Source organism: Miniopterus natalensis, chromosome 2, assembly GCF_054644295.1.
Source record: "Miniopterus natalensis isolate mMinNat1 chromosome 2, mMinNat1.hap1, whole genome shotgun sequence".
In the NCBI taxonomy this organism is placed as follows: domain Eukaryota; kingdom Metazoa; phylum Chordata; class Mammalia; order Chiroptera; family Miniopteridae; genus Miniopterus; species Miniopterus natalensis.
In genome coordinates this window covers 186,758,124-186,880,019 of record NC_142082.1, presented here as the reverse complement: position 1 = coordinate 186,880,019, position 121,896 = coordinate 186,758,124, and the positions used below count along the sequence as shown (strand labels likewise).

At 58.1% G+C, this 121,896-nt stretch overlaps 6 protein-coding genes across 12 annotated transcripts; 3 read left to right on the top strand and 3 right to left on the bottom strand.

Moving 5' to 3' along the window:
* Positions 1-207: 207 nt before the first annotated feature.
* TRABD (TraB domain containing) lies at positions 208-4,698 on the bottom strand. Of its 2 annotated transcripts, none has more exons than XM_016211698.2 (9): positions 4,395-4,698; positions 3,982-4,099; positions 3,494-3,660; positions 3,063-3,203; positions 2,434-2,544; positions 2,209-2,348; positions 1,764-1,936; positions 1,578-1,689; positions 208-1,455 (listed from the first exon to the last, which is right to left on the bottom strand). In XM_016211698.2, exons 1-9 carry the CDS (start codon positions 4,425-4,427, stop codon positions 1,278-1,280), a joined length of 1,173 nt encoding a protein of 390 aa, XP_016067184.1. In that variant the 5' UTR covers positions 4,428-4,698; the 3' UTR covers positions 208-1,277. The 2 variants fall into 2 exon arrangements, with proteins under 2 accessions (XP_016067184.1, XP_016067185.1); XM_016211699.2 differs by having other exon boundaries at positions 4,021-4,099.
* Positions 4,699-13,654: 8,956 nt separating this feature from the next.
* Positions 13,655-19,797, bottom strand: PANX2 (pannexin 2). Its single transcript, XM_087814042.1, has 3 exons — positions 19,572-19,797; positions 14,691-16,139; positions 13,655-14,198 (listed from the first exon to the last, which is right to left on the bottom strand). Exons 1-3 carry the CDS (start codon positions 19,795-19,797, stop codon positions 13,855-13,857), a joined length of 2,019 nt encoding a protein of 672 aa, XP_087670168.1. The 3' UTR covers positions 13,655-13,854.
* Positions 19,798-24,768: 4,971 nt separating this feature from the next.
* On the bottom strand, positions 24,769-55,243 carry MOV10L1 (Mov10 like RNA helicase 1). 2 transcript variants are annotated; one of them, XM_087814040.1, is made up of 26 exons: positions 55,147-55,243; positions 54,113-54,297; positions 52,067-52,229; positions 47,981-48,093; positions 47,426-47,613; positions 46,207-46,347; positions 45,772-45,995; positions 45,339-45,471; positions 44,251-44,445; positions 42,677-42,791; positions 40,724-40,901; positions 40,460-40,530; positions 38,884-38,975; positions 35,366-35,424; positions 34,796-34,893; positions 33,041-33,149; positions 32,426-32,604; positions 31,767-31,913; positions 31,220-31,341; positions 30,881-30,980; positions 30,287-30,451; positions 29,436-29,609; positions 26,794-26,943; positions 26,112-26,219; positions 24,979-25,116; positions 24,769-24,864 (listed from the first exon to the last, which is right to left on the bottom strand). In XM_087814040.1, the coding sequence occupies exons 1-26, from the start codon at positions 55,241-55,243 to the stop codon at positions 24,769-24,771; spliced, it is 3,540 nt and encodes a 1,179-aa protein (XP_087670166.1). The 2 variants fall into 2 exon arrangements, with proteins under 2 accessions (XP_087670166.1, XP_087670167.1); XM_087814041.1 differs by having other exon boundaries at positions 45,339-45,450.
* Positions 55,244-60,208: 4,965 nt separating this feature from the next.
* MLC1 (modulator of VRAC current 1) lies at positions 60,209-74,577 on the top strand. 5 transcript variants are annotated; one of them, XM_016211671.2, is made up of 12 exons: positions 60,209-60,273; positions 60,877-61,057; positions 62,357-62,446; positions 63,725-63,778; positions 64,201-64,302; positions 66,355-66,453; positions 66,831-66,899; positions 67,232-67,348; positions 67,984-68,040; positions 68,541-68,663; positions 73,066-73,194; positions 74,503-74,577. In XM_016211671.2, exons 1-12 carry the CDS (start codon positions 60,209-60,211, stop codon positions 74,575-74,577), a joined length of 1,161 nt encoding a protein of 386 aa, XP_016067157.2. The 5 variants fall into 5 exon arrangements, with proteins under 5 accessions (XP_016067157.2, XP_087670162.1, XP_087670163.1 ...); XM_087814036.1 differs by lacking the exons at positions 60,209-60,273; positions 62,357-62,446 and having other exon boundaries at positions 60,881-61,057; XM_087814037.1 differs by lacking the exons at positions 60,209-60,273; positions 64,201-64,302 and having other exon boundaries at positions 60,881-61,057.
* Positions 74,578-78,275: 3,698 nt separating this feature from the next.
* Positions 78,276-106,557, top strand: TTLL8 (tubulin tyrosine ligase like 8). Its single transcript, XM_016211658.2, has 13 exons — positions 78,276-78,342; positions 79,898-79,989; positions 82,137-82,269; positions 82,689-82,762; positions 84,416-84,544; positions 85,658-85,772; positions 87,188-87,316; positions 88,650-88,833; positions 94,356-94,504; positions 96,603-96,843; positions 100,496-100,931; positions 101,368-101,592; positions 106,390-106,557. Exons 1-13 carry the CDS (start codon positions 78,276-78,278, stop codon positions 106,555-106,557), a joined length of 2,142 nt encoding a protein of 713 aa, XP_016067144.2.
* A 1,642-nt stretch (positions 106,558-108,199) lies between these two features.
* On the top strand, positions 108,200-118,835 carry IL17REL (interleukin 17 receptor E like). Its single transcript, XM_087813814.1, is given in 18 exon segments — positions 108,200-108,301; positions 111,460-111,487; positions 113,796-113,945; positions 114,113-114,222; positions 114,491-114,605; positions 114,850-114,894; positions 115,126-115,265; positions 115,468-115,539; positions 115,621-115,675; positions 116,157-116,320; positions 116,391-116,435; positions 116,720-116,777; positions 116,921-117,084; positions 117,281-117,355; positions 117,562-117,619; positions 118,573-118,601; positions 118,603-118,651; positions 118,654-118,835. Coding segments are annotated over 18 exon segments (1,641 nt in total).
* Positions 118,836-121,896: the final 3,061 nt, after the last annotated feature.

Sequence of the window (121,896 nt, the reverse complement as noted above, 5' to 3'; positions counted from 1 at the left end):
TGCCCTCACTGGCCTGGGGTTCACACTTGGGATGGGCTGGTTCCAGGATCCCAGGCCCTGTATCCTCTGAGGTGGTGGCAGTTCCACCTCAGTACCAGCATTCTGCCCCCCAGCCCAGGCCCCTGCTGCCCCACTCCACTGTGGCCCAGGGGAGCACCCCCTCCCTGGTCACTTAGTCCCATTTCACACATTTTACAAAACAGGAGCTTCAAAAATTAGCTTTTATTTCAGGAACATGTACACACGCATGTGAACAACAGGAAGGACACGGCCCAGCCCAGGGTTCCAGCCTAGCTCTTGGCGTGGGTTTCACCTGATTTGGTTAGACACCAAGTCAACACAATCACGTGGCCCAGATACGGGCTTCATGGAGCCACGTCGGGGACAGACCAGGTTGATTGACTACACACACGAGTAACGACCGAGGCGGAAATGCCGGGCGGGGCCAGCCCGACCGGGAGCCTCTGCCTGCACCACCCGAGGTGGGTGCACGGGAGGGTGGTGGGTGCCTGCTGGCACATGTGCAAACTGGTGAGCCCTGGCGGACATGCACCATCTGTCCACAGAGGTTGGGAAACCACGGCCCCCACCAGACACACAGGAACCAGGTCCAACCCCTCAGCCCTGACATGTCACCCCTGGCACCGTGGGCTGGAGGCAGCTGAAGGGGGCAGCGGGAGGGCGCATCCTGCCCCACGGCCAAGGCTGACCTCCCCGCATGCTCCCGTCTCAGGACCAAGACCCCTATGTCCCAACCAGATTTAAGGCTAGTATTTCCTGACATTTGCTTCAGTTTAAGTTAAAATTACCTGAGTAAAAAATTTCACAAATTTAAAAAAGCCCAAAACACACAATCTCTGTAGGCCGAGCGTTCAGGGCCACCAAGTTTGGCCAACCCGGGCTCCTGAGGGGACGTTCCTGCGACCAGCACCCATCAAAGGCACAGTGAGGGAGGGGCTGGCCGGCAGGGGCCCACATGCCCCACTGCTTGGGGGCTGAGGGCCAGGGTGCATCTCAGCTCCTCCCCTGACCCTTGTCCTGATGCCCATGAACCCCATGAATGGCCCCTGGTGGGGGCGGGGCTGGGAAGCCTGAGCTCAGAGTAGTTAAATAATTCTTTATTTGGGTGGGTCGGGGGAGGGCAGGCAAGGCTGGGCCTGGGTCCCCATGGGGGTGGTGCCCAGGAGCTCCTCAGGGGGCCGACCCTGCGCCCTCAGCTGGTACGGGGGAACAGCTGCATGCGGCCCCCTCAGCTGTGGTGGCTCCCTTGGTCCTTCCTACTGGTCCGGCCGGGCGGAAGACGCTCTCTGCAGGCAGTACTGGGTGGCAGGGAGCGACAGGACCAGGGTGGCGGTGCGGCGCCCCATCCAGTACAGGCCGTAGCCCAGCAGGCCCAAGAAAGCGACCTTCACGGCCAGCCGGGACACTCGGCTGGAGATGGATGGTGGGGGGACGCTGGCGGAGGGAGGGCAGGCTGGGCCTGGTGCCGGACGTGTGCACCCAGCCCCAGCCCAGGCCCTGCTGTGTTCCCCTCCAACCCCCAGCCTAGCTCGGTGCTCGGGGTGGACGGCACTCACGTCATGATCTCCTGGATGTTGAGGTCAGTGGTCCAGTTCTTCTCAATGCCGGGGACATGGCCCATGCCCACGACGCCCACCACCACAGAGGGGACACATTTCCTGGGCTCAGCTGTGGGGGGAGCAACCCGTCAGCACCTGCGTCAGTGACGGGTTTCAGGGAACCCCCACTGGGCCTGTTCTCACCATCAGAGGAGCGAGGCAGCTCAAGGCGCCGGGCGGCCTGCCGCAGCATGTAGGTCAGGTAGATGTCCCGCTCCGAGACGATGGTGCGGTGCAGGTCCGGGAACTCACCGATCATCTCCGCCATCATCTGCTCCAGCAGGTCCTTCTGCTTGCACCGCTCAACATCGTCCTTGCTGGAGGCAGAGGGCGTGTTGCCAGCCCCAGGACAGGGCCACCAGCAGGGGGCGGCAGGTGCTGCTCACCCGGGGCAGGGACCAGACACCCTCTTGTTTGGGTCATGGCGGAAGGGAGGGCTGGGAGGGCCCGTGAGGCTCAACCCAAGGACAAGAGGGACGTGTGCTCTGTGGGGTTCAGCCACGTGTGGGCTGGCACCCTGCAGACCCCCCCAGGCTTCTGGGCATCACTCCTGGGCTGGAACTGCAGCGGGAGACCGAGGGAGCCCTACCTGATGGGGTCCGACAGGAAGCACAGGCCCCAGGCCAGCTTGACCTTCTGCCAGAAGGACAGGGCGGCGACGGCCCTCCTGAAGGTGACTGGGATGGGCCGGTCACCCAGGTGGAACTTGCAGAAGGGGACCTTGCTGGCCTGGGGCAGAGGCCAAGGCTGGTTGGGGAAGCCCAGACCCCAGGGTGCCCCGAGCCCCAAGCCCTCCCGGCTGAGCCAGGCCCACCTCCTTGAAGGCCTCCCTGAACTCGCCGCCGGGCGCCATGCCCAGCTGCTCGGTGATGTGGGCTGACACCTTCAGCAGCAGCATCTGCATCAGTCCTGACATGACCCCGTTCTGTGGGAGAGGCCGAGCCAGCTGTGAGCCAGGGCCCAGGTGGGCCCAGGGCCAGCTCATGTCAGGGCTGTAGTGTGGACGGCCTGCCCAGCTTCTGCACTGGACACTCCTTCCCCTCCAGACCAGCATCCTCTGCCTGTGGTCGGTGCAGTGGACTCGGGCCCTGGGCCCGGGGACCACGTGTGGGGGACATGCTGAGGGTACTGCTCCGGGCTGGCAGGTAGGACAGATGGCAGAGACCACCCCTTCCCGTAACGATCAGCAAACCTGGCCCTCGAGTCACCTTTGAAACCCGGCCCTCTTACTCCTTTGAAACCTGGTGAGAGCCTCTCCCCTGCCACATGCCAGGGTGGAGGGTCCTTAACAGAGCCTCAGGTGGGCTGGGCACCTCTGCACTAGCTGGACAGCCAGGTCTACCTTGGGTCCCATGACCAGGGGGCCTCAGGCTCACAGGCAGGATTGGCAGCACAGCTGACTGAAGGTGGCCCAGCGGCAGCCCAGCCCACGGCCACACGCACCTGCCTCACCGCCTGCTGCAGTTTCTCCAGGCTGATCTCCTTGGCCTCCCGCAGCAGCGTGCGCTCGTCCATCTTCAGCATGGACACGCGGTACTGGCACAGCTCCACCACCACCACGTCCGGCTGCACCGCCCGGATTGTCTGCAAGGAAATATGTCACCCTGGGCCCTGCTCCCTGGGACCCTGCGAGGACACCCGTCACCCTGGGCCGCTCCCTGTGCCCTGCGAGTAGAGCCCCCAGGCAATCCAGTGGGACTCAATGACTGCGGGAACAGCTCAGGTTAAAAAGCAACTAAAGAAAGTTCTGGAACAGGCTGCCCATCCTGGGGGAGCAGGTAGGGAGACCAGGGGAGGCGAAACAGGAGCCCCGAGCAGCCCTGGTGTCGGGAGGTGTGGCCCTTCTGGGCTCCAACCACCGCGACAGCTGTCACCTTCACGACGTCCCTCTTGCTGTCATCGCTGAAGTGGGCCGTGCCCACCACGTACACCCTGCTGCCGTCCTCGGCCTCCAACTCCGTCACCGTGCGTGGCAGCTGGGGCCGTTCTCGCCGCCTCTTCAGCTTCATCTCCAGAAGCAGGTTGAAGGCGTCCACGTCGGCTGCAAGGACACAAGGCCCAGCTTGGGGTGAGCCACCAGGGTGCGGGTGGGGCTGCACTGCATGGTGGGACCCAGATGTGCACGGGGGCACCGTCTGCAGGGGGAGGGCCTCTGGCTGCGCACGCTGAGTCACCGGTCCTCCCTCACAGCAGGCAGCTGACCAGACCCCATCCTAAGGGGAGCACCCAGGGCAGCTCTGAGGCACGGCTCTGCACCCCGAGGGGAACAGCTGCAGCTCTGCTCATCCCACTTGTGCTCAAAAGGCCCCCCCAATGCCCCAGGGCAGCCAGGGTCCGTCACCAGAAGTTTGGGGCTGCCCACCCCTGCTGCCCAGCACCGAGTGATCTTGGGGACACGAACACAGGTTCTGGGGTTCTCCGGACGGCACCCGGGGCACCATCTCCGAAGCGCCTGAGGTCACAGTGGGTTCTGCGTTGGCCTGTGGAGGGAAGGGGCGTGTCTGAGCCAGGGTGCCCACCTCCTCGGGGGCTGCCTCAGCCCTGTATGTCCACTTTACCCGAGGCCCACTCGCCCCAGGACCAGAAGGCTCTGCGTGACGATCGCTCTGCAGGCAGCCACCCGGGAGCACCCCATGAAGCTCTTCTATGCCAAGAGCAGCTGAGCGACCTAAGGCCACCCTGAGGGGAGCATCCTTGGGGACCCTCCCTCCACTGAGAGGCTGCGGGGCCCTGAGCCCGAGGCTGCGCAGGAGGCAGCCCGCCCGGCGGCCCTACCTCCTGAGGCGGCTGCTCCTCTTCCTCCTCCATGGCTGCGCCGAGGCTCTGGCACTGACGGGAGCCTGCAGACACAGGTGCACGTCCTCACCTGGAGCCGGGCTGTGCCCGGGGCCCCGTCAGGGGGCTCAGTCTCTGCTGGTCGTCTTGAATGACCCCTGGGTAGGACTGAAGCCTCCCTGCCTGACGTCACCAGCCACCAGGGTGCCAGGGCTGGGTGGGGCAGGTGGGAGACGCCACCATGAGCACCAGGCCAACCCTGCAGCGTGGGTCGTGGCCAGTGAGCCTGGGACTTGCTACCCCCGCCTCCTTTTGACCCAGCAGGGACGTGGGCGGCCGGGTGGACCAGGTTCCTCTCTGACTTTGGAACAAAACACACTTCACAGAACTCCTTAAAAGGAGAAACCCAGTGGACGGAGTGAATCTGCATCACGTTAGTGCTGGACCCTGGGGGCTGTCTCGGGCATCTGTGGACAGAGCCGTGGCTACTGTCCACGCTGAGTCAGCGCGGGCGACACAGTGCAACATGGTCAGTCACCTGCACACAGATGTCAGCACAGACTTGGGAGGCCCACGGGCCGGCCCCTTCCACGGGAACCCTGGTGAGGGGTGAAGGAGCAGCACATGACATGTGACCACGCGACTGTCCCATCACTGCGCCTCCCCGAGGCCACCGAGAGCCCCACCAGTGCCCGACGGAGCCAGGGTTCTGCCGCCCCAGGACAGGCGGCCAGCACGCAGACCCAGGAAGGCATGGCGGGAACGCCAAATAGAACCACAAGGGCCCCACAGAACCTGGACAAGTGACTGGCGTCACAGAGGACTGTTACTTGGTTGTAGTTGTGGCGTGGAGTCGTGGTCTGACAAACATGGCCTTACACAGACAGACACGATCTCTGGCCCTGACTCAGCAGCAGCCGGGGGACACGCAGGATGGACCCCACAGGGGCTTCAGTACGTGCCAAGGGTTCACTTCAGGTTCATGTTTTTCTAAATTTTATTTACTGATTTAAGAGAGAAGGGAAAGGAGAGAGAGAAACATGGGTTTTTCCACTCACGCACTCGTTGGTTGACTCTTATATGTGCCCTGACTAGAGATCAAACCCTCAACCTTGGTGTATCAGGAAGATGCTCTAACCAATGGAGGCCCCTCCCCCAGGGCTCAGGTTCTCTATTCCTGCACTTTTCAAAACTTTCATGACAAGAAGGAAAAACAAATAATAGAATGAGCGCGATGCAACGTCAGACCCTGTCCCCAACCTCACTGGTGACCCGGCCCCCACGGCGCCTCTGAACTTCCGCTTTCCCTCCTGGGGCCGGGAGGAGCCATTGGGGCAGCTGGTACAGAGCAGGGCTGCCTCCTGGGGTAACCGCAAGGTCTGCTGTCCACGACACTCAGACGGGCCTGAGCTGACCAAGAAGGGGGCGGCCCATCCCGAGGATGAAGGGTCAGGCAGGGGAACCACAGGCTTAGGGCCAAAGGGAGCTCCGGGCTCCCAGCAGCAGGGCAGCCAGCGAGGAAGGTGGCAGTCGGGCCCCGCGGAACAGGAAGGGGAGCCCAGCCAGGGCCTCCCGCCGGGTGTCCCCTGTCCAGGAAGTAGCAGCAGCTTGGCTGGCACCTGGTCAAGGGCAGTGGCTCACCTGGGCCTCACCCCTCCCAGCACCTCCTTCCAGCGTCACAGAGTAAAGCTCTCCCCTGATGCAAGGCACCAACCGGAACAGAAACAGGAAGCTGTGCCTGAGCCAGGGGCCCAGAGAGCACAGCTCGGGGCCTCCACCTCTTGCTCCTGGGCTGGCCCAGAAGGCAAAGCTGGACAGAGTCGTCCTCGACACACTTTACAGAGAAAAGCAGACAGGTCTTACCTCCAAGCAGCACAAGCACTACAACAACGTAGGAAAACACCGTGCTGACAGCATCGAACAGGAGGCCACCACGGTGCCTGAGCCTTCCCTCCCGAGCCTTTGGTGGCCACAGGGCTGGGCCGGCCTCTGCCCTCACCTTCCCTGCACTCAGCTTGGCCAGACCCACCCTCTGACACCCAGGAGGAAACCAGTGCCCATGGGGGCCAGGCAGGCAAGCCAGCCCATCTGGCCACAGAGAAGTCGTGAGCCCTGTGATGGCGGGGCAGCTACTCCCCAGAGGCCGGGTCAGCAGGAAGGAGGCCCCTCCACCACTGCATCCCTGATCCCCTCATCCCGAGAAGCATCTCCCTGATGTTAGCATGTCAGGTAACACCTTCTAATATCTTGTCTGGTTCCCTCATCTTTGGCAAGGCCTTGGCGATATCTACGCAGGAGGGGACTGAGGTGGGTCATTAACCCTCCCCCCCTTTCCCTGCTCACCGTTAACATTTTCAGATATTTATGGCTGGAGCCTCTCCCAGCTGCCCGGAGGGAGCAAAGGGCCTAGCCCCACAGACTGATGGGCCCAGCCTCCGTCTCCCCACACCCGCAGGCGGCTGCTGGGGGAGCATCTGCGTCCTTCCCAGTTTCCTGCCACAAAATCTCTGGACTGACAGGTCCCACCAGACACTGGCTGACACTCTCAAGGGGGCATAAATGTGCCCCCTCCCAAACCCAGGCTCCAGATCCCAGCCCCCCACAAGCCATCAGAGCTCCAGGTGGCCAGCAGGGCCCAGCACACAGCAGGAGGAGCTTCTGACGGAGCCCAGCCTGGGGTGCCGGGCATCACTGTTAGAAGGGTGGCTCCTGAGCAAGGCTGCCCACAGCAAGTCCGTCTGGCAAACAGGCCAGCTGGTTTGCTACCTGCCGGCAACTGTGCTTCGGGCGATGGCCACGGGGTTGGCCAGACCTCAGACCAGCCTCTTAGCACTACGTGGCCTTGGGCAGGAAGCTTGTACCTGCTAGGACTCCTGCCTCCAGAGCCATGAGAGTAGCCACCCAGCAGCCCCCCAGCCACACACAATAGGGTCTCTCTAGGCTGCAAAACGCATGCCGCACACAGATGCCACTTTGGCCCATGAACTCTGGACCCCTCTGAGCTTCCCTCTGCTGGGGAAACAGGAGCTCTCCGAGGCCTGTCCCCGTCTGCGGGGGACAGCACCGGTATCTGGCTTTGGAAACCATAACACTTCACACAGATGACAGCAGCAGAATCACCCACACGCTTCTGGGAAAACAAACTCCAAACTGTGGGAATTCCCGACAGCCTGGGAGGACCTGTCTTGCCAAGTACGCTGGGGAGGGAGCTGGCTCAAAAGGCAGAAGAGCCCCACTTGTTAGGGATCCACCTGGGGTGTGTAGCCCTGGGACACAAATCGGAGCAACACGTTAAGTTGTCCCACGCGGAATGAAGTTACTGTGTTACAGGACACAAGCTGAGGACATCAGAGCTCACGGTGTGCGTGGCAGGCCCTAGGTTCCCACCGGTCCAGCCCAGGCAGCTCTCCCTTCTCCCGGATCCCACTGCTATGGACTGAATTCTGTGTCCCCAAGTTCATGTGTTGAAGCTCTAACCCCAACATGGTGTTAGGAGGTGGGGCCTCTGGAAGGTGACCAGGTTCACATGAGGTCAGGACGGTGGGGCCCATCATGGGATTAGTGCCCAAGAGAAGGGACCCCAGGAGCTGGCCACGTGAGGACACGGCGAGAAGGCAGCTGGGAAGAGGGTCCTGACCAGCTACCAGAGCAGCGGGCACCCTGACCGTACACTTCCAGCCTCCAGAACTGGGAGGAAAGTTTGTTTAGACTGCCCCATCCATGGTATTTCACTATGGCCCCAGGCTGAAAAAGACTCGGGTCCTCTCACCCTTTCCCCTCTGAAAACCGGGAATCCAGAAGCTGCCTCCCGGACGCCAGCCTGGCTTCCCAGTCCAGCCAGCACCAAATGCAGCCTCCCGAGCAACCCACTGGGGTCCCAAACCCACCCACCAGCCTAAAGGAATGCGGGCTGGGAGGCAGCAGGGTGCGGCCCAAGGCCCTGCCCTCTGCTCCCACTTCCCAGGCCTGGGCACCCTTGGCCACTGGAGACCCCGGGGCCTGGCAGGACCTGCTTCGGGGAGGCGTGGCCAAGTCTGGGGTCACCGTGGACGGCGCGCCGGCGGAGCCCGGGCTGGCGGCCTGGACGGCCCCTGGTCCAGCACCCTGGCTGAGCCTCCGGAGCCCGCCCAGCGCGGTGCCCGCCCCGGCCGGCGCTGGGGGCGCTGCGGGGAGCCGCCCCCCCCCCCCCCCCCCGCCCCGCTGGGCGCCGCGGCCTCGGGGACACGGCGCCGCGTCCCCCGCCAGCTGCCGGTGGCGCGGGGCCAGCCTCCCCCGGGTGGCGGCACAGGGGGCGCAGCGGCGGCAAAGGCCGGGCCCCGGGAGCCGGGCCTGTGTCCCCAGGGGACCCCGAAGCCGGGGGGTCCCGCTGGCAACCCGCCGCCGGTCCCTAAGAGCCCGGCCCGGCCCGGAGTCAGCGGGGGCTCCCCGCGAGCCGGGGGGCGCCGCCGCCCCTTCCCGGGGCTGGTTCCCACGGGGCGCAGCCGCCAACTTGGTGGCGCCTAAGTTACAGCCGACGCGGGGCGCCCAGGCGCGCGGGGAGCGGGCTGTCACCGGGTCCCCGGGCTCCGCCGCCATATGGCAGCCCCGCTGCGCCGCCCGCGCGAGGCCGCCGCCGGAGGGGCCGGGCCCGCGAGACCCCGGCCGGCGCCCGCCCCGCCCCGCCCCGCCCCGCCCCGCCCGCGCCCCGCCGCCCGCCCCGCGCCCCCGCCCGGGCCCGCGCTGCGTACCGAGGCGGCGGGCTCCTCAGCCGGCGTCCATGCGGCTCGTCGCCCCACCGGACGGGGCGGGCCGGGCTGCGGGGCGGGGGGGCGGCCGGACGGGCCGGCGGGGCCCGCGCGCGGCATGCCGGGAAGCGCAGTTCCGCGAGCCTCCTGCTCGCCCGGACTACACTTCCCAGGGGGCCGCGCGCGCGCGGACTACAATCCCCAGAGGGCCGCGCGCGAGAGAAAAAGAAGAAGAAGAAAAAAAAAAAGCATCGCTCGGTCCCGGAGACTCGGGTCCTGGGACGCAGGCGGCGGCCCCGGGGCGGCGAGTTCGAGTCCCGCGCCCGCCGCCGGGCGGGCGGCCTCGCGGCGCGCTGCGTCCTCCGGGCAGCTCCCAGTCCGTAAGCGGCGGGTGCTGTTCGCACGGCGTCCGCAGGCGGCTCTGCGCCCAACCGCACAGAGGAGCGGCCGCCCCGGGGCCGGAGGCGAAGCGCGCGGAGCTCGGGCTGCGCGGCGCGCGGGGCTGGACCGGCGCCCTCGGGGCGCGCTGCCCGCTGCGGGGAGGGGGCGCCGGGGCCGCGCGCGGCCATCCCTCGGCCTGGCGGCTGGGTCCCGGGACCCCAACCCTCGGAGGGGCCTCGGGACAGCGGACCTGGCGGGCTGGAGCCCTCGCCCGCTGCCGGCGGGGGAGCCCAGCCCCTCCCCAGGGCACGAGCTGGCGCGGCCACCCCTGTTGGGCTTAGCGGGCGGCGGCCAGCGGCCTGGGGGGGGGATGGCAGGGGCGGGAGTGGGCATGGGAGGGGGATGCCCAGTGACCCCGGCCACCCCCACCGCCCAGCCCTGCCCCTCCCGTGGAAGGGGACGGGCGCCCTGCCCGGCCCTGTACAGATGGTGGGTGTGGTGGTGGCTTCCTGCCCGCCGACCCCCAGCCCCAGACAGCTCCCCCGAAGCTCACGCCCACCGCCTGGACACTGCGCTGCCCACGTGCCCTCTGACTCCGATCTGGGCCAGCCCTGGACCAGGACTCCAGGCTGCAGAAAGCTGCAGTGACCTTGGGCTGGGGCGCTGGTCATTGAGAGGCGCTCTCTTTAGGAAAGGGAGGGGGCAGAGGCTCTCTGCTTCTGTCCCTAGGACAGGCTGCTCTGGGGCCACTGGCATGACCGTCCCCGCAGGCTTTCCTCCCCTCAGCCTGGAGTAGAAGATGCCCTGCCAGGCCTGGGAGGGAGAGGACAGTCCAGCCCACCAGCAGTCTGAGCTGGGTGCTGGTCTTCCCCTCCGGTTCCAGGAAGACAGCGCAGGTTTCTGAGCTGCCCTGGCACTGGTGCCTTGGAGGGGTCACAGGTTCCCACATCTGAGTCTGAGGGTGACCCCCGTGCTCTGGACGGTGTGAGAGATAATCTCTCCAGGCCAGCAGGCTGGGCTATCTGCCTGCCAGGCTGCCACTGCCTCCCTGGTCCAGCTTCCTGGTTCCCCAGGGGCCTGGCTGCCCTCAGGGCTGCCGCTGGTCTTGGCAAAGACAGGCACTCTGGTCCATGCCCTCTGACGGTTTTCAATGTTGACTCCCTTTGTACAAGCACAGATTGTTTCTGCCCTCCTGACCACCTTGGCCACCTTCACACAGGAGAGCAGTGGTGTTTACCAGGTGGTGCGCCACAGTCCACTCCGGGGAACTTGCCCAGGGTCTGGAGCAAGTCAAGAGGCCCACCCATGCTGGGCTGGTGTGGTGAGCAGAGGCCCAGCTGTGGAATGGGCTGCGAGGTTTTTCCCCAAGCCTCTCCTCTTCGGAAAGACAGACAGTATCCCCCACTCACCCCTCGGGGGGCTAGAGGAGAAGTGAGAAGACAGAGCAGGAGGGCTTCAGAGGACACTAGAACCCGCTGATGCCTTCCTGCACTGGCGGGGAAAAGGGAGCCTTCCCCACCCCCACCCTCCCACCCCCAGTGAGATGCTTGCTTCTGCAAGACACTGACTCAGCAAAGGTCAGCTCACACCAAGGGCACTGCGTGTACTCAAAGGGACATGCCTCTTCTGGACGGGATTTGGCCTGACGTGGCCCAGGGGACAGGTGGGTGGCAGCCTGGCAGAGTGATCCCACTGAAGAGGAGATCCCAGGGAGTCGGCGAAATGTATCCCCAAGCCCTGCCTGAATCCATGCGTGTGTGAATGTTTTGTAGCCAGCAGCATTTGTGTGCTCACTGGCAGGAGACATGTAGGAGATGACCGTGCAGGGCCCAGCTGGGCTCCATGTGCAAAGGGGTGGGGATGGAGAGGGCCAGGAAAGCCAAGCTTGACTCCAGTCCCACTCAAGAAGGCAAATGCTGCCACCAGAGGCCTGTGTGACTTGTTCCCTGCGCGGGTCACCTGGACCTCCATCATCTTGATGGAGCCAGGTGCCAGTGTGGGACCACAAGAGGGGAGGGGCTCATCCCACCCTGCAGGACTGGGCCAGCCTGCTCAAGTCCTGTGGGCACATGGACATGTGATGTTGAGTGCCCACCTGATGGGCAGCAGGCTGCATGGCCTGGGATGCTGGGGCAAGGAGAGTGTCCTGGCTCATGTGGGGGTGAGTGCTTTCTGGGGACAGGTGTCTTCATCAGGCCTTTCATTTTCTGATGTTCTGGCATCCGGAGTCTTGCTGACTGGGAGAGACTGCCCCTCCCAGGCCAGCCAGTTCCTAGACAACGAACAACTTCAGATGCAAACCGGCCAGTCTAGAGCCCACCCCGCTCCTCCTCTGGGGCTTCTACTTAGGGGGCCAGCCCCTACCTGCCCTCATCACCCAGGGCCAGCTACCTGACAACCAGGGGCAGCCCCTGTGCCCGGAGCCCTGACATTACTCGCACAGCCTGTCCTCAGCCTGCTCCCTGCCCTGTTCCTCCCTGAGACCACAGTGAGGGCTCCTGCGCCTGCTGTCCCTGTTCCCTGTGCCTCCTGTGTGGCCCCCGTGGCACGGCCCCTCCTCTTGAGGACTTTGAGCACAAACTGTTGTTTCAATGGCCAGCGTCTCCTGACCTGCGGGCCTCACCACACCTGAACAACAGTAAAACCTACATTTCAAACACATGGTGGGATGCAGCCCCTGCCTGTGTCCCTGTACAATCAGCCATCTGACTCCTGGGACAGTCAGCCTGCCCAGCTCACGGTTGCTGGGGGTGGGTGCGGAACGGTTTCCAGGCAAGGCAGTCAGGTCTGCCCACGGCAGGCTCTCTGCAGAGACCTCCCTGTGATTCCAGGCCTCCATCTGCCTGTTCTCCCCCCAAGCAGGCCTCTGGCCCCACTGCCTCAGCTACCTGCCTACACAAAGCATCCCTTCAGATCCTGAGGATCACTTTCCGGGGCCTGCAAGGCGTGTGGTTCTGTGGTATGTCCACAGGACCAGCTTTATCCCCACCCGAGTCCTGGGCCTGGTGATGAAGACCAGCACCTCCAGACCACGTGAAGGATGCCTCCTCCGGGAAGCCTTCCTGGGTTCTGTCCCCCCAACCCCCCAAGCATCTGACAGAGGAGATGGCTTCCTCTGGGCCCATGTTTTGCCTCTGCTGAGCCTGTGAGCCCTTCAGGGCTCACCTGATCCCTCGCAGCCCAGAGTGCACACGTTAGCCAGAGGCTCTGATGTGCCAACCACAAGGGACAGCCACGAACTTCTGCCTTGCTGTGGGCCAGCAGCACCCCCAAGGGCGACCTGGAGGGCAGTAAGGCGCCTCCAGTGGCCTGTGATGATGGCGGGTCAGGGATGGACATGCAGTTGGGAGGAGGCGCCCGGACACAGAAGGCCTTGGCCAGAGCACAGGCCCGCGGCAGGGTGGACCACGCGGGACACAGGCGGTATCAGAATAATATTTATTGATATGCTCAGTGCTACCTTGTTAATACTGTCACGTTGTTGCCGTGGCTGAGGTAATAGGGACAGACCCGCCTTGCTGGCCCCGGGCTCCCACCGGGAAGCGGCGTGGGCCCTGGGCCGGGGGCTGTGGCCCGGGTGGGGACGTCGTTATTGCGTTGGACTCCTTCCTTCCCTCACGCGCCGGCGCCACACCTGGTCTCACATGTGCACGCTCACCCGGGCCCGCTCACACGCTCGCTTACACACTGGTGCCCACTCACACATGCTCGCACGCTCACGCACGTATCTACTAGCACACGGGCGCCCTCCCCCTCTGGCCACATGCACTCACACACACACCCTTTGTTTTAAATGCACCCTAAGTCTCCTGATAGGAAAGACACTCGCTAGTTACAGTAACCATGGTAAAGCACAGGTAGTCGGGGTACAAGGAGAAAGTGCATGTTGACCTCTGACCCCAGGGCTCCCAGTCCCTGCCAGGGCAAGCCGTGAGCACGGCCCCTTGGGGGCACCCAGGCCCGTGGTGCCACTATCCCCAGCTTCCTTCCACGCCTCAGACCCTGGCTGTCCCCTCACAGACCATCCCCTCACGGCCAGCATCCTGGGCCCAAGACAAAATTAACTAAAAAAATAAACTTCATCTCACAGCCGAGCGCCTGATGCAGGGGAGGGGGGTGGCTCTTGGCCTTTCAGGCCGAGGCTCCACTGGGGTGATGGCCAGCCCCTGGCCCAGCCAGCACCCCGGCAATGCCATGGAGGGGGAGGGACAGGTGCTGAGCCCCAAGGCATGCGGATGGGAGGCCGGGTTGGGCAGTGCTGGGCGAAGCAGAGGCCGCGTCCCTGTGGGGCTGGGGTCATCGGTGTACCCTGGTCATGCAGAGGGGCCTGTGGTGGTCCTGGAAGCCCTGTCCCCTCAGAACTCCACAGTACTCACTACTGTCCTCGGCTCGTCGAAGGTGGCAATGAGGATCTGCTGGGGCGGGGGGATGGTGATGAGGCTCCCCACGTCTGGGGGTGCTCGGGGTCCCCCGTCCTCCTCCTCCCGGGCCTCATACAGCGTGCTGATGTGCAGCAGCGGGTGGGTGGCGTTGCGGCTCAGGATGGTGAGGGGGTCAGCCTTGCCCAGGCCGGCTGGTGATATGGGGACCGTGGCGGGGGCTGCGGGGGGCGAGCAGACGTGAAACGGGCCGCCGGAGGGAAGCGCAGCCCGGGCCGGCTCTGCTGGGAACATGATTTCCTTCTCAGGGAGCGGAGAGTCTGCAAACAGCCAAGGACACAGGCACGTCACACCCTGCAGGTCCATCTGTCTACTACTGCTGGCCGTTCCCCATCCCCACCGCGGGCCAGCGGGGGGCTCGCGGCTCTGAACCGTCCTGGGAAGGGCGGCTCATCCCTCCCTCGGCCTCCTCAGCCAGGCAGGGGCTGGGCCAGACCCTCTGCACACAGCAGCCCCCAGGGGCGGCAGCACCCACCTCCTGCACCTGCTCAAGGGCCTGAGCAACCTTCCTGTCTTGTCTCCTCCAGCCCTCAGACCCAGGCCTCACCCCGTCCGGTCCACCTCACCGGGCCCTCCAGGGCCCTCCGTGCCCGCACTCGCCCCTGCAGCGAGCCACCTGCGCCCACCCCGCTGCCCCCCAGCAGATCCCCCCCTTAACCTTTCAAAGGGTGCCCAGGCGCCGGGTCTGGGGAGTTGGGTGAGAGGGTCCCCCCTTTCCTGGAAGCCCACGCAGGCCCCGCCCGGCCGCCTACCTTTGGTGGGTGCTGCCGCCAGGCCCAGCCCGCACTCCTCGGCCTGCGACAGGAAGCCCCCTTCCTGGCTGCGGGAGGCGGGCAGGGCGGCGGGCGCGGCCTCGGGCTTGGCCTTCTTGGCGCCCAGGATGTAGGGGTGCACGTCCAGGGAGAAGTGGCGGGCCTGCTTCTTGTCGGGGCCGGGCGCGGGCCCCGCGTCGCCGCCGCCCTTGTAGTGGTGCGCGGCCCTGGCGCCCGCGTCCAGCAGCGGCGCGATCAGCGTGTCGGTGGCCGTCTTGCGGCGCACGGGCTTGGGCTTGTCGGCCTTGCTGTTCTCCACGCGCATGATGGCCAGCTGCTCCTTGAAGGGCTGCGGCAGCGGGTTGCTGGTGGGAATCCACTTCATCTTCTTGCGGGCCCGCTTGACCACGGGCGGCTCGGCGGCGCCGTCGGGCGCGGCGGGGTCGGCGCTGGGGTCCACGGTCTGCACGCCCGCGTGGCGCACGGTGGGCGTGGCGTCGTGGTTGGACTGCGCGAGCGCGGCCAGCAGCTGGCGCACCACGTTGTCGTACATGAGGTCGCTCTCGTTGGTGATGAAGTCCAGCCGGTTGAGCGACTTGATGTGGTCGCGGTTCTCGTTGCAGAACATGGCGAGGATGTTGATGTCGCAGAACTGCGAGCCGCGCCACTGCCGGCGCGTCTTGATGCCCACCTTGTGCAGCTTGTCGAAGATGAAGTTGCTCTTGCGGAAGATGAAGAGGTGGATGAGGTTGACCAGGATGATGAGGTTCATGGCGCAGAGCAGCACGATGTCCACGCCGGCCACGAGGCGCTGCAGCTGGACGGACGGCAGCTTGCAGCTCACGCGCACGGCCGCGCCGCCGCCGCCCGCCGGCCCGTCGGGGGACGCGCCCAGGGCGCACGTGAACTCGTTCTGCTTCTGGGTGGCGTAGTAGGTGCACAGGTAGGAGATGGGCGCCACGCTGAGCAGCAGGATGAGCAGGTGCCGCGCCAGGTACAGCTTGGCCAGGAAGTTGCTGCGGCCGCGGCGCTCCAGGTACTTCTCGAACAGGTTCTGCTCGGGGCTCTTGTCCTTCTCCGCGTTCTCGATGATCTCGCGCTTCTCGCGCTCCGTGATGCCCGGGCCCTTGGACTGGATCTGCTTCTCGATCTTGGGCGCGCGGCCCTCGGCCGCCCGGTGGTAGCAGTTGTCGATCTCCTGCAGCAAGAAGTTGAGCTCGGAGGTGAGGCGGGTGGAGGCCAGGAACTCCCAGCCCAGCGCGGGCACGTACATGATGGCCGCGAAAGCCAGCAGCGAGTAGGGCAGCAGCTTGTGCTCAAACAGCGACGGCCACAGGCTGGCGTCCACGCCGGGCAGCGCGTCCCGCAGCTCCGTCCAGCAGTAGCCGCGGGCGTACAGCGCCTGGTCGCGGGTGAAGTTGTGTGGGGTGTAGCAGTAAATGGGTTCCTCTGGGGGCAGAGAGGAGACGGGCTGGGGCGCCAGACCCCTCCCCCGCCGCGCCCCGACCCCCTCCCCCTCCCCCTCCCGCGCGTGCGCCTGCGCAGAGGCTGCTGTTCCGTAAACAGACTCCCCTCCCCCGTCTACGCCCCAGCCCTGTGGTGGGGTCGCACCGTGGGCACCCCCCCCAGAGAGCAGTGGGCTGCCCCGCGGGTGAGGGTGACAGCTGTGCCCACCTGCAACTGGGAGACGAGCCTGCACTGCCAACACCAGGCCCTCCTCCCAGCGCCATAAGGTCTCCGTGCACAAGGGGAAACTGAGTCCCAGAGAGGAGCAGGACAGGCCACCCCCCTTCAGCCAGGGTCCCTCTTCCAGCGGCACAGCCGGACCAGCCCCAGGCCTTGCACTGACCCAGGTGCCCCTGGCTGTCCCGAGAGAGGACACGGTGACCCATGGGACCTCAGCGTCCTGGGTACTCCTGGAAACTCCACGGCTGAGGGCCAGGGCCAGGGGCAGCCCCACGGAAAAGTCCGGTCGGAGGAGAGCCGGGCACTGCAGATGCAGCTTCAGGAGGAACCAGTCTGTGCCCCCTCTAAGCAGCTGTCCAGACACTGCTGCTCTGAATGCGCCCAGCCCCCAGGATCCCCCAAGTCGGGGTTCCAGCCTGCACCTCCCCGAGTGCCCTTCCACAGGTGGAGCTGAGCTGCTCCACGCTACCTGTGGAGTCCTGCCAGCAGCGCCTGCCCCTCCTGGCCCCCCAACTCTATGGAGCCTACCCCAGCCACCCCCAGACCTCGCTCATGGCCCCCACCTCCCCCTCTCAGCCCCCTCACCCCAGGGGAGGTCCAGACCCTTCCCACATCCCATAGCCCTTACAGGCCTCTGAATGGGGTACTGCAGTGGCTCCCCAGAACCTATGACTAGATTACACTACAGACTCTGCCAGGTGGATTAGGTTAAGGCTCTCAAGTGGGCAATGGGCCTGGATTATCGGGTGGGCCCGGTGTGATCACAGGAGTCCTTGCAAAAGGGAGGCGGAAGGGTCAGTCAGAGAGGTGTAAGGAAGGTGACAGGCTGGGCAAGGGCCAGAAACCAAGGGGCGCGGGTGCCTCTGGGAGCAGGAATATTCTCCCCAGAGCCTCCAGAAGGAACGTGGCTCTGTTGACACCTTGGTTTTAGTCACTTCAGACTTCTGAGCTGCAGGACCCTGAGACAGTAAGTTGGAGTTATTTTCAGACACTAAGTTTGTGCTTGTAGGTGGTGGCTGGCCGAGCCCCACCAAGACCCTTCCCTCAAGCTCCCAGGGTGGCCTGAACAAACATGCTCCCAGGATGCTGGGGCCCACATGGGAGGGAGGGAGGGAGGGAGGGAGGAAAAGAAGGAGGGGGAGACCCTCAGAACTGGCTGGGTGGGGGCCTCACTTCTCACAGGCCCACCCTGGAGATGAGGGGAGAGGGTGTCCCACAGACAGAGGACCTGCAACTCCTGGTCCTCAGGGGGCAAATGCTTTCCTCCTGTCCTTTCTGAAAAACCAAGCATAGGACTGAGCTGGGACAAGTGGCCTTGAGGATACCTGCCTGACCGTGGTTAGAGAGGTGCACTGCGTTACGCTGATTATTTGGCTGCTTTAGGAGATGTTGGTCCCCTGTTCCAGGCCCACATAATATACAAGGACCCTGGTAACCCTCCAACTCTGGCCTCTCCCCTGTCATAGCCACACACCCTTCTGACCCCTCTATGCGCCGATGAGCGGTCCATGTGGTGGAGGGAGCATTCACAGCAGCGCTGGCCAAGAGCAATGGGGTTCTTCTTTTGTCCACTGCCCTTCAAGGCTGAGGACGCAAGGCTGTGGTGTCCAGGGAGATTCCTAGCTTGGAGGCCAGCAGTGCCTGGTCAGCCCCTCCCCACACCGGCAGCGGGCCCAGATGGGCGCGCACACAACTCCGTGTGCAAATACAGGTGGGTGTCAAGGGGCAGGCCTGCCTGGACTAGGATACACTCCGGAAGACCCCAGCAGCCCAGGCTGGCTGGCATGAAGGGGCGCTAAGGCCCTACTTGGCTGAGCTGGACTCAGCCCCATCCTGGGAGGTGAGCCGAGGGGGACTAACTAAGTCCTGAGCCTGCCCCATGTGCATCTGTACTGCGCTCCCCAAAAGATGTTCAAGTCTCAGCCAGTGGTATCTGTGAACATGGCCCCATTTGGAAACAGGGTTTCTGCAGATGTGATAAAGTTAAGACAAGGTCATTCTGGAGTCGGACCCAACCCAGGGACTGGTGTCTTCCTAAGACAGGGAAGTTTGGATACAGATGCTCAGAGAGAAGGTGCCCAGGAGAAGGTGGAAGCAGAAACTGGGGGATCCAGCCTCAGTGAAGCCAAGGACTGTGGGGCCACCAGAGCGGGAGAGAGGCAGGAGGGCCCCTCAGCTGGAGTCTCCGAGAGCTCAGCCCTTGATTTCTGAGCCCCGACTGTGAGAGAAAGTTCTATGGTTTTGAGCACCAAGTTTGTGCTCATTTGTCCAGCAGCCCCAGGAACCAAATACATCTGTGCCCACCCTGAGTGACACTCCATGGGTGGGTAGCACCCACACCTGACTAGGCTGACCCAGCACCTGTGCACATGTCCTGACTCCAGGAGTGTCTGGGCATTGGTGTGCCCCTCGCCCTGGGGTGGGATTAGGCACCCTGGACAATGGGTGTCCCCAGGCCACAGAGGCCCTGAAAGGGGAGACCTTTGGGAAGGAATGAATGCAGAGTGAGAGAATGCTGCCAATGTCACTCGGGGAACAGAGCCCCATGTCCCTCCTCCTGGAGGAACCCCCAAGCCCTTCTGCCAGGGACTGGCACTTCTAACCCTCAAACATAGCGGATGCACTGGGGAGGGTCCTCTCATGGTACCTGGGCCTTGAGACCCTTGCCAGCCAGGCCCTGGGGGTGCATTTCCGGCCTCCAGCCGCCGGCCCATCTCGGGGAAGCCTCATCCCGCGGCTGACCAGGACCGGCCTGGGGGACCCTCACCAGTCAGGCCCCACGCCGCGCCCAGCAGCCGGCTCTGCTGTCCTCCCATCCATCACCTGTAACGTTTCCTGGCCCTCACCTGGCCACTCCTCCTTCCCTCAGACCCTGCCCACTCCCCTCGTGGTCTTCCCTTCCCACATCAGACCCCGGGCTCGTCTACGCCCGGACGGCCAGCCAGGTCCAGGACGGGGTCCACCCCGCGTTCCAGGCGAGGGCATGGACGGTAAAGAGGCTCCATGGCGCAGAGGGATCAGGGGGCGGCCCGAGAGCCCGACGACACGTGCGAGGATGGGTGGCGCTAAAGAGCTGCGGGGAGACCCCCGGGTGCTGCGAACCCAGCCAGGCCCGGCGGGCGGCGGGGTGGCCGGACAGCTCCGCACCTGCGGCCGCGCCCTCCCGCCCGCGCCCGCGCCCCGCGCCGGCCTCACCTGCGAAGTTCTTGGTGAAGACCAGGGTGACCAGCAGGATGGGCACGAGCACGGTGCCGATGGTGACCACGCGGTCGAACGGCAGCTCGAGCTTGAGCTGCAGCAGCAGCGCGGCCAGCGCGCCCGCCTTGTCGTCCTGCGCGCCCGGCAGGATCAGCTCGCGCAGCTTCTCGCCGGCCAGCAGCGCCGTCGCCATGTCCGCGGGCTGCTCCAGGAGGTGGTGCATGGGGGGCGGCCGCGGGGCGGGGCGCGGGGCGCGCGGGGCGCGGGGCGCCGGGCGGGGGAGGGGCGCGGGGGGCGCGCGGGCGCGGGGGGAGGGGCGGGGGGCAGCAGGGGGGCGCGCGGCGGGCGGCGGGCGGGGGGCGCTGTGCCGCCGCCCCCGCGGGCAGGGGTCGGGCGCCGGGCGCCGCCGCCCCCGCGGGCAGGGGTCGGGCGCCGGGCGCCGCCGCCCCCGCTGGGCTGCAGCCCGGCAGGCCTGGCGCGTCCTCGGCGGGGGCGGCGGTGTCCGAGGCTGGGGCCGCGGCCCCGCTCCCGCCGCGGGGAGGGGGCTGTTTACCGGCGGCGGCTCGCGGCGTGGCTCCGCCCCCGCCCCCCCGCGCCACGCAGGATGCGGCGCCGCGATGACTGTGCAGAAAACGTTTAAATGCAACGGGATGAATTAACGAGGACGGGCTTCTCCTCGCTGCGGACCGGGCGCCGCGGGCGAGGCCGAGCGGGCGGCTGTCCTGGGGGCGGGGGGCTGGGGCTGGACCCGCCGCATCCCCGCCCGGGGCTCCCGGCCCAGCGGAGACGGGGTTCCTCGTCCTGGGTCCTGCAGTGTCGCCGCTTCACCTCCCGAAGCCGGGCCGCCCCTGTGGGTGCCGAGCCCCGCGCCCTCTGCAGCGGCGCGGACACGGCGGGCGCTGGGCGCCCCTCCCCAGCGCGGGGGTCTTCCCTCGGCCGCCACCGGTGCCCGCCACGCACGACAGGGTCCCCACATCACCTGCCGCGCGGCCGCCTGCTGTCCCGCCCTGACCTCCTGCGGCCGCCCTCCTGCCCCGCGCTCCCGCCCTGGGGCCCGCGCCAGCCCCCGCGGTGGGCGCAGGGTCCGGGCGCTTCTGGCCCCGGCTCCCCGCCGCCTTCCTGCCCTTCGCCCCCCCACCCGCCACCCGCGCCACCCATTCCCGCCGTCGCCCTCGGAGCAGCGCGCGTGGGTTGGGTCTCCGGCGCCCGCAGGACCCGCGACTCCCCGCGGCGGGGGCGCGCGTGCAGGCGGCGGGGCTCGGCTGCGCTCAGGTCGCCGCAGGCGTCTGAGCCCCCGGCCAGCGGGTGGCAGGGCGGCCTGTGCGGGGCCAGCACTTCAGACCTGTATCCTACGTGTTTTTCTAAATTAAATTTATTGGGGTGACGCTGGTTAACAGGACCATGCAGGTTTCAGGCGCACATTTCTGTGGCACCGCATTAGGTCGTTAAGGGTCTAAGTGCTTCTAAGATTCTGTTTCTCAATCACGCCCACCCCTGGCTGCCACCCCGTTTCACTTGTCCATAGTTACTGCAGACACCCCAGATAGCCAGACACCCCCACACGACCAGACACCCCAGGTAGCCAGACACCCCCAGATAGCCAGACACCCCCAGATAGCCAGACACCCCAGATAGCCAGACACCCCCACACGACCAGACACCCCAGGTAGCCAGACACCCCCAGATAGCCAGACACCCTCAGATAGCCAGACACCCCCCAGACAACCTACACCCCCCCCAGACAACCCAGACACCCCCAGGTAATCTGCCCCCAGGTAACCCAGCACAGACATCCTTAAGGCCACTGGAACCCCCCCCAGTGGTGCTGCTGGGGGTGCTTCCTGGTCACTTTCCAGAAGGGCTGGGCCACACTCCCTCCATGAAAAAGAGGTTCTGTCCCCGTAACTGTCCCCGCTGTCTGCAGGGTCCCTGCTCTGGTGTCTGCTGCTCCGAGGTTGGAGTGTGCCCACCTCCCTGGTTCTCGGACCGTCCCTTTGTCAGTCAGCTGTCAACTCCCCCCGAGCCCTCTGCCTGTCGGGCGTATCTATGGGGTCTGAGTAGAACTCCTTAATTTTGATGTAGTCATAAACCATTTTTCTCAAATATTTTTTTTATTGACTTTGAGAGAAAGGGAAAGGGAGAGAGAAACATCGATGTGAGAGTGAAACATCCATCAGTTGCCACCTCTAGCTGGCCACTGGGGATCACGCCCGCAACCCTGGCGTGTGCCCTCACCAGGTACCAAGCTGGTGAGCTTTCAGTGCAGGGGATGATGCCCAACCCACTGAGCCACACCAGCCAGGGCCTGGCCTCCCCCCTCCCCTCCCCTCTCCCCTCCTCCCTTCCCCCCCCAATGTTTGTAGTCTTGGGTTTTCTGTACGAGGTGATGGGCACCCCAGCGTCCCTCTCTGAGAGGAACAGTGCCTTTCACGCTCATTTCTCGGGGGCCTCACAGTTGGATGGTGGCCTCCAACTTCTTTCGTCTCTTGAGCTGAACGGGTTCAGTTTATGTAACTGGTGATGGGGCATTTCAGGGGATCACTGCACCAGATCCAGCCCTCGCCAGCCCCACGGGTAACTCACTTCCTGAGCCGGTCGCGGTCCCCATCAGCAGGAGCCCTTGGTGGAGGGAGGGGTGCAGCTCCACTCTCCTGAAAGCCGGCTGGCTTCCCAGCCCCGAGCTAAGGGCACCTCCTCCCCTAGGCCACCAGGGGTCCTCACCGCCCCGCAGGGCTCTGTCCCTTTGCCAGGCCTCTCGGTAATCACGGCTTTGCCAGGTTCCGAACACCTGCCTCACCAGTTCTTCCTCTTCAGCTGTGACTTAGCACCCGTGACCTTTATTTTTTATTTACTAATTTGAGAGAGATCAACTTGTTGTTCCACTTATACATTCATTGGTCAACTCTTGTATGTGCCCTGACGGGGGACCGGACCCACAACCTTGGTGTATCCGGACGATGCTCTGACCAACTGAGCTGCCCGGCCAGGGCCGTGACCTTTACTCTTCCACACACGTTTCGGAAGGACCTGGTCACGTTTCTGAAACACGTCCAGCGGGAATGCTGAGGCTGCCTTGACCGAACGCTGACTTGGGGAAAGCTGGGGTGTGCGGTGGTCATAGGGCAGCCCTCTGTTTACTTAGACCCTTTATACCCTGTGCAGGGGTGAAAACTCTCTGTGGATCCTTAGGCTATGTCCTGGGTGCGGTTTCCTGTGCTGCACTGCGGTCGGCTGTCCTGGAGGAACACTGCTGACCTCCACGCGGCCTCAGAGTGCTCACCTGGGCACTGGCAGGTGCGGGGCTGCCCCTGGGACACACCGAGCAGTCAGCACACACTGGGGGGCTGAGTGTCTGTGGTGCCACACGCTCCAGGAAACGCCAGCAGGTGGTGTCCCCCCACCAAATGGGAGAAGCAACAGAGCTCGGTGTGGGGGGTGCGAGGTCCCGGGCAGAGCTGGGGCCTGGATCCTGAATCCTGCAGCTTTGCCACCACCAGGGGGCAGCCACCCTGAATGCTGTCCTCACTCCCAGAGCAGGCAGGCTGGGCACGGGGTGGGCACCAGGGCACAGTGGTGGGCACCAGGGCACAGTGGTGAGCAGAGGTCCTTGACACCTGCACAGGGGCTCGCATCCCGTGGAGCCCCTGGAGCCCAGCCCTCCCTCCGTGTCCCCTCCCCAGGCCCCTGGCGTGGCAACAGAGCAGTGGACGGCCGGCTGGTGAAGCTGTGGGGGGAGGGGCCCACCGCCAACTGGGCGTCCTGCAGGGGACAGCTCTGTGCTGTCCTCCATTCTCAACCCCACACCTGTAGTAGGATGTGGTTTGGGGGACACTCCAGGGGAGGAGCCGCCAAGGTTTCCAGCTGTGGGGGCCACTAGCTGGGTCCTCTCCAACTGGACGAGGCTGTGTCGCATTTTGGTGGCATTTCAGCTGTGTGGCGATGAGCCGCCTCGGACAGCGATGAAGGGAAGTTTCAAGTAACCGAGTTTCACGGGATCTCCAAGCACAAAAGTCAGCCCTGTGCAGGCCACACCCCTGGGCAGCTTGGCCTCCCAGACTCTGGTCTCTGAGGTCATCAGAGCAACCCCCCCATCAATCAGTCTCCAGTAGCTCTGACGGCTGCCCAGCTGCACCGAGTCCCCTACAGAAGGGCCCCACCTGGTCTCCCACCACCCCAGACACACCTCTGGATCACCGCTGAGGTACCTCCCATCCTGGGACACCTGTCCACCGTGATGCCAGCCCAACACATCACTGCCTGCGGGACCCCAACTGCTGCCAACCTGCCATTGGTGGTGAGGGTCTTGCGGAGGTGTGCCTGTCTCCGTCCTCACTCAATGCCTGGGGGCTCTGCCTGGGCCTCTTCCTGGAGGAGGCGGCCACATGCCCTCAGCACAAGTGACGACAGGGACCCTGAGCAAGGCCTTAGTGCCCGAGCACTGGGAACGCTCCCCTCTCAATGCAGTGCTCCCAGGGTGCTCTCTGCAGGTCTTGAGGGCGACACTGTGTTTTGGGTGTTTCCATAGTTCAGACAACAGTGACTTCTGCTTCCCAGGCGGGGACCGTGCTGCCTACGTGGAGTCTGACCCCTGGAAGGAAGCCACGCGAGCCATGTCCATGGCAGGTGCCTGTTCTACTCCAAGGAGAGTGGGTACAGACCAGGTCAGATCCCCAAACGAGGTCTCCCCAGTCCCTGGGCTCCTGCTCTGCTGGGCAGGGTGGCTGTACACCTCTAGCCACAGCTGCTGGTGGGAGGAGAGGGGCCAGTGCACCGGGCTCCCCGCAGGGCCCAGGCTCAGGACCACTGAGGAGGGCTGGACAGGTGCCCTCTTCATGGTGTCGTTTTTACCAGGGGAACGTTTGTCTATGGGAGCTGTGCAGGGAGGGGTGACACCAACTGTCATCACTGCAGGACTGGACAGAATGGCCGAGGCAGCCCAGGAACAGGACCAAGGCCCAGGGCTCACTTTTTTTTTTTAATATGTTTTTATTGATTTGAGAGAAAGAGAGAGAGGGAGATAGAAACATTGATGACAGAGATGCTGATTAACATCAACATTAATCGGCTGCCTCCTGCACACCCCCTGCTGGGGAAGCAGCCTGCAACCTGGGCATGTGCCCTGACTGGGAATCGAACCGGTGACCTCCTAGTACAGGACGACAATCCCGTGAGCTACGCCTGCCCGGCCGGGAGATCACTCCTGCAGGTGCCGCAGCTCGGGCGGCAGGTCGCACCCTGTGTACACACCGTTTGTGATGCTGTATTCCAGCAAAGCACCGAAGCAGGGGTCCTGTGGGGACACCAGGAGCCAGGCCTCAGAGCTGGGCAGGGTGGACAGCCACCCGGCCACTGCAGCCCAGGCCCTCCCTCCTCGGTGACTCTGGCCCACGGGGTGGCAGCTCACTCTGACCAAGACGTAGGGGTTGCCCAGCACAATCAGCAAGGCCTTGGGTCTGGTGATGGCGACGTTAAATCTTTTTGAGTTGGACAAGAAACCCAAAAAATATCTATCATCCTCAAACCGATCTTCATTTGACCGAACCTAAAACACAACGTAAAGAAACATGACACTTCAGACCAGCCAGCGTGGCTCAGCGGCTGAGCATCAATCTGGGATCCAGGAGATTGAGGTTCGGTTCCCAGTCAGGGCACATGCCTGCGTTTCTGGCTGGAGATCCAGTAGGGGGCGTGCAGGAGGCAGCTGGTCATTGACTCTCTCTCATTGGTGTTTCTCTCTCTCTCCCCCTCTCCCTTCCTCTCTTTGAAATCAGTAAAGACATTTAAAAAAACAAAAACAAAAAAGAAACATAGCACTTCAAGTGTTTCTGGCACAAACTCTCTCAACATATAAAAGCTTTTAGAAATACAAATCATCAGTAGGACCTCATTTTTGGTTAAAAAAAAGCAGGCGGTGGGGGTGGCGGAGGAGCCTCACTGCCCTCTGTCTGCACAACAGGGGGCCCATCACTGTGGTGCACTGGGTGCAGGGTGTGGGGTGACTCAAGGTAATGGGTGATTCAGGGTGTGGAGTGATTCAGGGCGTGGGGTGATTCAGGGCGTTGGGGTGACTCAGGGTGATGGAGTGACTCACAGTGTTTGTTGGGGTAACTCAGGATTTGAGGTGATTCTCTTTTTCTTCCTGAATGAATTTCCTAAGGCACCTACCAGGAGCCCCACTGAGCATGAGGATGAGAGTGGAGTCCTGAGAGTTACTCGTGGTCTCTCAGGGTGGCTGTCTGGAGGCCACCGGGCTGCGTGCGGGTGGGGCACCTGACCCCGTCCATGCTGTGCCTCCGTCACCTCTCCTCGGACCTGTCCCTACTGCCCCAGCGCACGCACCCCTCCCTCCTGGTCCCGTCTCTGCACTGTCTTCTCATCTTGGGTTGTGTGAGGACAGCTCCCCGCAGTTACGAGACCAGGCCGGGCGCTGGCCCATCTCCACCTGCACCTGGGTTGTTTCTACCTGAATGTGCCACAAGCCCCCTAGAGCTCGGGGGACCCCAGACACTGCTGTCCCACAGGAAGCGGGACACCTACAGTTGAGATGATGATAACCAAGTGCTCCTGTCCTTGGAACTCCTCCACCGAGCCGACCTTGATGTCCATCAGATCCACGTTCCTCAGCAGAACCTTTATTTTCTCCACCTTTGAAGCAGATGAAGGTCAAAGTTTTACAGACCTGACCGTCTCCTCACACCGCGCAGCCTGAGGGAGTGTGGGCCACGTGCAGCGCTGCTCTCAGTTCCCAGGCATGTCCCACCCGCCCAAGTTGACTGGACCTGAATCCTGGTTTCAGAGCTAAACAGGAATTTTGGCAGGACATGAATGGCCAGTAAACACACAAAAAGATTCTCAAATCCCTGACAACTCCAGGGGAACCTGCCTCCCCCTCCCTCAGTCAGGGTGGCTACTGGGTGTGGGCGCGACGGTGTCTGCAGATGTGGGATGGAGATGACGGGGTGGCCAGCACAGGAGCACATGGAGGACGTGCCTCAGCAAGGGCACAGTGAGCACACAGGAGGTGACATCTTCATGCCAGGGACAGAGGAACAAACCGAGGCGGGGCTCACCCCACGTGCCCGGGCTCCCAGCCCCAGGACCCTGGGGTACAGAGGGCCAGTGGGAGTCCCACGGAGATGCCACGTGATGAGCTTGTTTCCCACTTCCTTGGTGGCCTCTGTGCACAAGGAAGTACAAAGCTCGCTGGCCCAGGGCGCACCTGCTTGCGGTAGGGTGTGATCACGCCGATGTCCTGCGCCGGCACCTGGCTGGAAAGGCTCCTGGCCAGGAGGCAGCTGTAGCGCATGACCTGGACAGCTTCGGCCGGGTTGAACCATGATGGGCTTCTCCCCTCACGCGCTTCGCTGCCCTGTGATGGTTGGGAGACAAGAGAAGCAGGTCGTCACAAGGCCTTGTTTACCAGCAAACGCTCGCTAGGGGCCCAGGAACAGGGAGCAGAGCAGGTGCAGAGAAGGGGCAGGGATGGCACAGGTGTGGCTGAGGAACTGGCACAACTGCAATGGGAGCCAGGAGCACGAGGGTGGGAGGAGTGTCATGTGGGGACAGGGACACACAAGAGGCGCATGTGCGGGGAGGGAACAGAGCCCGGAAACAAGCGGGAGCAGAACGCATGCCCCAGGTGGCAGCGGGCAGCTGTGATCAGGCAGGAGGCCCCTTGGGCTGGGCCGGACCCTTCGCTTTGGCTGCCCCCCTCCCCATGGAAGCAGGTGCCCTCTTTCCATCCAACCTGCAGAGAAGATACTCGGATGATCACGAGCACACGACCATCACTGTGCATCAGGAAATGCAAACCCTAACCGCCTCACACTGGCCAGGAAGGCCACGATGGAAGACACAGACCTGAGTGCTGGGGGGGAGGTGGGGAAACCGCATCCTGTGCGTGAGGCCAGAGCGTGAGGTGGTGCAGCTGCCGCGGGGAACTGTGTGCAGGCCCCTCAGGACAGTACGAAAAGAATTACCATGCGAGCCAGACGTTTGCCTCTTGGTATTTACCCAAGAGAACTGAACAAGGGACCCAGACGAGCACATGCCCCAGGCCTGCAGGGCATCTGCGGTGACGGGGGTGGACACACGTGGCCGGTCCACACAACAGCATCACTCAGCCTTAGAAAGGAGACTCACGGGCGACCACTCTGCTCAGTGACGCAGGCACAGAGGACAAGTCCCGAGAGGTCCCACTTCTCCGAGGCCCCCGGAGGGCTCAGAGCCACAGACACAGAAGCCACGCCAGGGGCTGCAGACGGGCAGGGGAGTGTTCAATGGGAGTTTCCATTGGGGAAGATGGCAAGTTCTAGAGACTGTTAGACAGAAACAATGTATTCAACACCATGAACTGTGCACTGAACTGGCTAACGCAGTAAATCCAGTAAATCCTACGTGGTGTGTGTTTTACCACAACTAAAGACGTCACACCAGGCAGAGCAGTCAGAACGCGGCAGCTTTTGGGGCGTCTTCACTGTGGTGCTTTCTCCCCTGGATTTGCAATGAAAGGCTCAGTCACTAGGAGAGAGACCAGTCAGTGCACATCAGCCTCACAACCAGGCACGAGGGAAGATGGAGGGACAGCCCAGGGATGGGAGGTTCGACTGACATATCTCATTAAAACCACTCTCAAACTGGAGTAAATACAGAAACCAGCTGCTTCTAAGAAATGTGTCCTAAATGGGTGATAAAGGCCTAAAAACAGGGGGAGAAGGGATTTAAAGTAAAACACGGCACAGTGCAGGACACTACACACTGAGGAAGACAAACCGTCACTGTGTACACAGCACAGCACAGCACAGCAGCAAGTACAGGAAGCAAGACCTGGAGGCGTGATGAGAACGGGCGAGAAAGCGAGGACAGCGACGCTAGTGGGAAGGCCGAGCCGACGCGGGAGAGCCAAGTATCAGACTCCACAGATAAGTTTTAAAAATGAATGTGGAACTTACATCCCTTGGTAGAGAATGAGTTACTTGTATGTCCTTGGAACATTTACCAAAATGGAGACCTATCTGGACACAGGCTTTATTATCGTCACTTTTTAACCCTCGCCCGAGGGTCTTTTTTCCATTGCTATTCAGAGAGTGGGGGGGAGAGAGAAACATCCATGTGAGAGACACCGACTGGTTGCCTTCCAGCTGGGGATCAAGCCTGCAACCGAGCTCTGTGCCCTTGGCCGGAATCGAACCTGGGACCCTTCAGTCTGAGGGCTGACGCGCTCACCACTGAGCCACACTGGCCAGGGCCTGGCCACAGGTGTCTAAAGGCTGAGTGGCTACAGGCCACAGTTCATCGTCAGAACCTAATAAAGTCAGGGATAAAGAGAGGCAACCCAGACACTCTCAGCCACTTGGAAGTTAAGAAAAATATGTCTTTACAACCCCTGGATCAAAAGGGGAAATAGAGCCACAGCGTCTAGTGAGCCATGAGAGACGTCGTCCTCAGCGGACACCGTGGGGCGGAGCTTCCCCAAGGACCTGCCTCACCTGTGAGGACGAGGAGAGGGCCTGAGTCCACCTCACGGGGAATGAAAACAGACAGTAAGTAAAGGCAGTTAAGTTGGTAATAAGTTAGCACAATGGACCCTTAAGCTGGTTAATGACACAGAAACCTGTTGGGAGAAAACAGAACTCAGCGCACAGCGGGTTCCCAGGCAGACCAGAGTCGGCACATCCTAGGCTCTGCCGGGGCCGAGCCGGCCATGGAGCCGAAGCAGCCAGAGGAGCACCTGCAGGCCCTTCGGGTTGCGGTGCCGCACCTCTGACCCAGGGGGCCCGTCGCAGTCACCGAGGCCGTTCGCCTGAGCTGAGCTACCTCCTGTTTGCCTCCAGCCAGCGACAGGATGCGACCGCAACTCACCCTCACGCCGTGGAAGATGAGCGGGAAGCCCTTCTTGGGCAGCTTCTCCCAGCCCAGCAAGGAGGCCACCACCTTGGGGTCCGCACAGACCTCGAGCTCCGTGTGGTAGAACAGCCTGGAGGGCAGGGCCAGCAGGGCCGCGTGGGACCTGTAGTTCTTCACGAGCTTTGTCACCTGCAGGACGAGCAGCACAGGTGAGGGCCACAGTTAGCAGTGCCCTAGTCCAAGGGGAGGGTGAGGCGGTCCCTCAACCCAGGCCTCCCATCTGCCTCCAGAGCAGGAAGAGATCTTGGTACCTCAGGGGAATTTTGAATAAAGGGTCCATTTTATTGGAGGAGGTGACCCTCAGGAAAACAAGAGCAGGAGGGACAATTCCGGGGGGTAGGGGGTGCTCTGCCCGCAGGGCTCACTGCAGCTCTGGGCCCTGTCAGCCACCCCGGCTGCGTGCAGGCCCGGGGCTCAGAGACAGCAGAAGGCAGACACTCCCCTCCCAGGAGAGGAGGCCAAGTTCACAGGTGGTTTCATCACGGGGCAGTTTCATGACGCCCGATGACCCCTCTGGAGGAGGTCCTCTGCCCGAAGCCCCGCCCCCACGTCCTCCCTACTCCGGGGGGCGGTGATCTGCCTGGTCATGGCCACGCTCATCTGTCCCACGGTCATGTGCAGCTGCCTGCGCTGTGGGGACGCGCCCGGCTCGCCTTCACCAGGGCCCCACTGACCCTGGGCTCCAGCTCCAGCACTAGGGCCTAAAGTGCAGACTCCCAAGTGGTCTGGGGTTGGCTGGGAACCCAGTCTGCACTTGACCATCCTATGGTCCCCTCGGGGGCTGCACAGAGTGGGGCTGAGCTCACCAGCAAGGGGTTGTAGGCACCACAAGCGCCAAAAGCATCTTCATCTCTCAGGTACACGGGCCGGGACATCAGTCTTTCCAACATGGACACGTTCAGCCCGTAGGCCATGGCCAGTCTGGACTTGATGACGGGCCCAAGCTGCATGGGGTCTCCCGCAAGGACAATCTGCGACACCAACAGGGACCCTCTGTGTAGGGAGACAGTCCACACGCAGCATCGGCCACAGCTGAGTGTGGGGAGGGGCGGCTGGAGTGCAGCCCCCAGGCCTGGACTTGAGGCCATGTCCCCGTTGGACTAGGCATGACCCCATCTGTCTCTGTGGCCTCCACACCTGGGAAGGAGGTGGGAGCTGGAGTGTGAGGGGAGGGGTGAAGCAGTTCAAAATGACCCCAGTCACTATCTCAGGCCAGTGCTCAACCTAGGACAGAGGGACTGGGGGTGGCAGAGTGGGAGCTCCTGGGCCGCTAGTCTTATACCCACAGCAGGTCTCAGTGGCTGTGGGAGGGGGAGAGGGAGGCAGCCCTTTCCTCCAGAGCCACTGTGGGAAACCAGGGTGACAATGACACAGGGTGACAGGCACAGCATGGGCCTCACCTGGCCACTGACATCTGAAACCAGCCCCAGAGGAATGAGGCACTCCGGCTCACTGGCCTGTCCAGCTTCATCCACAAACACGTGTGTGAAGTGTCCGACTCTAGAGCCAAAGATGTACATGGTCACTTCTGTCAGTGTCCCTGGGGGCTTGGTGGGAGGCACCCCGCAGCCTGTCAGGAATCTGAGTGAAGTCACAGCACCACCAGGCTCTGTGCCCAACAGGCCCCTTTGTTTAAGACTTAAGAGGGAAACAGGTGAGGGGACCAAACGGTGGGGAGGGGATGCCAGGGCCTCTGTGGTCCAGGCTGGGATGGCCACCCGCCTACCCGCGGCACTCACCGCACTCCGATCTGGTAGAAGAGCCCGGCACTGCTGCAGGTGCTGATGATTATGCGGAAGCGGGAGGCCCTCCAGATGTCCTCCCCATCTTTGCAGTATGTCTTTATGGCCTCGATGATCGTCTAGGGGGTTTGTTCTCACGTTACTGTCTTTAAATTGGACATAATCACAAAGCTGGAAGGGACCCTAAAAGGTAACTCTGTTCTGTTCCACTCCTCAGTGCTAAGGAACAAGTTGGTTGTTTTCCTGAAGTATTTATATATTTATACTTTCTCATTAATCTAGTCCGTTTTATGGATTCTGGAACCACGAATATAACGTGACTGTGCAACTCCTTCCCCGAAACAAGGTTACTCATTTCCTAGATTCGGTCTCTGCTCAATTAACACTTCATCCTACAAGTGAACAAGCCAAACCTACACCAGGACCAGGAGGGACCAGAGGGCCCACAGAAGGGAGGGGCAGCAGGAGCAGGCCCGGGGGGCTGCTCAGGAACAGGTTAGGCACCGGCCAGCGCCCCTGTGCTGTCAGAGACAGGGACACTCACCTCCTCGAACCTGCAGGTGGCGTTCACGCGGACCATGGTGCCTGGCCGCAGCAGGCGGCTCTCATGCAGTCGCAGGCACACAAGGTCGGCTGCGCTGTTGGAGGGCGCACACACCAAAATCCGACTGTCCGGCAGGGCATGGTACACCTTCATCAGGGCACAGGGGACACGGGGGACAGTCAGCCTCGGGTCCAGTGTGGAGCAGTGACACCCACAGGCCATGAGAGCAGGTGATGGGCTCTGCACCCAGGACCCAAACCCGCCTGCCCACAGTAGGGCTCCACACAGGTTTGCTCATCTGAAGCGCGAGTGATACGGAACTACTATGCGCACAGACATCCACAAACTTAACGGTGACACAAATGGGGATGGCAGACGCCTGCAGAGCAGCTGCAGCTGTGTGAAGGGGGTGCCTTCTCTGCAGCACTACTCTGCGATGAGGCCAAGGGTTCACTATGCTGAAAACCAAGAGGTTCCCTTCTAAACCCGAAAAAAGGTTTTGCCTGACACAGTCCCCTAAACAACACAAAACAGACTCAGCTAAATAGGAGGAACTAGAACTTCTAAGCTCTGGTTCTAGGGTGTAAACACGCAGAACTCCTGATGCCAGGCACACATCACAGAGCTAAGTGCTCAGTAACCGCACTGCCTGCCGTCACCTGTAGCACAGCCTCTATTATGGTCACTGTCTTCCCCGTTCCAGGAGGTCCGAAGAGGACATATGGGAGGGGCCGGCAGTCGCCACTCAGAATCCTCCTCACAGCCAGCTGCTGGTTCTCATTGAGCAGCGGGTTGAAGAATTCCTTCTCTCTGGCCTCCGGGGTCTGCAGCTCCTCTCCTGGTTGAAGGGGGGAAACAGGGTCAGGCAGACATCGAACAATTTGGCAGCTGGGCTACAAACGCCTCAGCGCCTCAGCACTGGCGCTACGAGGCCACAGGACAACCAGCCAGTGGGGGGCTCCCACAGTGACAGGGGGACCGAGGCGCTGCCTCTCCCACCCCGAGCCAGCTGAGTAGCTGGGAAAGTCGACAGTCTGGGCAAACACTGGACAAACGTTCGCTGCCTCCCACCCTCACGGGAGCGTCACCCGAGACGCTCCAGACCCTGCCTTACGACGGCTGGCAAGAGCGGCCACGACCTCAAGTCTTCAGTCATGACGAGAGCACTCATTCATCTTCCCGGTCACACAACTGTCATGACCACAATCAACCCTGACAGTGAGTTTCTCGAGGGCCTAGTTCCCAGATGCAGTCATAGCTCCCACCATACACACCCAGGTGACTTGTCCTTGTAGCAAAGGCCGCCAGCCCTCGTGGGTCCTGGGCACCTGCCTGGCTTGTCTTGGTGGCAGGCTCAGGTTGGTCCTTTATAGCTTCCCTATTCTAGAAATAATCATGCAAAAAAAAGGCTTACAGAAAGCTGTGTTTGCATGGGCTCAGTTTAGACAGAACGTATCCTGAACAGCTCCCCGCACAACCGCAGGTCACACCTCTTTAAAAAAAGACAATACAGAATACCTGGTAAAAAGCTGCTACGCTTTTTTTGAGTTACCTTTTACACAAAAAACATAAACTTGTGATGGTGGCTCCAAAACAAAGGGTTTCACTTGGACTCAGTGAGTCTGCGCCTCCTGCTGAGCCTGCTCAGGGCGAGGGCCAGCCAGAGAGGCTGAAGGCAAGGCTAGCAGCCACAGGTCCCTGGGGACCCCCAGTAGGACCCTCTCCTCAGTGCAGGATGCCCTTGAAAGCCCAGGTGACAGCTCCTGAGTCTCGGCCCTTCCAGGTAAGCAAGTGCCGGAGCTGCTCTGTCAACTGCGCTTGTGTCTGAGGTTCCACCTGCTGGACTGTGGGACACAGGGTCCCCTCTGCTCTCCAGTGTTCTGTCCCTCAGATGCCAGCACTGCTGAGTCCTCAAGTGAAAACAAGGGGGGGCCTCTGCAGACCCCAAAAGTGCTCTTACCCTGTGACCTCCACCCACCTCTCCCTCTCCCTCTCCCGGGCTGGCAGCCTCTTTGAAGGTTGTGGACTGGCCACCATGGGGTCGACCTTGCTTGCTCCCTCTCAGGATTTGTGCCCTGTGAAATCTGATGCTTAGCGTCGGAAACCCGTTTTGTGTACTTTGTTTGGAAGGTCAACCAGTCCCTGTGAGTCCACCTTGCTCGACGTGCACAGTGCCCTCAGTTTACCTGCAACCCGGGCAATCCATAAAAGGACAGTGCTCTGCACTTAAAGTTTGCACACTGAGACCTGGCCCCTGCAGAGTGTGAGCACTTGAGCAGCAGCAGCACCACAGACCCTCTGAGACCAGGTGGGGGGTGGGGGTGGGGCAGGTGAGGACAGTGCGTCTGTGTCCTGTGAACAAAGATCCACTTGACACATAGCAGGGATCTGAGTGAAGATCCCTGCTGGCCTCTTACAGAGTTCCCTCTGGTGGTGCAGGCATTCAAAAACCATTACTTCTGCATTTCTCAAGATGAGGCTCAACATGGTAAAAGGGTTTCTAAATACTAGATACAACTTAAGAATCTGCATTTTTTGTAAGTTTAAAACATGCTCACACAGCTAAACTGCACCAGCGCAGGCTTGAAGGATCCACGCCCACTGTGTGGTGGAGGGTTTCTCTGTCACTGGGCACACGACGCAGAACAAAACCACTCCTAGTTTGGTATTGAAAACACATGGAGAGCCTCGGATGGAGCTTGGCATGGGATGGGCACTACCTCACTACTTATGGAGACTAGATTGTTCAAGTAAAAAATAAGCTATTTTCACGACTTATACAATACAGATGTTGACCACTTACAGGGTGCAAATCCTCAGTTTTCTAAGCACAAATCATCACACAAATGGCCTGTCTGAAGGTACACGAACCACATACACGCTGTTAAAACAGAGCCACTAGCTTGCACTCCGTCGCATGGTATTCCAGCTTTATCCTGACTGTGGTCTGGTCACAGGTGACCCCATACCCAATGCCCAGCCAACCTGGGCACCCATGCAGACTCTCAGACACGCTGTGAGGCACGCACCTTGGCGGGCGGCTGCTCATCGTGCTTGGTGTCTTGTGCACAGTTCCAACTGCCTGTCACTTGGGGAGACTGTAGGATGATTTCTTCTGGAAACAACACTTTTAAAACAAGAAGGGGTAACAGGGTAGATGCTGCTGAAAAGCATGAAAAAGATGAGTAAAAGCAACCTGAATGTTTGCAGCAGCCCTGAGTAACCCATGTCTGTGGGCCCTCTCCCCTCAGTCCTATGGGCCATGAACTGAGTCAGCCACAGCCATGCCCAGGCCATGCCCAGCCCAGCTCGAGCTCTGGAACAAAAGCCGTGATCTGCCTACTTGTAGGTGCAAAAGGAATTCTGTTAAGAGGGGAAAGCAGAGAGCAATGGCTTTACTTTCAGTAATTTAAGGGTGCTATTTTTACACAGTTGAATATTAAGAAAATAGGGAAACTTCCCAATAGAAAGAAAAACACTGAACATCACAGAGTTCTACTTTTAATAGGTGATTGAGGAGACTGTGTTTATGCAAATTTTACAGGAAGCTCATAAAAACACTCTGGGAGGTGTACCACCATCACCCACAGCCATAGTACCTTTCACTCCTAAGTGGCTGACCTGTTCCAGTGCAAAGTGGCACCTCCTGCTCGTGGTCCTGTGGAGAGAGGACAACATCAAACAGCGAACACTGAGTTTAGAAACATTAAGGCCAGGATGGGTCATGGAGTCTGATACATGACATGAGTCAATATGCTAATGCAGCCTTTACAAAACACTACTGAAGAGACAGGCCTGGTCCCCAAGGTCCTCACAGGCGCCTGTGGCCAGGAGTCTGGGGGACAGAGGGTGGTGTCATGATCTGTTTCACAGAAAAATCCCAGTGTCACAGGTACCAGGACAGCAGAGACGCCTTTCTTTCCAGGAATGTTTAATGTATAAAGTGGACGAGTAGAAAAAAGTAAGAACACAGTGTATGTAGTGTTAGGGGAACATTAACACCACTGTATCAACCAGAAAGTGATTCCAATAATGAAGAACCACTCCCTTGAATTCCCCTGAAAACAACTGTTAAAAAACACTGAGGCACATTAAAAATTTCAGTTTACTTGAGCAAAAACTGATCTGCACAGGGCAGCATCAAATCCTGCAGAGGAAAGCGCTTTAAGGACCAGCACAGAATGAGCTGTTACAGGCAGAGGGAGGGGACAGGGCGCTGTCCTGGGCAGGAAGCAGGGGTTACACAAGGTCGCCTCCTTCAGGGAACACTACGAGCTGCCCACCGGGCAGATGCCCGCACAGTGCTGACCCAGATCCCTGGCTGACCGGGAAACCCCATCTCTGGAGGAGCCAACACTGTAATTAAGTTAGGTCTTGGTCTGGTGACGTGGGGCTCAGTACAGTGGCTCCATTGGGGGCCTGTTGTCTTGTTTTTCTACACAACAGAAAGAATAAAAAATGAAAAATAAAAACTCCACCTTCAATGAAACAAGATGCCCCATACTCCAAAGCACAGGTGAAGAAGGGTGTGCAACGAAGTGTCTGGCCTCGAGCCAGCAGAGGCCCAAGAGCCTGGTCAAGCCTCTCAGAGCCTGGGACATACCACACTCCTGCCAAGTTCACACCTGGGCACCTGGAGGACCCGCCACAGTGCAAAATCCTGGAAGGGGTGTGTGAAACAGGAAGAAACGCAGTGCATGGCTGGATGCCGCACCTGAGGGTCCTGGCACAAGCCTCCGGGCGGCCCCTCTGTCCCTTCAACGAAATCTTCAATGAGTGGCCTGGGATACAATAAACTCCAGGGTGAGAAAGACCAGAAAAGAGCCCTCCTAGGACTTAGAAAACCGACCCCAAGAAAGACAAAAAACTCAAAGCAGATGAACTACAAAGGAGCTGAGAGATGACCTGGTTTGTTCCTCCCAAGGAGAGCCGCTCACGCACCCGTGTAAGGGTGATCCATGCTGCCTGACCTCTTCTGGAAAAAAAGGGGAGCCTCCAAAAACAGGGCCAAGCCAACGGGTAATCCATCAACCTGCAGATCAGCCCTTACCTCCAACAGCCTGAAAAACACCAGAGGAAGAATTCACCAACATAAAAACACACCACGTTTCTCATTCTGGGCACAAGGAAGGTTTCATATGAAGTTATCCAGCTGAAATGCTTCAACTTATCAATAGGCTGGAGAAAAAATAACATCTCCAGAAATGCCAGAAAGACAGTGAATGTAACAGCTTAAAACAGAGACTGCCAGAGAATTCCTTAATGACTAAATCTAAGGACACCAAGAACCAAGTGCTAAAATACTAGCAGTACCTGCATTCAAATTCGTACAAGACAAAGACACCAAGAGGTGTGAAACCACGAGACCAGATGAAAGAGCAGGAGTGGGAAAGAAGGACATCACAGGGAATAGAAAGGAGAGAGCAAGGGGCAGTCTCGGGGGAGCACAGGAGAGACTCCATTCTCCCCATGTCTCACATCACCACACCCAGGTGTGAGCACGTCCACAGCTTCACCGAGACAGCTGAAACCCGGGAACCTAGATGTCCAGCAGCAGAGGAGGGGAAGCATCCCTCAGAGGGTAGTGCCTAAGAGATAGGAAGAAAGGCCTCGAGTCAAGGACCATGTCCACCTGGGAAGCAGAAGAGCAGATGGAGCCCAAAGCAAGCAGAAGACAGAAATTATACAGATCAGAGCAAAAACCAGCGAAACAAACACGCTGAAGACCAATGAGCCAAAAGTCAATCCTCTGATTAGGTCAGTAAAACTGACAAACCTCCAGCCAGACTAACGAGGAGGAAGAGAAGACACAAACCACCAGTATCAGAAAAGAGAGGTGTCACGAGTTCAGAGACTACAAATATGAAAGGAAATGAGAAAATGTTATGAATAATTCTGTGCAAATAGATAGACGACTTAGATGAAATGCACAGATTCCTTAAAAGGCATGTATGGCCAGTGCTCGCCCTACAAGAGACTGAGGACCCGAATGGTGCTTTATCGATGTTAGAACCTGATCCGTAGTCAGAGAGCTTCCCACAGAGAACACTCCAGACCCAGAGGCTTCACAGGCCAACCTGCCCGGTCCACACAAACTGTCCCCAAAGACGGAACAGGAGCTGACACTTGCCCACTCACTGTGAGGCCAGCATCACCTTGATGCCCAAATCAGAAAAACATAACTCAAGAAACTACAGGGCAATATACCTCAGGAACACAGATACAAAAGTTAATAAAATTTTAGCAAATCTAACAATATGTGCAAGACAATTACATCATAGTACGGGGGATTTACTCTAATCACATAATTGACCATCTTAATAGACTAACAGAAAAACCACACGATCATCTCAACAGAGACAGGAAAAGCATGGAAAGAATCCCATGTCCAGTGCTGCCTAAAAACTCTAAGCAAACTAGGGATCCAGCTCCTCCAACGGACAGAGGGGCCCTGACAGCTCACTGTCTGCCACTGGGAACAGACAGGGACGCCACTCATCACCCATTTCCCACTGTTCTCCAAGCTCCAGCCCTGCAAATTAGTTTCTACCCAACCTCGCATCATTTTGTAAAAATTAACCCTAAATAGATCATAGGCCTAAATGTAAAACTTAGAGCCGAGGGATTTTGGAAGACGATACGGAGAAAGTCTTTGTGATCTTGCGTGAGGCAGGTTTAAGAGTGTCACTAATGGCATGAGACACGGAAGAAAAGGCTGATAAACCGAAGCTCTTAAAATTAAAAACTTCCGCTCTTCAAAAGGCATTAAAAGCAACAAAAACACAAGCCACAATGAAAGAAAATATTTGCAAAAAACACACCCGACAAAGGACTAGTTATACGAACTCAGCAGGCACCTGCAGGAAGCGGGTGATGAGAACTCACGTGCAGGACACCAGGACGCACGCGCAGGACGCCGAGACGTGCGCGCGCACACACGTACATGCACATGCACACGCAGGACGCCGAGACGCACGCACACGCACGCACAGGCCGCGGAGCAGCCCGGCGGGAGCAGGCAGCGGAGCCCCGGCCGCCCTCCGGCAACACAGGTTCGGGCGCACCGGGGGCGCACCTGCAGGAGGCAGCCCCTCGGCGGGCGCGCCGGCGGCGTTACCTGTTGTAGGTAAACTCCACATCCATAGGCTCGAAGTTATACGCTTGTTCAAATTCCGGGTTCAGCTTCAGCGTCACATCTTCTTCGAGAATCTGCAGAGGAAACAAACATCGTAGTTCCCACACTTCAGACCTGACTCCCTGGGACCGTCGTCTTTGTCTGTGGCGCGGACGCTCAGCCACCCATCTGGGCGGACCAGCCATCAAAAGGGTGAATTTCTCAGCAGTTGGGAGGTGCCCGCCCCGCGCACGCTCCCCGCTCCCGCTCCCGCGTCTGCACAGGGCGACGCCAGGCCGTCCTGGGACCACCCCCTGTGGGCCGAGGAACTGGATATTCTGGGCCCCTCTAGCCAAAGTGAGATCCTGCGGAAAACAAGTCTGGGACCAGCGCGGAGGAAAGGCGTTTCCGAGGAAGCGCGGGGACAGCGGGAGGACGCTCGACTGGGGTGCTGGCCGGATCCGGGCAGTGGATCTGAGAGGCCCTAGAGGGAGGCAGGCCCTGCGCAGGCCCAGGGTCCCGGGCTGAGAGGAGGAAAGTGGATGTGTGATCAGAGATGGCCAAGACACGGGAGCACGTCCCCCAGAGGGAGGCCAGCACGGCCAGCAACGGATTCAGGCCCCAGGACATCACGTACTAGCACCGCCACTTAGGGAAACACAAAACACCAGATAGGAAATTAAAAACGGGAAGACAAAGTAAGTGAGCCTCAGACCATACAGACGACAGGGCAGCTTTAATGAAGCAAGCAAACCACTCGGAAACAAAGACCACGCTTCTGGAGATAAGCAGCAGGAAGGAGGGAATGCGAGTCGCTCCCCTCTCAGAAATGAGCCTGCAGCCGGACACGCTCACATCCCACAGGCCTTCGGAAGTGACCTTCCACACCGTGGCTCCCTCACATGCCACCTGCTCATCTCACTCAACACTGTCTCCAGTGGGGAACTGCCCACTGCCTAGCACACCTGCACCTTCCTCACACCTGGGGACGTGCGCTCTGTGTCTTTTAGGGAAAGGTCACATGCCGAGCTGAGCTGGGTGACAATGCAGCCCGTATTTAGGTGCAGAATGCAGCAAACGGAATCAAGGTGCAGTGTGGCCTCTCCTGGGAACCCCTGACTCTCAAGTCCTCACAGCTGGACCCCTGCAGCCAGGCCTGGCTGTTTTCAGTTTCCTACCCTGGGTGGCTTGTGGGCTCGTCTTGCCCATCACTGATGTCCATGCCCTGCCCAGAGTGGGAGCAGTGGGACCTGTTGAAGGACCCCAGAGCGTCTGGCATACTGACACCTCTTCATGGCAGCATCAGAGCTGGCACCCACTTGGTGTCTTTGCTCTGAGGCTCTTTCTTCCAGAATAGACTGAGAATGCCCCAATCTGTCCAGATGTAAACGCCCTGACTTGCATGCATCTGTGTAAGGTGGTTGAAAGTGATAGGGTTTCTATAGATAACACATTCCCTTTATACATCAGACTATCAGACTTACATAGTCACTTTATCCTCAAATTTTCCAAAACATGGTCACTGCCCAGGGAGACCCCAGCCATCAGGAAGTCCCCCTCCTGCCCAGGGGCCTCTCACCTTCACCACGTAGCCAATGTACTCGACAACATGTCCGTTGTACTCCTGCGTTTTCAAAACCAGTTTATCACCTGGTGAGAAACACATGACCCCGTGTGAACCATGGCAACACAGCACATACCAACTGCTTAAACATACGTCAGAATGACAGGGACAGGTCCTGGGCTGCTGGCCACGTTTTAAGTGACCCAAACCAAGAAAATGAGCCAGGGTGACACAGTGTCCCCAGTTAAAGTCACTCCTCCCCAAATGGTCCACACACACCTGCATACAGAGAAGGCCGGCTCTCGGCCAATCCAGGGACCTCCAGCACCAGGAACTCCCCACTTCTTTTCAAGGTGACCCCGCTCATGTTATACTCTTTCAGCTCCATTTCCGCATGAACCTCCTCCAGCCAGAGCAGTGTTGAAAACTTCTCCTTGTAGTTGGACATGTTCAAAAGCTGGAAAACCACCAGCGAGTCAGTGGGAGCACAGGAACAGGTGGACACATCACATCCAGGAGACAGCAGCTCTGGGGTGTGGCCAAGTCCAAGCTGCTCACACACAACAGGGGAAATGATGGCTGCAAGCAGTGACCACAGGCTGTGCAGGACAGTGCCCTGAGATCGGGGGGCCATCTCCATGAGCCCCACAGCTGCCCCATGGCGACCTGGACAGTTTGCAGACCCTGGCACGAGGACAGAGCCTGGGAGCCATGTGGCCTGGGTGGTGAAGAGGTGGAGCTGGGGGTCCGGGAAGGCCGAGGGGAGTGCTCAGTGTGGGAGCAACCTCATCAGGGTGGGAAGGCAGTGCTGGCTCAGGCTGCACCACTTGTGGAGGGAGCCGTCCTGTGTGTTGTAGGATATTTAGCAACACCGCTGGCCTCTACCCACCCCAGATGCTACTAGCACCCTACTTGTGAAAACCAAAAATGTCTCCTGGGGCCAACTGTCACCTGTTGTGAGCCACTGGATTCAAGAGAACAATCCCAAGAGCTCATGCAGGACAGTGGCCCTCCCAGCCCCATGTAGAGTGTGTACTAAAGCCCTGGGCAGTGTGTCAGGAGGGCACCAGCCCCCACAGGTACTCCCTCATTCCTACCTAACCAAGCTTTAAAGTGTAAAAGTACCCAGCTGTTTCCAAGTAACTCAACTGGGTCCCAGAGCTAAGCTTGAGGTAACATCCATGACATCTGGCAGCCACATGAGACCTCCTGGCTGGGAAGGTGGCAGAACTTGAACCATAATGAGAAAAGCCAGCACCAGAAACAGCCTGTGATTTTCTTAGGAGACAGGACATTAAAGCCGCTGTCTTAACTGTGTCACTTATGTTTAAAAAGGTGAGGAAAGACTGAGCATATTAAGTAGAGAGAGAGATGTAAAAAAGACTCAAACTGAATTTGTAGAGAAAGAATATCTGACGAACACGGTGGGTGGGATCACATGTGGTGAAAGAAAAAAAATCAGCAAACGTGAAGAACGCAGTAACAGCACCCAAAATACAACGCAGAAGGGCAAAAATGAGAGATGAGCAGGGCGCCAGGAGGGGGAGAGATGAGAGAGATGAGCAGGGCACCAGGGATGGGGGTGGGGAGGGGCCGGGGAGGGGGCGGGAAGAATATTGGAGGACAGAATGGCCAAAAAAATCTCTAAATCCGAGGGAAACAATCAGCCCACATAACTAAGAAGCTTGAAGAACCCCAAGAAATGTGAAGAAAACTGCAGCAAGGCACATGGTAAGTTAAATTCTTAAAAGTAGTGGTAGAGACCATCCTGAAAGCAGCAGGAAAGCTGACGGGCTGAGGGCTTCAGCTCTAAACCTGGAGCTGTTTACACTGAACTGACAACTGAGGAGCCATTAATGACTCAGCCCCTCAGTGAACCAGCCACTCCAGCCACTCGCTTCTGCTTCTCTGGCAGAAGGCCAGAGGCCACTGTGCACACTACAGAAGAAGCTACCAGCCTAAAAAGGAGACGGTGCAATCACCGAAAAGGCGGGAAACAGGAAGCAAATAAAAGACTAACAGCAAGGTGTTCGACTTGAACCAAACTCTATCAGTAACCACACAAAGCAAGCTGTCTAAATGGGACCGTCAAAAGGCAGAAGCAGGCAGATGGGGCTCCCAGCCGCCCGTGGCACATGTGAACCAGGCTGAGGGCTGAGCCCAATGCACATCCTGACCTCATTGAAACACGAGTATGGGGAGAGTCAGTACTTCCATCGGTGCTTCTCCTACCTCTGCGAGTAATGGCTGAAAAGTCAGGATGTCAATTTTTTGCTCCACGCATTTCTTCAGTCGGTCAGGTATTGGGTACTGGGGAAGGAAACTTGGAAGTTGCCGTCTTGAATTCCTTAACAAAGAAATTCACAGTTGGAAATGGTTCTTAATCCCCAACATCTGACACAAAGCATTTACTGCACACCCTCTCCTGTGAGAGAGAGACACCCAGGTTCATCGGTCACCACAAGGAACGACACAGCAGCCGCTGGCCCATGTCAGCAGGGTGCCAGCGTTCCCCTTGGGCCGTCCTCCCCACCTGCTACAGGGACGGGCCAATGCACAAGAACGCGGGAGCCAAAGGGTCTCAAACAGCAGTCTCTAAGCTCCCAGTGATCTGCCCCTGATGGCTGTGCCTGGCAGGACGTGACTATGGGAGACACAGCCACGGCCGCAGAAAACGCTGGTGATGGCAGCTCTGCCTGGGGCCTGCCTCCCTGTTCTCAGCTGCCAGCTCTCTAGGGAGGTCACTGTCACCCTCAAGCTCTGCCTTCCCTGGGAAGGGCTGTCACTGGGAGTCACCAAGTCAGCCACCAGCAGGAAGAGTATCACCACTCCTGTGGGCAAGTATGCAACAAGGTGGCAGGAGAGGGAACTGGGAGAGGAGAAATCAGGTCGTTGTCATTTACAGGTGCACCTGACGCAGTGAGGACAGGTGCCGACACCACCCCATTCTCCCCAACTCTGCTACTCGAGGTGAGAACCACCTTCCTTGTTCTCCAACCCTAAGGTCAACAGCCTCACAACACTCTGCTGACATGCTAGTAAAACCTGGGACAACTGAGCTTAAACTGCTACCGATCTGGGAAACTGAAGTAGTACATGCCTCCCATGGGCTCCGGGCGGTCCCCGAGCTAGCCCACCAGTCACCACAGCTGAGGGCACGTCCATGATGCATAGGACAAGCCACAATGCATGCGAAATACTGCCACATCCACACAGGTAACATTTTTTGGCACCAAACTTTTCAGAGGTTTCCGACCTGCATCATCTTTGGGACGACACCCAATTAAAGTCTGGGTGTCCCCACATCCCCCACCCTGTGGCAATAGCAAACAGCAATGTTGTTCTTAGTCTCATTTTTCAAAGATGCTACATCCTCAAATGGGCTTCAAGGAGCCACCAGCCCTGCTGCCCCAAACACAGTGAGACTTGGTGGCTGTAACAGCTCGAGATGGCCACGCCAGTCATGTTCTGCTGGCCCCTCACTAACCAGTGCCTCTAGGTGCCCGTGTGGGATGTGGGCTGTCTCGGGAGATGGGTTGGCTGTCAAGAATATAAGGTGTCGGGAACGAGAGTGTGTCACCATCTCAGAAGGTCACCCTGAGACCAGCTGGGTGAAGTGTCGGCCGGGGCATTGCAGGCCCACCTTCTCGTCCTCACACACACTGTGGGCTGCGCCCCAGCCCGCCTCAGACACAGTTCTGTACAAACACATGTCCCCCAAGTGCAAGGGTGGAAAGACTCCCCCCCCCACACACACACACTGCAAGTGCACACCAGCCACGCTGCCATCTCTCCTGTCACGGTACCTTTTCTGCGTGGTCACGACAACTGTAGTTTTCGTGGGTGTAGGCACCTGGGGACTCTTAGACTTCTTCCATAGGAAGGGCTCACGCACGGCTATCAGGGACTCCTCCGCACTCACCACGCTCACATCCAGGAAGCGCCCAATGAGGAAACTGGAGAAGCAGAGCAGGAGCAGCTCCTTGCAGCGTCCGGCAGTCCTTCAACAATAGGACACAGTCAGCGTGGGTCATCGACAGACAGGCAGGGTCCAGCATGGTCCCTCTGCACACAAGGCAGTCAGGGCTCTCAGACCAGTGTCCTTTGTTTTTAATAATTCTCCTTACAGGGAAAAAGTGACTTTCTACAATAAGCAATGCACTATTTCCCAAAACAAAATCAAACACCCGAAACAGTCATCTCTGTCATTGTCAAATCTAAGAACAGTAAGAAAAGCATCTTCATTCTTCCCAAGTTTCAATCAGAATTGTCTGACGTGACCAGACACGAGTTTTCACTGCTTCTTGCCCAAGCTTCTGCTCTCGCCTGGTCCCCAGTGTGGTCCCCATCCCACATCATCACCATGTCCCAGAGATCACGTAGAGCAGCCGTGGCACATGCTGCAGACTGAAGGATTCGTAAGGGTCCCCCGTGATTGGACCCTGCCGGGCTTGCAGCAAGGCAAGGACTCACTCAGATCCATGTTTTAAAAAGGTTTACAATTAATTAGCAAATGTAGATAGAATGCGAGCAAGGGAAAGCCTGCAGCCAAAATGTCCAGCTGACAGATGACCAGCACGCAGTGGCCAGAGCTTGGGACATGTGGAAGGAGGCAGAAGAGGCAGTGGCTCGGCTCCCATAAGCTGAGGGTGTCCACCCATCTTGTCACTCAGAATTCAGGGGAGGGAGGGCTGTCAGATTCCAGGGTCATTGCCTCGCATGGCTGAGCTCACTCGGGCCACTCTCTCTGCCAACTCTTCCTTTTGAGTTTGTCTCATCAAAAGAGCTACAGATACTGTTTATAACACTGGACCCAGAACGACCACACAAGGGACCTAAAAGACATGTGTCCACGTCCCCAAAGCAAACTCAGTGCAAACCTGCAGCCACGTACTTTGCCTCACAGATGACCACGATCAGAGTTTTTCCACCGGGAGGGATGAGCCCGCTGGGTTCTGGCTCTGTGCTCTGCCTCATGGAGATGCTCTGTCCTTTCCCTTCATCTTCTCCTCTGCAGGTGCAGTCATCTGAGGGGAAACCAGACCCAATGGTAAGTGGTTTTAGATAGAGGTGGCACACCTGTGCACACACGCACACACAGCCACGCACCAGACCAGGGACTACAAAGCTGACGGCAGGCAGCCTTCCCCCAAGTTAGAACCATGTGCAGGAAACAGCGTGCCTGACACACTTCTGGGTATCATCAGCTACTTGTCCCTGTCCTCAGCCTTGAAACATCAGAGAAGGTCTAGAACCAAAGAGCTCAGAGCATCGAGGGCTCCGAGGCCCCCAGAATGGCCGGGGCTCAGGCGGTGACCTCACGTTACCTGGAGAGATGACTCTGTTGTGGGCCAGGCTGCTCTCCGACATCAGGTAGGTCTTGCTGTCCGGGCCACTGTCTGATGAGAAGCTCCCCTGCTTCTCAGGGTTGGGAGCAGAGGCTGGCAGGCAGCGCTGGGGCCCCTGCAGCATATGGAAGCGGAACTGCCTGGTTCTGTCCCAGCCGGCCAGCTTACAGCTGACCAGGTTTTGCGGAACGTCTCCTTTATTCCTGCACAAAGGGACTGGCCGTCAGCACAGATGGAATCTCTGATGCTTACAGAGTTACTGTAAGGCACAGAACTCAAAAGAACTAGTGAGTGGCGACTACAAATACCTTTATGAGTAAAAACAAAAGGAAGTTTTGTGGTGAACACTTTCATATGGGGAAAAACTGAGAAAAAAGCAGTTTGTTCTACAGAATCTGAGTGGGTGGGACTCACTCAATGCAGATTACCAGGCTCCTACTTCCTCCCTCCGTAAGCGTCCCAAAGTCTGTCTCTCTCGTGACTTCAATGCCACCTTTGTTCTTCAGTAAAAGGGCTTCGCAGGTCCCTTCAGCGGCCGAGGAGGCAGAGTCGTCTCTGGAGAGAGTCCCCCAGACAGGTGTCACTGTCATAGTGCAGGCTGCCTCCTGAGGCACTACCACCCTCCCACCTGTCTCCTCCCAGACCTGAAACCCAGTTGCAGGACAAGCTGCTAGATGATAGACAGTCCACCCCACAGAGGGACCAGCTGGGCCTGGCCCTCCAGTGCTGAGGACCCGCAAGGACACAGTGATCCTGAGGAAGAGAACAGCCTACAGACGCAGAGAAGCAGTGGCACAGTGGTGACACCTGGAAGGTAGTCCTGAGCCTTGGGGTGGGGCTATTAGGGACACAGCAGGCTTCCATCTGGGACAAGTTTGTTGCTCCTGAGTGAGCAGCTTTTCCCTGCCCCCAGCCTGGGCCTGTTTCCCTTTATTCCACAGACACTGCTCACATAAGCACTGTCTCCAGGAGGCCTCCCGGGCACACTCCCTGCCCCACCTGCCTGTGGCTGCACTTAGAGTGGGGCCTGTGTGCTTCTGCCCACGCCCACACGCAGGGACATCCTCCCCACACCAGTGATCCCTTGTGACAGTGATCCCTTGTCAACCATGCCCACAGCCTGAGCAGGCAGGCAGTCCATCCCTGCCGCCCTCACAGACCCCTCCCTTGCCCAGGCTGAGCCTGTTTGCTAGTGAGGAGATGGGGTGACTGCCTGAATAATTGGGGGCCCTGGGTAGTGACATCACTGGAGTGTGTGCTGAGGAGGAAAGGCGGGTGGAGAGGGGTACTTCATGGTGGGGAGCCCGCTTTGTGAGCCTACCCTCCAGAGGTGGAGGCCACTGGACACCATGGAAGGACAGACACAGGGTGTCCATCACTTAGGAGCCTGCCATGTCCAGCGTCCTACAAAATGCTAATGTGTTAAAGAACAAGATAGCCCACCAAGTATGGAGACTGCCCAGGTCAGGCTAAGGGGAGGAGGGAGACTTCAACTCGAGCTCCCATCGAGCACCATCAACACCCCCCAGGAAACACCGCCTCCCACCATCGCCCAATGGGATGTGGACACATCGGCGGCCGCTGGGCTAGTGCAGGGAACGCTCACCACCACCCTACCCAGTGGCCCTCTTACCGTCTCTTCACCGGGATCACACACAGCGCCCGCCACATATAGCAGGACTGGCTGCTCTCCACCACCACGGCGCTGACCACGTCGTGCCTTCGCGGCACGTACCCGTCGGGGAGCTTCAGAGAGTCCAGGGTGAAGAAGACGCTGTCGTCGATCACCCCGTTCCTCCCACAGAGGCTGGAGATGCAGACCTGTGGGCAGTGTCCAGCCAGCCTCACCAACCAGCTGGCCCACTGGCCCCAAAGGCCTGGTGACCGTGGCCTCCCCTCACCTGTGGGGACCCTGCTCTTGGAGCAGAAGCAATGCTGGGATGACACGCTATGGGACCTCAGAGCCATGGCCCCACACACGCCACCACCCACCACAGTCCAGTCATATGCCAAAGCCCAGCCCCCTCTGCCCTCAATGCCCACATGCAGGGCAAGGGCAATTCTGTGTAAAGTACCCACTTAGGACTAAACCAGGACAGTGTGCCAGGAGATCTCTGCCCAAGACTTAACCTGACTGGTGACCCCAGTGCACCCAGGAGAACCGGGACACCTGAGAGCCAGCACTCACCCTGTCCACACGCTTGTACCGCAGCGGCTTCACTGATAGGGCCTCACTGCTCCACGTGCCAGGCCGGATCCAGTACGTGGCCTCCACCCAGTCACCCTTGCATGGCTCGAAACCTCCGAGGCAGGAGAGCAGTGTTACCCACGTCCGCCCCACCAGTGTCCAGCCCCCTGGAGGGGACGACGCGCTGGTCCTTCCTGCTCAAGCTGAGAAGCTGGTGCTCTGCTGTCAGGGACACACCTATCACCGAGTCTCCTCCAGACCCACCTAGCTGCACTGCCTCCTCCCCTCAGCCTCCTCCCTGTCAGACAGGCCCATGGCCGGGTGGCCATACAGCTGGAGGGCAGAGTCTCCAAAGCCTACCTGGTTTCAGCTATTCCCTGTATTTTTTCATTAAAAAACCCAATTATCATTAACAACTACAACAGAATAAGCTCAGTGGCAGGCCTGTCATCACCTCTGACTTCCAGGAGGGATGAGTACATGTGGTGGACAGGTGCATCTGTCTCTGCCAGCTCTGCCCAGACGCAGTGGGAGTGTCCCTCCCACTCAGAGACACACAAGGTGCAGGGGATGTGGGAAGTGAGGGCTGGCAGCTGTCTATGCCAGCTCCGGTGGGAGCAGGCAGAGCCTTGCCAGCCCTGTGGCACGCCAGGTAGCTGTGCTGTGGCCTGCAGGGTGCAAGGCGCCACTGGGCCCCACTGGCAGGCTGGTGGGAAAGCTGGGAAGGTCAGTGATGTGGGATGCAGTCTAATGTGAGACAGGGAGAGCGCAGTCTGGGCAGGTTGGCTGTGGGGCCAGGTGTAAAGCTACAACTAGGCACAGTCTTTTGGTTATTTTGCAGTAAACACTCTGATAGCAACAGGCTCAAATGACAAGGCATGTAACTGGATAATGAGCTTGTTTCTCAAGGGAGCTGGTGATAAACACACACGAGCCCAGACGCTGGGACAGTTACTGCTCTGTGAGGGCTGAGGAGGCAGGCGGACTGTGGGAGCGACAAGAGACCAGAGCTCCAGGCAGCGCCAAGTCAGCGAGGCAGGAGAGATGCTTCACACACTTTATCAGATCATGTGCAGCCTCTCTCTGCTGACTCTTTAATTCCAAATCCTCCAGCACACACTAAGAAGGGAAGCAATAGCTACTTGTACAAGCTGTTACTTTAAAGAGGAAGCAGTGGAGCAAATTCAAGTAAGTCTGATTTCCCTAGAGGAGTCACAGGCTCAAAGCAAGGACTCTGGAAGGTTGTTCTGTTGAAGGAGACACTTCTGATGTTGCTGTGATGCAGCTGTACATTCAGCTTAAAGCCCAGCACCGGAGGTAAGATCCACATACACGAGTTTCAATGGAATGAAGCACCATAATAAAAACAAGACCCATGCCAGTGAGCTGTCCATGGCAGGAATGAACCCCACACGTTCACACCCGTTTCTGCGCGTGCCACGATGTCACCAGTGAAACACACAGATGGACAGACTCCTGACAAAGCTCATCTCAGCAACATAAACCCAGGTCTCTGCAGCCCCACGTCCCAGTTTCACAGATGTCTGAGCCTTTCAGGAAGCACTCTGCAAACAAGCTGATGCTGGTGCTCCTTTTAATTTTTTAAGCCAGGCCTCTAAATTTTGGTGACACTTCATTCAAAATCTGTTGGAAACCTTTAATCAAAGTACCCAGACATGGGACCAGAAACCTTCAGCTTCGGAAACCTTTTGTGGATGAACTGTAGTTACTGGAAACGCAGCTGCGACTAGGAAGACAGCAACACTGACCTCCTGCAGTGCCAGCGGGAAGGAAGCAGCATGGCCACATGAAGACGGGTCCCTGGAGCAAACAGACTGGTCACTAATGAGGCACCCTGACCAGGGTGGGGCCTCAGACTACAGGTGGTGCTGGGCTCTTAAAAGATCTCAGGAAGGATCCATGGAACTTCCTCTCCACCTCACAGGCGGGTGCGTAAACAAGTTTAATTTGAAAATAAATAATGAGACTTGTGGGTCAGGCTGGGCACTCAGGATCCACCGTGTGCCCTGGATGTGAAAAGAGAGGAGCAGGACCTCTGCCCCTCAGGCTTCAGACCCCACCCTGGGCCAGTGGTGCCCACCCAGGGCGATGCTACCTGTCAGGGCAGTGTGAAAGCAGCTGTGGATGGCCTCATCCTAGTCACACCAGGGGATGGGGTGAGAGCTGCTGGCATCTAAAGGCCAGGTCACCCCACAACAGAGAGCGACCAGCATCGATGTTGCAGCACTGAGCATGAGGAGCCTGCTGCGGCTGGACACCCAGCTCCATGGTGGCCGCTGTGGCAGAGACGGTCAAGGACTCATCAGAGATCCACACATAAATCAGCTGAGCCACTGCTGCTAAGAGTTCCCACAAGCCTCATTTGTGGGCCAAGATCTCAAACACGTGGTCCACGACACTGGGCAGATGGGCACCACTGCCTCAGTGGTCTCAGACTGGGGACCTCGCCTCCCACCTCCTACTGCTCAGCATTTATAGGCTCCTGCGACACCTCTCCTGAAAGTTGGTATGCGCTCACCCATTGCCCGACTGACCTGGGCCTCACCCTGTTACCGGGAGGCTTATGTAGGACAAATGTGTGAGCAACCTGGGTCCTTCCTGAAGACCCCTCCATCTGCTCCACCCCCAGGGTAGCCAGGTCTCACCCAGTCCTGAGGGAACCCCAAGTTGGCCCACCCCATCCTACCCCAGTACCTGAGTGGTTCCTGCAGGGCACAGAATGCTGCGTGCCCCCTGTCCACCCTCCCATTTCATTAGAGCCAGAGCTCCGAGCAGCCTGGCTGAAACAAGGGACCCAGTAAGGAAACCACATTCTGACTCCACCAGTAAATGAAAAATCTGCCCCAATTCTTCCTTTTCCCATTTTAGGTCAGAGGATAGTGGACGGCCTGCCGCCTGTGTGTGGGAATAAAGTCTGATGAGGCGCTGTCTGTGGCTGCATTCGTACCATCACTGTCTCCGAGGTGAGACTACGAGGCAGTGCACAGCCCACAAGTTCTAACACTGACAATCTGTTATGATCTCTGTTCAGTTTTCTCTTTCAGGAATGTTTTTTCTGGATGGTCCTCAGGCTCTGCAACCACATGAGCAGCAGCTGTGTGGATGTCCCCGAGCATGATGCTCACTCAGAGGGAGAGGCTTGAGTGTGCTGGGGTCCTGCCACCTGTGTTCAGGTGCCAGTTCTCAGGTGACCTCTTCTGTACCTGCCAGCCTATACCCGCAGCGTGCACCACATCCCAGCCTGGAGTGGCTGCTACTCGCATGGTCACAGGGGCTCAGAGACTCCTTTGGAGCTGAGCCATCACAGGATCCGTTTTTCCAGAACTCAGAGTTCCTCTGTCAGGAGAGAGATTTCAAAGTCCCAGCCAGCCACCTGTCAATTTCATTTCGGGGACTCCCAAGGTTGGCCATCAAGGTTGGTCCCAGCTTTTACGTAACACAGCAGGCTTCCCAGAGGGATGAGCTGATGCCCTCCTGTCCCAGCTCCGCAGCCCAGGCGGAGAATTCCCATACCTACCTCTCAACTTGAGGCCTGCAAGGCCTGTGGCTAGAATTCAACTCAGAATGCACCTCCCCAGGCAGCTTTGCCAGGTCTCTCCCTGGGCCCCACTGCTGTGCTGTCCCCCACTGTGCACAGTAGGCCCACAGGAACAGCTGCCGGATTACACTCAACAGAGGGCACCGACACATTATTTCTTTAGGCATGAAAACAAAACCTCAGGTCAGCTAAAAACGAATGCAATTAAAAAGGATGTGTATTCTTGGGAAGGCACAAGGTTATCGTCCCCAAGTCCCAGTTAAAACATGTGAAGTGATTTAAAAACAGCAGCTCCTCTATCTACCTGTAGTAACAACGATGTGAGAGGCGCAATCACCCAGGAACCCGTGACTGTGTCCCACAAATGAGCACAATGCACAGAGCCCAGCCTCAGACCCTCCCAGCCCACAGAACGTGCTTCAATTCGACCCTCTCGAGGATGTGTGTAAACACTGCAAATCTAACATAAAACTGGAAAACCCCACCAAACCCACTTTAAACGTGACGTAGAAACCCGCCCGGCTCACCCTCACAGACGCTCGTCAGGGAAAAGTGTGTGGTCTGGTTGATGTAGCCGGCTCCCTTCGTCAGTGACGTCACGCAGCCCATCAGCACGCGGGGGCGGGAGTCGGACAGCCCTCCGCCCTGGCTTTTGCTGTCCTCCTCCCATTTATCAGAGACAGCTTCCACCTGAGACAGACAGACAGACCTCCACTAAGCCACAACGAGAGGACCACAGGAACAGCAAACTGAAGACTAATACCCCTTATGAAGAGAGAGGCAAATTTTTCAACAAAATACTAGCAAACTGAATGCAGCAAAACAGTACAAGGATTACGCAGCACAACCAAGGGGGGCGTGTCCCAGGAGGCAGGGATGGTTCACACCGGAAAATCAATCAACATGATACGCCCCTTGGGTGAGCCAGGGAAAAACACACCGTCCATCAGCTCTGGTGATGCAAAAAAGGCACCTGACAAGACTCGACTTGCTTTCCTGACAAACGCTCAACAAACTAGGAACAGAAGGGAACCTCCCCGTGATCAAGGCCACGCACGCAGTACGCACAGCTAACGTCACAGGCAGTGGTGACACTGAGAGCTTTCCCTCTGAGGCCAGGAGCAAGGCGAGGGGCCTGTTTTTTGTCCCTTCCGTTCAAAACAGTACTGGAAGGTCCAGCCAGAGCAACGGGGAAAACAAGTAGTAAAAGGAGCACAGCCCGGGAAGAGGTAGTTTTATGTTTTCAGATGACATCATATTACACGTAGAAACCACTAAATAATCCATTAAAAAAAGGTTATAGCTTATAAATGAATTCAGCAAAGTTACAGGATACAAAATCAACACACAAAAATCAGTTGTATTTCTATACCCTTGCCCAAAACGGGAAATTTAAAAAGCCACTTGATACTTATGTAACATCAAAGAGAAAAAGATACTTAGGGATACATTTAACCAAGAAGGTGGAAGACTTCCAGGCTGGAAGTTGTAAAATGTGACTGAAAGGAGTTAAAAACACAAATAAATGGGAAGGCACTGTGTTCATGGGCTGGAAGACTGGTTAGACTGGAAGATTCCAAAGAGTGATGACTTCCACATCCTTGGTGGCACTCCTTTCGTCCTTCTCGGGAGAGTTCAAATTAGCACAGTGTGATTGGAGGGCGATTAGATGGTAACCGTTACAATGTTAGTACACAGTCAATGTGTACCCTTTGACTGATTCCACTTCCAAGAAATTACAGTACAAAAATACTGCTTTTAAAGGAAAAAAATTGCTGAATAATAGTCTACTTATTATCTTTACTAGTTGGAGAACAGAGGATCCAATAATTATTATTTTTAACAATGTTCCTTAAACTCTAGAACAGATACAGAAATGCTGAGTGTTCTCCTCCGTACTGTACAATTACAGGCAAGCTTGTGAATTACAAAATGCTGCGGTGTTTGAATGATCTACAATGACCACCACTAATTTACTTATTACTTAAAATTTTTTTTTTAAGTTCTTGCCCGAGGATATTTTTTCCCACTGCTTTTCAGAGAGTGGGAGAGAGAAACATTGTGAGAGAGAGACCAACAGGCTGCCTCTTGCATGTGCTCCGACTGGGGCCTGGGATTGAGCCGCAACCGAGGCACACGCCCTTAGCTGGAATAGAGCCTTTACTCTGAAGGCTGGTGCTCTAACCACTAGGCAAAACCGGCCAGGGCCACCCTCTGATTTTTTTATTATCATTTTTTAAATATATCTATTGATTTCAGAGAGAGGAAGGGACAGGGAGAGAGAGATTTGAAACATCAATGATGAGAGTCGTCATTGATCAACTGTGAGCCCGCAACCTGGGCATGTGCTCTCACTGGGAATCAAACTGCGATCTCCAGGATCTTAGGTTAATGCTCAACCGCTGAGCCACCCCTGGCCGGGCCCCACTGATTTTTTTAAAAACCTGCACCCTAGGCAGGTACGCTCCAGCCTCTCCCTTAGCCAGGCTGTCTCTCCAGAGGCTACCTGAACAGGAGGACAGCTCCGCGAAACCCCACGGTGAAGAAAGTTCCCAAACCAACTCGGGCCTCACCCTGATTGCTTTCAGTCCATTGGACACTTTATTTTCTTCCACAACTGCAATAACCTCCTGCCCAACGTTCAGGAGCACTTTGCTAGTCACCACCTCGTTGGAGAAGTAGATCAGATCGTCAATCATGCCATAATCGCTGCAGTACCTCGTCACCACACCCTGGACGGTCTTCAGCTTGGTGTCCCCTGAGCGGGCAGACAAAGAGGTTATGCCGACCACGAACGCGAGCGCACCCTCCCGAGCGGAGGGTGGAGCGCGGGGCACCCGAGGGGGCGGAGGGCCTCCCCGGGAGAGCTCAGAGAGCCGGCGCGTGGGGCAAGCTGCCCGGCGCTCTATCTCCAGCTCTTCCACCGCGACGTGTAGCCTCAGGCCGAGTCCCCCACCGCCCCGGGCGCGCGCCGTAAATGCCACACCGCGACAGGCCCGCCGAGAGCGCCGCCCGGCCCGAGGCTGGCGCCGGCTGGGCTGCACTGCGCGGGGCTATCGGCGCAGCATCGGGGGGGTGGTTGCCCCTGTCCTCCCTCGTCGGCAGCAGCGCCCCGAGATTCCGTGTCCTCACCAAACGAGGTGGCACAGAGGCTCCGGGCCTGGGGAGCAGCCGTGGCCGGGGAGCAGGGCGCTCTCGGCCCGCTCAGTGACCTCTCCAGCGCGCCGGCAGCCCTGCCGCAGCCAGAGCCCGGCGCCTTCGCGGCCCTGCTCTGAGGCTTCTCCGGCGCAGGGGAACCGGGGGGCGGGGGGGGAGCCCTAGGGGGCGCAGGGGAGCCCTGGGGGGGCGCAGGGGAGCCCAGGCCCCATCCAGCCCGGCAGCCTCGCGGAGCGCGGCCTGAGCGCGGGCTGCCCTCCCCCCCCCCAGCGGACAGACAGGCCCGCAGGCCCGAGCGAGCGCGCTCCTCCGGCGGAGACTGGAGAAAGCGACCGGGGCGCATGGCTCCCCGCGGCTCTCACCCCGAGGACTCCGCGGGCGGAGCGCGCCCCCAGCCCCTGCCCCGGCCCCGGCCCCAGCCCCAGCCCGCACGGGCCGGCACGCCAGGCACCTTCCGGGAGCTCGGGCCTCCGCAGCCCGGCCTCCTCCTCGGGGCCATCCGCCCTTCTCCAGAAGAAGGCCACCACCTTGGCCGCGAGGCGCAGCATGGCCGCCGCGGCCTCGTTCGCGCAGCGCCCAGCCACCTGAGGCTCCGGCACGTGCCCACGCGGCTCCCACCGCCCTCAGCCAATGGGGCGCCTGCGCCTGCGCCTGCGCCTTGCTTCAGGGAAGCTCAGCCAATGGGGTTGTCTTAGTCGCGCCTGCGCCGATGTTCCTTTGACCTTGGCCAATGGGCTCGCCCCCTCTGGGACTGCCCCTGCGCCCAGCGGGGAGTTTGGCCAATGGGAATCACGGCGCCCGCGCCTGCGCGCACGTCCCGTCGATATTGGCCAATGGGGGCCTCCGTGCACACCGCGACCGTTGGCGGGTCAGCCGTCTGGGGCCCGGCGGTTGGCCGCCGTTCGCGCGCTGGGTCCTGGGCGCGGTGCCGCGTGGGGGTGACGTCGGCCGGGCCCACGGCTCCTCGCGCGTGGCGTGGGACTCGCCGGGGCGCTGGAGGCCGCACCCGCCTGGGCGCCGACTCCGGGCCGCCAGCGACCCGCGCAGCGCGGAGGCGGCCGCGCGGGTCTCGCGTGTCCGGCCGCTGCGCCGCGTCGTGCTCGGCCTTTCCCGCCCGGACGTCCCGGGAGCGCAGCGGGGCTGTCGCGGCCCGACCCCGGCGTCCGCGGCGCCCTCGCTCCTCAGCCTCGCCGACGTTTCCCAGCAGCGCCTGGCTGGGGTTCCGCGGACGCTCCCGGATCCTCGCGGGCGTAGCGTGCGCGTAGCTTTTTAGAGGGGTGGGGGAGGGGCGCCCGGCGGCCCGGCCCGGAGCTGCCTGCTGGCCACGTGCCCTCCCGGCGGGGACCCGGGGCCCCAGGCTCCCGCGGGGCTGGGGCTGCGGCCGCGCCTTGTTTCCCGCCTGCTCCCGGTGCGCTCGCTCGTTCGCTCGCAAAGTAGGATTCGTGCTTTTCTCACTTCCCGAAGCGGAGATTGGTGAGCTCCGGCCCTTGTTTCAGCCTGAGCGTCGGGGCTGAGTCTTTGCGTGCGGGCCGCGCAGCGGGATCCGGGGTGCGCTCCCGGCTCCCCGCTGCCCCCTCCCCGCTGCCCTCTGGAGGCCCCCGCTGGATGCCTCCGTCGCGGGGGGTTGCAGCTGCTGTCCTGTGAATGATTTCGTTTGGTTCGGCCACGGCCAGGGAGTAAAATGAGGCTGAGTTCAGTCTCCTTAAACGCGTGGGGGCTCCCCTCCCCTCTCCTGGTCCCGCTTGTCAAAGAAATACCTTTACTGATGTCAGAAAAAGGAGGAGAGAGGGAGAGAGAGAAACACTGGTGATGAGAGTCACTGACCCGCTGCCCCCCGCACGCCCCCTGCTGGGGAACGAGCCCGCAACCCGGGCCTGTGCCCCGACCCGGAATTGAACCGCGACCCCCTGGGTCCTAGGTCGGCGCTCAGCCGCTGAGCCGCGCCAGCCGGGCACAGCCGGTGTCTTCCCTGGGATGTTCCTGGTGCCCTTGGGGCCCCCGGGGTCCAATTGCACCTTGACTGGCGTGTTTTAATCTTCCTGGGTGAGATCTGCCAGCTGGTTGGCTGCCCCTCCCGGTTGTAGGCGCACAGTGTAAGGACAACTCCTGGAGAGGCAGGGGCCACGCCTTCCTTTCATGTTTATGAAGCTGCCCTGAGTTCTCTTGGACTGGGTTCTGGGGGTGCACTGGTTGTGGGAGTGCAGGATTTACTGGGTAGGTGGGACAGGCAGCCTCAGAAATAGGACTGGGCAACACAGAGGGCCCGGAGCCTGGGCCGGGCTTCTTGCCAGGGGCTCTGTGGAGGTGCCCAGATCCAGGGTGATTTGCAGAAGACTCACCACTTTACAGGAGTGTCCCCTGCGACCCATCAGCCTGATCCTCTCCCCCGGATTCTGGACTGGACTCAACTTCTCAGCGAATGCACTTGGCTATGCAACAGATATCTGAACCTCATCATCAAAATGCTACTCCTGACTCTCGCTCCAACCTGCCTCACCTGGGCGTCTTCATCTCAGGTGAGGCCGTTTCCCCCACCCTGCTCAGACTCAAAACCTTCAGGTCACCTGGTGACTTCTCACCCCTCCACTGCTCCACCTCCATCCCAGCCTGCACTTGTTCTCACCTGCATCTGCTCTCACTTGCTGCCCACAGCCTATTCTCCACAGCAGCTGGATGCTCTTCTGCTCAGAACCCTCCAGCGGATCCATCTCAAAGCCAAGGTTGTCTGCATTCCTGCTGCCCTGGACCTAGATGCCCCACCAGCACCAGACATTGCACAACCCTGTGCCACCATCCTCCAGCCTTGCCATCTGAGAGCCTTTACACCTGCCACACCTTTGCTCCAGTCTCTGCAAGACCCCTGTCCTCACCTCCTGTGTGTCTTTGTTCAGATGCCGCTTCCTCGGTGAGGCCCGCCTTGACTCCCCCAAGCAGCATCCCATGTCCCTCCCCACCTTTTCCATCATAGAGTCAGGTGCATCTTACCTGTGCGCTGCTGTCCCCCACTAGCATGAAGGCCGTGTGGGGAGGACTAGGAACTGCTCTGTTGGCCCTGTAAACACAGGGTGTCCCAGAAACGTACACACTTTAATTGTTTTTAATCCTCACCTGAAAATATTTTCCCTGATGATTTGTAGGGGGGAGGAAGACATTGGCTTGAGAGAGACAAGTCGATTGGTTGCCTCCCGCATGGGCCCCATCCAGGGCCAGAAATCAAACCTGCAACCGAGGTGTGTGCCCTTGACCAGGAATCAAACTTGGGACACTTTGGTCCATGACTGGCGCTCTAACCACTGAGCCAAACTAGTCAGGGCCACACTTTGAATAATTATAAATTCCAATCTTTCATCTAACCCATTGGAATTAATAATTACTCAAAGCGTGTATACGTTTTTTGGGGACACCCTGTATTTGCTGAATGGAGGCGTGCACGTTGAAGCCTGAGGAAGAGGCCTCAGCAGCAGGAGAGGGACGTCGGCCACTGTGGGAACAGGAGTTGGTTTGAAGATGTTACCAAACAGCAGGACTTGTTAGAAACTGGCATTGCCAGGACCGCGAAGCCCTTCTCTAGTGACCATGACCCGGGAGGCTGGAGGAGTTTGCTGCACAGTCTCCCATTCAAGGCAGCTCACCTGTGTTTCTTAGTGGAAAACAACTTGGAAAAATACAGAAATGGTGAAATCCACTGGACGTGTTTCTTCCAGTCAGAGAAAGACAAACAGTGTATGATCTCAGTTACATATGGAATTTAAAGAACAAAATAAACGAACAAACAAAACAGAAACAGACTCATAGACACAGAGAACAAATTGATGGTGGCCAGAGGGGAGGGATTTGGGGTCTGGGCCAAAGAGGTAAAGGGACGAGAAGTGCTGATCGGTAGCTACAAAACAGTCATGGAGACGCAGAGACAGCACAGGGAATGTAGTCAATGATACCGTGATAACTGTTACGGTGCCAGACTGGGAAACAGCAGGGGCGTCTCTGTAAATTATGTAATTGTACACCTGAAACTCAGTAAAAAAAAGAAATACAGACGGGTTCAATCCAGTTGGGCCAATTCCTATTAATTCTGTTTATCAATTTAAAAGATAGTCAATAAAGCCCGGCCAGTGTGGGTCAGTGGATTGCACCTGAAGGTCACGGTTTGAGTCCAGGTCCGGGCACATGCCCAGCTTGCAGCTTCAATCTCCAGTAGGGGGCGTGTAGGATGCAGCCAATGATGTTTCTCTCTCATCCATGTTTCTATCTCTCCCTCTGCCTCTCTAAAATCAGTAAAAGCATATTTTTTAAAAATACCTTAAAAAAAAAAAAGTCGGTAAGGACATTTTAGAGGTTTTTCAGTCCATTTACACCCTCGTTGACTTCACACGTTATAGTTTGTGAACATGAATCCTTGCTGGGCTTGAAAAACAGACAACAGAACATCCCACCATTGGAAACGGATGTTTTGCTTAAGCTCACATGTGTTTGAGGAGCCGGTTGCTGGGATGCTTCAGCTCGAGCCCCATGCACAGTCTGTCGCTGTGACTGTCTGAGTGCCAGTGTCTCTGGGTGAAGTATGTCCCAGGCCTTTTCCTCTGCTTAGTGGGCAGAAGTAAAGGGCCCCACGGGAACCCAGGGGCTCCGTGCAGGAAAGGACTGGCCAGCATCCTGACCAGGTCCAGGGCCACCCTGCCAGGCTGAGCGCAGATGTGTATGTGTGTGGCATTGTGCAGGAGGTTTCCGTGTATGATCATGGGAGACGGAAAAAGGCTGCTTGAAAGGACATAAGGCTTTTGAATAAAAAGTTATGTCTCCAGCCCTGGCCAGTTTGGCTCAGTGGTTAGAATGTCAACCCACTGGCTGAAGGGTCCTGGGTTTGATTCCAGGTAAAGGGCACATCCCTGGGTTGCAGGCTCGATCCCCGGCCTGCACAGAGCACATGCAGGAGGCAACCAATCGATGTCTCTCTCACATCCATGTTTCCCTCCCTCCCTCCCTCCCTCCCTCCCTCCCTCCCTCCCTCCCTCCCTCCCTCCCTCCCTCCTTCCCTCCCTCCCTCCCTCCCTCCCTCTCTCTCTCTCTCTCTCTCTCTCTCTCTCTCCCTCTCCCCCTCTCCCCCTCTCCCCCCCCCCTTCTACTCTCTCTGAAAAGCAACAGAAAAAATGTCCTTGGTGAAGATTAAAAAAAGGTTTTTTCTTAAAGTTTTGTATCCAAAACAGGGCACCAGCCTCCACCTGGGGGACTCTGTGCTGGGGATCTCACTCAGGTGCACACCTTCCGAGACACCCTCCCGGTGCCCCCGACCTGCCTGCACTGTGGGACTGAGGTGGCCCCTCCCTTTCCCGGCAGAGTGAAGACAGGACCCGGCAAGGCTGTGGGCCAGCGGTTACACAACCACCGCGAACTTTCCAGGATCTCGCTCCATCTCATTGAAATTCAGGACGAGGTCCTCCTGCTCCTGGCTTAAGAGCACATTTGCTGGGCTTTTGTCCCTCCCTGAATAGTTGTTGCTGGAAACCCCAGGCAGGATGACTGGGCAGCAGCTAGCCCCTCACCCGGAGACCAGCGCCGCTGCCCCAGGAGCAGCTGGGAGGTGAGCAGGGATGGACAGACGGACAGGACCTGACGCGGGGGGTGGGGCGTGTTTGCAGGCTCAGTTACCACCCTGAGCAATTTAAGGGCTTGGAGGAGCCAGTGTGTCCTGGGAGGCGGGAGTTGAAAGGACTGAGGGCCCGTCAGTGGGCACCCGAAGCCCAGCGCCCTCCCTGAGTCCAGACAGAGGTTTGCTGGGAAAGTGGCTTCGTCAGCTTGTTAAGTGAAGAGGGAAACGAATTCCTTTTTCAGGTTCACAGCACTTCTTTTAACCCTCACCGGAGGATACCTTCTCCATTGCTTTTCAGGGAGAGTGGAAGGGAGAGAGAGAAACATCGATGTGAGAGAGACATTGATTGGTTGTCTCCTGCATGCACCAGGACGGGGCGGGGACTGAGCCTGTGACCACGGTACCTGCCCTTGGCCAGAATCGAACCCGGGACCCTTCAGTCCACAGGTCGATGCTCTAACCGCTGAGAAAACCAGCAAGGGCTGAAAAACGATTTATTTTAACTGGAGCATTTTCAGAGTGGTTGAGAACAGTGGTGACACCGAGCTCCGAGCACAGCTGCCCTGTGGCACTGAGGTCCTTGTCTGTCCCCAGCGCCATGACGAGGGAGGAGCCCTGCAGGGAGGAGCTCAGCTATGACCGGATGGCCACCCTGGAGCGGGGCAGGCCAGACGCGGGGAGCTACGCGGACACCAAGCCCGGCGACCTGCAGCTGTCGTCGAGGCTGCCCCCCTGCTTCAGTCACAAGACGTGGGTCTTCTCCGTGTTGATGGGGGTGAGTAGCTGCACCAGGTGTGCCCTGGCTGGTGTTTCTCCCAGGCCCAATGGGACAGAGCTAGTCCATTACCCTGCTCTGGAGAGCCCCGTGGTGCTGTGTTCTCCGAATCACTGTCCTCTGCTCGCTGGTATATATGGCACCAGCCCCTTGGGCCTTTGGGCTCTGACTGCTTCGTGTCCTGCTGAGGTTGGGACAGCCTAGGGCCCACCTGACCATCTGCAGGGTCATGCATGGTGCTGGGATGGCCTCCTTGACCCTCGACTCCTGGGGTGGGGATGTCTAGAGTCACCCTGCAGAGGTGAGGAGGAGCCTCTGGCAGAGTGAATGGTGGGACAGTGTCCTGGGGCAGGAGGCCAGGGCCATGGAGTCAGAAGAACAGGGCCAGCGGGGAGCTGGGAGTCAGACCTCAGGGGGACCAAACACTTGAGGGACTTGCCTGAGGTGCTGGGACATTCACCCTCAGATGGGCTTGGATGGGCCCATGACGACTGCAGGAGTTATTTTGGCCGCGGTGGTTACCTGGGAACCCCAGGGCTCCATGCCACCCTGGCTGAGAACCAGGACCCAGGCCGGGACCTTGTTACCCTCCCCAGGCCTCAGGTCCGCCTGGCAGTACCCCCAATAGTTCTGCTCACCTTCCCCCTGCCGTGACCCCGTCTCTGACCTACTGAGACTGGAACCCCCACCCACGTGGGGTACTAAGGAGGCTCCTGCTCCCTCCTGCTCCTGGGGCCCTGGACTCTGAGTAGCAACCCCAGCCACCTGCGGCCACAGCCCCTGATCCTGCTGCCCCGTCCTCACTTAGGTATGGGCCATGGTCTCCTCTGCCCCTCAGGCTCCCAAGCCCCCAGGCCCAGCACTGCCATTCAGTGGGACACACAAGGTCCGCTGCCCAGATCCAGGGTCCGAGTGACCTTTAACACTGACCTGCACCTTGTGACCTTACCCTCTGCAGTGAGTTTCCACCTCTCAGTCCTGAGGTGAATGGGACTTTGTGTCTGGACCTGGGGGTGGGGATCCTGAGGCCCAGAAATTGCACATGTTGGGGTGACAGCGTTTTCTGGGGAGAGGCACCATTTCTTGCCTTAAATTTTGAAAGGGCCCCTCCTTTCCTTCCCCAAATAAGTATTGAAGCGCATAGCCTGTCACTGGGGGGAGGGTGGGCCATGGCCATCCTCCAAGCAGGAGTCAGGTCCGGCAGGATCCAGGCTCTATGTTGGTGCCATGCAGACAGCTGTGCCCTGTGGTGTTCAGACATGGCCACGCTATTGCCTGAGCCGTGCTGCTGTGTTGCAGGGCTGTCTGCTGGTGACCTCGGGGTTTTCGCTGTACCTGGGCAACGTGTTTCCTTCCGAGATGGATTACCTACGTTGTGCTGCAGGCTCGGTAAGCCGTGCCCTCAGTTGCTTCTTCTGGCACCGAGGTTTGCAGCTGTGCATTTAGGTTTTGTGCCCTGAGGTTTACCCTTTGCTGTCACTTGCCACTCATTCAGAATCTCCACGTGGGACTTCACCTTCAGTGGGGTTTATGACTTTTGAAAATGACTGATGAAGCAAGTCTGAGCCACTCAACAGTCTCCTGGGCTGGAAAAGGCATCCTGGTCTCTGACATGGCAGCTCTGGGACCTCTGTGACTTGGGACGGCACCCCACCCCTCCCACAGCTTGTACCCTGCTTGTGGGTGCCACTAGTCAGCACAGGGCACATCCTGGGTCTCGCAGAGAACCTCCTAGGCGACCCTATGTCCTCACCACTGGAGTAGCTCTTGTTGGGGCCAGAGTACCCTGACCTCTGACCCTGGTGGCTTCAGGGCTGGGTGTCCCAGCAAAATTCTTGGCGGCCCCCTCACCCTCAGGTGACAGGCTGGAGAGACCGGTCATGGGGTCCCCAGGGCTCCCCCTTGGCCCTCAGTGACTCAGCTCCCACCCCCATCCAACCACCACTGTGTGTCCTGAGGCCTGTGCTGCCCCCACTGCGGGGTCTGCAGGGGTTCGTTGCCCACAAGAGCAGCGCTTGATGTGGCCCGAGACCCCCACGCTGGTCCCCATCTCCCCCCCCCCGTCCCCTGAGGCCCATGCCTTTGCCCTCCTTCCTCTTTCCTTTGCTCCTTTGGGGGTCAAACTGGGGCCCCGACAAGAACCCCCCGTGGCCCTGGACTCCTGAGTGTTCCCACTTCCTCCGCGCGATGATGCGTCTCCCCTTTTGGGTAATTTTTTAAAAATATATCTTTATTGATTTCAGAGAGGAAGGGAGAGGGAGAGAGAGAGAGAGAAACATCAATGATGAGAGTCATTGATGAGCTGCCTCCCGCACTCCCCCAACTGGGGATGGAGCCCGCAACGTGCGCATTTGCCCTGGCCAGGAATTGAACCCCGATCGCCTGGATCCTAGGTCGATGCTCAGCCGCTGAGCCACGCCTGGCAGGGCTGGGTAATTTCTTAAGGAGAGAGGAATCCTGGTCTAGAGCCGCAGGAAGCTGTGTTCCAGCTTCTGAGTGTGTCCACTTGGAATGCTAGTCACTAGTAAATGTCTTTTTCATCTCGTCAGAAAAATTAAAACTTCCAGAATAAGTTATTCTGGCAGAATTGGGGACTTTTCAGCGTCCAGCGAAACCCCTGCATCTAGTGGCCACAACACTGCTCACTGAGCTCTGCTTTCTTTCTAGTGCATTCCCTCGGCTATCGTGAGCTTCGCTGTTTCCAGGAAAAATGCCAATGCGGTGAGTCCAGCCTTCTGTCCAATCTCTGTACCATGGGGGCAGCCACATGGCTCACAGGCTGTGGAAGGGACCCCAGGCCCTACAGGGTGGACAGGTACATGCGTGTGTACACAAGTGCACCTGTGTGCGTGCATACTTGTGTGTGCATGTGTCTGCACTCATGTGCATGTGTGCGTGTGCACACATTTGTGCATGGGTGGGAGGCACCTCCACTGCCCACAGCAGCCCTGCGCCCCCACTGTATGCTTCCTGTGCCCGCCCATCCTCTGCCCCCAGGAGCTCGCAGGGCACCTGCCCCAGCTGATTCTTATATGTCACAGTCTGTAGGGTTTTTAATTAGCGACCTGGAATTAGGTTTAACGTTGCCTCTACCTCTTTAGTTATGCAAAGGAGAACAGAACTCCACCTGCCTTCTTTTTCAGATCCCCAATTTTCAGATGCTGTTTGTTTCCACGTTTGCTGTCACCACTACGTGTCTGATCTGGTTTGGATGCAAACTGGTCCTGAACCCGTCAGCAATAGACGTGAGTCCCTGGAGCCACACGGGTCCCAAGCACTTGTCTCTTTCCTCCTAGATGCATCCCCCCCACTGAGTCTCTGCTGTGGGGACGCGTGGTTGGTGTCACTGAGCGCTGTCCGTGGGTCGGAAACGTCTAAATGTGTGTCGTGGCCCTCGAGTTCGACAAAGTTGGATAATTTTATTTATCAGTCTGAAGGAAAGAATTGCCTTTAACTTTTTCACTGATTCCAGTGGACTGATTTATTGATAATATTTTAATGGCTCTTCACAACAGTTCTTAAAAATTAACAGGAACATAGTGACATACAGGGTGTCCCCCCAAAATGTATACACACTTTAACAGCTGACAGCTCAGTTGATGTTTCCTTCTTTTCAGATCTAACTCATTGGAACTAATCATTATTCAAAGTGCGCACACATTTTTTGGTACACCCTGTATTTCATCAAGTCTGTGATGCTGCTGGCGGTGAGGTGCACCTCTAAGAGCAAAGGAAGAGCCTGCCACGCCCATCCCAGAGCCGAGAGAGGGAATCTCATAGAAACGAGGACCCATCAGAGTCCTCACGAAAAGCCTCCTGCTCTGGGTGCCACGTGGAGTCATTTGCATTAATACCAGGAAGGTGGCCTTGGCTGGTGTGGCTCAGTGGTTAGAGCGTCAGCCCAGCACCGAAGGGTCATGGGTTGGATACCCAGGGAAGGGCGCATACCTGGGTTGCATGCAGGAGGCAACCAATTGCCATGTTTCTCTCACATCGATGTTTCTGTTTCTCCCCCTCTCTCCCTCTCTCTTCCTCCCTCCTTCTCTCACTTCCACCCTCTAAAAAAAAAGGAAAAACCTCAGTGGGGGGGGGCAGGAAAGGGGTAGGGTGGCCCCAGTAAGACTGAGCCAGGCAATAAGGCACAGAAAATGGACAGACAGATGCAGGTCCAAGAGAAACAGCCGGCCACAGCGTCTGCAGGAGAGTTGGTTGGCTGCTTACGTGACCCTAGGATTGTTAAGGGCCTGCACCAACATTTCTGGGTGGGAACATCACCCATTTATTATTTTTTAAAAATCATCCGTTCATTATCAGTCTCAAATCTTACCATCTTATGGTCAGAAAGCACGATCTGTGCCGTGTTGACTCTTTGAAACCTACCAGGGCTGCTTTGTGGCCTAGCAGGTGGTCAGTTTTCCTCAGTGTTCCACGAATGCTCTGGAAGAGCGGACAGTCTCTGTTTTAGTTTGCACACAGGGTTCTGAAGATTAAGTTCACAAATTGCATTTAGCTTAAACCTTGGTTTCACTATTGTTCAGGTGTGGTGAGGCCCGCAGGTCAGGAGACACTGGCCACTGAAACAACAGTTTGTGCTCAAAGTCCCCAGAGGAGGGGCCGTGCCACGGGGGCCACACAGGAGGCACAGGGAGCAGGGACAGCAGGCGCAGGAGCCCTCACTGTGGTCTCAGGGAGGAACAGGGCAGGGAGCAGGCTGAGGACAGGCTGTGTGAGTAATGTCAGGGCTCCGGGCACGGGGGCTGCCCCTGGCTGCCGGGTACCTGGCCCTGGGTGATGAGGGCAGGTGGGGGTGTCCCCCAAGTAGGAGCCCCACAGAGGAGGGGTGGGGCAGGCTCTGGACTGGCCTGCTTACACAGTTAAATTGACATTTTCCAGTATATAGCTCTGTGAATATTAATTGACAGTAAGTTGACACTTTCTAGGATATTACTCTGACTTAACACAGATGTAGGTCTGTGTAGCTGCCAGCACAGTTGGGATGCAGAATATCACTCCCAAAACCCCGTGTCCTGTTTTCCGCAACAGAGCCACTGTAAGTGTGCACAGGTTTAGGTATGAATGTAGGTTTTCCTCTCTTTAAAGACCAGGAGGGGCAGACTGCCAGGGAAGGTTTAGATCGGAACCAATGGTTAGATCAGACACAGGTGCTGCACCAAGCCCTGGACCAAAACGCTGCCCAGGGCTGCAAGCGGGCGGCGAGGCCTGTCCATGGAACCATCTGCGGTTACAGGATCACAGTGAAGGAAGTCAGTTTTCAGACCCCTGATCTCCTTTGACAGATAAATTTCAACCTGATTCTGCTGCTCCTGCTGGAGCTCCTCATGGCGGCCACGGTGATTGTCTCCGCGAGGTCCAGCGAGGCATCTGGCCGGCAGAAGGTGGGTGCAGCTGTGTGCTGTTGGTGTGGGACTGCAGGGGACGTGCTAGATGCCCCCCAACTCTCGCCCACCTGTGGCGGGCTGGGCTGCTGCAGCTCCCCCGGGCCCTGGGTCATTGGGGCAGCAGGACCTGCTCCATCTGAGGCTCTGACAACGCCCCCCCCCCCCCCCCGCAGTATCACACGGAGAGGCCCAGTCTGCTGAAAAGGCCACCTTGGGTGTAGATGCTTCCTCACATGCAAGGAAGACCCTTGTGTGAGCTCCTGGTGATCACCAGCGACTTCCAGCCACTCACATTTGAGAACATGGCCGGGCAATGGCCTGAGCCAGGGCGGGAACCCCCAGCATGGGGAGGTCACCGTGTCCTTTCTTTTCAGGGCTCTGTCACTGACAGCACCATTTTGTACAATGTGGCGTTTCCTGCACGGATCCTGAAATCCTACTCGGTAGGAAAACGGTCCTTTCTTCCTCGGTACTTTATTTTACTTGGGGGAGGGGTCAGTTCAGGCTGGACTGAACCGTCATGTGTGCGCATTCTGCTGTCCTGTTTTTGGTCTGTGCCTTTTCCCACTGGCCTTTGAATTGGTGGGAGTGTCTTCCTTTGTGCACCGTTTTTGGGTTGGAAGGGATGCATTTCTGGTGCTCGTTGGGAGGTCGTCCTGGACCATGTTGGTCCTTTGCTTCATGCTCTTCAGCCCCCCGCCCACCTACCACACCTGGGGCACTCGTGTTCTGGGGACTCCCCTGGTGACACCACCTCCACTGCCCCCCCCCCCAGGTCATTGAGGTGATTGCTGGCGTCTCGGCCGTGCTGGGTGGGGTCATCACTCTGAACGTGCACGACGCGGTCTCAAGCCCCCACCTCTCGGTGACATTCTTCTGGATCTTAGTGGCCGTGAGTACATCCAGCTCAGCCCTTGTCTGTCCGTCTGTCCATCTGGCTGCTCAGGCTGTGCTCACCAGCTCAGTTTGGTGGCGCTTAGGCAGGAAAACGGGGAAGAGAAGAGAGCGGGGGCGCGGGCGCTAGGCCCAGAGGAATGTGGGACTGAGTCCACGACTCAGTGAGTCAGTGGGGTAGCTGCTTTTATTTGAACGGCTCTGTTATTTTGTAGTTTTTGTATTACTTTTTCCTGAAAAATACTTTTTAAAAAGAATGTTTTTATTGATTTTTAGAGAGAGAGAGAGAGAGAGAAACATCATCCATTGGCTGCCTTCCGCACGCCCCCTACTGGGGATGAGCCCACAACCCGGGCACATGCCCGGCCCCGGAATCAAATGGTGACCTCCTGGTTCATGGGTTGACGCTCAAACACTGAGCCACACCAGCCAGGCATGCTTTTTATCTTATATAAATTTATAACCTTTAACATATTTATGTTGTTTCATAACAGAATACATATTTCATAAAATACACTTACTGTATGCTATGATTTTATATTAAATACGCAACAGCTAGCACATGATAAGTGCTTCATACGAGGTCAAAGTGGTCAGGCCTGTCACCTCTGAAGTCTCCTCCTCTCTTCTTAGTGTTTTCCAAGCGCCATTGCCAGTCATGTGACCGCGGAGTGTCCCAGCAGGTGCCTGGTAGGTGGGAACCTGGCTGCAGGGCTGCGGGGGCTGTCCCAGGGCTGGGCGGTCGGTGGGGACAGCGGGCATGTGCCGTGTGCACTCGGGAGGAGGTGCCATGATTCAGCCGAAGGGGAGGAGCTGGCCTCGAGCTTCATCCCGAGTCTGCTGGGTGTCAGTTGTTCATTTGATAGTGACAGTGGCCAGGTCTGGGCCCGCATGTCCTGCGCCGGCGTCGTGTGGTCTCTCAGACTGTTGCCATCACTGTGCGGACATGGGGACGGTACAAGGCAGGTCTTGGCAGTGGGAGAAGGCCAGCGACCACAGTGTGACGCCCCCTCCTGCACAGTTAGTTATGCACAAGTTGAGGAAACTCGTGACATGGTGCACTTGGGATCAGCAGGCAAACCAGGGCAGACGCCTTAGCAGGAGCTGCAGGTGGAGCAAATGTGTGGATCCGTAACCTTGGGAGGGGCTTAAGCAGCCCAGGCTCCTCGACAGCCCATCTGCTTTCCTAGGTGGAGGTGCTGATCGCCATCTGCAGCCTCACGTCCCCGCTGCTCTTCACGGCCGTGGGGTACCTGACCTTCAGCGTGAGGAGGGTCGTGGAGGTGTTTGAAGATTACCCACCAGCCCTCAAGGTGCGTGTCTTCATTTAAAACTGTAGCTGCCCATGCCTCGCATGTGCTGGGGGGAGTGTCCCCAGGACAGGGTTTTGTGCACTGTGGCATGAGGCCAGCTCCAGCTTGCTTCCCATGAGGACGGGCAGGTGTCTGACACCCACTGCGTCCCTCTGTCCCATGGGGCCAGCTCTGCTCCCAGCTCAGGCTGAGCATCCACGGTCCTGTGGTCACACCTAAGGTGCTAAAGTTGTCCCGTGACATCCCTGCTGTCCAGTTCACATTCACTGTCCATGAATTGTCCCAAGAATGTGCATTTGGCTGTCAGTCACCGGACAGTCCCCACCCTGCCCCCATGCACTGACTTTTTGGAGCCTGGGCTGATTGTGAGACGATCCCACCTGTGAATCTACTTCTGTGGCGTCAGCAGGAGCGCAGGTGTGGCCCTCCGCCTGGTTCAGCAGCAGCTGCCAGGCTGACCCTTGGCGAGGCTCAGGTCCCGTCTGCAGGAAGGAAGTCGCCGGGTGTCAGTCCCACCGTGCGGACACCCTGTCCAGCACCTTTGCCTGTGGGTGAGCACAGATGGCTGGTCCTGGCCTGGCTCCTCTGGAGGGGACCGTGTGTGGATGTTGAGTTCTGGTGGCTGCTGGGCTCCTTCCTTCTGGGGTGTCATTGCTTCTAAGCCCTTTCAGCGGACAGAGCTGAGAAATGTGTACACAGGGTGGGCAGACGGGTTCACAGGGTGAGACTCAAAACCGTTTATTCCTCTACTGTTTTTTCAAAGGTATGTTTTTATTGATTTATAGAGAGAGGGAGAGAAACATCGATGTGAGAGAGAAACATCCATTTGTTGCCTCCTGTATGCACCCCGATGGGGGATTGAACCCGCAACCTGAGCATGTGCCTGGACAGAGAATCGAACCCACAACCTTTTGGTACACGGGACGACACTCCAGCCAACTGAGCCACCAGCCAGGGCCCTTCTATTGTTATTTAATAATTATTGTATTACTTTCCATACGAACAACCATAAATCTACTGTTGCCCCCCCTGGAGTTAAAGACCCCAAAAGTCTGTATTTCCAACTCGGATTTCACATTCTAGGGCTCTCCCTTAACACCCGTTTTTTCCTGCTTGCAGCCCTTTTCTCTTACTGCAAAAACCTTGTTTCTTGATAATGCTTAGTTACTGCTTCATTTTACCTCACACTGTTCACAACGCTCTCCCCAGCGTCACTCCAAGCGTACCTGCTGCAGGTCAAGGTTAGTCCTTGGGGCTGAAACAGCCCCTCCATGCCGTCGATTCCACAGAGTCATGTTTTACACTTTCTGTTTAAATTCAGCCTTAAGGTTGGATGCTTTTTCCCTCCTAGCACTGTTTTTGGATCTGTGAAGTGTTTACATGGCTCAGAAGTCAGAGCCCCACCTGGTCGGGCGTGGCTCAGCGGCTGAGCATCGACCTAGTATCCAGGAGGTCGCTGTTCGATTCCCCGTCAGGGCACATGCCCGGGTTGTGGGCTTGATCCCCAGTCGGGGGCGTGCAGGAGGCAGCCGATCAGTGACTCTCATCATTGATGTTTCTCTCTCTCTCTCTCCCTCCCTCTCTCTGAAATCAATAAAAACATTTAAAAAAAAAGAGCGTCCCTCCCTTCCTGACAAAGCAGGTCACATGCTGCTGCTGGATCTCCACACCTTGCTTTTTTTTTTGACCAATTTCTCCTGACATTTCCTCAGAGTCAGGGATCTGGTCTCCTTTAATTACCCCCATGCAGTCCGTGTGACCCAGGTCACCAGGCAGTCCCCAGTACGGGGACAGGCTGCTCCAGGTCCTGACACTGTGCGAACGGCTCTGCAGGGCTCGCCCCGGCCTCGCATCTCAGGATCAGAGGGGAGAGCATCTGTGCCGTTAGATCCCCACAGGTCAGAGGGGTCCCGCTGTCCCTCCCACGGTGGCGGGAGCAGCTGTCACCCACTTTGAAGCGGGGTGAGAGGGTTCCGGTGCACACAGGACCTCCCACTGTGAGCGCAGGGGAACCTGCCTTTCCTCTGACTTCGGGCTGTGCCCTGCTCTTGTGGCTTTGGCAACTCGAGCAGCGGGCTCAGCTCTGAGGTCATTTTTCATTCTGTTTGCCGTGGTTTCTGTCGTGTGCACGTTTTTGTGTGTTTTGTGTAGTTACACTCATCTGTATTTTCTTTATTGCCCTGGGTTTTAAGCTGTAATTAGAAAGGCTAGAGCCATGTGCCCTAGTTCACCCTGGAGCGAGGCGTAGAGGGGACCCAGGTCCGTCTTTGCTCAGTGGTGCAGGTGCGTCTGCTGAAGAGCACGTCTGTTCCTCATCTGAGAGGCTGCGCCTTGCGTGGGTCCACCTCAGGTCTCCATCTTCCGTCTGCTGCACCCTGCACGGTCCTGCCCTGACCGGGGAAGCTTCCAGCAGGTGGTGCCAGCGCCCAGATGCCCAGTCCCCCAGGGCTCCGCTCTCCCGGTGACCTCGCTCGGGGCTTGTTTTTCTAAATGAATGTTAGAACCAACCTGCCAGGCTCCAGAAAGCAGTGTTGCTACGGTCGCCCCGCCTTCTCTGCAGGGACACGTCCCAGGACCCCAGTGGAGGCCTGAGGCCGAGGACCCAGGACAGGCTGTGGTTTCCTCCCCTAAGGGCTCCTTCAGCTGCAGCAGCTGGAAGGTGGGGTAGCAGCTTCTTCCATAGCCGCGGCCTCTGCAGGGATTTTCATGTTTTCTCATCTAAACCTGCTGCTGAGTCCGTGTGACCCTCCCTTACTTGTAGCAAATGACTATTGTCATGGTTCCAGGGGTCCCTTGCTGAGGTCTCTATGTGATTTCATGCTTTCTGGGTGACACGTCAATCGGAGCCCATCTTCTGCTGTCTTTCACCCACAAACTTAAGGCCTTTCCCGTCTGAACTAAGCACGCACCCCATCAGGGCGGCTGCGCAGCCTGAGAGGTGACAAAACCCGCAGCACTTCCTCCTCCGTCCCCCTGAGGGAGGGTCGTTCTCACCCCGGATCCCGGATCTCCGATCTCGAAGCCTCAGCACCAGCTTCATTTTCCTCCCGATTAAGTCAAGAAGCTCTACCTTTTCACCTAAGGGAAGTTCTGCAGCATCTCTGAAATACCCGAATTCCCAGCATCTGCTCCTGTGCTTTTGGGATGATTATTAAGTAAAAGGAGGGCGACTCGAACGTGAGCACCCTGAACCTGCGACAGCCAATCTGATAACCCAGAGGGCTCCTAAGTGCGGACAGGGGCGGGGCAGGGATGGTGCGCAGAGGCTGAGCAGTCGAGTGGTCGTGTCCTGAGCCCGCCCTGCGAGACTTCATCTTGCTGCTCAGAAGGCAGGTGATTTAAAACTTGTGAACTGTTTATATCTGGAATTTTCCATTCAGTATTTTCAGACCGCAGGTGACCGCGGGTAACTGAAACGTGGAAGGAAACCACAGGTGGGGACAACTGCGATCTTATTGGACTTGTGGTTAAGTTTGATTAACTTGAGAGTGTTTTTAACGGTGACATTGTATGGACTCGGGTCTTTTTCTTTGTTTTTTTCTTGATTTCAGAGAGGAAGGGAGAGGGAGAGAGAGAGAGAAACATCAGAGGTGAGAGTCATTGATCAATGAGAGAGAAACATCATCCATTGGCTGCCTCCTGCTGGGGATCAAGCCTGGAACCCGGGCATGTGCCCTGACCGGGAATCAGACTGTGACCTCCTGGTTCATAGGTCAGTGCTCAACCACTGAGCCACACGGGTCTCTTTTGTGTAAACATTTAGCCGTTTGCATTTTGGGGCGGGGCTTCCTCGGTTCCACTTGCCCAGTGCTCTGGGCCCTCCGGCCCCTCCGGGTCACTCCTCAGACCCCTTCTCCTCCGCAGCCTGTGTGGGACCCTCCGGCCTCTGGCCAGAGCTGAAAGGAATCTGTTGTCCCCGCGTTTCCTCCAGAATGGACTTGGCCCATCTCAGGAGTGTGTGTCTGGCTTGCACATGACCGGCCCCCACCCTTACAGGCGTCCTCGGTGGGGCTGCGCAGCGGAGTTCTCGCTCCCTTGCTTGCCATGTGGTTGTTGAGGGGCTCAGGAGACTTGGCCGCGGGCAGCCCATGCTGTCCACAGGCTGGCCGCCGGCAGGACATTTTGTGCCTGTTAAACCAAGAGGGCAGAATGCAGAGCAGAACTGAGTGCTCCTCGGCCACAGCCACACATTGAAGGGTCCTGCTCAGGTGACTGAGGTCACAGCCCCGGGCCTCATGCAGCTGAGCAGGAACCTGCTCCCAACCTTCAGGCCATGGGCATGGGAAGCTGGCTGCATTGTCTCCTTGGCCAGAGGGGTTAGGGGGTGGGGGTCACAGAGTGGGGGCCCTGAGGGCCAGGGTGGGGGGCCCAGCCCTCCTGCTCACGCCCGTTTCCCTGCCAGCAATCCTACGACGTGCTCCTGCTGCTGCTGATGCTGGAGCTGCTGCTGCAGGCGAGTCTGCACACGGGCACCATCATCCAGTGCGCGCGCTTCCAGGCGGCTGGCCCACAGGAGCGCCCCACTGCTGAGGTGAGTGGCTTGGAGCCTGGAGCCTCCGAGCCAGTGCCTCCCTGTCCTGGTGGGGCCTTCCTATGCCCAGGCCCATTGACACCCACCCTTGCTGGCTTCTTTCAAGACTCCCAGAAACATCTTGGAGAAGTAAAATATGGAATGTTTTATAAGCCAGCTAGGCAAACACAAATCCATCCTGAGAAAATATTGGGGACCGAATGCTTCCAGTTTTGCTTCTGCAAATGTGCTAGGATTCTTGACCCTCTGCACATGGCTCTCTGGGAGGGGCTACCCGCTCCTGGCATGTGTGCTGGCATCCAGACCTCTGGCCAGGCCCAGGCTGCCGGAACCTCCACCCAGGTCCCTCCTCTCGTCCCCACACCTGAAAGGCTGGGGGTCTGGGTCCCTCCCTGTGGGCAACCTGTCCAGCACTGTTTTCACTGGGACACCAGCCCACTGCCCTTCAGGTGCACAATTCCCTGTACAGGGTCTTACAGGGCCCCCTGGTACACCAGATACTTCCTGCCCAGCCACCCTTGGGCCCCTCATAGTCTCACACCCTGTGCTCTGCACACCCTGGTGCTGTGTCCCCACCAGGCTGCTCCTGGTCCTCCTGGGGGACCCACTCCTGCCCCATCCTCAGGGACCCTGACCTTTTCCATCCAGTCCCTGTGCTGTTCCCTCCATCACATGCCTCAGGACCACCATTTCCTTGTTACCTGGTTGTGGTCAGTTTCCTGTGGGGATGTTGGCTCTGTCCCTGGCTGTACGTGCAGTGGACCTGGTTCTGTGTTGGGACACCAGGGTGCAGAGTGGGGGGAAGGACCCGGGAGCTGGGGCCAGCAGCTGCCTCCATTTCTTCAGGTCTTGCCTGACCACTGCCTTGAGGGTCCTCCTTCCCCAGTGTCAGGCCCCTGCCGATGCCATCACAGGGTCCCAGGTCAGGTCCAGACCCCGTCTCTGTGGGGGTGTCATTCCCTGCCCCCAGGAAGGGCCTGAAGGTCCCGTTTATTCCTGCACTGAGGTGTATCATTCCCCCATCAGCAAGTATTTATTGAGCACCTACTGTATACAGCTGCTGGCTTGCCGGGTGCTGGCCCCTCAGAGAACTGGCAGGAAGAGGCCTCATGAGCAGGTGTGGGACCCCCAGAGCCCTGGCCTCCTTGGACACCAGGCCAGTGCCCACCCCCACCCAGAGCCAGCATGTGGCCACATGGAGAGCTCGCCCCAGCCCAGGCTCCATTCCTGCAGAGAGTAGGTGCAGATGCAGTCGCCGTCCCGTGCACAGGTGGCCAGCAAAATGACCTTTGCCTGTCTTGGTCACAGGTGGCCAGAAGCCCCCTGAAGGAGTTTGACAAGGAGAAAGCCTGGAGAGCGGTGGTGGTGCAAATGGCCCAGTGACGGCGGAGGGGAGACAAGGTGCAGGGCCCAAGGGCCCCAGCGTGTGACTGAGCACAGACGCTAGGGTCCTCAAGCTACTGCTTCCCCCTAACCCCCTTTCCCGCTGTGAGAGTGGGCCAGGCTGCAAAGTGACTAATTTTCAAATAGGCAAATGCTGACTGTTTTGTCTTACGGGTCGGTCAGCTCAGTGCCCCATGAAGAGGGGCTCGTGCGAGGGCTGGACTCTGGGCGCTGGTCTGGGCAGGTTTCCTGTCCACTGTGACCACTGCCTTTGTCCACTTGTCCCGCACCTCACCCACTCCCTGCCCCTTTTTTGTTGAGCACCTACTGTGTGCAGCCAGCACGCACAGTGGCTCAGCCCATCTCGGCGTCTCTTCTGAGTTGTGTCCAGACCGAGCCCCCTAGCCCAGCACTGTTTCCTTGTCGAGAGCAGACCTGAGTGCTCTGTCCTGTGTCCGGACCCCACATAGCTGATGCTGCCTGGAGCCTGGGCACAGGGCAGCCCACACCCACTCCCACACTTCCTCCATGCAATGTCCACGGCCACACTGCTGCCCTCCCTGCTTACCCGGCCATTGCAGAGGGACCCCGCCTGCTCAGGGGCGCTGGTCCATATCCATGTGGGTGGTTTGTCTGCATTTGTCACCGGCCATTTCTAGCTCCCAAGCCCTTTTTCAACAACCACATGGAGAGGGACCCGTCCACTGTGCCGGCTCAGTGACCTTTGGGGTGGGGCCGCATCACATCAAAGGCTTTGAAAACTGACTGGGTCTCGTCTCTGTGTCTGGATGGCCTCAGTGACGTGGGTCAGGCTGAGCCCTCCCTCCGTTGTTGGCTCTGCTCCCCCCAGGCCAGGCCGCTGCCATTGCCTGTAGGACTGCCCGCCCCGGAGTCCTCACCATCCCCTAACAGGTAGTTCATCTTGACCCTCACTCACCTGAGGTCTGGCTGGGCTGGGGTCTCCTCCACCTGTCACCTACCCACTGGCCAGGCTGCAGTTTGGGTGTGAGAATAACATTTGCTTTGATTAAAATCATGGCCAAGAGGTGGTTTGTGTGCTGTCTCTGCCCCTGAGTGAGTACACCTGGAATCGTTAGAACCATTAGCTTCTCCCTACTGACGTGGGCACCAAGAAATCCCACGAGCTGGGAGCACGTCTTGAGGTGGCAACTTGGCTCGTTTTAGGAGATGTGTTCAGGCTGGCGCGTTTGCTCACAGGCTGCCTGCCCTTCAGTGCAGGGAGGTAAGAAGCTGGCCGTGCTGGGAGGGGCTCAGGTTCCCTTTGTTCAGGTACATTCTCCGAGTCCCATGGGCTGACGGAGAGGCTGGGCCACTAGCATCGGGGAGACGAGGGCTAGCCGGGGCTGGCCAGGTGTGGACCTGGTGAGGGGGACTCAAGGACCCTCCTTGCTTTCTCACTTCTGAGCGTGGGTGACTAGCTGCCACCGTCACGATCAATCAAACGAGAGGAGTGCAGGTGAGACACCTGAAAGGTGGAGAGTGCCAGCCAGAGAATCATCAGAGCTGCTGCTCTGACAGCCCCTCCTGCTGTCCTTGGCAGCTCTGGGAGGCCGGGCGAGCGAGGGGCCAGGTGGGCAAATGCCGCAACCAGGTGGCTCTCACCTGCTCACATGTAGACCCCACCGAGGCGCAGCCCCAGCCCCCGCCCTCCCTGCAGCTCCCAGGAGGCCAGGTGGATGCCCCTGAGCTGGGCACAGGAGCCACAGGGACAGCCCTGCGATGCTGATGTCTTCTGGGGGGTCCAGGAAGTCTGAGTCTAGAGCCATAGGTGGGTGCCTGTGGGCTTAATGCTGGCTGTGCTTTGGTTGAAAGAGAGCATGAAAAACCCAGACGTAGGGTAAAAACTGACAGTTCCCTGTCACTTTACATTTTCTTTGACACAATTAATGCTGCCCGAGCAGCAAGTGGTAGCAGGTGAACGTGGCCTGTTGAATCGTGGGGGTCTGGGTATATCCTTGCCCAGGGAGGCAGGTGGAGGTGAGCGCCACCTTCACCTTACTCAGGATTCATGTGACCCCTGAGGCCGGGGGGCTGGTGAGAGCCCGAAGGGTGTGCGGACAGGCCCCCACCCAGGGGCCCCCACCCCGCTGAGCCTCCATAGCGACTTCCAAGTGGAAGCAGAGCCTCGCCCGCGGTTATCTGGGGAAGTTAAATACAAAGTAAAGATGATTTTAAGCCAAATAACGACGTCTAGGCTCAGCAACGTAGGAGACACGGGCGCTGGGGGCGGGTGGGCCTTTCCGGCTCAGACCACCCTCCCTCCCTGCAGATGCCCAGCGGAGAGGGGCGGCCCAGCGGGAAGCGGCGCCTGGGGGGGACCCTGGTGGGCGAGGAGCTGGGGGGGGCAGCGCGCCCACGGGTGACCTGGGGACGGGGCTGCCCCGGCCCCGCCCCGCCCCAGCGGGAGGCGACACCGCGCAGCCCGGTCCCACCCGCACCGCGGGGCAGCTGGGCGCCCCCAAACCCCCAGTCCTGCCGGCGACACCCGAGAGGGTCCGAGAGGCCTGGGTGGGGCGGGAGAGCCGCGCCCCGGGGGCCGCAGGGCGGAGCCTGTCGGGCGCGGGCGGCCCCGGGGGCGGGGACCGGTTGTGACCCTGGGGCTTTGTGACTTGGGGGGCTCTGACTCCCGGGGCGGCCTGTGTGACCCCAGCAGCCAGCGGGGCGGGACCGCGGGACCCGGGGCGCGCGGCGAGGTCACTCGCGGACCCTCCTCCCCGAGGACGCATGGCGCGCGCGGCCCGGCGCTCCAGCCTCCGCTCCCGCGCCGGCCCCCGCAACCCCGACCCCAGCCCCGCGCCCCGCCGGGGCCCCCCGCCCTGCGGCCCCCCGCGCCCCCCGCGCCCCCGCCGCCCCCGCCGCAGCCGGAGCCGCGCCCAGCGCCCGGAGCCCCCCGCGCGCCCCCGCAGCCCCACGCCCCGCGCTGGCCTCCGCCCCGCGCGCCCCGGGCCCCGCCGCCGGCGCCCCTCGCCTGCGAGATGCGGGGCGCAGCTCCCGCCGGTCTCCCCAGGCAACCGCAGCACCCGGGGCGGCGCGGCGGGGGGCGGGGGCGCCGCGGAATCCTTGGGGCCACCCCCGGGTGAGTGCGGGTCCCCCTTCCCTCCTCTGCCCGGGGACCCCAGACAGGGCGCCACGCCCCCCGCCGCTCGGAACCGGCCCGCCCTTCCCGGTGGGATTCCAGCCCCCGCGCCCCGGGATTCTAAAGCGCCCCTCGGAACGGGGACCTGCCCTGGCCCTGCCCCACCCCACCCCTGCCCTCCAACCCCACCCCTGCCCCAACCCCACACCTGCCCCCAGCCCCACACCTGCCCCAACCCACACCTGCCCTCCAACCCCACACCTGCCCCCACCCCACCCCTGCCCCCACCCCACACCTGCCCTGGCCCTGCCCCACCCCACACCTGCCCTCCAACCCCACACCTGCCCCCAGCCCCACACCTGCCCCCAGCCCCACACCTGCCCTCCAACCCCACACCTGCCCCCAGCCCCACACCTGCCCCCAGCCCCACACCTGCCCTCCAACCCCACCCCTGCCCCCAACCCCCGACCTGCCCTGAACCCAGACCTGATCCCAACCCCAGACCTGCCCCTGCCCCAGGCTTGGGTCCATCACTGATACTATCGCCCTCCTTTCAGGGGCCGGAGCAGGAGGGAGGAGGGGTGAGCCGCTGGAGCCTGGCATGGAGCCCGGGGAAAGGAAGAGGCTCTTGTCCGCCTCACTGGAAGGAGACTGGAGAGAAGAGAACAGTCAGTATTGCCCCCGCCTGTCCCCCCGCTGCCCCGGAGGCTCTGCCCGGGCTTTCCTGTGCCCGCGGCCGGTCTCTGTGAAAGGGCACAGGTGTGGCTTAGGTTCGCGGCGCTCCGCTGACTGGCTGCCCTGGTGTAACTCCCCTGCCTTGGAATAAGCCCTAGCATTTCCACCAACGCCTCTGCCTGACCTTCGAGACCTGTTTAGGTCTTCCCGGACGTTTGCGCCGCGGGGTCATCGTTCGTGTCCAGTTGTGAATAGAGACACAGGCACAGACAAGTCCTGCTGGGATTCCAGGATTATGTTGACTCTATAGATAAGTTGGGGCGAGAATTAACTTAACAATATTGAGTCTTCCAACCCATAAACATTGTTAATTCTCATCAGTAATGCTTTGTAGTTTCAGCGAGCAGGTGCGCAACACCTCTACTGCTAGATTTTTGATGGTTTTTAATGCTGTTGTCGATGACATTTCCTAAAAAAATACATTTTTATTGATTTTTTAGAGAGGAAGGGAGAGGGAGAGAGAGAAAGAGAAACACTTCCGTGGTCTGCCTCCTGCACACCCCCCACTGCGTCCAACTGGTGACGTCTTGGTGCACAGGGGATGCTCAGTCCACTGAGCCACACCGGCTGGGCTCGTAGATGACATTTTTAAGTTTTATTTTATACTTGTTTCTAGTATATATAGAAATACAATTGATTTCATTTTACTGACTTGGAATTTGGTGACTTTCTTAAACACACTAATTATTATAACGTGTAGATTCATTTATATTCATCATGTGCACAATCACCTGACATCTTTTCCATTTTTATCCATTTTATTTCTTTTTCTTGCATTATTGCATTGGCTAGCTCTTTCCATATCATGTTGACTGCAGCTGGGATAGGTCACATCTTTTTTTTTTTCTTCCCAAACTCAGAGGTTAAGTGCTCAGCATTTCACCGTGAAGTATGATGTTGCTCTAAGTTTTAAAGGAGGCCCCCTTTATTCCTGGTTTACTGAGAGTTTTTAAATGAATAGCTATTACGTTTTATTACACTCTTTCTTCTGCATTTATTGAGATGATAATATATATATATTTTCTTTAGTCTATGAGTGTGGTGGATTGTGTTGCTGGATTGTCAAATATTAAACCAACTTTGTACTCATGGACTAAACCCCACATGGTCACACTGTTTTGTTTTGTTTTATATGTTACTGGATTTGACCTACACTTTTTTTTTTTTGGTTTAAGATTTTTGTGTCCATTTTTATGAGCAAGTCTGGCCTGTACTATCCCTTTTTTGTAATTAAGTTTATGGCTTCATAAAAAGAGTCAAAAAGACTCTGTTTCCCCCATATGATGAAAGGCTTTATATAAGGTATTTTTTCCCTTTAAATATTTGGAAAGATTGACCTGTGGTGTCATCAGGACAGACCTGGGGACAGGTGTGTGTGGGCAGGCTGGGCAGGAATGGTGGGACGGGCTGGACCTCTGTGATTCCGCCTGGTGTCTCCCACATTAAGAGAGCACCCATTTGCCTCGATGTCTATTTTCTCTTTTGCAGAAATAAAACGAGGAATTTCCCAAGACTTGTCTCCTTCCCCCAAATTAGACAGATACAGAATGGCAAGACAACTGACGGAAAAGGCCATCAAGGTAAATGCTCTTTGGGGCTCAGTGGAGAGGGGGCACTTTCTTTTTTTTTTAAATTCTTGCCCAAGGATATTTTTCCGTTGCTTTTCAGAGACAGTGGCGGGGGTGGGGGGGGGGCGAGAGGGAGAGGGAGAGGGAGATCAATGTGACAGACACACATCGATTAGTTGCCCCCCACAGACACACCCCAACCTGGGGCTGGGGGTTGAGCCTGCAACCAAGGTACATGACCTTGCCTGGAATTGAACCTGGGACCCTTTCAGCCCACAGGCCGAAGCTCTAATCACTAAGCCAGACTAGCTAGGGCAGGGGGGCACTTTCAAAAGTGGGAATTGATTTCAGAATTTGGGGAGTGAGTCCAGGGCTCTGATGCCCACCCCTGGCCAGCCTTGGTCCCTGCCCTGGCCCTCCAGGCCTGGCCCCCACGTGCAGGCTTGTACTAGTTACTTTTCATTTCATTTCTGGATGTTGGAAATAGGTAATACTCTCAAAATTGGGATGGTGCAGACATATAAGCTGTGGAAGACCGTCCTGTGTCCCTCTGTTCTTTGTCCCACTGTGTGACCTCTGGCTGTGGATGCACTTCCGAACTGGGATTCTGCATCAGGCACAAGCTCTTAGTGACTCAAAGAGCCCCTTATGCGGGTCCCTCACACCTCAGGCCCCTCAAGGGGATGTGGTGAGGACAGATGCCACCTTTACTGGGGAAAGACTACTCTCTGTCTCTGTCATGCATTGATGGCCTTGCTCAGAAGGCAGGGACCATGGGAACCCTGAGAATTCCAAGGCAAATTGGTCCGCAGACCCATGCTCTGTCCTTTCTCTTGAAACACAACACGCACATAGCCACCCAAACTGCACAGCTCGCCATGCACTTGGGGAGAGAAACAGAACACACGTAACACGTGTTGTCGGCAGCAGTGACCACAGTCCTGAGAGAGGACACATTCATTACCCTCAGAATCTGCCTTCTACCCTTGATTGCCCCCTCCCCCCAAATCCTGGCCACCACGGATGTGCCTTCTGTGATCTCTGCCACCATTCTTTCTGGGATTTCATATAAATAACAGCTCAGTGACTCTCAATTTCCGTTTGAAACCTGAAAACATATAAACATTTCAGACTACAAACATCCCTCAAAGTACCACTTTAGCTGCATTCCATGAGCTTTCATTTGTAGTATTTTTATTGAGAGTCAGTTGAAAGTATTTTATAACCCATAGGATTACTTCCTCATTGATCATGGGCTACTTACAAGTATAGTTCAGAATGTCTATACTTTTCTAGGCTGGTTGCATTGTGGCTGAGAATGTAGCCTGTATAATGTTATTCTACTGAGGTGTGTTCAGACTCTCGTTACGCCTGATGTTTTGTTCATGTAGGTGGAAGGTGGCATGGACTGCTGTCGGGTAGAGCTTGTTATTTGCATTGTCCAAGTCTTGTGGTCACATTGAATCTTTGTCTGTGTTCCGTCACTTACTCGGAGAAGCACCCTGTTAACGCCCTGTTATAATGTGGATTTGTCTATGCTTCAGTTCTGTCCATTTTCGCTGTAGATACCTTACAGCCCTATCAGCAGGTGCATATGAATGTATCTACCTGTGGAATTGACTCTTTCAATTATGAAATAATTGTCTTTACTTTAGTGATATTAATTTGTCCCAAAGTCTGTTCTGATTTAGGTCCTTTCATTTTCTACCCATCCATAGACTTGTGCTTTTGGTTTTCTCTCTTAAACAACATAGAGTTGGGTTTTTAAAAACCTAGTCTGTCTCTACCTTTCAGCCACAGCAGGAAGTATGTTTATCTAGTCCAGGGGTGGGGCACGTCCAGCCCACTGGCCGTAAATCATTTGGTCAGGCCCTGGCAAGGCAACTGCAGGCGGGACTTGAAATTCAATAAATCTAGGAGCTTTTTTCATAGCTAATTTTTAAGTTGATAATTTTGTATGGCCCATGAATGATGCTATAAATATCCAAATGGCTCTTGGCAGAAAGAAGATTCCCCACCCCTGGTCTAGTCGACTGCTGGTATCTAACTTCACTCACTCAGTGTGTCCTGTCTGCTCCGTTTCCCTCTCCTCTCATGCCTCCCGTGGACTGATTGCTTGTTTACAGTCCTTTCATTGAAAATATGCTCTCTAATTCGAGGAAAAGAAGATCTTCTCCATCTACGGACACTACCCAGTGATCCGGGCCACCCTGCGGAGGAAGGGCTGGGTGGAAAAGAAGCTGCACTTTCTGCCCAAGGTCACTGCCAATGTCGAAGACGAAGGGGCTGCTGGTAGATATTGAACCCCTTGTCCCTTGGTGTCAGATGTTTCTGTGTCCATCTCGAGGACCCAGACATGCGCCAACCCCGCAGGCCCTGGGACCTGGGCCTCCCTCAGGGCAGAGGACCCCACTGCCCATGCCGGGGCTGGCCCCCTGCCTCCCCACCCTGGCACCCAGGCACTGGGCGAGCGCTTTCAAACCCTGATGCTGGTCATCACTGTGGGTCGTACCTGGACCCTCAGACGGGCAGGTTTCTGTGGCCTGAGCCTGACTGCCCCCTGCTCTGGCCCAGGACCCACAGAGGCACTTGCAGACGAGGTTGCTGGGACCAGGTGCTGTCTGACCGCGGGGGTGGCAGCGTGGAAGCCGGTGTTCCCGGTCAGGCATTCAGGCTGTGATCCACTGACCTCTCCCATGTTGTGTTTGCAGAGAGTAAACGTGCTGAAGGCAAAGAAAACCAGGAAGTGGCCTTGGAGGAAACGGACGACATCCACGATGTGATGGTTGGTCCCCCAGAGAGTCCCTGGGGCGCCTGGGGCTAAGCCACGTCCTCGGTGCCATACACTGTGTCCTCTGGACCAGCCACAGCAGAGCCGGGCTGGGGATCAGACAGCCCGGGTGACACGCTGCGGGACGCACGTGTGTGTGCATGCGTGAGCATGTGCATGTGTGAGCATGTGCGTACCGTGTGCCCACGTGTAAGCCAACAAGCCATGTCTGTGACTCTGAAATGCCGCGAGGAGCAGACGGGAGAACGCACCTTGGGGCGCCCACCTGAGACCCAGTGCTGAGACGCGAGGCGTCCTCACGGGGGGTAACACAGATGACGCAATGTCACACTGTGACTTCAGGGGAGGGACAGATTTAAAACAAGACCACAAGCGTTCCCTGAGGAGGAAATCTCGACACACTTGACTAGATTACAATGAGCAGTGCCTGTTCCTCAAGAAACACCATGGGAGGGGCAAAGATAAGCCAGAGGGGAGGGAGGTTTTCGGGGAGTGTGATTTAAAAGATCCGATACCTTGCCCTGGCTGGTGTGGCTCCGTTGGTTGGGAGTCGTCCTGTGCACTGAAATGTCACCAGTTCGATTCCCGGTCAGGGCACATGCCGGGGTTTCTGGCTTGATCCCCAGTGGGGTGTGTGCAGGAGGCAGCCAATCGATGCTTCATTCTCACATCTGCGTTTTTCTCTCTCCCTCTTCCTTCCTCTCTTTCTTAAAAAAAAATCTAAAAAAGATCTGATACCCAGAATGTGTCACGAACTCACGAATCAGTCCCAAGATGACCCATAGGGAAAACAAAGACCTGAACAGGCCGCCGCGCCCGGCACGTTACATGACTCGTTTCTGTGAAAGTTGACCCGGGTGCCCCTGGGTGGCCCCATGTGCAGTGAGGGGTGGGGTGGGGACTCCAGGTCCAGGCAGCTCTGTCCTGGACGCAGTTTCTCACCCTGGTGCCTGGTGGTCCTGCTGCTGCTTTACCTGGTCTCGGACGGTTCCCCACAGCCATGTGCCGCATCCCTGGGCTGAGCCCAGGTTCAGTGAGGGTTCAGATGAGGCCAGCAAGTGAAGGCACCCAGACCCCCTAACACAGGGTTGAGGTCTGCAGAGAGGAACCCAACGCTCTTCACCAAGGTCAGGGGTCATCTCTAGGGGATACGATTTTGGACAGAGTTTTCATTTCCTTGTATCTCGTTGGTAAAAATATTTGACGAAACACATGCCATTGTTTGTAAACACAAAAGCGTGGGCACCAGGGCACCCATCCAGCCCCCCTCTAGCCCCTCATCCTCATGGGTCCAGGAAGGGGTGCAACCAGACCAGAAAGTATCACATTGGCCCATGTCCACACATCCCTGTGCCCACATGGGCACCCACAGCACCCACAGACAGGGCGCTCAGCATACCAGGCCCATGTCCCCCTTGGAGCCCCTGTAGCCTGGAGTCCGAAGCACACCCCCTCCCCCCCACCAGCCGCACTGGCTCCAGCCCCGCACACAGTGGGCCTTCAAGGAACAGCAGTGCGATGGGAGATGCACAGTTGGAATCTGCATGTTGTCATTTAAAGTCCGGTTGCCTTCAATCTTGCTTACGTCCTGGCTCACCGAGGACGTGGACCTTGAATGCCGGGTCTTGATAAAGGTTTTCTTGCCAGTCCAGGTTGGTGAAAAATGAGATCCCCAACTTCCTCTGGACGATCAAACGAGACTCCATCGACTACCACAGCCTGAGCTGTGACCAGATGCTGAACCACTACGGGAGGACAGCTTCCTTCACCACCAAGGTGAGTGGGCGAGGGGGGCAGCCCCGTGGCAGGGAGAGCCACACGTGGACCGGCCGCCTCAGGACTCCTCCCACTGCCCTGGTCAGAGGCCACACCCAGTGCCAATGTCCACAGTCACAAGCACCTGCCCCCCAGAGCCCCATGTGCCCCTTGCTGTGTCCCTGGGTGATCCTGAGGCCACAGAAGTGCCCTCCTATGGGTACACAGGCCCAGCCTAAGATGGGGCTGGACCCTGGCTCTGAGTCCTGGGTGGGCTCCGGCCCCAAGGAAGGGTGGCCCACCCTCATCTGCATGGTGACTTATAGCTACAGGGACAGTGACAGGCTCTGCAGGAGATGGTGACACAGTGTCAGCCATGCCCATCACTTCCCATCCTCACCTTCCAGCCCATGCTCTCTCCTGGAGAAGGCTGTCCCCCATTTCCCCGAGGGCTCAGGTTCAGGGGTGGGGCCAGCCCAGGGCCTGCAAACATCGACTGGGGAGAGTTTGATAGAGGGCTTTCCTAGCAACTAGGGGACCATTCCCTCAACAGGCAAGGATGACACAGGAGGGGGTCTGGGACCAGGCCCACCACTGCCCCCACGGCTCCCTGTGGGGGGTCCAGACCTCCCTCTCTGCATCCTCACAAGGCTTAAGGCCCCGGGTGTGTCCTTTGCCGATACCTGTGGGCTCCCTGCAAAGACCCTGAGTAGAGTGGCCATGAATGTGCTCAGCTTCTTTCCAAACAAGCAGTGAGCTGGACCCTGGAGTGCAGGACCTCCCGCCAGACCGTGAAACGCTAGATCGTGTCCACGGGGCCCGAGTGGAGGGTGTGCGGCTATGGTAGCCCCTCCAGCTTGCTCCTGCCTCTGCTGGGCCTGAGCCTGGGCACTGTTTAGGGACCTGGGTAGGGAATGCAGTGCCCACCAACCTGGGTGACCTCGGATAGCCCCCTGCCCTGCCTTAGACCTCTCATGGACCAGAAGATGAGCCCCAACCCCGGCCAGCATGTTGGGTCACCAGGACCAGCTGGACAGGGTGGACGGGATGGTGGGGAGAGGCCAGGCTGTCAGGTACCCGGGGCAGGTGTGAAGGCTGGTCTGAGGTGGTGCCTGACCCTCCCTGTCTCTGGAGATCGGGCTGTGCGTGAACATGAGGAACCTGCCATGGTATGCCCAGGCCAACCCCGACAACTTCTTCCCGCGCTGCTATGGCCTGGGCTCCGACAGCGAGAAGCAGGAGTTCCTGGGTACGTAGCTGGCCTGTGCGCCGGGACCACAGGGCCTCTGGGCCCCCTCCCTGCTTCATGTGCTGCAGGAGCCTTCAGGAGGGAGATGGCATGGGCCTCGGCCAAGGGCCTGGGGACTGGGGTGGGGTGATAGTGGAGGGTCTGTCCCGTCCCAAGACCTGGGGGTTCAGCTCCGTGCACATAGTGAGGGCCGTCCAGAAACTTCCGTGGGCAGTGTGGGCGAGAGGGAGGGGAAGCTAGCAGAGGCCATGTAACTGAGTGCCTGTGGCTTGGAGAGGCCTCCTGGCCTTGGGGATGGCGCTGGGACCAGGCTGGGGACCACAGGCTCTTGTCGGGACAAAGAGAGGGTTCCTGGTCGACCTGCAGAGAGGCCACAGGAGAGAGAAGGTGGTCAGGGCAGGTAGGGACGGGTGCATTGAGGGGTGATCTGTGTGTCCTGAGCACCCAACCTGGGCGCCATGGAGATGCGGCATCACCCTGGCACCCCTGCCCTGTGCCCTCACCCCACCTGGGCTCCGGAGAGCAAATGGGCAGGGCCTCTGGGGGCTGGAGGGACATGTGCAGTGTTGGCTTTCGGAGAGGGGCTGGCAGGTCACGGGGGGGAGGGCACAGAGGGGAGCAGGCCAGGAGGCACCAGGCAGCTGGGTCAGGCAGTGTCCTCAGGCAGAGGGGCAGGGGGTGGTGTGCGAGCTCAGGGGCATTGGTTCTGACCGAGGGAGGAGGCTTGGGTGAGGGGCCCTGGGGCTGGGGGGCAGCAGCAAGGGGAGCTCAGGTTCTAAGTGCCTCCAGGGAGGCAGCAACTGCTGGGTGGGCAGCTGTTGGGGAGGGGGCGGCCTCCACTGAGGCGTGGAAGGAGCAGGTTGGGCAGGAAGGTGCTGGGATCTCCTGCAGACCCCAGGAGGGCACAGGGTGGAGTCTGGGTGGGGTGGGGACAAGGCGTGAGCTTGATCACAGGTGTGCAGGGGGACCCCAGAGCTGCCTGCTGTGCTGGGTGGGTGCTCAGGGCCTGGCTGTCAGCACTGAGCCCTGTGGAGGTTACACGCACAGCGGGGTCCAGGGAGGCTCCCGTGAGGCCAGGTCCTGGTGCTGTTGATGGGGGACTGTCCAGGAGGAACCCTCTGGTGCTGACAGAGGACCCAGGAGCAGGGAGAGGTGGTGGGAGCCCCTGGACGGTGGTCCTGGGGGGAGGAGGCCTGGCTTCTGCCTCTAGGCCTGTTGTGGGGTGTGTTAGACCCCCCTCTACAGAGGAGCAGGAGGGGGAGTCTGGGGTGAGTGCCAGCCTCCCCCAGAAGGCTGTGAGGGTGGAGCCAGGCCCCTGCAGGCTGTGGGACACCTGGGCTGTGGACAGCTGGCACTGGCTGAGGTCCCCGGTCCCCAGCGTGGGCAGAGGGGGCGAGGCCTTGGTGCCTTTTCAGATGACTTCCGGCGCACAGTGGCCTCCAGCATCCTCAAGTGGGTGGTCAGCCACCAGCACTGCCCCAGGAGCCAGGCCCAGAGCGGGAGCGAGGAGGAAGCCGAGGACAGCTGCCCCGGCAGCCAGAAAGGTGAGTGGCCGAGGCCGGACCGTGCTGGTGGGACGGTGACCGAAGGGGCTGTGGCCGCACCCTGACCCTGGTCTGCTGCATCAGACCCATGGGAGGGTGATGCTCCTGCACGCCCCGGGGAGGCCAGTTCTCCGGGGTTTTAGGCCTAAAAACCCAAGTAAGGTTTGGTGGTGGTCACGTTAACGAAGCAGTTTTAGGTTCACAGCAAAACTGAGGGAAGGAAGCCCTGGCCGGTGATGCTTCGGCCTGAGCACCAAAGGGCCCCGGGTTCGATTCCCAGTCCAGGGCACTTACCTGGGTTGCAGGTTAGATCCCCGGCCCAGGCCAGGGCGTGCGGAAGGCGACCTATCAATGTGTCTCTCACATCGATGTTTCCCTCCCTCCCTCTCTCTAAAATTCAACGGAACAAATACCCTCCAGTGAGGATTAACAAACAAAAAGATGGAACAGCGGCGTCCCAGCCCCTAGCATGCCAGCCCAGAACCCGAAGCCCCGTTTTTCATCTCAAAATGGCCATTTGATGTTATTTTCACCTCAACATGCTTTTAAAATGCACGTTGTCATCTCGACAGCAAGCCCGTAAGCCAGGCTTTCCTCGGGCAGCGCTGGGCTGGGCCTGAATCGCTGGGCGCCGGGGCCTGTCCCCCCCCGGCTGCCTCTGGAGGCGAGGCCTCCACGTGCAGGGCCTGAGCCGGGTTTGCGCAGCTGGGTCTGTTTTCAGGCCCCTGCCCAGCAGCTCTGTCCAGGGCTCGCCTTCCTCAGGCTCCTGCCCCACACCTAGCGGACAGTTGCTGGCCTCAGCCCTGTCCCCACATCCTGCCTGGGCCCGTGGCTCTGGGGCAGCCAGGCCACCTGGATGAGGGCCCTCCCTGTGTTCAGTGCTTCCCGCAACCCCCCCAGCGGTCGTGACCCTGGGCTTCTAGAAGGACAGTGAGATGCTGGGCAGGGCGTGTGGCACACGGGTGCTGAGCCCACACAAGCAAGGGCTCTGAGAAGCCCTAGATGCGGAGAAGCGGAGATGCCATTGCTGCTCCGCTGGGCTTGCGGGCATCACTGCCATGCAGCTCACAAAGTACTTACTGAATGCCAAGTGTGGGCTCAGAAAAGTGCACGTTCCAGGGAGAGTTTGTAAGAAGTGTCATCTCATCCCCACCCCGAGGGGTTGAGTCCAGTTGGAGGGTGTGGGGGTGTCGGGGGTGCACCGAGCAGTGGGCAGGCCCCGCGGGAGGGGAGCAGGCATCTCCCCAGATGAGTGGCATTCAGGTGTCTGCCCAGAGAAGTGTCACCCGCGGCCAGTGGGGCCACTCTCCATGTGCCTGTGCTTGGGTTTCAGGTCCTGAGAACGAATCGAAGCTCACTGGCCTCCCCGGACAGCTCGTGGACATGGCCTGCAAGGTGTGCCAGGCTTACCTGGGGCAGCTGGAGCACGAGGACATCGACGTCTCCAAGGACGCTGCCGGGGACCTGACTGAGAGGGAGTGGAAGCTGCTGACTGAGCAGTACTACTCCCTCGTTCAGTAAGAGCGCCTGGCGGGAGGACCCGGGGTGACTGCAGGAGGCGTCCAGGGAGGTCAGCCTCTGGGACATCGGGGCACCTGTCTGGGCATGTGGGTCACTGTCTGGGTGTTGAGGTGTCTGTCCGAGTGTTGGGGCCCTTGCCTGTCCCACGAGGCCCCTGTTGGCTTGTTAGAGGAGGACACCCCCGTTGGAGCGCCTTTGGGTCACATCAACTTAGACACCTTCCACAGCCCTCCATGCCTGTTACCCCATTTGAACCCCACAGTGGCTGTGGAGACAGGCGGGGCAGGCCTCCCGACTCCCCACGACCTGACGTCGCTTCCCTGCCATCCTGCGAGACGTGGCGCTTCTGTTTCTATTTTCGTTCTGTGGTCGTTTGCTTTGCGCATTTAGGTGCAGGTTGTTCTGTCTTCCTTCGGGCGACTCTCCCCATTACGAGATACCCACTTTACCTCGGCTGCCACCTGCTGCCTGACTCTCTCCCTGCGTGACCATGGGGTGGCCAGGCCGCTGTCTCCCGTCGGTGTTGGCGAGGCATGCGTCTTTCTCAGGCTTTTCCTTTGCGCCTGTGGGTGGCTCTGCATTTTGAAACAGGTCTCAGATAAAGAGCATGTGTTAGTGGCTAGGTCTTGCTTTTGGCCCAGTCTTTCAATTCTTTCCTTTTTTAGAAAGAGAAAGGGAGAGGGAGAGAGAGAAACATCGATGAGAGAGAAACATCACCCATTGGCTGCCTCCTGCACGCCCCCGACGGGGATCGAGCCTGCAACCCGGGCATGTGCCCCGAGCGGGTATGGAACCGGTGGTCTCTTGGCTCAGCCACTTCCTGTTAATTGGAGAGCTTGTTCCGTCTACACCGAGAGTCGTTACTGACGTGATTGGGTTCGAGCCTGTCGGTTTGCCCTTTGTGCTCTGTTTCTCTCTTTGTTTCATTAAACCTTCCCTCCTACCTTCTAATTACTCCATTTTATCTCTGATGTATCCTTTTCAGCTAAATATTTTTGTGTTTTAGTGGTCATGCTAGATACCACAATATGCCCCTTTGCTTGTTACAGGCTGCCCCGCATTTGAATCTCTATCATTTCCCGGACAATTTAACCCTCATAACAGTTGAGCCACCTTGACTCCGTCTTCCCGGCTGTCCTGCTGCCCTCACATATTTTACACCCACACAGGTACCGACTCCACCACAGGTGGTGGTGGTGGTGCTTTATTTTTTTATTAAAAAATTTTTTTTTAATTTAAATTTTATTTTTTTGCTCTCCATATATCTTTTATTTTTTTAAATTTATCTTTATTGTTGAGAGTATTACAGGTGTCCCATTTTCCCCCCAATTGACCCCCTCCACTTCGCTCCCACCCCTTCCCCAGGCCTTCAGCCTGTCATTGTCTGTGTCCATGGCTTATGCATATAACTTCTTCGGTTAATCTCTTCCCCCCCTCCATCCCCTTCCCTCTTCCCTCTGAAATATGATCGTCTGTTGCCTGCGTCAATGTCTCTGGATCTATTTAGTTCGTCAGAGTCTTTTGTTCATTAGCTTCTTCTTAAAGAAGACCCTTCAACTTTTCCTGTAGTGCTGGTCTGGTGGTGATGACCTCCTTTAGCTTTTCCTTATCTGTGAAGCTCTTTATCTGACCTTCAATTCTAAATGACAGCTTTGCTGGGTAGAGAAATCTTGGTTGTAGTTCCATGTTTTTCATCACTTTGAATATTTCTTGCCACTCCCTTCTAGCCTGCAAGGTTTCTGTTGAGAAATCAGCTCACAGTCGTATGGGGGCTCCCTTGTAGGTAACTAACTGCTTTTCTCTTGCTGCTTTTAAGATTCTTTCCTTTAACCTTTGGCATTTTAATTATGATGTGTCTTGCTGTGGACCTGTTTGGGTTCCTCTTGCTTGGGACCCTCTGTGCTTCCTGTGACTTATAGGTCCATTTCTTTCCTCAGGTAGGGGAAGTTTTCCGTAATTATTTTTTCAAATAGGTTTTCAATTTCTTGCTCTCTTTTTCTCTCCTTCTGGCACCCCAATAATATGAATGTTGGGCCTCTTGAAGTTGTCCCAGAGGCTCCTTATACTATCTTCATATTTCTGGATTCTTTTTTCTTTTTGCTCTTCTGGTTGGGTGTTTTTTGTTTCTTCATGTTCCAAATTGCTGATTTGATTCTCAGTGTCCTCTACTCTACTGTTGATTCCCTGTAAATTAGTCTTCATTTCAGTTCCTGTAGCCTTCATTTCAAATTGATACTTCATTATGTCATTGATTTTCTCAGTTATTTTCGTCATACTCTTACTAATATCCTTGAGCATCCTTATAACTATTGTTCTGAACTCTGTATCTGTTAGCTTGCTTGGGTCTATTTCATTTAGTTCCTTTTCTGGAGATTTCTTCTGTTCTTTCCTTTGTGACATCTTTTCTTTGCCTCCACATTTTGGCTGCTTCCAGGTGTTTGTTTCTATGTATTAGGAAGAGCTGCTATGTCTCCTGGAGTTTGTAGAGTGGCTTTGTGTAGTAGGTGTCTTGTAGGGCCCAGTGGCTCAGCCTCCCCAGTCACCTGAGCTGGGCCTTCTAGGTGCTCCTGTGTGGGCTGTGTGCACTGTCCTGTTGTAGTTGAGCCTTGGTTGCTGTTGGCATCCCTGGGAGGAATTGAACCCCAGGCCAATTGGCTGTGAGGACCAGCTGCAACTACAGCCAGAGAGCTGCTGTGCTGGAGACACCCCTATGGAGCAGGATTTACTTCAGTGGGGCTTTGGTGTTCACCAAGTGCGCCCCTTAAGTGTGTCACTCATGGATGTGATAGGGCTGTAATCCAGGGTAGTCAAGTCTGACCACCAGGTGCACTGTCCCTGAGGCCTCCTGGGAGGTACAAAGTCAGCTTATGCCAGTGCCTTGCCCAGGGCCACCCAGCATGAGCTTCACAGCAAACCATAGTTGGCTGCTACTTGTGCTGGGCTTGGAGGTGTCCAGGAGACCCCAAGCTATGAACCAATGCAGGCTGCCGTTAGTGCCAGGCCTGGGGCCACTTATCAAGCTATAAGGGGCCCGATGCTGCTTGTTTGAGAGATTTTAGGAAAGTCCTAAGCATGAGGCTTGAGAGGCCACTTGCATAGAAAAATCACTGGAAATGGCTTGGATGAGCCTGCAGGTGGGGAGGGGCGGGGCGTCCAGGAATCATGGGGCGGGGCCAAAGGTGTGAGTCAGGTGCTGGCGATTAAATATGGTGCCTGCCTGCAGGCTGTGTGTGGGGAGGACTCACCAAAGGAGCAATGGCCTCTGCCAGCCCTTCTGCCTGGGAGGAAGCTGCCCCTCCAGCTCTCACCCAGATCCCAGGCAGGTTAGTTCCTCCCCAAGTGTCCCAGGTTCCCTTCAGTCTGCTGCCCGGCGCTGGGTTCAGAGGGAGCGTCCAAGTGAGTCCATGCCGGGCCCTTTAAGAGGAAAGCCTGGGGCTCCCACAGCCTCCGGGACCCTCAGAGACAGTCCCCCTGGTTTCACAGCCCTGAGTTGTGGGGACGTCTCTTCCTGGCCCTGGAGCCCTGGGATGGGCCGGCTGTGGGGCTGGGACCCCTCGCTCCTCCGGGAAACCCCCACCGCCGAGATTCCCTCCGAGGTTTAAACCGGGGCACCGGGTGTGGGCCTGTGGCCATGTCTCCGGGATTCAGCCCCGATCTGCCCACACCTCCGCCCCTCCTCCCGCTCTCAGTGCGTCTTCAGCTCCCTGGTTGTGGGGCTTCTGCTCAGCCAGATTTCAGGAGGCTCTGAGTGATGGTGGTTCTGTATTTTAGCTGTAATTTTGATGTGGTTGCGGGAGGCGGTGGGTGCAGCTGTTACCTATGCCGCCATCTTGTTTTCCTCCATTGTTGTTTTAAACCAATATTCTTTCCAGTTTGCTCTTTCTGTTTTTTTTCCTGTAATTTGGTAATTCCTTCTGAGATTTTCTTTTAGCCTGAAAAAAGATTCCTCTAATATTTCTTATAGTCTTGTTGCTAAAGAACCCCCCTCAGTTGCAGTTCGTCCTCACTTTCAAAGGTATTTTCACCAAGACAGCCCTGTGGGTAGTGCCTCCCACCAGCACCTGAAAGATGTTATCCCACTGTCTCTGCCCTGCCATAGGCCCTGCTGAAAATCAGCTGTCACTCTCCATCTTATGGCAGCTCCTCTGAGACTTTTTATTCCTTCAAGCTGCTTTTTAAGATTTCCTCTTTTTATTTTCATTTTTAGAAGTTTGGCTTTATTAATCTTAGATGTGGTGTTCTTTGCTTTTACTCTACTTTGAGTTTTTGGAGATTTTGTCATCTGCATGTTAGAGACTTCCACCAACTTTGAAAAGCTCTCAGCCATTATCTCCTCAAATATTGCTCCTGCTCCTCTCCTTGGCCTCCAATTACAGGTCCATTTGACCATCTGATGGTGCTTCACGTGTCTCTTTGTTATGTACTGTTCTCTCCACTTTTTCCCCTCTGAGGTTGAGCATGAATAGTTTTTACTGACCCGTCTTCAGGTTGATCAGTTTTGTCTTCTGTTGTCTCCAGTCTGTTTTAAAATCCACCTAGTTCTAATTACAGCACCTGGATCATCTCTCTTATATTGTTTATCTTTGTTCTTTGCTCGAAGTCAGGTTTTGGGCCTCTTCTCAGTCTCTTTCATTTTTATTATATGCTGGACATTGTGTAGACAAGAATTTCGGGACTGGAGTGTGTGCTGCCCTCTGAGAGAGGTTCACACTTTCCTCCATTGTGTGTGTACAGTGTGGGGCTGACACCCTCAACCAGTGAGCAAGTGAGCAAGAAAACCCCCATGCTTCACTCCTCCCTTCCACTTTGCTGTCCCCTCCCCAGCAGGTGAATAGACAGCTGTGTCACAGAAAGCTTGGCTCCCACCTCTGGGCCATCACCATGGGTTGTGGCAGAGTCACCTGGGAGCCTGCCATATGCTGTGTCCATCCACAGTGGGGCTGATGTGGCCCTGGGGGCAGATTTCCCTTTCCCAGGCTTCCATATGTACCACTGAGCTCCAAACACCACTCAGAGAATTCTACTGTCCTTCTTCCTTTATTCCCTTAAATTATGGTGACTTCTTGGGCTTGCCCATTGTCACCATCACTGTGTGGCCACCAGCCTGACCAATGGATAGTCAAGTCCACAAGACATTAAACTGGCATCCAGCCCACATTAGGTGCAGGACACAGGGTGTGGCCAGTGTGAGCAGGTCGGCTTTTTCATCAGAAGATCCCCAGAGGCGAGACACCATCCTAGGCACCACCTACTGCTGGACACATAGCCTGCAAGGGGCCCCACACAGGAACCACCTTTGTCTCCCTGAAGCCTTTACTCGGCCCAGGCACGACACTCTGGGGGTGTACATGTCTGGGTCCACATTCGGGCCCCCCAGTGACCACACAACACAGCCGGGAGCAGTTTTGCAAGGTCATGATCCAGGCGCTCTCAGGGCCCAGAAGTTCTAGACCTGCCATCAGGGGAACCCGAGTGCCACCCTCAGAACCTCACGCTCTGTCTGCATTTTGCTTTGTAGTGACAACGCTTTCATCTCCAATTCAAGAAATCACTTTTCACAGTGCCAGGCTCTGCTGAATAAAATCTCTTCTGTGAACCCTCAGACAGAGATCGACGGGCTTCGAAACATTTGGATCGTCAAGCCTGCAGCCAAGTCCCGGGGCCGAGGTGAGTCCCGAGGCGGCATAGCAAGTCCTGGGCTGGGGCCTGCAGGGACAGCCAGCTGTGGGTGGGAAGTAGGCTGGGCACTAGGGTCCATGGAGGCAATGCACTCCCAGGCACCCGGAGCCCTGGTCTCCAAAACAGGCATCTCAACAGGACTGGTCTTCTTGGCTTTTGTTCTGAGCTCTGCTAGTTAACTAGGACATTCCCGTCATACTCCTAAGTTGAACAGGTCTACAGTTTTCTTTTTGATATTGATGATCTTGGCAACAGGCTTATGCTAGCCAGTGAATGGGTGGAGGACCTCCACCTCCGGCAGCCAGGGGTCCCCACTCCTCGGGTGTATTTCCACACTGAGCCCCGGGCATTCTCGGAAGCCCTGAATACCTTGGGAGTTTTGTCCGTGGTGACCAGTGTGGTGACACGTTTTCTACCTCATGTTCTTGCATTGCAGCCATCACCATTTTCTCTTTTTTATTCCTAGTGCTGAACACTGTGTGTTGTTTCTTTACTTTTAAATGAGATTTCAAGATGTTTTTCTAATCTTATCCATGCTTCCAAAGAACTAACTTTTGGTTGCATTTTTTTCAATGTTCCTGTGAGGGACATTTTCCCCTCTTGGCTCTGACTTAAATGCTAAGTTTATTTATTTTTAATCTTTCTTGTGCAACTTTGAGGCTATGAAGTTTCCTCTGAATGTGGCCTTAGCTGCATCCTCTTGTTTGTTCTATAATGTTCTCATTTTCTTGAGAATCTAAATATATTTTTTCTTTTCTTTTTTTTTCTTTTGGATATTTTATTTGCCCCTTGAGTTATTTTTTTCATTGTTGTTTTAAATTCACAAGTGGTTAATTTTATGTGATTTAAAAACTATTAATTTGATGTTATTGCATTCAGTTCTAAACATCATCTGTCCTGAAACATTCTCTCTCCTGGGCTTCTGCCTGCTCTCCTCTGAGTGCTGCCCTCCCTGCTGGGGCAGTGCCACTCCCAGACTCTGTCCTGAGCCTGCTTCTCTGGATGGCAGCACTGTCTGCTGGTGGTTCCCTCCTCCCTTCCATCAGGCCATACCTTCTCCCACTGCAGACACCTGCATCCCCTGGGACACCCATGGATCCACCTGTTCAAGACCCCAATGCACTGCTTTTCGCCCAGTCACTCACTGGCTATGCTCCTCCCTACCCTTGGCTCAGGATAACATCCATGGTTTGTTGCTTTGTCTCAGCCTTTTATTTCAGGATGGCAAGGTCTCAGCTTACTGTAGCTAAAGAAACCAGTCTGGTACTTTTGTGAGGAAAGCTCACCTTGTGTCTTGTACTGTTGTGCCTCTGGACCTAGTCAGAGGGTGCTCCCTTCACCTTCATATAAGTCAGGATGGGTCAGATTGGGTCAGATTGGCCAAGTAACAAACAGTCCTCAAACCTCAGTGGCTTTCAACAAGGCCATAAACAACTCTTGTCAAGTTCATCTCTTCTCATGCCTGCTGTCCACGCAGGTTGATGGAAAGGTGGTGTGTGAGGGTGGCTCTGTTCATCAAAGTCCCCCTGCCATCTTGTGACACCTCTCCCTTCAGAGTTGGAAAAGAGAGGGTTGCAGGGTCTGTAGGTGACATCAAATGCTGCAGCCAGAGATGTATGTCACTTCTGCTTGGATGTCACTGGTCATTACTAGTCATGTGGCCTAACTTTGGGGGTGAGCCTGAGAAGTAGGAAATCCTGAGTGTGGGAGGGCCAGGTGGATAAACACCAGTGTACCCCACTCCCTTCCATGGGCCCACCCCCATTCGTCCCAGTCACCCTTGGGTGTGAGGCTTCACCAGACCCTCACAGTTGCTGAGACACCTCACGCCCCTGCCCGCTGGCTTCCCAGAGCCAACCCTGCTCCCTCATGCAGCCACACCCCCCACTCACTGGCCGCCTTTTGAAAGTGCCTTGGTCCCCATCTCCATCCCTCCCCATCCTCAAGTCTTCTCTGGAGTTCTGGGGCTGCACTGGCTACAGGCTGGACCTGAAGTCAAGGCCTTCCCTGCCTGCCCCACCCTGCCACACCACCCTGGTGGGGCCACAGCTGACGTGGTCTTGGGCTGAGCAGGGGCCTCTTGCAGACATCGTGTGCATGAACCGTGTGGAGGAGATCCTGGAGCTGGTGGCTGCAGACCACCTCTCTGCCAAGGACAAGTGGGTGGTGCAGAAGTATATTGAGACCCCACTGCTCATCTACGACACCAAGTTCGACATCAGGCAGTGGTTCCTGGTCACCGACTGGAACCCCCTGACCATCTGGTTCTACAAGGAGAGCTATCTGCGGTTTTCCACACAGCGCTTCTCCCTGGACGACCTGGACGGGTCAGTGGGGCGTCTGCTCAGCACTGTGGGGCGGGGGAATGGGCGGGGCGCCCAAGCTGTGTCTGCCATTGCTCATCACTGAGTGAGGCACAGAGGGGTAACCGAGGTCCCAGAAAGTTAAATGACCTCTCTCCTGCCCTGGCCGGTGTTGCTCAGTGGTTAGAGCATCGGCCCACCCAGTGAAGGGTCACAGATTCTATTCCTGGTCAAGGGCATGTACCTCGGTTGTAGGTTCAATCCCTGGCCCTGGTCGGGGCACATGTGGGAGGCAACCCATTGATGTGTCTCTCTCACGTGGGTGTTTCTCTCTCTCTCATTCCACTTCTCCCTCCCTCTCTTCTACTTTCTTTAAAAATCAGTGGAAAAAATATCCTCAGGTGAGGATTGACAAAAAAAAATTTTTTAATGACCTCCCTCCGCAAGGGACAGGCCCAGGCCCACTGCCCCTCAAGGCCAGTGCTCTGCACCCCCCACAAAGTGTGTACCCTCAGAAAGTCCCAGAAGCACCTCTGTCCTCCCTAAGCCCCACTTCTCCGCGTCTCCATCTGGGCCCAGCCCGTGGGGAGCAGGCGTGGCCCAGCAGGCGGCATGAGCACTGAAGGCCCACCACCCCGATACGATGCATTTGGCTTCCAAGGCTCTTCCATGGCCCTGTCTTGTTTCTTTTCTTTCATTCTTTTTGTAAATTTTTATTTTTAGTATGTTCTTATTAATTTTAGAGAGCAAGGGAAGGAGAGGGAGAGAGAGAGAGAAGTACTGATGAGAGAGAAACATGGATGGGCTGCCTCCTGCACGCCCCCTGCTGGGGATCGAGCCCACAGCCAGGGCCTGTGCCCTGATGGGGAATCGAACCGGCAACCTCTTGGTGAATGAGGTGATGCTCGGTCACCGAGCCACACCAGCCAGGCTGTGTCTTGTTTCTTTTTCCTTTTGTGTCTCACGTCGTAGAACGTTCCATGGGCACAGGGGCAGGGCTCAGCGCCCAGACCAGGCAGTAATTCCCAGACATAAATGGAAATGACCTTGTGGTATTTTATAATCTCCCATTGCAGTTGTTCTGTAACCTCCCATTGCGGTTGTTCTGTAACCTCCCACAACAGTTATTCTGTAATCCTCCTGGCGGTTATTCTATAATCCCCCACGGCGGTTATTCTATAATTCCCCATGGCGGTTATTCTATAATCCCCCATAGTGGTTATTCTATAATCCCCCACGGCGGTTATTCTATAATTCCCCATGGCGGTTATTCTATAATCCCCCATAATGGTTATTCTATAATCTCCCACAGCGGTTATTCTATAATCCCCCATAGTGGTTATTCTATAATCCCCCACGGCGGTTATTCTATAATCCCCCACGGCGGTTATTCTGTAATCCCCCATAGTGGTTATTCTATAATCCCCCATAGTGGTTATTCTGTAATCCCCCATAGTGGTTATTCTATAATCCCCCACGGTGGTTATTCTGTAATCCCCCATAGTGGTTATTCTATAATCCCCCACGGCGGTTATTCTATAATCCCCCATAGTGGTTATTCTATAATCCCCCATAGTGGTTATTCTGTAATCCCCCACAGCGGTTATTCTATAATCCCCCATAGTGGTTATTCTATAATCCCCCGTAGTGGTTATTCTGTAATCCCCCACGGCGGTTATTCTGTAATCCCCCATAGTGGTTATTCTATAATCCCCCATAGTGGTTATTCTATAATTCCCCCATAGTGGTTATTCTATAATCCCCCATAGTGGTTATTCTATAATCCCCCACAGTGGTTATTCTATAATCCCCCACAGCGGTTATTCTATAATCCCCCACAGCGGTTATTCTGTAATCCCCCACAGCGGTTATTCTGTAATCCCCCACGGCGGTTATTCTGTAATCCCCCACGGCGGTTATTCTGTAATCCCCCACGGCGGTTATTCTGTAATCCCCCACGGCGGTTATTCTGTAATCCCCCACGGCGGTTATTCTGTAATCCCCCACGGCGGTTATTCTGTAATCCCCCACGGCGGTTATTCTGTAATCCCCCACGGCGGTTATTCTGTAATCCCCCACGGCGGTTATTCTGTAATCCCCCACGGCGGTTATTCTGTAATCCCCCACGGCGGTTATTCTGTAATCCCCCACGGCGGTTATTCTGTAATCCCCCACGGCGGTTATTCTGTAATCCCCCACGGCGGTTATTCTGTAATCCCCCACGGCGGTTATTCTGTAATCCCCCACGGCGGTTATTCTGTAATCCCCCACGGCGGTTATTCTGTAATCCCCCACGGCGGTTATTCTGTAATCCCCCACGGCGGTTATTCTGTAATCCCCCACGGCGGTTATTCTGTAATCCCCCACGGCGGTTATTCTGTAATCCCCACGGCGGTTATTCTGTAATCCCCCACGGCGGTTATTCTGTAATCCCCCACGGCGGTTATTCTGTAATCCCCCACGGCGGTTATTCTGTAATCCCCCACGGCGGTTATTCTGTAATCCCCCACGGCGGTTATTCTGTAATCCCCCACGGCGGTTATTCTGTAATCCCCCACGGCGGTTATTCTGTAATCCCCCACGGCGGTTATTCTGTAATCCCCCACGGCGGTTATTCTGTAATCCCCCACGGCGGTTATTCTGTAATCCCCCACGGCGGTTATTCTGTAATCCCCCACGGCGGTTATTCTGTAATCCCCCACGGCGGTTATTCTGTAATCCCCCACGGCGGTTATTCTGTAATCCCCCACGGCGGTTATTCTGTAATCCCCCACGGCGGTTATTCTGTAATCCCCCACGGCGGTTATTCTGTAATCCCCCACGGCGGTTATTCTGTAATCCCCCACGGCGGTTATTCTGTAATCCCCCACGGCGGTTATTCTGTAATCCCCACGGCGGTTATTCTGTAATCCCCCACGGCGGTTATTCTGTAATCCCCCACGGCGGTTATTCTGTAATCCCCCACGGCGGTTATTCTGTAATCCCCCACGGCGGTTATTCTGTAATCCCCCACGGCGGTTATTCTGTAATCCCCCACGGCGGTTATTCTGTAATCCCCCACGGCGGTTATTCTGTAATCCCCCACGGCGGTTATTCTGTAATCCCCCACGGCGGTTATTCTGTAATCCCCCACGGCGGTTATTCTGTAATCCCCCACGGCGGTTATTCTGTAATCCCCCACGGCGGTTATTCTGTAATCCCCCACGGCGGTTATTCTGTAATCCCCCACGGCGGTTATTCTGTAATCCCCCACGGCGGTTATTCTGTAATCCCCCACGGCGGTTATTCTGTAATCCCCCACGGCGGTTATTCTATAATCCCCCACGGCGGTTATTCTATAATCCCCCACGGCGGTTATTCTGTTTGAACCTTCTTAGAACAAGGTCTGAGTCTAAATGAATCAAATGAAAATTTCAGTTGGTGAATCTTCTCACCAGACCTGCTCTTCAAGGGCCCACCTCTGTTGCCATGTACAGTGGAGGAACTGAGGCTCCAGGAGGTGATTACTTGCTGGAAGTCCCTCGGTGGTGGCCCTGGGCTGGTGGGCTTCTGAGCCGGCCCTGGTGCAGTTCATGGGGTCCCCAGGCAGGACAGGGAGCCCCGCCTGCAGCAGCTGTGCCGGGGTGGCAGGGGCAAAGGGGCTGCCTGACTGTGACCCCCTGGCCTTGCCTCGCAGGGCTATCCACCTCTGCAACAACTCCATCCAGAGGCACCTGAAGAACGACAAGGACCGCAGCCCCCTGCTGCCCTACCACAACATGTGGACCAGCACCCGGTTCCAGGAGTACCTGCAGAAGAGGGGCCGCGGGTCCGTGTGGAGCGGCATCATCTACCCGTCCATGAAGCAGGCCATCGCCAACACCATGAAGGTGGCCCAGGAGCACGTGGAGCCGCGCAAGAGCAGCTTCGAGCTCTACGGCGCCGACTTCATCCTGGGCCACGACTTCAAGCCCTGGCTGATCGAGATCAACTCCAGCCCCACCATGCACGCGTCCACGCCGGTCACGGCCCAGCTGTGCGCACAGGTGCAGGAAGACACCATCAAGGTGGTCGTGGACCGCAAGGGCGACCGCAACTGCGACATCGGCAACTTCGAGCTGCTGTGGCGACAGGTGAGGTGCGGGCCGGGTGGGGGCGCTGCGGACACTTCTGCTGCCCGGCCTCAGGTGGGGTGCTCCGAGGACCTGGTGCCTGCCCCACCTCACGCAAACCAAGCGAAGCTGTGACTTGGCTGGTGGGATGCCCGTGGCCTCTGGGTCCTTCCCAGCTGCTTCTCTCCGGACCTGCAGTGTCCGCCCTCTCTCTTCAGGGAAAACCTCCCCCCTCCTCCAAGGGCCTTCCTGCAGGTCATGGGGCTGGGCTGGGTGGTGGCTTTGTGGCTGGTCCTTTGCTCTGTGAGTGAGACCCTGTCCCCAGGCCATCGGGAAGTGTGGTCGATGCTCCTCTTTGGGGCCTTATGCCTGACAGACCAACCAGGAAAGAGGGGACTGGTCCCTGGTGAGGGGCAGCCTGGCACCCCTAACCTTGCCCACCTCCCCCTCCCCCCAGGCCCCGGTGGACCTGCCCCCCATCTATGGGTCTGACCTCTGTGTAGAAGGCGTCAGCGTGAGGAAAGCCAGGAAGCAAATGCCACCCATTTCCAACCTAAAATTTTCGTCTTCGCTCCTGGACTCTCAGCCGCTGAGAGTGAGGTGCCCCACGGCCATGCCCGACCTGGTGCCCGGATCCCCGCGGACGGCTCTCCAGCAGGACTCAAAGCTACAAGATGGAAAGGTGCTTGTTGAGCCCCCTGGGAGGCGGCCGCTAGAACCTGTGAATCCGACGGCTTCGCAGATACAGGTCCCTGCATATCATGTTCAACGTACAATAGGCCCCGAAACCCAGTCTTCCCACAGCTAAGCCAACAGACATCCTGATGCAAACGTAGTAAACGTGCACCCAGTGCTTCCAAGCGAGCACAGTGAAGACAGCAAGGGGCGCTGTGTGTGCGCTGCTGGGCCGGGGGAACCCCAAGACTTGCGCTCTTCCCGGCAGCCTGCTGTTGGCTGCCCTGCTCGGGGCCAGGCGTGGCCTCTGGTTGGAGCAGGGAGCCTGTCTTTCTTTGTTGTTAATCTTTACCCAAGGATATTTTTTTCCCACTGATTTTGTGAGAGTGGAGGGGAGAGAGGGAGAGGGAGAGAGAGAAAGAAGCATCGATGTGAGAGACACATCAATTGGTTGCCTCCCACTCTTGCCCCAGCAGGGGCCTGGGATCGAACCTGCAACCCAGGTTTGTGCCCTTGACCAGGAACCGAACCCGTGACCCTTCGGTGCACAGGCCGATGCTCTAACCACGGAGCCACCCTGGCCAGGGCACCTCCCGAGCTCATCTGCGTAAGGACCCTGGTCCTTCCGGGCCTCCTTCCCTTCTGTGTAAATGTCACAATTGTTTCATTAAGTTTCACAAAAACCCTACTGAGATTTTGGTTGGATTTCCGTAGAATCCAGATTTGCTGTGGGGAGGTGGACGAACGAAATCGTGTCTCCCTGCCCAAGAACGTGACCTATTTCTCCATTTACTTAGATCTTTAAATTTTATAGCTTTCCCCGTAGAGTGTTCCTCTCCCATTAGGTTTGTTCTTAGTCACCTGACGCTCTGGGCCCCTGATCGTTTCGTCACCTCGAAACCTCCTTGTCGTTGCTGCTGGTCTGCAAAACGCAGCCGACCCATGTACACGGTGTCCCCAAAACGTGTACGCACTGTAACAGCTGTTTCGTTCCTTTCAGCCAGACTAAGCTCTGAACAAAGAAAATGTATCCACTAGACTTTTTTATGGGGACACATAAGAGATAAACTTTATGGTACAAAACCAGCAACAGTGGACGCATCGAGGGCGCACAGATACCGCACAAAGTGATCCTTGGTGTTTGCGATTCCATTGCTTCGTGTTCCCAGCAGCGCCTGGACCAGAACGGCCATCAGTCTGAGAACAGGCGTTGACAAAAAACTTACTCATTTCTGTAGAGTCTTTTAAATTTTGAAAATGAACCTTATGTTAATAAACACTGACTTTATAAGCATTCAAAGTGTGCATACACTTTTTTTGGACACCTTGTATATTCATTTTCTATACCTCCACGTTATTTCTTTCTTTTAAATTTTTTTAAAAAATATGTTTTTATTGATTTCAGAGAGAGGAAGGGAGAGGGAGGGAGAGAGAAACATCAATGATGAGAATCTCTGACCGGCTGCCTCCTGCTTGCCCCCTGCTGGGGATCGAGCCCACAACCCGGGCATGTGCCCCGACCAGGAATCGAACCCCGACCTCCTGGTTCATAGGTCAATGCTCAACCACTGAGCCACATGGGCCGGGTCCTTTGTACTATTTTTGTTGTTGCTGCTAATTTTTTCCGTTGATTTTTAGAGAGAGAGGAAGGGAGAGAGGGAGAGGGAGGAAGAGAGACTCATCAGTGGGAGAGACACATCGATCGGTTGCCTCCCACGCACACCCCGACCGGAGCTGGGGATTGAATCTGCAACCCAGGTATGTGCCCTTGACTGGAAATCAAAACCCACGACCCTTCAGTGCCCAGGCCGGCACTCTAACCACTGAGCCACACCAGCCAGAGCTAGAAGTTCTATGTAATAAAGCTACTGGGTCATCCCTTTTCATTTCTTGCCCTTGCCTGTAATTTCTAAATAGCACTGAAGTTATGTAGTTGGCGAGTGGTCAGCATCTGATAGTGTCCTGTAACTAATAACTGGAATCTCGGTCATGCTTGGGTTGCTGGCTCTCCCCGCTTGCTCTCTCATTTTCTCGTAAGTGGCTTGTTTTCTTTCAACAGTTAATTGCAGGATTCTCTGTATTCCTTCCCAAATGCAGGTCTCTGTCCCTCCTCCAGGCCCCGAGGAAGGCACTCGGGCACCATTGAGACCCACAGCAAATACGTTGCCCCGCCCGCCAACCACGCGGACAGGAGTCTGCAGATCTGGGCATTCGGCTCGGTTTCCTCTGGAGTTTCCTGCATTGCTCAGCACCCTGACTCCTGCAGGCGTGGCCTTTCAAGGCGGTGCCACTGAGGGGTGGCATCTCACATCCCTTGGGGTGGTCTCCTTCCCTGACACCCTGTTGCTGAGGCCTGGGAGCCCCAGCACCAGCCGCCCTGGTTGGCGGAGCCACAGAAGGAAACGCCTGGAGCTCACGTCCCCTCAGCAGAGACCAATCAGTCCTTGCCTCTTTGCCAATGTTCTGTTGCTTTCAAGAAGGTGCTTTTCATACTTTATGCCCCAGGTTTGATAGTTTTCCCCAGAGGGTTGGCCTGGATCCTAGAAAACCTGGGCACAGGGTGACCGCTGGTGACCCCCACCGCCCTCGGGGCCTCCTGTCTGTGTCCATTCACCCAGAGACCCACACAGCCCCACGGCCCAGGGCTCCAGGTCTGGCTCCGGCCTCTGCTGCCTCCAGTGCACGCACCCCACAGGTGCCCACGTGTTTGCTGCCTGGCATGCACACCTTGAATCAGGCGCCTCAAGTGGAGCGGGTCCCCCTCTCCCTGGTGTGGAGCTGGCCTAGCCTCGACCCTTCCAGCCCCTCAGAGGGCCCTGCTTAGCCCTGAGGTGCACTGGTGGGCAAAGAGCTGCCCGACAGCCTGGCCGGTGGCTCAGTTGGTTGGACCATTGTTCGTACACCAAAAAGCTTGAGGGTTTAACTCCCAGTCAGAGCACATACCTAGATTGCGAGTTCGATCCCTGGTTGGGGTGCGAACCAACTGATGTTTCTCTGCTTCTCTCTCCCTTCTTCTTTCTCTAAAAATTTATAAAAACATATTCTTGGGTGAGAATTGTTTTGTGTTGTTTTTTTTAAAAAAAGGAGCTGCCACCCCTGGGGCACTGTGCCTGCTAACCCCAGATGCGGCCTCCCACCCTGTGTAAGCCCCAGCCCTAACCCCCTGCCTCCCACAATTTCATGTGCCCGGCACACGCCCTGGCTTGTCCCGGGGGCCAGGCTGGCCCCAGCGGCTGCTCCAGGCTCCAGGAAGCTGCAATCTGCTTTGCATAGGCACTGGGTAGCCCCACAGCCACCTAAACTATTCAGACACCACCTGAACCCCAGGGAGCAGTGACTCAGCCGGGCCGTTGGCAGAGGGCAGCTATGGCAGACATGGTGTTCCCGGTATAAGATCGCTGGCTGGGGACCATCCGGGCCCCAAGGCCAGACGCCTGGGGAGCCCCCTTCGCCCCACCCTCCCCATTTCCTCACCAGGGCCTGAGCAGCCCAAGAGAAGGGGCTCTCAGCACAGGCCCACCCCACTCCCTAAGGAGGGGCCAGAGACCTGGGGGCAGCCTGGAGCAAGGGCTGTTGCCAGGGCCCACAGGATGAGCACTGGAGGCCTGTGGGGGTGGCCTAGGACCCTGCTTCTCGGAGGGGCCCAGATCCCACCTGCCTACTGACCTCACCAGCCCTGGGCGTCTAAGAAGCTGTGAAAATCTTTGTGAAGCCGCAGTTTCCTTCTGTCCACCAGGGCGGGGTGGGGTGGGGGTGGAGTGGCCTTGTCGAGGGCCGGCCAGCCCACCCTCGCCTGCCATAACCTTGGCAGGCCTGCCCATCTGCGTGGCCACCGGCCTCCGCACCCTCACCCAGCGAGGTCCTGGATGGGCCAGAGAAGAGCTGAGCCTGCCCACGAGGTGGGCAGCTGCCCAGCTGCCAGTGCACCCGAGGCGGACAGCAGGCAAAACAGCATCACTCCCGGGCCAGGGGCTGGTCCGTCAGCCTGGGCTGATCCCCTGGTCCTGACACTCCGTTCTCCATCCTGAGCCCCTCCAGCCACTGACCTACCCGGAGCTCGGGGTCCTGACCTAGCGTGCTGGCAGCGGATGGGCAGCTGCCAACCAGCCCCTGTCTCCTGGCATCCAGCCTGCGCCCACGGCCCTTGTTGATCCAGGCCCAGTGGGGACGGGGCCTCGGCTCCAGCGGTCTGAGCTCGGGCACGCCAGGTGGAAGGAACTGGTCTTCCGGGCGTGTCCTGTCTTGAGGGCCAGGTGGGTTCAGGGCTGGAGGAAGAGTTGGAGAAAGTGGCTCTTTCTGGGCTAGTGGGAGGGCCTGCAGGTGTCCTTCACTCTGGTCTCCTAAGCAAGATAGTCCAGGGACACTGGGTGGACACTGCTGGGCCCTGCTCCTGAGGGTGGACACTCAGCTGGCTTTGGGGGAGGCTCATGGTGGTGACAGGGCTGAGGGCTCCTGGGAAGTTGAGCTTGTTCATAATTCCCTACAGTCACCCCGCAGGTAGTGGTCCAGCAGGACCAGGCTGCTGCCCTGGGACCCACCTGGTCCACTGAGCCACGCCGGTCTGGGCTGACCAGGCTATTTCTTACGGGGCCCCCAGCCCATCCTGATACCTGCATCCCACAACCCACCCCCCTCGCCCAGCCAAGACCCAGCCAGAGGAAGGCGCCCCCTCGGGCAGGTGAGAATGGGTCCCTCCTCTGGACCCCCTCCTTGCTGGGAGCTCCCATCTCCCAGCCGGAGGTCTCGATCAGGATGCCATTTAATTCACTCACTTACTCAACAAAATCTTGCTCCGCTGGCCCAGGCTCGTCGCACTCCTGTGTCTCCTTCCACCGTGGTGCTGGGCGAGGGCCAGGCCCCTCCCACGCCACCGCAGCAGGACTCCCGGGCCCTCCGCTGTCAGGGGGCCACGCAGGTTTTGGAGGAGCCCCTGCAGACTCTCCGGGCTCAAGCTGGGGTGTCAGCCCCCTGAGCCTACACAGGGTGAGAGGGCTGCAAGGAGTGGTCAGGGCCAGTTCTTTGTGGACATTGGGAAGGTCTGGAACGCCCCATCCCTCAGAGACAAGGCAGGAGCCCTGGAGGCTCATCCCATCCCCCGGAGGGCCCGTCTTTCCAACAGTCACGTGGTTGGATTTCCTGTCTCCTGATCACTCCTTGGCATGCGGATGCCAGTTCCAGGAGCAGGTGTGTCGCCTGGTGGAGGGGGCCTGCCCTAGTGCGGCCACAGGGGGGGGCTTCGGGTGTCAGTGGCTCCACTGGGGTGTCTCTCACTCACTCCGTGGGCCTCCTCACTCCGAGGAGACTGTGCCCAGGGAGCCCACCTGGTGTGAAGGCTGGCGTCCCCCCCACACACACACTGTGGCCACAGGTGAACACAGCAGGGGTGGGGGCTCCATCCTCAGTTACATCACCAGGGGGGACCTCAGACCAGGCGGGCGCAGGGCTGGGGCACTGGCCCAGGAGAGAGGGAGGCTGGGTGGTGGGCTCTGGCACCCAGGCCAGAGTGGCAGGAGGGTGACATCTGCTGGCAGGCTCCATCTTCTGAGGTGACGTTCCCTCAGGGGGCCTCCTCAGTTCACTCCTGCCTGGGTCCAAGTTACTTCATGGAGCCCTCAGCTCCCTCTGCACCAAGGGCCACCCCAAGGACCTGGGTGCCAGGCCTGGCGATGGTGCCACTCTACGCGTGGGGTGCCCTGTGGGGTTTTCAGACAGAGTCCCCAGCCCCCCTGGGCCCAGCACACCTGGGGGCTCCCCGGCGATGCACCCCTTCACATGTCCCCCACACATGGGACAGTGCCTGCCCGGGGAGGGAGGAGACCGCAGGCCCAAAGCCACACCTGGGCTCTCTCCTGCCCACTGCCCTGCACTGGCTGGCGGGCCTGGAGGCAGATGGACACCCCAAGCCTCTGTCTGGAAATGTCTCCAGCAAACCAGAAGATTCAAGTGAGAAAAGAGCTCAGAGTGGTTCCTGAGCCGAAGCCAGGCCCAGCGCTACAGACCTTGGGGGGCACTGCCCTCTAGGGTGAGGGACAGTGACCAGAGAGCTTGGCAAAGGCCCTTTCTAATCCAGAGAGGTGGTGGGTGCTCAGGACTTGGGGTGGAGTCCCAGGTCCCACTCCAGGAGAGAGCTGTCCCCTGTGGGTGGGGGCTAGAGAAGGGGTGCAGGTGCCCAAGACGGCTCCTGCAGCTGACTGCAGAGCTAGACCACCAGGGTCCTCAGCCACCATCCATCCCCTGCCCTCAGGAGGGGTGTGCCCGGGGCCGTCGGGTATGGGGACGGCTCCCTGATCACACAGCCCCGCAGGCAGCCCTGTCCTATTGCTGGGTCCACTGGGACCCCAGTGACTCAAGCTTCAGGAGCCTGGCAGCCTAGAAACCCCACAGGCGTCTGGCCGAAGTCCATGAGCCCACAGCGCGAGCCGGGGCAGGTGGGAAGTTGGGCTGTGGTTTCTCGGCCGGCCCACTTGGGCTCATTCCACTGGGAGCCAGCGCGCAGCAGTGTCAGCTCCTGTTTGTTTTGGGAGCTGGAGCTGCCGCCGGGGAGGCAGGAGCAGCTGCACAGGGCGCCCTGCACGCTCACCCCATCCCCAGGCGCACACGCTGCCACCAGGGCCATGCTGGCGGGGCGAGCCCTCGCACTCCTGTCACTGGCCTGGAGCACCTACCAGAGCCTGGCCATCCCCCGGATCACAGAATGTGGCCTCTCCTGTTCTCCGGTGAGCCCCTGGCCCCTCCAAACTCTCATCTTGAGGGGGCCCTGGTTCCTCCGTGGGTGGGCACTGGCTTGGCACCCTGGGCACACAGGAGCAACAGGTGGAGAGTGTGGGGGCCCGGGGGTGGCGGGTGGCAGGAGGCTGAGGGGGCCCTGGGGGCCTGGGGCTCCCTGCGAGGTGCCCGGCTGGCCCTGCCGCACTGCTCTAGGAGATGTTTGCCTAGAGCCCCAGGGGCAGGTGAGCTGGCACATCTGTGACCCTACCTCTGAGGAGATAGTTAGGGGCAGCCTGGAGCCCAGCCCAGCTTCCCTGAGCCCCGTTGCATTACCCAGGGCCCTGGCTCCAAGGAGGAAATGCTCCGGGGAACACGCTCATCCGGGGCGGGAAGGGGCCTCCAGGCAAGGACACAGCTTGGCAGTGGTGGTGTCCCGGGACTTTTCTGGGCAGAGCCGGGTGACTCAACCTCACCCATGGGAGGTCCTGGAAGATCTGCCATGAGAAGCGGGGTGCATCCCAGGAGGTGCCCCAGCGCCAAGGCTGGCCACAGCACAGCCGGACAAAGCCCAGGAGGTGGCATGGGCGGGGGGATGGGGGACCTGATGGAGCACCTATTGTGTGCACCGGTCCAGGTGTGGGACAGCAGGGAGCTAGACGCCACCCCAGAGACCAGTGGTCTAAATGTAAAAGCACACAGAACTAGCAGTGGTGGGCACTGCTGAGGAGGAAAGGAGAGCCTTGGGTAGCGGCAGCCTGGGTCCAGGGCTCATGGGTGACTCTCAGCGGTGGCTGGGCCCCTGGGGACACGTGGGGACACGTGGGGATATCGGTCCTCCTTCAGCATGAAAGGCAGCTCCAAGAGCCTGGGAGTGTGTCCAGCAGAGGGCTGGGGACCTCAGCGAGGGACAGAGGGGGCTCAGGGTGGCTGGAGCACCGGGCAAGGGCCAGGCAGGGCCTAGGAGGCTTGGAGCTGGGCTCAGATCTGAGGTGCTGGCCCCTGGGGGCTGGGGCGGCTCCCTTAGGCTGCAGAGGAAACAGGCAAGTCCAGGTGGTGGTGTGGGGGGGACGCAGAGCAGGAGGGGTGGCTCTGGGGTGCCCTGTGTGGGTGGAGGTGGCAGGAGGGCTCCTGGGTGCAGCAGGAAGGAGGAAGGTATGGTGGCTTAGGGCAGCCCCGAGCCTCGGGGCCGACGGAGGAGCCAGTCCGAGATGGGGGCCAGTGTTCATGAAGGGGAGAAACTAGCTTTGAAATACGGGGTTTGAGAGCCCATCAGATGTGGAGAGCTGGTGGGTGCCGGGGTAGAGGCCGGGGCGAGGCTGTCCCACACCGGGAGGGGACTGGGCAGTCAGGGCTGAGGACCGGGCGCCAGCCCAGGGAATGAGCCGGAGAAGGAACCTTGGAAGGAAGGGAGGGGCTGGAGGGGACAGGAGGCCACAGGCAGGAGGAGAGGGGTTCACTGCCCACAGTGGGGTGGCCTGGCAGTGGGGTTAGGGGAGGGGGAGGGATGGGGCAGCTTGCAGCTAAGGGGGGAGGGTGCTGGTCAGCATCCGGGGTGAGGGCGCAGGGACAGGAGCCAGAGCAGGAGGGGACAATGGGAGGTTTCTGTCCAGAATGTGTTGCCGGAGGGCTGTTCTAGGCCTTGGCCACTCTCCTTGATGACCAGGCAGTCAAGGCTGGGAGGACAGGAACAGGCCACAGGGCAAATGTTGCCTGTGGGGTGACCGGGAAGGCAGGGCCTCACGGTGCATAGAGCCATCAGGGGCCTCCCTGTCCCACCCTGCTGGTCTTCCTACAGTTAAGCCCAGGACACTGGGTCCCTTCCTCCAGCTGGATGGACTCAAGCAAGATGGGGCCAGGGGACCCAGACCTCACCTCAAAGGGGTGTGCCTCGGGGGTCCCTCCCCACAGACACTCCCTCCCCACCCTCTGAGTTGGGCCGGGAAGCCCCGAGAGGCCCAACGGAAAACCCCAGCAGCTTCCAGCTTCTCCATGTCCAGCTGGCCCTTTGCAAGGCCCCAGGGCTCCGGGTTAGCCCTCTCCCCTGTTCCCGGACAGTGGGGCTTCCTGGCAGCACAACCCACAGGCATTCTCTGGCCTCAACCTTTGCCCCTGCTGACCCCTCTTCCTGTGTCCCCAAAAGCACTGAAGGACCAGAGGGCTACGAGACCACATCCACCTGCCTCCACCAGACACCACGGCCCATAGCTCCCAGTCTGTGTGGGTCTCCTGCCCTCCCCACTCCTGCTCAGTCACGTTCTCGAGGGGCCACCAGGTGGGCAGGGCTGCAGGGTCAAGGTGTCCTGTCCGGCCTGTGTTCCTCTGACCTCAGTGGGTCTTGTGGCAGCTGGAGATGGAGGACGGGCTCGCAGCCTGTCCCCAGGGAGATGTTACCATGGTCAGAAAATGGGACAGTGACAGCAGGGTGGGAATCAAAAGATGGGGGAGGCCTCTGTGATGTAGGACAGAAAACAGACATTAGTGGAAACGGGATGAGATGCACCTTCAGCTGGAGCTTAACCAATGGTGACGCGCCACCAACGTGCCATCACTCAGTGTGATGTTGACATCAGGGGATGCTGGGTCAACTCCCCAAACCTAACACTATTCCAAAATGAGACGACAGGACCAGCAGGGTGCCTGCTCCCAAATCCAAGGAACATAAGTGGACCCCAGTTTTATCTTTCTTCCTCCCACCGGTGCCACCAGCAGGGAGCCCAGGTCCCCATCTTGAGCCCCCCAGCCCACTGTCCCAGCTTCCTGGGGTCACTAGGTGGCCAGTTCACTCTGGGAAAGGGACAGAGGTCACCCCCCTGTTGCTTCTGGAGGCCACTGGTGTCACTGTTGATCACGGGTCTTGCCCTCCTGTGCCCTAGGGCAGCACCCATCCTGCTCTTGGGCACCTACGCAGCCTGGGGCAATGGGGCCTGAAGGTCCATGGGGCTCCAGGCTACACCGTTTACTGCGTGACCAATGCATGCAGACCCTCGGGCTGGGCTTCCACAGGGCCAGTGTTCCCAGATATGGAAGAGGAGAGGGACCGTGGCACCCCACACCTCCCTGGGAGCGCAGCACCAAGGGTCTCCCCTGGCTTTCCCCAGGCCGGGTTCAGGTGGGACAAGAGGTGGCAGAGGTGACTTCCCACCCTCTCTCTCTGTTTTGTCTCCAGGGCTTCACCTGCAAGAGCCTCAAGAACTGTGAGTACATCTCGGGTGGGGGGGGATGTGCTGCCCTCCCGGCCACCAGGGCCGCCGTGTCCTCCCTGGGGGTCAGGTCTGCCCACAGCTGGGGTCCCCTCCCTGTCCCTGGCCTGGGGCACTTGGGCTCACCGAGTGTGAAGTCACGAATTCCATGCCACTTTACATCCCCACCAGCGACGTATGGAAACCCCACTTCCTCTTCTCAGACTTTTCCATTGTAAAATGACAGGCCACTTAAAATAGCTTTATTATCTTTGTAAACACCGTTTATATTTACTAAAAGGAATATGATTGACGTACAATATATTAGGAGGAAAGTTAAAATAAATTTCACTCCAGCCCTGGCTGAGTGGCTCAGTTGGCGCTGCGTCCTGGGCACCGACAGGCTGCAGGTTCAATTCCCCGTCAGGGCACATACCGAGGCTGCGGGTCCCATCCCTAGTCGGGGCGCACGCGGGAGGCAACCGATCTCATCAATGTTTCTCTCTCTCTCTCTCCCTTCTTTTCTCTCTAAAAATCAATAAAAACATATCCTCAGGTGAAGATTTAAAAAAATTAAAAATAAATTTTACTCCAAAGCCCCTGTATAGAAATAAATATGATCTACATTAGGAAAACATTGTTTAGACATTTCTGCAGGCACATGGGATAGGATAAGAGGATACAAAGAAAACGACTTGTGTATGTGGCCCCCGGTGTTCTTTCTTTCTTGGATACAGTTTCCATCTGGTATCATTTTCCTTCCTGCCAGAGGAGTTTCACTTTTTGTTCTCTCTGTAGCTTGTCGGGTCTTCTGATGAGCTCTCTCGCCTCTCGTATGCTAGTCTTTACTGACCCTTCCTTTTGGGAGAGATGTTCCCGGGGTGTAGGATTCTCAGGCGGCAGGTCCGTCTCTCTCCAGGTTAGAGGTTTTCTCCCGTCTCCTCACCGGCACTGCTACCAACACGACCTGCCTCACGCTCGTCTTTGTTCCTCTGTACAAGCCTCTCCTTTCCTCCGGGGCTTCTACAACCTTCTCTCCGTCGCTGCCTTCGAGCGAATCGATCATGCTGCGCCGGGTTGTCATTCTCTTCGTGTCTCTCCCACTTGAGCGCTGGGACAGCTTCTTGTATCGTGTTCATCAAGTTTTGAAACATTTGTGTCATTTCTTGTGTTCATCAAGTTTTGAAACATTTGTATCATTTCTTGTGTTCAAGTTTTGAAACATTTGTATCATTTCTTATGTTCATCAAGTTTTGAAACATTTGTATCATTTCTTATGTTCATCAAGTTTTGAAACATTTGTATCATTTCTTATGTTCATCAAGTTTTGAAACATTTGTATCATTCCTTGTGTTTAAGTTTTGAAACATTTGTATCATTTCTTGTGTTCATCAAGTTTTGAAACATTTGTATCATTTCTCCGGCTTTTTCTCATTTCCCCCATTCCCTCTGGAACCCTAATTTCATAAACAGCTCACTGATGCATTTTCCATTATTACAGCAGCATGATCGGCACTTTCTGTTTATTTTGGATAGTTTCTATTGCTATGTCAGTTCCCCAGTCTTTAAATATTTTTGGTCAATGTCCAATCTGCTATTAATCCTGTCTGATGTAGTTGTTTTCAGTGCTGGAAGTTGGATTTGGATTTTTTAAAAAATGTCTCTTATGTCGATAATTAACTTTTTGAACATGTGAGTACAGCTATAATAATTGTCTTAATGTTCTTGTCTACTAAGTCTAGTATCTGTGTCAGTCTTAAATAATAGACTTTTCTCCTCATGTTGGGCTGTGTTTTCCGTGATTCTTTGCATGGCTTATAATTTTTTATTGAATTTTATCCTGTCATGTGCTGAATATATTTTTTATTCCTACAAATATTCTTGAGCCTTTTCTGGGATATAGCTAAGTCACTTGTAAACGGCTTGATGTTTTGGGGATCTGGTTTTTAAGGGTTTTTTTTGGTAGGACCAGAGCAGTGCTCAGTCTGAGGCTAATTCGCTCAGGATGCTCTCCCATCTCTCTGGCTCTGTCCTGCGGACTCTGGCCACTTTGTCTGCCCAGACTGTCCGCCCCATTTCCTCAGCTCAGGTGCAGCCTGCTCCGCTCACCTGGCCCCACTCCAGATGCCCAACCCAGTCTGAGCAGGGCTCAGGGGCGGGTCCACCATCCACCAGGGGACCTGTCCTGATTGCACTGGGCAATGTCACAAGGACCCCTCCCCAGACTGTGCAGCCCCAGAGCTCCCCCTGCTGGCCTGACCACCACGAAGCTTCCCTGGGCGCCAGGGAGCCCTGTGGCACTCACCCCCTTCTCGCTCCCCAGGGAGCATATTGAGCAGCTTCTGCAGGCAACCCCCAGCGTCCATGTCCCCGTCAGTCCTAAGGGCCCTGACGCTCTCCACCGCCATGAAGTGTGCCCCCCACGACGGCTGCTCCCTGCTGCTGCGTGTGCAGGCCTCCCTCATGCTGCATGGTGAGAGGGTGCCACCCAGGGAGAAGGTGGTGGGCTCAGGGCACCTTTAACCCCCACAGCAATGCAGGGCTGGCAGGGAACCCTGCTAACTGCACTTCCCAGAGAGGAGGGGAGGAAGGGGTTTCACGCCAAGGTCTGATGAATGACGTGGCCCCTCCTTCCACCAGAGAGCCTGCGGGGCCTGGAGGCCTGCTTCATGAGCCTCAACACCCAGGAGACACGCTGTGACAGCGTGCGGGTCCCCAGGGCCTCTCGCCGGCTGCACGTGGGGCAGCAGGTAAGGCCAGGGTCTGACCTGGACCTGCCAGTCCAGCCCCAAGCCTTTGTGGAGCCACAACAGCTGACCCCTGGCCTGCTCCAGTCTGCCCTCCCCTCACAGCCACCTGTCCACAACTGGTCCTAGGGCTCTGCCACCCAAGACCCAGGGAATGGGTACCACTCCTCTGCTTCCAGGTCCTGGGTTCTAGCTGTGCCAGGTGGAGCTGGCCTGGCCAGGGGTGGACAGAGGCCCCAGGTCCACCTGGCTCACACCTGTACCTGCCCAGCTCCAGGTGCACTTTGACTGCTTTGAGGTCAGCGTGGCTGAGAGACTCTATGTCACCCTGAGGACCATCCCCCACTTCTGTAAGGTGCAGCTGGAACAGCAGTACCAAGTGGAAGGTGAGAGCCAAGGGGACAGGCCCGGGCACAGCTGCCATCTGGCCTCCAGGGACTGATGTCTGGTGAGACTCACCCAGGGCAGGGGGCAGGGCTGGCATGATCAAGATCAATCGTCAGGCTTAATTTGGGGCACAGCCTCCCTGGAGAGGAGGGACTTCTGGGAACCACATGGACAGAGGCCTGGCTGGGGGGCGGCCCCTCAGGCAGAGCAGGCAGAGCCCACAGTTGCCTCTGTCATTTGCAGACTGTGGCGATGAGGCCGTGGGGAGGAACGTGCCCGACTGCTTCGGTGAGCCCCCTCCTCAGGTGGGACCTCAGCCTACCTGAGATGACCCTCAGGTTGCTGCGGGCGCCACAGCCTCCCTCTGGGGTTTTCCTCCCACCCCATGAAGGAAATCAGGATGGGGCCTCAGGTGAATGCCTCCCAATGCCAGGGGTCACCACCTTGGAGCTCTCAGGGGAGCCCCTGTGTCTGGTACTTCTGGTCCCCGCGTGACCTCCCCTTGCCACGCCCCTACAGCCAGGAAGCTGTCCTACTGGGTGGACCGCAGCCGCAAGGTCGTTCTGGTCCAGGTGCCGGAGGCCTCTGGGGGCACCGACTACTACCTGCGGCTCTGCCTCAAGTGGTTCACCTGTGAGGCCGTAGGCGAGCTGGTGCAGGTGAGCCGAGGGCAAGGCCTGGCATGCACCTGGCGGCCAGCTGGCACCTTGCCCTGGGTCCCTGACCCGCTCAACGCCCCGCCCTTCCAGGCCCAGGCCCCGCCTACCACCCCCAAGGTCGCATTCCCCCAGCCCCAGCCCCGCCCTGTCCTGGCCCCCACCCCCAGCTCCTCAGCACTGGGTTTGGTCCGGTCCACTGCAGGTGACAGCGAACAGTGTCTCTGGGACGGTCTCTCTGCCCTACAGCCAGGAGCTGCCCTGCCTGTGCCTCGAGGTCAGTGAGGGTGTGGCCTCGACTGCCAGGAGGGGACAAAGGAATGGGCAGGCCCTGCACTGACCCCAGCCTCTCCCATAGAGCTGGTCTGCGACCCCAGATGCTGTGCGGACCCAGATCTGCCCCTTTGAAAATGGCAAGTGCCCTGTGGTGTCCAGTGGTCTGGGGAAGAGAGGGAAGAGAGAAGGGTGGGAGATGGGCAGGTCAGGAATGTCCAGCAGGGTGGGGGCAGGCCTGGTCCAGCTGGAAGGGCTGAGGCACGGGGCAGACTACATGTAGTGAAAGGTATGTGCCAGGCAAGCCCCTCCAGGTGGTGGGAACTGCGTGTGTGTGCCCAGCGCACACGCATGCACATGCCATGGCCTGGCTCACCTGGAAGATCCAAGTCTTGTTGAGAGGGGGCCTCTGAAGGTACAAGAGGGGTACCTGCCCTCTGCTCTGCTCAGCGACACTGGGCACACACAGTCACAGCCTCGGGCCAGGCCAGAGACCCACAGGAGAACTGCACTTGCGTGTCTGGCCCCGGTGCACCTGTCGTGCAGATGCCAGGTCCTTTTGCCCACTGGCGGCCAAGGTAGGGTCCAGTTGATTTGAGCCCTGGGGGCGGGTCCCTGCAGACACGGAGGCGCTGTGGAAGGCCATCCACTACCACCCAGGGACCCAGGCACTGAGCTGGGAGCCTGCCTGTCCCGTGAGCGGCCACGTGAGCCTGTGCTGGTGCCCAGATCCAGGGGCCCCCTGCCATGAGCTGGAGCACTCACACCGGCCTGCACACGGCAGGGTGAGTGCCCACAAAGGGGGAGGTGGGGGTGACCACAGTCGGCCAGGGCCCTGACCTGAGCCCCCCTCAGGTGCAGTACTCACCGGTGGACACCCAGCCCCAGCTCTGCCTCAAGGTGAGTGGGCCTGGCCACAGCTGCCACTTGCACCACCTGAACTTGGGGAGGGAGTCTGAGAGGCACGCGGAAGGCCTGAGGCATTGAGGCAGGGTGCCTGCAGCACTACACCTCCCCCCAGTGCCTTGCTCAGCCTGGGGTCCACCCTCCCAGCAGCCCCTCTGACACCCTTCCTGGTCTGACAGTGGGTAAGCTAAGGGCTGGGGTGGGGAGCCAGTTCCAGAGGGCGTGGAGGAGCCCCCAAATGCACACCCCACCACACCCTGCCCCTTGCTTCTCCACAGTTCTCCACCAGCCTGGGCTTCTGGGTGAGGTGCCCTTTCCAACAGCTACGCTTCCCAGGTGAGCTTACCCAGGAGGCTGGCTGTGCCCTTTGCAGCATGGATGCAGCAAATACCAGAGAGACAGGATGCCAGGGAGCTGGGTCCGTGGGAGGGGGAATGGGGGTGGGTGAAGAGCTGGGCCTCACCCCTCCACCCCTGCAGCCTGGAAGATGACCATCCAGCCAGCACCCTCCCGGACCCACCTCCGGGTCACCTTCTTCTCGCCCAGCCCCGCCTGCTTCCAGGTGTGCCTGTGTCATCGAAGGAAGACCTGGGCCCTTGCCTGCCACCGGACATTCCAGGCCACCACCCTCCCTCCAGGCTCTGTGAGCCAGGTGGGTGGGTACCACCCTGGGGAGGGCGGCTGGCCCCTCTACCTCCCTCTAGGCCCGAGGCTGCCTGCGGGGACAGTGCTGAGAGGGCCAACGCCCACGCTCCGAGCACATACCTGTGCAGGGGGGACAGACATGGAGTAGCCTGGTCTGTCCCCCATTGCCTGTGACCTACCCCTTTCCCCACCAGGCTGGCCTCACAGTGGAGTCTGCCTTTGTGGACATTCCCAGGGACAAGGCCTGTGGGCCCAACACTTGCATCCAGGTGGTGGTGCTGCCCTGCCCATCCCCCCACTCCAGGCCTCAGTCTGCCCCCCACCCCCCCACCCCCAGGCATCAGCCACTCCCTCCTCCCCAAGGCTGTCCCAGGCCTGCCTTGCCCCAGGGGCCCCTTCAGCCCAGCAGCCTCCGGGATTCGGGTGGGGTGCACTAAGGGTCATAGATGCACTGACCAATCTGCCCCATCTGCAGGGCTGGAGAATGGATGTGGACTTCTCAGTGCCTGAGCAGCTGTGTGACATCCAGTGCGGTGAGTGCCAGAGCTGGGCTTCAGCCACGGGGGCCAGTGAGAGGAGCCCCAGGGGGCTGCAGGAGGCGGAGTGAGGGTTGGACCTCGACCCCTGCTGTCCCTGTGTCCCCTTGTCGGGGTGGTGTGCACTACACAGGAGACTGAGGGCGGGGGACAAAGGGGCCACCCACTCAGAGTCAGGCTAGGCTCTGAGCTGAGGTAGAGGCAGACCAGACAGAGGCCAAGGCCCAGCCTCTCCCAGTGTCACTGCCTCCTCTTCCGAGTGTCCACCACCCTGACCAGGGCTCTGCTTCCTACTGTCCAGGAGCCGGGGATGTCCCTCGGGCCAAGACTCCTGGGACATCAGGCTTGGCAGGAGACAGAGGTAACCTTGTGGGTCCTGGGTATGGCTGGTGGTGACCTCCACCTGGGGGCCCAGGAGGCACTGAGGTGTGCGTGGGGAGCAGGCACCTCCACCTGCAAGCCCTCCTGGCTGCCGAGTGGAGAGCAGAGCAGAAGCTGTGGAGGCAGGAGGGCCGGGGAGGGGTGGCCTGCAGGCATCAGGCCTCTCAGGACCTTACCACTGCCGGCAGCTGGCCTGGCAGGGATGGGGGGGATATCTCAGAATGGCCTTGAGCCCAGCAAAGTCACTGCAATGCCACACAGTCCTGCTCCTGTTGCCCTACACCCCAAGAAATGCACCAAGGCTGCAAAGGGTTGCTCAGACCTCCACCCTCCACCTCCCCGCAGAGCTTTTCAGCTGAGTCTGGGTCCCATTCCCCAGCCAAGGTCATCTCTAGCAGATGACAGGTCACCCCAGGGGCTCCTGGATGCAGCCCTGAGCAGCGGGAGAGGGTCCGCAGCTCCCTCTCCTTCCTCCCTTCACAGTGAGGGGGCAGGCTGGGGGAGGGTGGCGCCCAGACAAGGTGGGTACCTGGCTGACTGAGCCAGTGGCCTCATCTCTCTCTCCCCAGCTGCCACCCAGGGGACTGCTGGCTGAGACCAGTTGTCTCATCAAGAGCAAACAAGTGCCAGGGCTGGACTGCTGGGGTGCAGTGGAGACCAACTCACATCTGGGCACCCTCGGCTTTGTCAGGAAAGTCCAAGATCAGAGTGGGGGGTGACCAAAGACTGTTGGGCCCAGGCACCTTCCAGCTCCCCAGAGGCCTGCAGCTCCATGGGGGCTCTCGGGCCAGGCTGGGGGCTTCAGCTCAAAGAGCCCTCAACCCCTCCCTGAACCCCCAGGCTGGGGGCCAAGAGAATGGCTGGGTGGGCTGCCCCATTCCTAAGATGACCTGGTCCCTCACTGCCCTGTTTCAGCTTAGTCCAGGCTCCTTCTGGACAGCCTGTGGTCACAGCCCCCACCCCTGCCCAACAGCTGCTGGAGCTTCCCCGGGGCCCTGGAATGCAGGGTGTGACCCCTGTTCTTTCAGTAGCTGACCAGACCCGGGTGACGCAGGCCCACCTTCAGCTCCTGCCCAGAGCACTCCCACGCCGGCTGGGTCCACACACTGGGTGGCCAGCGCCCTGCTGCCCAGGCTAGGCCTTCACTGGGCCCTCACATCACATACAAGCCTCAGCTCCCTGCACTGTCCCTTCAAGGTGTCTGCTAAGAACCAAGGCTGCCACAAGCCCCTGGAGCACCCACCCTGCTCCAGCCCTCCTGGGGTCAGGCCATGCCCACTCCCCAACCTCGGCCCAGCCAATCCCATGAGGGCTGGTGACTCCCAGAGACCTCCAAGGCCACCTGCTGGATGTGCCATTCAAAGACCTGTCACACACACCGAGGGCCAGCACGTGACATCTGTGCTCGAGGACCATGTTCATGGCCCTGCAGCGTGACTTCTGTACCCCAGGCCACAGATCACCGAACACTGGCCCTCTGGGTCTGCCCTCACAAGGACCACCAGGCTGCCCCGCTCCTCAGCTGCCAACAGGAGCCTGGGTGTCATCTCCACCTGACTCAGGTGCACGGAAGGACATCAGTCATGTTGTTCTCTGCAAATACACTGCCAACTCCGGCCCTGGCTCTGCTATCCCTCCTTCAGGTGACAGCAAGCCACTGCTTCCCCAGATGACCAGGGAGTGGGCAAAAGCAACAAGCCCCTCCTGCTCAGTAAACACCTGTCTACCTGGCTCGCCTCTTCCCTGAAGTACAGAAATGGCGTCTGCAGGGCAAGGTGGCCCCTTGGGGCAAGTGGGGTGATTATAGGTGCACCTGTTAAAATGGGGCCGCGGTCATGAATGCCACCAGGGGTGAGAGCAGAACCATGGACAGGACTGTGCCTGCCCACCGCTCCCCACTACTTACGAGACCCCAGGTTGTGCCAGACACTCCCTTGGCCACCACCACCCATGTGTGGGAGAGGGAGAGCGGCACCTGGGCCCCTTCTGGAGGCCCTAAGCCTCATATTCCTGTAAAGGGGCTGAAGGGATACCCAGGCCACTGGGGCCAGCGCTGGAGGGAGGTGGGGAGGCAGAGGAGATGTGAGGTCACATGCTGGGCCCTAGGTGCCCCCACCCACCACGTGTCCTCTGGGGACCTCTGCCCACCCCTGGGACCCCTCCCCACAGAGGTGCAGGGCAAGGTGAGAGGCCAGAGCCTCTGGCTGCGCTGCCCCGGCCCCAGCCCTGGTCCAGGGAATCCTTGCCCACTGGAGGTAGAGAGGGGGAGAATGTGCAGGAGGGACTTGCAGGAGTCTCCCTAGAGACTTATTCACGGCCCTGGCCATCCCACAGGTGGGGAAACTGAGGCCAAACAGAGCCAAGGGTGTTCCATTCCAGGACTAAAGACACTGAGGGCTTTAGGGAACGGGGCGGGGAGGGGCCCCGTGTCCTGCCACCAGGTGGCGCTGGTGCTCCGTGTCGGTTCTGAGCTGGACCCACCATCCCCTGTCCACCTGAGGACCTGGGACCACACCCAGAACCCCACAGCCCAACAGGCCCACTGCCTTGGTCAGTGACACTGCACCTCCTCCCCCTCCCGCCAGCTGGAACCCCATCCCACCCCCGGCCACGCCTGCCCAGGAGAGAAGTGCTGAACTCTGGCTCCAGGATGGGGGGTGACTGAGGGAGGTGGAAAGTTCTGGACGTCTGTGTCCCTCATTCATTCATTCATTCATTCATGAAGCGGGTGCTCAGCACCCACGGGGTGCCGCACTGGCCCAGCACTAGGAACAAACAGCACGGCAAAGACTGCGCCTCCCTCAGAGGGGACCATGCTGAGGTTCTCAGCCCTGAAGCCCAGGCCAACAGGACCCATGGCCACCCTGCCTGGAGCTGACCTGTGCATGGGGGAGACAGGCCACAAGCAGGTTAAATACATTCACTCTGCAGGGTGCCCAGTGCCCAGCAAGGCTGGGAAGGAGGCTGGGAAAGCAAACCGGGAGTGTGGGAGGGGGTGCCCTGTAGCCTAGGGCAGTCCAGCAACCTGTGAACAGAGACTGCAGAGGTGAAGGGCACCAGTTACCTGGTTCTAACAGGATCTGACAGGTGAGAGGCGGGGTGTGGCAGGGAGGTGGGATGGGGGTGTCCCAGTATGGGCAGCATATATGAGTAAACAGAATGACGCCTGGGAGGGTGGGGCTCCATGGGGTAAGACTGGGCGCAGCAGCAGCAGTTGGCTTTTGGACGGGGTAAGGTGGACCTGCCTATTGGACTTCCACTCATTCACTCGTTCACCAAATGCCTGTGTAGTGCCTGCTGTGTACCTCCTCCCTCAGGGAACAAAACAGACACAGAGCCCGGCCGGCGTGGCTCAGCAGCTGAGCACTGGCCTAGGATCCAGGAGATCACGGTTCGATTCCCAGTCAGGGCACATGCCCGGGTTGCAGGCTCCTCGATCCCCAGCAGGCAGCTGATCAATGACTCTCTCATCACTGATGTTTCTGTCTCTCTCCCTCTCCCCTTGTCTCTTGAAAATCAATAAAGACATTTTTTTAAAAAAATGCATAGACCCCCACCTGAGGCAGGAGAGGCATAAACATAAAAAAGGGGGTGTGCCCTAGCCGCTGTGCTCAGTGGTTAGAGCATTGGCCTGCAGACTGAAAGGGCCATGGGTTTGATTCCTGGTCAGGGGCAGGTTCAATCCCAGGCCTCTCTTGGGGCAACCAGTTGACGCTTCTCTCTCTCTTCCCACCCCCTCCTCGGGACCTCCCTTCTACTCTCTAAAAATCAACGGAAAAAATATTCTCCAGTGAGGATTAACCAAAAAAAAGGGGGGGTGTAAATTAGGGAGTAAAAAGGGCTATTCAGAAAGGAAAAGCAGAGCAGGACAGAGGGATGGAGATGGTCATGGA

What these genes read in the sequence shown, in the direction of transcription:
- PANX2 (XM_087814042.1), bottom strand. Translation starts at nt 19,797, where the DNA reads ATGCACCACCTCCTGGAGCAGCCCGCGGACATGGCGACGGCGCTGCTG. An exon ending in CTTCACCAAGAACTTCGCAG is followed by an intron (nt 16,140 to 19,571) that starts GTGAGGCCGGCG and finishes CTCTGCCCCCAG; the next exon opens with AGGAACCCATTTACTGCTAC. An exon ending in GGCGGCAGCACCCACCAAAG is followed by an intron (nt 14,199 to 14,690) that starts GTAGGCGGCCGG and finishes GGCTGTTTGCAG; the next exon opens with ACTCTCCGCTCCCTGAGAAG.
- MLC1 (XM_016211671.2), top strand. Translation starts at nt 60,209, where the DNA reads ATGACTGGGCAGCAGCTAGCCCCTCACCCGGAGACCAGCGCCGCTGCC. An exon ending in TCTTCTCCGTGTTGATGGGG is followed by an intron (nt 61,058 to 62,356) that starts GTGAGTAGCTGC and finishes GCTGTGTTGCAG; the next exon opens with GGCTGTCTGCTGGTGACCTC. An exon ending in AGTGTCCCAGCAGGTGCCTG is followed by an intron (nt 68,041 to 68,540) that starts GTAGGTGGGAAC and finishes CTGCTTTCCTAG; the next exon opens with GTGGAGGTGCTGATCGCCAT.
- TRABD (XM_016211698.2), bottom strand. Translation starts at nt 4,427, where the DNA reads ATGGAGGAGGAAGAGGAGCAGCCGCCTCAGGAG. An exon ending in CTCGGTGCTGGGCAGCAGGG is followed by an intron (nt 3,661 to 3,981) that starts GTGGGCAGCCCC and finishes GTGTCCTTGCAG; the next exon opens with CCGACGTGGACGCCTTCAAC. An exon ending in GCTGCCTCGCTCCTCTGATG is followed by an intron (nt 1,690 to 1,763) that starts GTGAGAACAGGC and finishes CTCCCCCCACAG; the next exon opens with CTGAGCCCAGGAAATGTGTC.
- MOV10L1 (XM_087814040.1), bottom strand. Translation starts at nt 55,243, where the DNA reads ATGCTGCGCCTCGCGGCCAAGGTGGTGGCCTTCTTCTGGAGAAGGGCG. An exon ending in AGCCTGGTAATCTGCATTGA is followed by an intron (nt 45,996 to 46,206) that starts GTGAGTCCCACC and finishes CCCTTTGTGCAG; the next exon opens with GAATAAAGGAGACGTTCCGC. An exon ending in GTGCCTACAACCCCTTGCTG is followed by an intron (nt 29,610 to 30,286) that starts GTGAGCTCAGCC and finishes CTCGTCCTGCAG; the next exon opens with GTGACAAAGCTCGTGAAGAA.
- TTLL8 (XM_016211658.2), top strand. Translation starts at nt 78,276, where the DNA reads ATGGAGCCCGGGGAAAGGAAGAGGCTCTTGTCCGCCTCACTGGAAGGA. An exon ending in ACGACATCCACGATGTGATG is followed by an intron (nt 82,763 to 84,415) that starts GTTGGTCCCCCA and finishes TTTTCTTGCCAG; the next exon opens with TCCAGGTTGGTGAAAAATGA. An exon ending in CAGTACTACTCCCTCGTTCA is followed by an intron (nt 88,834 to 94,355) that starts GTAAGAGCGCCT and finishes TTTGCTTTGTAG; the next exon opens with TGACAACGCTTTCATCTCCA.